Genomic DNA, 144,179 nt, shown 5'->3' with positions numbered 1-144,179 from the left:
GTACTTCATAAATCTACAAGTTCCGTATTGATAATTTTCTAAGATTCGGAATAGGTTGCGGGATAAAGACTGAAGAAGCAGCTGGTTAGTATGTAGTGAGTTTTAAAAGTAATTAATTAATTTGGTATACATGTCGTGGGCTATTTATTTAGCTGATGGGGCGACACCCATGGATACCAAATGGGCTGGAGGTTTCCTGAATAGCTTTTAAATTGCTAAGATGAATTTGTAAGCATGGACTCCAATTAAATATTAGTCTAACAATTATTGTCACTATAAAAGAAAAAGAGGAGATAGGTTTCGGGGGTATGTTACGGCTAGGGTATTGGAGCCGCAGTGTAACATCCCATTTTTCCCGTACATATTGAAAGGTACATACTTAATCATTGTACGTTTGTAACTCGCTAGATTATGCGTAATTGTATATATATATATATATATATATATATATATATATATATATATATATATATATATATATATATATATATATATATATATATATATATATATATATATATATATATATATATATATATATATATATATATATATATATATATATATATATATATATATATTCAATATATACAAACACGTTTTAAATAGCGCATTTTATTTTATCGTAAGTTATTTACATATTTCATTCTAACAATTAAGTCATTTAATATTTCAATTTATTATTATACGTATATGTAATTAGATATACATATCTATTTACAAATATATGTTCGTGAATATATATATATATATATATATATATATATATATATACTTAATAATGGGTGCATATACAAGTTATACATGGGTTTTGATAGCGTTAAGTCTTGTGAGACCATTGTTGAAGGTTAGGCGAATATAGGAAGCGGGATTTAAGTGTACGAATTAAATAAAATCAAAAGTTGTTTAAGGTTGTCGAGGAGTCCAGGTGGCGGCTAATTCCGCGCTGCGACAAACTGGGCCGCGCCGCGACACATAAAGCAATTCCAGATCAGAAGTCAAGTTAACAGGGGTCATTTTTCCTTCGATACGCCGCGCCGCGACAAATGGGCCGCGCCACGGCATCTCTGCTATTCTGACTCCGATTTCTACTCTATTTAAAAGGGTTTTTGCGGTAATTTGGTCTTCTTGCGTGTAGATTAGATTGGAGCATTAAATCACAACCACTTATCCATTTATTTCATTTCCTTTTCTCTTTTCTTTACAATTTCTCTCCCAAAACACAAAAACCCACTTAGTTTAATCTTGAGATTTGAAGGTGAAGATTTGTGAATCAAACCTAGGAGCAAGAATTAAAGTTGTTCTCTTTGTTGTTAGCTACAAGAAGATAGTCTTGGTAAGTTCTAACTCTATGTTTTGAGTTTTAATTAGTTATGCTAGGGTTTTGGTTCATTTGGAACTTATGTGACCCATTTGGGGTTAAAATGGGTGAACTTAGGTTGTGTTGATGAAAGGAAACCCTAAGTAACTATAATCTAGGGTTTGGACTTAAGATTTGAAGTTAAAAGTGTTAAATGGGTTCTTTGTCACTAATACACTTGTTAATGATGATGAAAATAGTTAATGAACTAAGTATGACTAGTTTGTGAGTCAAAGTGTTAAAATGAGTCAAAATGGGTAATGTTGACCTAGTTTGGGTGAGATGGGTATGAATTACCCTAGGTTGTGCTAGTTAATGTTAATAGACTTTAAATCACTAGCTTTAGTGATTTAACATGAGTCTTTGCCATTTATGGGCGGTGTTGGGTGTAAGTGAGCTAATAAATGCTAATGGGTCATTAAATGCTCAAAGTATAAGTAATGTGGTAAAAGCCATTAGTTGTGTATTGAATGTGTACCTATGTATTAGGTACTTTGCTGGAAGTATACGGAAGCATTTGAATCACCACCAAAGTGTTAAGGTGAGTGGAATAATTATATATGCATGTATATGATTTATTTGCTTGTGGGGTATGGGTTGAAGTTCATTGTTGACGATACCATACCCTAGAGTATATTATGTTGTTGATGAGGGTTTAAAGTTCGTTGTTGACGATACCTCACACGTATGGACTTAAAGTTCGATGTTGACGATGCCATACGATTATTATAGTGACGTTGATGAGGGTTTAAAGTTCGTTGTTGATGATACCTCATATGTGGGTTTAAAGTTCGGTGTTGATGATACCACATTATTATAGGCGAATGGGATTTAAGTTCGATGTTGACGATACCATTCGTTGGGCTAGCCTTGAGGTCTTGAGTACTATGGATGTTGTGAACATCATCGTTATACTTGTGTTTTAGCATATTGTATTGTTGTGTTATATGCTATTGTTACACTAGTCTTGTTATCGTGGTACTTAGCGTTATACATGTGAAGGGTATGCTAATTATGTAACTAGTATGTATGCAGATTTGGTAAGTGTTTGCAAGTAAGTAGGTTATATATATGTATGTATAATTGTTGCACTCACTAAGCCTTGCTTACCCTCTCGTTGTTTACCATTTTATAGGTTTCGGCTTGGACAAGGGTAAGGGCATACGTTTGGACTAGTGGTCTCCCGCTTATGTTGTCGGGGGGGGGGGGGTGCTTTTGGTGTTAGCTTTTTAAAGTTGGCCTAACGTTTTGGGTAGTTTAGCCCCAAACCATGCTCGAGTGTCGTTTGGATTATAAACTATCATTGCAGTGGGTCAAACTTGTATTAAACTTAATTAATGGCCTTCGTGCCTTTTGTAAATATTTAAATTGATGTACGTTTAAATGGAACTTTTGGAATGGTTTACATATTTAATTGGCGCGTAAATGTGTTTTATAAAAAAAAAATTTATCGTATGGAATACGGATTGGGATGTTTCAAGTGGTATCAGAGCATGGTCTAAGGGATATAGGCGACTTGAGATAGGTGCCTAGACTTGGGCTTTATTGTGTGAGCGCTTTATGCGAGACTTGTAGGACTTTGGGTCTAATCGGGAATTGTTAGTGCTTTGGTTTATGTGAGCTAACCTTGTGCTAATTATTTTGTGCTGGGTTTAGCAATCATCAAGCAAGACGGACGTTGTACTAGCGAGTTAATGCGACGTGCTCGCGTAACAACGATTAGCTACCGTTGTTACGGGTGCAAATCGTGTCAAACAAGTAATGTACGATGATTGTTGAGCAAGATGGGGTAGTGTGGTACGTATGTATATACTTACGTGTTATGCCTTTTCGTTCATGGTTTAACCTTTTCCGTTTTATAGAATGAAGACGAGAAACGGACACGATAATGATATCGGAAGTACGAGTGAGGACGTTGAACTCACGGCCAAGGTTGAGGCCATCTTTAAAAGGCTAAAGAAGTATTTTCTTGACGATGTCCGAAAGGTCTTCCAAGAGTCGGTCGATGGATAAGTGACCGAAATGATCAATGATCGAATGAAAGCCGCAATAGATGAGGCTCTTGAAGCTAGAAACATTTATCCTCGTGGTGAAGGAGGTGAAGGAAGACGAGACTTCCACTACAAAAACTTCAAGGATACTCAACCTCCGATGTTTAATGGGGTGAGGGATCCATTGAAAAGCACTTGTTAGATTTCCGATATCGAGAGAGAGTTCCGTACCGCGAAGTGTCCTCCCGAGAAGAAGATGAGATATAGGTCTAGCATGCTACGTGAAGAAGGCAAGTTGTGGTGGGACGATAAAATCAATTTATATGGTGAAGAGCAATGCATGAGCTTGACATGGGAGGAGTTTAAGAAGGAATTCTTCCAAGAATACCGAACTTCTTCCGACCTTGATAGAATCCGGGACGAGTTGCATCATTTGCAACAAGGTTCAATGGACTTGGTTACTCTCAAGTCTACCTTTTTGGCAAGGACTCGTTTTTGCCCGGAATATGTTGGTGACGATCACAAGCTAATGAAAGATTTCTACCGTACCTTGAATGACGAGTTCAAGGGTAAGATTAGTCGGGGAATGGATAAGACTTTTGAAGAGCTATTCGAGTTGGCTCGGGGTTTTGAGCTGGAGGTTCCAAGAAAAAGCGATTTCACTTTTTCAAAAAGAAAGTTTGAAGGTTCGAGTCATTCAAATTTTTCAAATAAAAAGAACAAGAACAAAAAGGGTTCTGAAAGTGTCAATAGCGTGAAGAAGGGTGCTACCGGTGGTTTTGGGAACTTTGTCCCTACTTGCTACAATTGTGGGGTACGTGGACATATGGCTCGAGATTGTCCGAAGCCAAATTCAACAAACAAGCTCACTTGTTTTAATTGCAACAAAGAAGGACACCGAAAGTCAGAGTGTCCCGATTTGAACAACGATAATGTTAAAAGGCTAGAGAAGGCGGCGGGTACGGCTCGAGGGAGAAACTATTTGATGACTAACGACGAAGCCAAGAAATCCAACGAAGTTGTCACAGGTACTTTCTTGGTTAATTCTAATCCGGCAAGGATTCTTTTTGATAGCGGTGCAAATTTGTCGTTTGTGTCTCCAAAATTTGTGCCTAAACTTTACAGACCGTTAGCTAAGTTAAGTCGTCCGGTAGAAGTCGAAATAGCGGACGGCAAGACGGTGCTAGTGGTTGATGTGTGTAAGAATTGTGACATTGTTTTTGGTGCCGAAAACTTTAAAATTGATCTCATCCCGATGACTTTGGGCGACTTTGATATCGTTGTTGGTATGGACTGGCTTGATCGAAATAGAGCCGATATTGCATGCCATGAGAAATTTATCCGTGTGAAGACCCCATGTGGGGGAGAGTTAATTATTCACGGTGATAAACGAAGAAGACTTGTGCCGATATGTTCTTTTGCACGGGCACGTCATTTTCTTGTTAGTGGTGGCATGGCTTTTCTTGCCCATGTTGTTGATACTCGTGATGAGCCACCACATATTCGTGAAATTCTGGTGGTTAGTGAATTCGAAGATGCTTTTCCGGACGAGTTACTGGGTGTTCCGGCAGAAAGACAAGTCGAATTTCGCATTGAGTTGGTTCCGGGAGCTTTTCCCATTGCTAAAACTCCTTATCGTTTAGCACCAACGGAAATGCAAGAGTTGTTAAATCAAACCCAAGAGTTGCTTGAGAAGGGTTTTATTCGACCGAGTGCTTCTCCATGGGGCGCTCCGGTTCTATTCGTGAAAAAGAAGGATGGTAGTATGCGGATGTGCATCGATTATCGGGAGTTAAATAAGGTGACAATCAAAAATCGTTATCCATTGCCTAGGATTGACGATTTGTTTGACCAACTCCAAGGTGCGACATATTTCTCAAAGATTGACCTACGGTCCGGCTATCACCAAATGCGGGTCCTTGAGGAAGATATTGAGAAAACGGCTTTTCGAACGCGTTATAGGCATTTTGAGTTTGTAGTTATGCCTTTTGGTCTTACGAATGCACCGGTGGCATTCATGGATCTTATGAACCGAGTGTGTCGACCTATGTTGGACAAGTCGGTGATTGTGTTCATCGACAACATACTAGTCTACTCGAAAAGTATGAACGAGCATGAACGTAATTTGCATGAAGTATTGAAGACGTTATGAAAGGAGAAGTTGTATGCTAAGTTCTCCAAACGTGAATTTTGGCTAAGGGAGGTTCAATTCCTTGGTAACATTGTGAACAAAGACGGCATTCAAGTAGATCCGGGGAAGATAGAGACGGTGAAGAGTTGGAGACAACTGACTACGCCTACGGAAATCCGGAGTTTTCTCGGATTGGCTGGTTATTATTGTCGATTTATCCAAGACTTTTCTAAGATCGCTTCTTCATTGACGAAATTAACGAGGAAGAACGCGAGGTTTAATTGGGAGAACGAGCAAGAAATTGCTTTTAAACTGTTAAAAGAGAAGTTGTGTCAAGCTCCAGTGTTAGTGTTGCCGGAAGGAGTGGAAGACATGACGGTCTATTGTGATGCTTCGCTAAATGGGCTCGGGTGTGTTCTAATGCAAAGAGGTAAAGTCATCGCTTATGCCTCTTGACAATTAAAGGAACACGAAACGAGATATCCGACTCATGATCTTGAGTTGGCGGCGGTGGTACATGCGTTGAAAATTTGGCGCCATTACTTGTATGGTGTCAAGTATTCGATTTATTCGGATCATAAGAGTTTGAAACATCTCTTTAATCAACGAGATTTGAATTATCGTCAACGTAGGTGGATGGATGTGGTAAAAGACTATGATTGTGAGATACTTTATCATCCGGGCAAGGCCAATGTGGTCGCGGATGCGTTAAGTCGAAAGAGTCATCACCCGGCGTTACGATTGGGATTGTTACGCATGATTATTACTAACGATTTTCTTGAAAAACTCGGCGTGATTCAAATAGAGGCTTACGTTCACAACACGCATGTGGAGCGAATTGTGAGACAATCGGAGTTCATTACTATGGGCTCGCGGGGTTTGTTGTCTTTTCAAGGAAGAGTGTGGGTGCCTAAGATGGGTGATTACCGACAAGTGCTACTCGATGAAGCACATAAGTCAAAGTATTCCATTCATCCGGGCGCGACGAAAATGTATCTTGATTTAAGGAAGGATTATTGGTGGCCGGGCATGAAACGTGATGTTGTGAAGTATGTTGAGCAACGCGTCGCATGTTTGTAAGTTAAGGCCTAACACCAAAATCCGTATGGTAAGTTACAACCGTTGGAAATCCCGAAATGGAAATGGGAGAACATTACCATGTATTTCATCACAAAGTTACCTAAAACGGCAAGAACCCAGTTTGATTCGATTTGGGTTATAGTAGATCGACTGACGAAGAGTGCTTTGTTTCTTCCCATTAAGGAAGCGATATTGTCGGAGACCTTGGCTAAGTTGTTTATTAAGGAAGTCATCTCTCGACACGGTGTTCCTATATCGATTGTTTCAGATCGAGATACTCATTTTACATCTCAATTTTGGGAAAAGTTTCATGAGGATATGGGTACACAATTGAAGTTGAGCACGATGTATCATCCTCAAATGGACGGTCAAACTGAACGTACGAATCAACCTTTAGAGGATATGTTACGGGCATGTATTATCGATTTTGGTGGTAGTTGGGACGAGCACTTGCCTTTGGTGGAATTCTCGTACAATAATAGTTATCATACTAGTATTGGGATGCCACCTTATGAGATGCTTTATGGGCGTAGGTGTCGAACCCCGATTTGTTGGGGTGAAGTGGGACAAAAGGAAATCAGGAGTACCGATTTGGTTTTAGAGACGAATACTAAGATTGATATGATTCAAGAGCATTTGAAGAAGGCTCAAGATAGGCAAAAGTCGAATGCCGACAAACATAGACGAACGATCGAATTGTAAGAAGGTGACATGGTGATGCTTAAGGTTTCGCCATGGAAAGGTATTATTCGATTCCGGAAACGAGGAAAGTTAGCTCCTCGGTTTATTGGACCATTTAAGGTTTTAGCTCGTGTTGGTGAAGTCGCGTATCGTTTGGAATTACCCGAAGAGCTTACGGGGATCCATAATACATTTCATGTTTCCCATCTCCGTAAGTGTCTTGCGGATGATTCATCTTGGGTGCCATTAGACGATATCGAGCTAAACAATAAGTTAGAAAATATCGAGGAACCGATTGCCATACTTGATGAGAAGGTCAAAAGGTTGAGACATAAAGAGGTTAGGACTTTTAAAGTTCAATGGCGTCGTAGTAAGGGTTCCGAGTTTACTTGAGATCCCGAAGAGTTTGTGTTGGTTTATCTTCCGGCTTGTCATGCGGCTTGGATCGCGAGGACGCGCTCCGATTCAAGTGGGGGAGAGTTGTAACATCCCGTTTTTCCCGTACATATTGAAAGGTACATACTTAATTATTGACCGTTTGTAACTCGCTAGATTATGCGTAATTGTATATATATATATATATATATATATATATATATATATATATATATATATATATACTTGATAATGGGTGCATATACATGTTATACATGGGTTTTGATAGCGTTAAGTCTTGTGAGACCATTGTTGAAGGTTAGGCGAATATAGGAAGCGGGATTTAAGTGTACGAATTAAATAAAATCAAAAGTTGTTTAAGGTTGTCGAGGTGTTGCTAATGCCGCGCCGCGACAAACTGGGTCACGCCGTGACACATAAAGCAATTCCAGATCAGAAGTCAAGTTAACAGGGGTCGTTTTTCCTTCGATACGCCGCGCCGCGACAAATGGGCCGTGCCGCGGCATCTCTGCTGTTCTGACTCCGATTTCTACTCTATTTAAAAGGGTTTTAGGGGTAATTTGGTCTTTTTGCGTGTAGATCAGATTGGAGCATTAAATCACAACCACTTATCCATTTATTTCATTTCCTTTTCTCTTTTCTTTCCAATTTCTCTCCCAAAACACAAAAACCCACTTAGTTTAATCTTGAGATTTGAAGGTGAAGATTTGTGAATCAAACCTAGGAGCAAGAATTAAAGTTGTTCTATTTGTTGTTAGCTACAAGAAGATAGTCTTGCTAAGTTCTAACTCGATGTTTCGAGTTTTAATTAGTTATGCCAGGGTTTTGGTTCATTTGGAACTTATGTGACCCATTTGGGTTTAAAATGGGTGAACTTGGGTTGTGTTGATGAAAGGAAACCCTAAGTAACTATAATCTAGGGTTTGGACTTAAGATTTAAAGTTGAAAGTTTTAAATGGGTTCTTTGTCACTAATACACTTGTTAATGATGATGAAAATAGTTAATGAACTAAGTATGACTAGTTTGTGAGTCAAAGTGTTAAAATGAGTCATAATGGGTAATGTTGACCTAGTTTGGGTGAGATGGGTATGAATTACCCTAGGTTGTGCTAGTTAATGTTAATAGACTTTAAATCACTATCTTTAGTGATTTAACATGAGTCTTGGCCATTTATGGGCGGTGTTGGGTGTAAGTGAGCTAATAAATGCTAATGGGTCATTAAATGCTGAAAGTATAAGTAATGTGGTAAAAGCCATTAGTTGTGTATTGAATGTGTACCTATGTATTAGGTACTTTGCTCGAAGTATACGGAAGCATTTGAATCACCACCAAAGTGTTAAGGTGAGTGGAATAATTATATATGCATGTATATGATTTATTTGCTTGTGGGGTATGGGTTGAAGTTCGTTGTTGAAGATACCATACCCTAGAGTATATTATGTTGTTGACGAGGGTTTAAAGTTCGTTGTTGATGATACCTCACACGTATGGACTTAAATTCGATGTTGACGATGCCATACAATTATTATAGTGACGTTGATGAGGGTTTAAAGTTCGTTGTTGACGATACCTCATATGTGGGTTTAAAGTTCGGTGTTGACGATACCACATTATTATAGGCGAATGGGATTTAAGTTCAATGTTGACGATACCATTCGTTGGGCTAGCCTTGAGATCTTAAGTACTATGGATGTTGTGAACATCATCGTTATACTTGTGTTTTAGCATATTATATTGTTGTGTTATATGCTATTGTTATACTAGTCTTGTTATCGTGGTACTTAGCGTTATACATGTGAAGGGTATGTTAACTATGTAACTAGTATGTATGCGGATTTGGTAAGTGTTTGCAAGTAAGTAGGTTATATATATGTATGTATAATTGTTGCACTCACTAAGCCTTGCTTACCCTCTCGTTGTTTACCATTTTATAGGTTCCGTCTTGGACAAGGGTAAGGGCATACGTTTAGACTAGTGGTCTCCCACTTATGTTGTCGGGGGGGGTGCTTTTGGTGTTAGCTTTTTGAAGTTGGCCTAACGTTTTGGGTAGTTTAGCCCCAAACCATGCTCGAGTGTCGTTTGGATTATAAACTATCATTGTAGTGGGTCAAACTTGTATTAAACTTAATTAATGGCCTTCGTGCCTTTTGTAAACATTTAAATTGATGTACGTTTAAATGGAACTTTTGGAATGGTTTACATATTTAATTGGCGTGTAAATGTGTATTATAAAAGAAAAAATTTATCGTATGGAATACGGATTGGGATGTTTCACGCAGGTGGGTCCCCATCTTAGGGTTTCTGTCGACATCACATAAGCAAAAAAAAAAAATGAAGGCCAATAGGTTAATTTCATTGTTTGTGTGTGGCAGCCGTGTGGGACCCCTTTGGGGGTTGTGTTTCTATCGCAAGCCACAAAGAGAAGAGAGGGAGAAATCAAGGTGGTCCCACCTTTGTTCTTGTTTCTGTCGACATCCAAAAAGAAAAAAAGAAGTAAGTGCAATTTAATTAGTTGTTTGGTTGGTGTGGGGGCCGCATGCTTGGAAAGGAAATTAACCCCATCTCTTGGGTTTTGTTGGTCGATGCACACAGCAAAAGAAAAAGAAGAGTTTGGTTTGAATTTTAACTTTTTTCTTTTACTCTTATTATTTAACTCATAATCCTAATTATTTTGTTGATTGTTTAAACAACATATATTTTTGCTAGTTGAATTTTATTATTCATGTCTATGTGGATGATAAATTTGGTATGCATTATTAATTTGTGTTTATATTCAATTCATATTATGGTCATGAGCTAAATACTTTATGTTCATCTAGATTAATAACCTTAGTGTTTGATGATTTCTTTTATAGTTATATGATTTTTTGCATGATAAATTAGAGTTTGGATAAAGAACCACACTTGTGGGTGTTGATGTATGTTATGAGATTGATTAATGTACTTGTTTGGACAAAGGGAACCCTGTTTCAATTTAGTGCATTAATTTTCAATTGATTTGTCTTAATTAATTGGGTGCTTACTGGACCAAGGTGGTAAATTAGGTAACATACGTTGAACAAAACAGGGGTGAATTGTGTGGAGCGAACGCGTAACCAATTTAATCTAAATCTCTGAATTAATTAATTTACTTAGCCACAAGCGAGAGAGGTCTTTGGTGAGAGGGAACCCTAAGCCGATAAATCCTAGTTTGAGTGTTCGTAAAAGAGAACTCTAAACGAACCGACTTAGTAATTACATACATTTTATTGCTGTAACTTGTGCTTAATACTATATCATCCGACACTGAGGGTAAAAGATCTAGGCGAGCATTTCTTTGTCTATTGAATTCAAAACTATCTTTAATTTATTTGTTGAGTCTGCATTTATTTTCTATAAACTTAAAAACACAAAAATATTGTCTTTATATTTAAATCTATCTTGATTGGTTAATCGTTAAATAACCAAAACCCAATATCTCGTTATTTCTTTTATTTCTTGTTTGTTAATTACACTTAGTTTATATTCTTGAATTGAGTTGAACTGTCCTTGGAATGATCTTGGATTTTACCAATATCTATACAGCTACACGATCGGGTACACTGCCCGTTAGTGTGTAATCTTTTAATAACTGGTATTTTCCATTGATAAATAATATACACGATTTTACACATCAGTTATGCACCTGAAAACACTCGGAACCTGAGTAAACGTTTAACACATATTTGTGCAAATTCCTTTAGTGTTATTATTACCCAAAATAACTTGGTAATTCCTTTCAAAGTAGCAAATTTTGTCACAGGTCCAGCAAGTCAACTTCGATTTTTCGTTCGAAACAACCTTATTAACACCTTGATATATACGTGTGCTCTTTTATTGTTACCGGGGAACCTTTTATATTCCACCATATTACCATCAGCGTTTAATCATCTAAAAACACAATTCTCTTGAAACCACCTCGGATTGATAACCGATGATTCAGGTATGGTAGCATTAAATGCAGAAGAAACAGAAAAATTGTAGATGGTCTAAACGGCCAACAGTTTGATGATAAAGAATGAAGTGTTGGAAACACTCAATGGAAAATTTGTACTGAAAAACAGATTGAGCAAACCATAAAGGAGGCTGTGGACAAATCACAAAGATTAAATCTTCATTCAAAGAATTCAAATGATTCAGTGTCTACTGAAGTTGTTAACGAATACCTTACTCCTAACTCTAAACCCTTACGGACAAATCTTATCCATTATCCATCGATATTAGAAATTCTAAGATATCATCGTATATTTCATTATAAATATCCTCGATATTTCTGAAAATATTTTCAAAACTATGCTTATCTGAAATCATATATTTCCTCACAATATCTGTGTTACATTATAAAAGAAACTGATTTAGTTTCTAAATCTTAAAAATTCAAATTTAAAATTTTAGTGTTTTTGAAGTAGTGTTGGGAATTGAAGCATGAGTTAGTATAATATAATGACACTTGATCAACGTGATTATATTACAGTAAGTCATGCTGAGTTTCTAATGGAACGTGATGATTCACAGACTATAACATCATCGTGTGCCATGTTACACGACTCTTACATTTTATCTAATCTATAAACATATCAAGAACATATATTCTTGATAGTCCTATCTTTTTCCATGAATTCTGATAATCTGACAACACAAATTGTGCTGATACCGTTTCTTTCTTAGAACATTAGTCATGTTCATTCGAAACTTCATATCTACAAATTCTGGACCATTATTCGCTTGACTTAAAATCGGGAAGAGGAAACAAAAGTAAGAATTGAGGGAGAAAGAAAAGAAAGTGTGAGTTGTGGAAATAAGGAAAAGAAGGGAATGGATTTATAGTGAAATATTCGACAGAGCATTCGGGACAGATCATCGCATTTAATCAAAGAAGATCCTAATTTCCTTAATTTTTGAAGAATCAAATCTTTTAGATTTCGAAGATTTTCTTTAAATTCCTTGATTTCCGGAAATCAATCGTGACTACGTCACCGATTAAGACAAACATGCATTTACTTATTTCACTCTTTTGTGATTTCTTCACTTGTACGCCTCGAGTAATCAAATCATTTTATCCTTATTACTCAATTCATATTCGTCATAAAAACATTTTTATTGTTAACCATGACGACCTCACTCAAATTTCAGGACGAAATTTCTTTAACGGGTAGGTACTGTGACGACCCGAAAATTTTCAACCAAATTTAAACTTAATCCTTATATGAATTCGACACGATAAGCAAAGTCTGTAATGTTGAGTCTCGAAAATTTTGAACTTTTTCATATATTCATTTGACCTTCGACTAATCCTGACGATTCACGAACCATTATATACATACATATATATATATATATATATATATATATATATATATATATATATATATATATATATATATATATATATATATATATATATATATATATATATATATATTAATTATTATAAATTAAAATATTATATGAGTTAATTAATTATATATGATATTAAAATAAATCTATATGTATATGTAATGTATAGTGAATGTATATTTATATGTTTTCGAATTTATTTAATATACGATAATAGCACTCGTTTGTCAGTTGATCGATATTAAGCAATTTTAATTCAAACTTATATGATTTTAAAATAAACGGTGATCCGAAAATGAGTTATATAAGTCATAGGCTTATTAAAAGTATATTTAGGATCTAATTATTTAATTTTAACATTTTTTATATTTTACCCATAAATGAGAGGGACAGTTGATGTAATTTTTATTTATTAAATTAATGACTGAATTTTATATCATAATTACCAAAATAAATAAATATAGTTAATTTAAAAATATGAGATTTTTCTGAACACTTTTATCCGCCACTGTTTTCGCACGATACACAATCCGTGTAAATTGTCGGTACTACCAACAATAAGTCACGAGACATCTGTTTCCATTTCAATTCACTGTTTTCTTTTGTTAAAGTGATATCATGTTGTCACTATATTTGTATTACTACCGTATTTTATGGTAACAGATATTTTAAAGGTTTATATGTACATATGCACACTTGTGCAAATGGACACTAATACAATTATCACCACTACTGCAATTATTTTCCCTGCTTCTAATTTTTGTCTGAGAACCACTCTTGTATCTTTACCACCTTCACGACACCCGAACCATCCGACCATGAACACTAACTTGATATGCTTTTGTTTCGGCTATAGCTCAAACCATCACAAGTAAGTCATCTCCAACACCATCGTGATTACTTCTTCCTCCTTCTTATTTATATTCTTCTTATGTAAAAGCTGCCACTACCTTCACCTCAAACAACCACCCTCACTTCTCTATATTATTTTACTGTATTATCACCAATAACTGCTACATGTTCCGGTATTTATTTCATACTCTATATTTTCCATTTTATTCAATCAACACCAAAACGCACACCCATATCAATCGAAGACCATCACGAAACCACATTATTTTACTGCTGCTCACGCTTACAATCATCAACCCACACCAAACCGCCACCATACACCTACACTATTTCTGTTCAGCTCGAACCAAAACCAACACCATCACATCATTCTACTGCTGCTATGTTGTTTTGCCGTCAGGATCAAACCTAACCACCCAACTATCGTTAAACCGTAGCACCAACACCACCTCTTTCGATTTCCTACTGCTACTATACTATCATGCTACTTGTTCATGTTCAACTTACAATCAAACGAAACCCAACTGAGCTGCTGCAACTAAATCTATTCATGTTTCTGTTTTAGATTAGAAAACCACCAACACCATTTCATTTTTTATTGAATCACAAACTCAAACACATACTTTCTACTACAGCTCACGTGTATATATCCTCTATGGCCGACAAGCTAATAAACAATGATAACCTTTTTATTGTATTTAGCCGCCCCTCTATTAAAGTATCCAAGGTTCTATTTAAACGTTTTATTACTTGGGCTATTAAACTAATTTACCAAATGGGATGCTGTTGGGCCGAGTTCTATGTTAGAATATTGGGCTGAGATTAAACTCCTGATGGACTGTAAATGACGATGAAAAATTATGATAACAAGTTATATAATGAAAATACCAAATGTTAGTGATTAGGATGAATATGATACTATAATATTAATGATGATGGTTATGGTTTGTATGATAATAATGTTAATGTATGATGATGATGGTATTACGAGATGACAGTGGAATGATGTTGATGGCGATTGAAAATAATGAACTTGATGATTATGTTTAAATTAGAGCATAGGATGTTTAGTTAAGATGATGATGAAGTAAGAAACTCACAATGATAATCGCTGGTTATGATTCGAGATAAATGACGATTTAATTGTGATTTTATGTGAATCTTGAAGATGATGATGTAATTAAGAATGATACAAAATAATGATGATAATAAGAACGGTCCTAAAGATGTACGCTGACTATATTGATATTGATGATGAAATGAAAAATGATATCATGATAATGATTATGATAAAGAAAAGATGATGATCAATTTTGACAAAAAATGTGCGTACAATGAATTAGATTATGATATTAGGATCATGATGATTGAGATGATATAAGAAAACAATAAAGAATGATGTCGAGGTTAGAATAATTTGGTGATAATGATAATTTGATACATGTTGGTGATGTTACAGTATCATGTGAATAATCATAATACTTGATATTAGATGATAGATAACGGGTGTTATGGATGGTAATGGAATTGATAAAAATGATCGTGAAAGTATCATGAAGAAGGAGAAACAGAAAAACAATAGACGGATCGATGGTTTAGGGTTGTGGTTGTTGAGCGAGAGGTCTTGGGTTCGAGCCCGGTCTAGAGCATTATTTTCTTAGGAACTCACTCTTCAAAGGTTGTAAACTTATTCTTATTCTTATTCTTATTCTTATTCTTATTCTTATTCTTATTATTATTATTATTATTATTATTATTATTATTATTATTATTATTATTATTATTATTATTATTATTATTATTATTATTATTATTATTATTATTATTATTATTGTTATTGTAATTATTATTAGGATTAACATTATTATTATTTTTATTATTATTACTATTAGTATTATTATTATCATTATTACTAAAAGTATCACTATTTTTAATTTTTTTAAAGTTAGTATTATTTTTATCATTATTGTTATTATAATTAATATTACTAACTATAACTATAGTTTTAAATGTATTTCGTATATAAACTTTAACTAGATTTTTATGATCTTAAATAAAAAGATAGATATTATAAATTAGATATAAACATTAGATATATGGAAGTACATATAATAAGTATACAATTTTTACTAATAAAATACTTTTTGTCAATTACGTTTTAATATAACTCGAATTTATTAAAAGTGTTATCATATTAAAAATTATGAGTATTTAAAAATATTAATACTAAGTACTTATTCAATAGATTTTTAATAAAGTATGTAATATATTATTTTGATAATTTAATAGAATATATATAAAATAAATATAGTTATGTAATTATTAATAATAAATTTAATATCACAAGTATATTACTAATATCAAAAATATATATATTTATTTGAATATTATTATATGTATTAATATACATACTTGATATAGGTTCATGAATCCGCGGCCAACCCTACATTGTTCAGTTTTGTCGTATGAATATTTTTACTACAAAATATTGTAGAATGAGTTTCATTTGCCTTTTTACCCTTTATATTTTTGGGCTGAGAATACATGCGCAATTTTTATAAATGTTTTACGAAATAGACACAAGTAATTGAAACTACATTATATGGGTGAATGATCGAAGCTGAATATGCCCCTTTTGCTTGGTAACCTAAGAACTAGTAAACCGATCTACTAATTGACGCGAATCCTAAAGATAGATCTATTGGGCCTAACGAACCCCATCCATGGTTGCGGATGCTTTAGTACTTCGATGTTATTTTTATCATGTTCGAAGGATTTCCCGGAATGATAGGGGATATTCTTTTATGCATCTTGTTAATGTCGGTTACCAGGTGTTCACCATATGAATAATTATTTTTGTCTCTATGCATGGGACGTATATTTATGAGAAATGAAAATCTTGTGGTCTATTAAAATGATGAAAATGATCGTTTATGATAAACTAATGAACTCACCAACCTTTTGGTTGACACTTTAAAGCATGTTTATTCTTAGGTATGAAAGAAATCTTCCGCTGTGCATTTGCTCATATTAGAGATATTACTTGGAGTCATTCATGACATATTTCAAAAGACGTTGCATTCGAGTCGTCGAGTTCATCAAGATTATTACTAAGTCAATTATAGTTAGATATATTATGAAATGGTATGCATGCCGTCGACTATCGATGTAAATGAAAGTTTGCCTTTTAAAACGAATGCAATGTTTGTAAAATGTATCATATAGAGGTCAAATACCTCGCGATGTAATCATTTGTTATTGTATTCATTCTTATAGATTAGGACGGGTCACTACATACAAACACATACATTTATCCTCCATTTTTAAATGAATTTCTGTTATGTCCTTCTCCACCACAAACCTGGCAGGTTGGATGTTTCCTTATTCTGTTTCCAGGTTCATCCATCTCATTTCTATACTGTCGCGATCGTCTCCTACCTTTATGTGTTATCAATTTGACTGGATCTGCCTTAATAACTGTGCTTGAGTGTCCCCAATAAATAACGTCTCGAAGTTGAGCAAATTTACCCTTATACTGATTTCCCACCTTTTTGTTCGGAACATACCCTCACAAGAGTCTTTAGATCAACATCTCGATGTACACGAGCATCAATGACATGAGAGCAATTTGATTCTGCCATCTTCCACATGAACATTTTCCTGCAACAATTTTCAAAATGAATTCATTGCCTCCATCTCGTATTCTATCTCCGACTGTATGAACATTATACACATGTTTAACGTCATAGACTATTACCATATGGCTCGTTGCCCTTGTTTCACAGTATTGATATAGTTTCCAATATTGTCTAGCCAACGGTGCATTCCATTCTCTCGCATAATCATATTGCTCGATGAATTATTTTCTAGTGTAATCAAAAGTGTATTCGATACATTCTTTGATCGGCATCAACCGAGCGTAACACAATATGTTATTAAGTGACTCGACTATGTTTTTCGTAAGGTTACCCCAACGATGATGGTACTTATCACTGAACAGGGACCATGTTCTTGGATCGATGTCCTTTAAATACGGCCAAGCTTTTATTTTAATACCTTTAATCTTTCCAATTGACCAACGATAAATGGTGCTTTGAGTAGTGGACCCGACTATCCGACATAATCTCTTCAATTGATGGTCCTGGAAACTGCTATTGAAGTTGCTATGAATATGTCGTAAACAGTAACGATGATGTCAACCAGGAATTTGGCTTACGACATTAAGAATTCCTTGATGGTGGTCTGAAATAACACACAACTCCCTTGGATTACGTGAAGCAACGTGAGTTCTAAATAGATGCAAAAACTTTAACCAACTTTCGTTGCTTTCATTATCAACCATTGCAAATGCAATGGGCAGTATATGCCCGTTAGCATTTTTTGTAACCACCGTAAGCAACTTAACCTTGTAGCTACCTATAAAATGTGTGCCATCCACACAAATCATAGGGATGGACATATTAAATGCTCTAATTGACGGGTCAAATGCCCAAAATACAAACTTGAATGTAAACGCCCATCTCGTGCTTTGTAAACCATGCTCAAACCTTACAGTGGTCTATGGATTAGTATGCTTTAATTCATCTATATACCTAGACAACTCATCAAAGTTACTCTCTCATGTTCCAAAAATCCGTTCGATAGCAATCCGCCTAGCATTCCATTGTAACATCCCGCATTTTTCCGTTAAATTATTTTAACGCCCGTTTTTTTTTTAAAAATAATACCTTTCGTTATTTAAATTCGTAGTTTCCGTTGACTAACGTTCATAATAATTCCGTCATTTAATTATAACACCTCTCGTTAACTTGCGTTTTAAAAATATTCGATCGGTTAAATCCGGCACCCGCTTCTAAACTCGAGGGACTAAAATTGACACGGGGCAAACTAGTTGACTAGGTCAACTAGTCCACCCCAAACACCACCATTCAATCACCTCCATCCCTCTCTCTTTCTCTCTAGCAAGAACACACACAAACACCCAATTCAATCATTCATCATCTAAATTCGAACTAGGAGGCTTACAACAAAACAAATTACATATTTGGAATCCTCTCTTCATCCTCTACAATTTGATACCAACTTCATCTCGTTTGGGTAACATTTCTAAAACTCTAGATTTCTCTAAATTCGTGTTTTTGATTTGAAATGGTGTTAGTTAGTGTCTATGGCTCGTGTCTAGCATGAATATATGATTTACTTGCTCGATTTGTTGTTTTGAGTAACTAGTTTGAACATTTGAAATGGGTTTGCTTAATCTTGCATTTTGGAAGATTAAATGTTGTTTGATTGTTAAAGTTCATGTTTTAATTGTGTTACTAGTATCATTAGCTTCGTTTTGATGTATAGGTTGATTAAGGAAACTCCAAAAACATGATTATTGATTTTGAGATGTTTGACTAGGGTTTGATAGTTCTTGACATGAATTTTTGGATGCTTGAATGCCATGGAATGTTAATTATTAGTGTTTAGTTGTAATGTATGTTTCATTACCTTCAAAACGGCATATTATATGTGTGAATTGGTTTCCCGAAACTCAAATTGCATTTGAAGAACTTGAAACCTTAAAAATGAACGTTTAATGATCACTTGATGAGTTTTCGGCTATTATAAATGATGTTTTTGTTTGGTGAAACATGTTTAGTTGTGTTCCTTGTCAAAAGAGCTTTCCAACGGTATAAGATACGTCTTCTAGTTGTTTACGGTTTGAGTTTTGCGTTTGTTTGAAAATTGACCAAGCCTTGAACAAGTGAAACAGGCCTGGGACCAGGCCACGGCCATTGTCGCGGCGCGACAGGCCTGGCCGCGGCGCGGCATAAGCCGTGCCCAGCTTCTGTCTCCAATGTCCGTTTCACGTGAAATGTTTGCCATGTTTTAGACTTCCAATTCGCATGCAACTTGTTCTAATATGCTTATATATGAATAACTAGCATAGAAAATTTGTCCGAGACCCGACCCGAACATGTTGACTTTTTCGTTGACTTTGACCAAGTTTGACTTTTTGTCAAACTTAACCAATTAATTATGCAATCTTTCTAACATGATTCTATACTTGTATCTTGCATGAAACTTGACAATTTGACTCACATGCTTCATAATCGAGTCGTAACGAGCCATAGGACTAATTGAACATCTTTGACCGTTTGTGTTTACCGTTATTGATATAACCTATATGTTTAGGTCAAGACTAGCTTTGTCTTTGCACGCGTTTACTTGTCGAAGTACTTTATTAACTCTTGCACTCAAGGTGAGATCATAGTCCCACTTTTTCAATCACTTTTATTCTTTACATCGTGGGCTGAGAAACACATACATTTCATACTTATTTACTTTTCATGCTTTTACATTGTGAACAAATACGAATACAAAGATGCATACGAGTTTGAACAAAAGTCCTCAATCCAATTATCATTAGTTCCACTTGCAGGGTGTAAGTGTAAGCGTGTAATTATGTTGTGTGGCCATACGGGTTTAACAAACCCTCATTCAGACGGTTCGATACCGTTAGTGAATGAAATATAATTTCAACAATGTATAGTGTAAGTTCTAACACTAAATTCAAAATTCAGAGGGAAGATTCGGTTAAACCTTGATAATTGGGTGCTCGTGATACAAATACTATTTTGGAATGTGAACGATTCTGGTTGAACAATTCTTAAAGAACCTTGTGGTTCAATACAATTTACTTACTAAACCTATGATTTCACCAACGTTTTCGTTGACAGATTTCTATGTTTTTCTCAGGTCTTGCACGATATGTGATACATGCTTCCGCTCATTAATTGATACTTGCATTGGATGTCGAGTATACATGCATTTCCTGGAGCGTCTTTTGACTTTACTTTAAACCGTGTCGCCTAGATTTCATTTGTACTTATAACCTTGTAACTTAACTTTTGGTTGAACAATTCTTGTAAACTTTGGAAACAATCTTTATTTTGAAATGAAGGCGACATATTTTGGTCAAACGTTGTCATAAAGACTTATGACCAGGTAAAGGGACCCACGTAGACGACGCCGTCACTTGACGATTTGTCGGGGTCGCTACATCCATACCTTAGCGTAACCGACGTCCACATTCCAAGTATCTTTTATGTATGCTTGGATGTGCTTAATGGGATAAGCCAAGTTTGCACTGACTTGACATGCAATATCAGTAGCAATCAAGCTTGATGTTAAACAATGATTATTGTTACCCCGAACATACCCGTAAAAATTGTGGCTATCGACCCACTTTGAAATAAGCCATATACGGTACTTGTTCTTACTTGAACTAGTAACACTCCACATACAAGAAACATCTTCGTGGGGACCCTTGTACTTTTTTTCTCTTGTGAAACATTTTATTTGGGCATAGTCTGGCCTCGTATCAGTAATAATTATCTCTCTACTATTCTTTATATTTCACTTCGAATAGCGAAAATAAATTCGGCTTTACTTTGAAAAGTCATTCCTTCAAAGAATAATTCAGGGGTCTCATTAGACCAAAAAGTAAAATTTGGTTTGTCATCTTCATCGAATGGAAGTCGACCTTCATCATCAACTTGCGATTTAAGGAACCCAAACCATGATATTATTCTTCTCATTTGTTGAGTTCCTACGACTGTCTCCTCCTCATTCACTTCATTTTCCTCATCCTCTTCATTTTTCAGATTCATATGAAACTTCTTTTTGGATGGTAAAACTCTCTACAATGTCATTACTTTCTTGTAACATTGCATCATCGGCATCTTCGCCTTCCTCTTCCTCTATGGTGTAATACCTCGTCAGAATCCACTAACGGTGTATTAACTCTAGTCCCACAGTTTAACGGTCACGCCCTCTATATGTGACGTTTCCAAAAAAGTGTTCGCATTAAATATCAAAACAAAGTCATTTATTAAAGAAATATATCTGAAAAGCAGTTGACAGAAATATCCAACTTAAGTAAACCTAAAACATTATTTGAAACGACAGTATTCAATGCGAATATATGTTCTTAAAATACGTCATGATAAAAACATGCTGGACAACATCCAGTACTAGCAGATAACAAGAAAATCATGAAAACTCTGCAAAGTGGAAACACTACCTCTATGGACCTGAGATAAACACATGCAAAATGTCAACTAAAAACGTTGAGTGGATTTACAGGTTTAGTAAAGCATTTCGTAAGTTAGGCCACAAGATTTCTGAAAACATTGTAAAAATTATACATAAGCATGAGCACTTGACTATAAAGTTTTAACCCTGCGAATAGCTAAAGCACCACACGTCTTCCCTTTACCCTTTCTAAACATACACCGATCAAGTGTACAAGTTACAACAGAATAAGCACCTCGTAGGTTGAGGCGAGTGAAAGGACCCATCCTAATCCATCTGGATGAATACATTACATTTGGTTACATCGCGAGGTACTTAACCTCTATATGATACATTTTACAAACATTGCATTCGTTTTTAAAAGACAAACTTTCATTACATCAAAAGTTGATGGCATGCATACCATTTCATAATATATACAACTATAATTGACTTAATAATAATAATCTTGATGAACTAGACGACTCGAATGCAACGTCTTTTGAAATATGCCATGAATGACTCCAAGTAATATCTCTAATATGAGCAAATGCACAGCGGAAGGTTTCTTTCATACCTGAGAATAAACATGCTTTCAAGTGTCAACCAAAAGGTTGGTGAGTTCAAAGGTTTATCTTAAAATAATAAAATTCATCATTTTGATAGACCATAATATTTAAATCCTGCATGGTACAAATGGGCCCTAATCCTATACCCACCTGTAATGTACATGCAATATCTTTTAAATACAGTACACCTTTTTCCTGTACAAAATCATCTTTCATAAATCATAGTAATCATACACATATCTCGTGCACAAAAATAACATACACATAACCTGTGTATAAAATCATTCTCTAAATACATAACATTCACTTTTCATTGCTTTCATAGCTTGGCTTGGTAACCGACCTTAACATATAATGCGCATAATAATATCCCCAAAACAGAATATCTCGTCTGTATAATAATCATATAAACTTCGAAGTACTAAACACCACGCCCACTAGCCCTTCCATCTAGTGAACATTCTGGATGGGGGTGTTAAACCCGGTAGCTACCTTTAGGATTCGCATCAATTAGGCGTGCACTAATTCTCAAAATTAGTGATGTTCCCTAATTCTTAGGTTACCAAGCAATAATAATCAGGGGAAAAATATTCATATCAATTGTGGCAATTATCACGTCCACATAATTCAATGGTGGCAATTATCACGTTCACATAATTCATTCGAGGAATGTTTTGCTTGTGTCTATCTCGTCAAACATTTATATGAGCATTTCATGTATTCGCAGTTCAAAATGTGTTTCAAAAGCATTTAATAAAGCAGTTGTAAAAGTAGCGCATGTATTCTCAGTCCCAAAAATGTAAAGAGTAAAAGGGAATCAAATGAACTCACCTAATGTATTTTGTAGTAAAAATACATATGACTATATTGAACAATGCAGGGTTAGCCTCGGATTCACGAACCTATATCATTTGTATATATATTAACACACATAGTCGTAATTGAATAAATATATTTATTATTTTTAATAATATACTTGTTAAATTATTTGTTATATAGATATAAATATATTTAATTTATATATTTTATTTAACTAGTGTTTATCTTTCATTATAACATAATAATAATAATTTATATTAGGATTTATATATGATAAAATATATATGTACCTATTAATTGATATATTTTACATATAGCTTAGTTACTATCTTGTTAATAATAAAATCATAGTGATATGTGATATTAATATTCTTATAATGTATTTTTATATAAAAATATCTATTGGTAGTAATACTAATAATTATAACTATGAATATAACAATTTTACTACTAATGATAATAATGATGATAATAATAATAATAAAGATAATAAAAATAATAACGATTAATTTTTATGATTTTTACTTAGCATCCATATTTATCATGTCCACTTAATAATAACGTTGTTTTAAATACTTAATATCTTAATTATAGCATTAAGCGAAATCACATTCATATTACTCTTATATATACATAAACGTTTTCATGAGCGCAACAAGTTTATATTTATCCTTATATTATTCATGATCTTTACTCATAATACATAATCATAACCATATTTACTTTCATCATAATAGTTCTAAATCTATATTTTCTTTTACATAATATTAGTTAATAATCATGATAATAATAATAATAATAATAATAATAATAATAATAATAATAATAATAATAATAATAATAATAATAATAATAATAATAATAATAATAATAATAATAATAATAATACTAGTAATTAGTAAAAATGATAGTAATGATATTAATAATATTAATGTTAAAAATAATAATAATAATAATAATAATAATAATAATAATAATAATAATAATAATAATAATAATAATATTCATAAAATTAATAATAATAATCATATTCATAAAAATAATAATAAAGATAATAATGATAATTCTAATTCTAATAATACTAATGATATTTAAAAAAATGATAATTTTAATAGTCATGATAATAAGAATACTCATAAAGATAATCATGTTAATGGTAATAATAATATTTATCTTTAGTGATAATAATGATGTGATAATAATAATGTCAATAATGATAATAATATTAATAAAAGTAATAATAATAATATATAGAAGTTCTACCTCCAAAAAGAATATGCTAAGAAAATAATGCCCTAGCCCGGGCTTGAACCCGGGACCTCTCACTTAAAGACCAAACACCTAACCACTCCTCTACGATTGTTTTTCTGATTTAAACACAATTTGCATATTTATAACACATTTTATGGTTCCAATCCGAATAGCCCAATCACAATTGGCCCTACATATCACACAAGTCCATAGTCACACCCTTATAATATCACGACCCAAGACGGCTTCTTTTAGTAAAATGAAATTTGTTTGCAGTTACCTGGATTTGAACCCAGGACCTCTTAATAATCACAAACACTCCTAACCATCGAGCTGCGAGTTACTTTTATGTTTATTTTACAACCAAAATTTTTTTAACCCATTATTATGTTTTCTTCTTCATGCGTCTTCAACATACAACCTAGTACTGTAGCAGTATAAAAAAAAACTTCGAGCAACAGAATTCGTAGCATAACAGTGGGTTTGTTGGTGGTTTCAAGCGACGGTAGCAGCAGTTTAAACAGTTGCAGTGGTTTGTGGTTGTTTAAAGGGTTCATGGTGGTGGTGACTTCGTGGTAGTGGTGATGATTTCAACATGATACAGCAACTCCTTATTGATGGTTTGATGAAGACTGTGGCGTTCGGAGTTGGGTTCGACAGAAAATAATTAAGAAGGATGGTGGTTCGATGTGGGTTCACGAAGAGAGAGGAAGGAGGGAGAAAGAGAAAGATGGTTCTTGGTTAACAACTGTAATGGAAATAGAACAAGCAAATAGCAGCAACAGGAGCTGCAATCGTAAAAAAAAAAATAAGTTGTTGGTTGTGATGGTGGAAAGATGGTTGGGTTGCAACAGTGGCATTAGCCTGTAACAAAAATAAGCTACGGTGTTGGTTCGATGGTGGTGATGGTGAGATGAAAGTGATGGTTTGAAAGGTGGTTTCAAATATAAAGGAGGTGGAATCGGGTTCATTTGTTCAAACTAGAATTAAAATTAGAGGGAGGTAGATAGATAGAAGAACATGGTGGTGTAGGGTGGTTTACGGCCAAAAGTAGTGGCCGGTGATCATGGGTTGCGATGGTAGCCTTTGGTTGTGGTGATGGATGATTGTGGTTCACGATTTTGGTGGTGATGGTTAAAGATATATGGATATACTTGTGTATATATGCATATGAATATATATGTATATATAAATTAAAGAGTGATATGAAGATAAAAACAGTAACATTAATAATAATATAATAATACTATTAGTTCATCAATGAATCATTTTAAGCACGTATAGTCACTTAGCAGCCTTCAAATTGTCCTCACTCTATCGACAGTTTTCACGAACTATTATATCGTGCCCCGTTGTTCACTCAATGGCGAATAAAAAGTCTTCAGAAAAATTCCATATTTTTATAACAATTATCTTTATTTATTTCAGTCATTATGGTATAAAATTCGATCATTAATTTATTAGATAAAAATTACATCAACTGTCCCTCTCAATTCTGAGTAAAATATAAAAACTTTTAAAACTTAACAAATAGTTCCTAAATACATTTTTAATAAGCCTAAAATTTATAGAACTCATTTTCGGATCACCGTTTATTTTAAAATCACATAAGTTCGAAATTAACGTGTTTAATATCAATCGGAACATCAAACGAGTATTACAATCATTTAATATTTATTTTTAATATACCTTATTTATATATATAGATATATTTTAAATAATAATTATTATAATATTTTATTTTTATTTATTTTACATAATTAAGTTTTAATAACAATAACATATAATATTTCAAATTATATTTTCAATTACCATTTATATATATACACACATATCTATTTACAATTAATTGTTCGTGAATCGTCGAAACTGGTCGAAGGTAATTGAATACATGAACATAGTTGCAAAATTTTCGAGACTCAACATTATAGACTTTGGTTATCGTGTCAGAATTATTTACAGATTAAGTTTAATTTGGTCGGAAATTTCCGGGTCGTCACAGTACCTACCCGTTAAAGAAATTTCGTCCCGAAATTTGATTGGGATGGTCATTTCTAACAATAAATATGTTTTTATGACTCATACGAGTTGAAAATTAGAGTTTTATCATCATTGGGTAATATGAATAAAACGATTTGATTTTTTGAAGAGTACAAATGAAGCTATCACAAAAGAGTGAAAAGTTTCATCTTAACTTTTGACGTAGTCATGGTTGAATTTAGAAAATAAGGTGCGTCTTAACTTTTGACGTTGTCTTGGTTGAATTCCGGAATTCAAGGGATTAAAGAAAATCTTCGAAATCTATAAGATCGGATTCTTCGGCGAATAAGGAAATTAAGATCCTCTTTGATTAAATGTGATGATCTGTCTTGATTGCTTTGTCTGATATTTCACTATAATTCCATCCTCTTCGTTTCCTTTATATTTTGGAGTTCCATTCTCGTGTTTTCTCTTCCCGGCTTTAAGTCAAGCGAAAAATGGTCCAGAATCGTAGGTATGAAGTTTCGAATGGAAATAATTAATGTTCCGAGAGAGAGAAATTGTAATAGCACAATCTTGATTGGTTAAATTACCAGGATTCATGAGAAAAGATAGGACTATCAAGAAAATATGTCCTTGATATGTTTATAGGTTAGATAGAATGTAAGAGTCGTGTAACATGGCACATGATGACGTTATGATCTGTGAATTATCATGTTTCATTAGAAGCTCAGCATGACTTACTGTAATATAATCACGTTGATCAAGTGTCATTATATTTTACTAACTCATGCTTCAGTTCCCAACACTACTTCAATATCATTCATATTTTAAATTCGAATCTTTCAGAATTTAGAAACTAAAACAGTTCCCTTTCTGATGTAACACTGATATCGCAAAGAGATAAATGATTTCAACTAAGAATAGTTATGAAAATATCTTCAGAAATATCGAGGATATTTATGACGATATTTTGGAATTTCTAAGATCGAATGTTGATGAAGAAAGTTCTTTCGCAAGATTTAGAATAAATAAGTAGCAAGATATTCGGTAAAGATTTCATCAGAATTAGAATCATCAGAATTCTTTATGTACAAGTTTAGTCCTTGTGATTTGTCCACAGTCTCCTTCATAATTTCGCATCATCCGCTTTTTGTACTAAGTTTTCTATTGAACATTTCCAACACTCCATTCTTTATCATCAAACTTTCGACTGTTATGGTCGTTTACGGTTTTTTTGCTGCTTCATCAGAAATTTTCAAAATTTGGAGTATTGATTCGTAAATTGAGTGCTTTTTAGAATTTTAGAATGAAAGATCATAATTCTAAGAGGTAAATGTAATACGTATTCACATAACTGTTGATGTAGTAATGCTGCGAGATTCAAAATACTGATTGCTGATTCTCGGTAATTAATATAACAATCCTCGTTACAAGATGTTGATGAGTATATGATAGGGTTTTAATGAATGAATATAATGATTCTTCATAATGACTTAAGCTAATGAGCAATGAAGTTGCAGGTAAGCTTACTGCTAATGTGGTGGAATATAAATGGTTCTTCGGTAATGATGACGAAAGGCAAACTCGTATATCAAGGTTATAATAAGACTAATTTGAATGAAAGTAGAAGTTGATTTGCTGAAGATGTGACAAAATTGACTACTTCGGAAAGGGGTTACAAAGTTATTTCGATAAGAACAACAACAAAGGAACTAGCACAGATACGTGTTAAATGTTTACTCAGGTTCCCAGTGTTTTCGGGTGCATAACTGTATGCATAAATCTTTCCTTTCGTAGATGCAGTGCGGTTGGTTCATCCTCTCGATTGAGGTGTTTTCAAAAATCATGAAAGGTTTGAACGCAGATTGGAATCGTCTAGATACAAATGAGGTTTAAGATGAAATCAATTGGCAAACTTGAAGAGATGTTTAATTTCATATGTTATAGTCATTATTTTAATTCATTTTAATTGTATAATGTCATTAGTCCACAGTCGATAGTCCACCGTTAACAGTCCAATAATTCATATAAAGTTTAATATATAATATTCGAATTAATTAATACGTATCGTGACCCGTGTACATGTCTCAGACTTGATCACAACTCAAAGTATATATATTATTGTAGAATCAACCTCAACCCTGTATAGCTAACTCTATCATTACTGCATATAGAGTGTCTATGGTGATTCCAAATAATATATATAGATGCGTCGATATGATATGTCAAAACCTTGTATACGTGTCCCGACATTTAAAGTGCGTAAAATAAATAACAGAAATTAAATGACGATAAATAAAATTGCAAGAATTTAAATTACGATAAATAAATTGAGATAATTAAATTGCGATAAAGAAATTGCGATAAAATGTAATACGGAATTAACAGTTAGCTAGGAACAGTTAGCTAGGAATAGTTAGCGTGGATTCTTAACAAAATTTCTCATAATTAATTTGTTTGTTTCTAACAAATTTTATTTTGTCCAATGTTTTCTTCATTATGCCACTTGTTGGATTCTGATATGTCAAAATCCAAATATGAAATTGAATGAAAATGGTTATTCTGCGGTGAACGGATACATATACATGTGAACGTAAGTAGGATAGTAAATGACTGTTGAATCATATTTGAAGAATGTACAGTGTAACTTATTAATGTGAAATCTAAATATTTCTAGGGTATTACCTACCCGTTAAAATATTTTCACTATTAACAGTTTGTACAAAAGAATTTTTAATTACAATCTTTATGAAAACATATATACATATATATTTTCTTCAGATGTAATTATATATTTAATGAGTTAATATAACATTAAACTCATTTGTTTTTCGGTTACAATTAGAGTACATAATCTCTAAAACATTATAGATTACATAATCATCATGTCGAACTAAGATAAATAATGTAGAACGATACGTAGATTGATGATTATAATCGATGTACATAATGAGATGTTGAGGCGTGTGCTATTGATGGTACGGATGCTGTTACTGATGGTACTGTTGGTGCCGGTGATGTTGCTGAAGCTGGTATGTTTTGCACCATATTTTCCAAGGCTACAACTCGGGCGCGAAGTTCGTTGACTTCTTATATTATTCCGGGACGATTGTCGGTCGGAACGAGTGGATGAATAAGGTTTTGAATTTGAGATAGTATATAATCATGGCGAGATATTCGGGTAATGAGGGCGAAAATAGTGTTTTGGATTGGTTCGTCAGTGAATGCTTCAGGTTCTTCGCCAAGAGTGCAGGTTGGTGGGTGGAAGGGATCGCCTTCTTCTCGTCTCCATCGATTAAGTCGACTACGAACCCATCAGATGAATTGGGGATGGATGATTGGTTGATTCATTCTGGTGACACTGCTTTCAGAGCTTAGGTGAAACTCCATATCAGAATAGCTGTCGGAATCCGAGGAATTTGAACTGGTTGAGGGATTCGTCTTGTACGATCAGATGAAGGATTTTTGATAAGAAATAGATTATAGGATATAGATTAGTACCCTGTAATACATAATTTACATATGCATATATAATACTAAAATCCCATAAGTTACGGAGGAATCTACGGAAGGTGTCAGGCAAAGGTAACAATAACAGATACGTTAAGATATGAATTTATCTATACACTGTCTATGCAATAGAGGTAGTAAGATGTGTCTAGACTTTAAGGATGATAAGCAAATAATTTTTGACGCTAAAGGATAAGCAAAACTTTTGACATGCAGACACGGTCGAAGTCCAGACCCACTAATGCATCTAAACAACTATCAGTTAGACACACTAATGCAAGACCTGGTTCGCTAAGACCACCGCTCTGATACTAACTGAAAGGACCCATCCTAATCCATCTAGACGAATACATTACATTTGGTTACATCGCGAGGTACTTGACCTCTAAATGATACATTTTACAAACATTGCATTCGTTTTTAAAAGACAAACTTTCATAACATCGAAAGTTGATGGCATGCATACCATTTCATAATATATCCAACTATAATTGACTTAATAGTGATCTTGATGAACTCGATGACTCGAATACAACGTCTTTTGAAATATGCCATGAATGACTCCAAGTAATATCTCTAATATGAGAAAATGCACAGCGGAAGGTTTCTTTCATACCTGAGAATAAACATGCTTTCAAGTGTCAACTAAAAGGTTGGTGAGTTCATAGGTTTATCTTAAAACAATAAAATTCATCATTTTCATAGACCACAAGATTTAAATCCTGCATGGTACAAATGGGAGCGAATCCTATACCCACCTGTAATGTACATGCGATATCTTTTAAATACAGTACACCTTTACCCTTTCTAAACATACACCAATCAAGTGTACAAGTTACAACAGAATAAGCACCTCATAGGTTGAGGCGAGTGAAAGGACCCATCCTAATCCATATGGACGAATACATTACATTTGGTTACATCGCGAGGTACTTGACCTCTATATGATACATTTTACAAACATTGCATTCGTTTTTAAAAGACAAACTTTCATTACATCGAAAGTTGATGGCATGCATACCATTTCATAATATATCCAACTATAATTGACTTAATAATAATAATCTTGATGAACTCGACGACTCGAATGCAACATCTTTTGAAATATGCCATGAATGACTCCAAGTAATATCTCTAATATGAGCAAATGCACAGCGGAAGGTTTCTTTCATACCTGAGAATAAACATGCTTTCAAGTGTCAACCAAAAGGTTGGTGAGTTCATAGGTTTATCTTAAAATAATAAAATTCATCATTTTGATAGACCACAATATTTAAATCCTGCATGGTACAAATGGGCCCGAATCCTATACCCACCTGTAATGTACATGCAATATCTTTTAAATACAGTACACCTTTTTCGTGTACAAAATCATATTTTATAAATCATAGTAATCGTACACATATCTCGTGCACAAAAATAACATACACATAACCTGTGTATAAAATCATTCTCTCAATACGTAACATTCACTTTTCATTGCTTTCATAGCTTGGCTTGGTAACCGACCTTAACATATAATGTACATAATAATATCCCCAAAATAGAACATCTCGTCTGTATAATAATCATATAAACTTCGAAGTACTAAACACCACGCCCACTAGCCCTTCCGTCTTGTGAACATTCTGGGTGGGGGTGTTAAACCCGGTAGCTACCTTTAGGATTCGCGTCAATTAGGCGTGCACTAATTCTCAAAATTAGTGATGTTCCCTAATTCTTAGGTTACCAAGCAATAATAATCAGGGAAAAAATATTCATATCAATTGTGGCAATTATCACGTCCACATAATTCAATGGTGGCAATTATCACGTCCACATAATTCATTTGAGGAAAGTTTTTCTTGTTTATATCTCGTCAAACATTTATAAGAGCATTTCATATATTCGCAGTTCAAAATGGATTTCAAAAGCATTTAATAAAGCAGTTGTAAAAGTAGCGCATGTATTCTCATTTCCAAAAATGTAAAGAGTAAAAGTGAATCAAATGAACTCACTTAATGTATTTTGTAGTAAAAATACATATGACTATATTGAACAATGCAGGGTTGGCCTCGGATTCACGAACCTATATCATTTGTATATATATTAACACACATAATCGTAATTGAATAAATATATTTATTATTTTTAATAATATACTTGTTAAATTATTTGTTATATAGATATAGATATATTTAATTTGTATATTTTATTTAACTAGTGTTTATCTTTCATTATAACATATTAATAATAATAATTTATATTAGGGTTTATATATGATAAAATATATATGTACCTATTAATTGATATATTTTACATATAGCTTAGTTACTATCTTGTTAATAATAAATCATAGTGATATGTGATATTAATATTCTTATAATGTATTTTTATATAAAAATATCTATTGGTAGTAATACTAGTAATTATAACTATGAATATAACAATTTTACTAATAATGATAATAATGATAATAATAATAATGATAATAATAATAATAATAATAATAATCATAATAATAATAATAATAATAATAATAATAATAATAATAATAATAATAATAATAATAATAATAATAATAATAATAATAATAATAATAATAATAATAATAATAATAATAAAGATAATAAAAATAATACTTAAAAATAATAACGATTAATTTTTATGATTTTTACTTAGCATCCATATTTATCATGACCACTTAATAATAACGTTGTTTTATATACTTAATATCTTAATTATAGCATTAAGCGTAATCACATTCATATTACTCTTATATATACATAAACGTTTTCATGAGCGCAACAAGTTTATATTCATCCTTATATTATTCATGATCTTTACTCATAATACATAATCATAACCATATTTACTTTCATCTTAATAGTTCTAAATCTATATTTTCTTTTACATCATATTAGTTAATAATAATAATAATAATAATAATAATAATAATAATAATAATAATAATAATAATAATAATAATAATAATAATAATAATAATAATAATAATAATAATAATAATAATAATAATAATTATAATAATAATAATAGTAATTAGTAAAAATGATAGTAATGATATTAATAATATTAATGTTAAAAATAATAATAATAATAATAATTATAATTATAATAATCATAAAATAATAAGAATAATAATAATAATAATAATAATAATAATAATAATAATAATTATAATAATAATAATAATAATAATAATAATAGTAATTAGTAAAAATGATAGTAATGATATTAATAATATTAATGTTAAAAATAATAATAATAATAATAATAATTATAATAATAATTATAATAATCATAAAATTAATAATAATAATAATAATCATATTCATATTAATAATAATAAAGATAATAATGATAAAAATAATGATAATTCTAATAATAATAATACTAATGATATTTAAAAAAAATGATAATTTTAATAGTCATGATAATAAGAATACTCATAAAGATAATCATGTTAATGGTAATAATAATATTTATCTTTAGTGATAATAATGATGTGATAATAATAATGTCAATAATGATAATAATATTAATAAAAGTAATAATAATAATAATAATAAATAGAAGTTCTACCTCCAAAAAGAATAGGCTAAGAAAATAATGCCCTAGCCCGGGCTCGAACCCGAGACCTCTCACTTAACGACCAAACACCTAACCACTCCTCTACGATTGTTTTTCTGATTTAAACACAATTTGCATATTTATAACCCGTTTTATGGTTCCGAACCGAATAGCCCAATCACAATTGGCCCAACATATCACACAAGTCCATAGTCACACCCTTATAATATCACGGCCCAAGACGGCTTCTTTTAGTAAAAAGAAATTTGTTTGCAGTCACCTGGATTTGAACCCAGGACCTCTCAATAATCACAAAAACTCCTAACCATCGAGCTGTGAGTTACTTTTATGTTTAGTTTACAACCGAAATTTCTTTAACCCATTATTATGTTTTCTTCTTCATGCGTCTTCAAAATACAACCCAGTACTGTAGCAGTATAAAATAAACTTCGAGCAACAGAATTCGTAGCATAACAGTGGGTTTGTTGGCAGTTTTAAGCGATGGCAGTAGCAGTTTAAACAGTTGCAGTGGTTTGTGGTTGTTTAAAGGGTTTACGGTGGTGGTGACTTCGTGGCAGTGGTGATGATTTCAACATGATACAGCAGCTCCTTGTTGATGGTTTGATTAAGACGATGGCGTTCGGAGTTGGGTTCGACAGAAAATAATTAGAGGGATGGTGGTTCGATGTGGGTTCACGAAGAGAGAGGAAGGAGGAAGAAAGAGAAGGATGGTTCTTGGTTAACAACTATAAAGGAAATAGAACAAGCAAATAGCAGCAACAGGAGCTGTAATCGTAAAAAAAAAAAATAAGTTGTTGGTTGTGATAGTGGAAAGATGGTTGGGTTGCAACCGTGGCATTAGCCTGTAACAAAAATAAGCTAGGGTGTTGGTTCGATGGTGGTGATGGTGAGATGAAAGTGATGGTTTGAAAGGTGGTTTCAAATATAAAGGAGGTGGAATCGGGTTCATTTGTTCAAACTAGAATTAAAATGAGAGGGAGGTAGATAGATAGAAGAACATGGTGGTGTAGGGTAGTTTACGGCCAAAAGTAGTGGCCGATGATCATGGGTTGTGATGGTAGCCGTCGGTTGTGGTGATGGATGATTGTGGTTCACGGTTTTGGTGGTGATGGTTAAAGATATATGGATATACTTGTGTATATATGCATATGAATATATATGTATATATAAGTTAAAGAGTGAGATGAAGATAAAAACAGTAACATTAATAATAATATAATAATACTATTAGTTCATCAATGAATCATTTTAAACACGTATAATCACTTAGCATCCTTTAATTTGTTCTCACTCTACCGACAGTTTTCACGGACTATTATATCGTGCCCCGTTGTTCACTCAGTGGCGAATAAAAGGTCTTCAGAAAAATTCCATATATTTATAACAATTATCTTTATTTATTTCAGTCATTATGATATAAAATTCGATCATTAATTTATTAAATAAAAATTACATCAACTGTCCCTCTCAATTCTGAGTAAAATATAAAAACTTTTAAAACTTAATAAATAGTTCCTAAATACATTTTTAATAAGCCTAAAATTTATAGAACTCATTTTTGGATCACCGTTTATTTTAAAATCGCATATGTTCGAAATTAACGTGTTTAATATCAATCGGAACATCAATCGAGTATTACAATCATTTAATATTTATTTTTAATATACCTTATTTATATATATAGATATATTTTAAATAATTATTATTATAATATTTTATTTTTATTTATTTTACATAATTAAGTTTTAATAACAATAACATATAATATTTCAAATTATATTTTCAATTACCATTTATATATATATAGACACATATCTATTTACAATTAATTGTTCGTGAATCGTCGAAACTGGTCGAAGATAATTGAATACATGAACATAGTTCCAAAATTTTCGAGACTCAACATTATAGACTTTGCTTATCATGTCAGAATTATTTACAGATTAAGTTTAATTTGGTCAGAAATTTTTGGGTCGTCACAGCGAGGTTCGTCAAACCTAACGGTACCGTCCCTATAAGTCGAGCTTACTAAAAGTAATTAATATAATCAAGCTAAGGGATTTTTGATCTGAACTCATATGTATATCGTTTAAGTTACTTGTGCCTATTATGTAAAATATTTGTAAAAAGCATGTTATCTCATCCCTGAAAAACGTAGTAGGGACTGTAGACTCACCTAAGCAAAAGCACTGAAAATCTCTTAGTAAAATCGTACAGTAGTCGAAAAATCTCGATCGAACAATGCAACCTAATCAAATAGGTCATCTTAAGTATACATATAGGTCACACTATGTCAACCCATAGTGTACGCATAGTCCTAATGCTCACACTTACTCAAAATGCATGTAAAAGTCAACCAGTCCAAGCAAGTCAACCAAAGTCAACTCAAAAGTCAACTCGGTCAAAGTGGTCAACTAAAGTCAAACATCTCAGTAGGTCATGCAATCATGGTCAACATATCAAACCTAAGTCAAGTAACAGGTCATAGCTCATAGTTCAACAATTTGCACATTCTTATTTTATCGCATGTCCTTAGAATACACGCATCATAGAAAGAAACGAGTATAACTCTTAGAAAATATTTCATAAAAACATGGAAAACTCCAGATCACAACTAGACTCAAAATCGATTCCAAAAAGTCTAAATCGGCCCACATACAATGTATACAAGTTGGGTTTCAGAAAAGGTCTAGTTACCATTTACCAAATCAGTTTCAGCATGTGCATCAGTTTTAGAACATTTCTCATTTAATATTGAAAATAGATTTTGATGAAAATCCAATTAGAGATGACTCAAAACACTCCAAAGTTTTGGTGATAAAATAATCAAAGACATTCATTTAGCCAATTTAAACAGATTAGCCTATCTTTACAGACCCTTCAGTTTTTGTCAAAAACAGACATATCATTTGGTCAAGCTTATATCTCATGGCAATTCACATTTTCAGAAGTTAGTATACAAATGAAATACACTAAGGAACATATAAAATAACATATTACAGAAGATAAAAGCCTCAATCAATTTCTAGTTCACTCTAGGTCATTTCGTGTAACTTTGAAAACAGATTCAGCACACTATAAAGCACGAATCTTCGTTTTGACATACCGAGAGCATTACAAAAGCTTTTGACGCAAATATTAAGTCCAAAATGCATGATTTTTCACAAAGAATACAATGGTACATATTTCAATAGCTAAATCACAAAGTACATAACTCATAAAATTTGTATATCATGTAAAACCCCTAACGAAACTTCGATTAATCATAACTTGAGCATACGATAACGAAATCAAGCAAAATCAAAGTCCAAACTTATTAATTTTTCAACACTTATCCATCTAGATAACATACAAGATCAGTACATAAACCAAATTGATCAGATCCACAGCATACAAATTCGTGGTTCATGCAAACAACATCAATCGAGCAATTTAACGATAAAAGACAACTCTATACATCATCAATTGAGCACTAGACTTGATTACACCATGTAATTGACAAAAAAAAAAAAAAACTGATTTAGAAAAGTTAGGGTTTGCAAATATACCTCAATTGATCAAATAGTTTATACTATCGCGTAGAGAACGATGCGTAGAACAACGTTCGTGTTGAAGGTTTGATCTAATTTTGAGTTGTGAGTGGTGTTATGGTGGTGGTGGTGGTCGTCGATGGTGAGAGCAAGAGAGGGTAATTAGATTTAGGTTAGGTTAGTAGTATTTATATTTAATTAGTTTAGGGCCTAGCTACACAAAACTAATGATCCACTACACAAAATAAGTCCAATAAGGGGTGTCCATGGGGGGTTCGGCCGATGGCCCTTCTAGAGGGGTCATTGGGCTCGTTTTGTCTACTAGCTCGTACGCGCGTGGTCCGTTTCGAGTGCCGTTAACCGTACCGGATCTCCGGAACATTAACTAGTCGTTGAAACAAAATCACCGGATTTACTAAATAAATAATAAACTAAATAGGTTTTTCGTAAAGTCAATAATTATTAAAAATAATTATTATCTCGTTTTTCTAAGTTCCGTAAACCGAAAAGCTTGCTAGGCGATTAACTTAATCATGTTGTTTTCTAGTTATTTCGTTATCCGAAACAAGTTCACAAATTAATATGACATATTAATTCAAGTAATCCACTAGGATCAAGTATGCATTTAATTTCATTAAACACATATAGTCTAAGTAATCACCGTTAAATATTTAACGGGCAAGTAACGAAAAAAGTCGGGTTGTTACATATGGCTTCATCTTCATGGTTGTGAGATGTGGATGAAACTCTGTGTTCATAATGAATGTTTTGTGAGGATTGCATAACACTATGCATCTGACTCACAATACGAGATACTTGTGTAGGAATGATGCTCGCCATCCTAACTTCGAATTGAGCTTGATATTCTGGATTTCGATCACCCAAAAAATATATTGTCTCCAAATCATTGTTACCAAATATTTGATTGTTATATACTGAACCATTAAACTCATACCAAAGTATGAGTTTCAATGCCCATAACTCTTTTGCAACTTGAACATGTCGGTAGACCATATCAACAAACCAAAAGAAATCAACCTTGTTACACAATAGAAAACCATTTTTTACCGAATTATCTTCACTAATAAGGCATCCATCTTGAAAAGTAATGTCATCACCCCAAAAAAGCTGAACAAAATTTGGACGAGATAGAGCCATTATTTTAGAATAAGATTAGGAAATTTTTTATCATGTATTTGAATTGAAGTGTTTGCTATAAAATGTTCTAAATATCACCAGTTTAAATAAGACACTAAATTATGGGTCCCGAATTTGGTAGAATCGGGATAGATAAATAATTATGAAGAGACTAAAAAAATGAATCTAGCAGCTTTTATCAGCTTTAATCATCCCAAAATAAAAAGAGACTGAAATTTAGGGTTTTGGTTAAGGGTTCCGTAACTGGGACATGCGGTACCCCTTATTATTGTGACACGTACAAATTAATTAGGGTTGGGTAGGACCATCCCTCAATTGGGATATTGATAATGCTAAAAACGAACACATATTTCATAGCATTATCCTTCTAGAAAGACAAGCTTTTAGTTGCAATTGTTCTATTTACAAGTGATATTCGTTTAAATAATAAAAGGTGAAGACAAAAGACAGATTCGATGATTTGAAGACGCAAACGACCAAAATGCTAAAAAGTACAAAGTACAATCAAAGTGGTTCAAATTATTGGTGAGAAACATCTAAAAATTACAAGAGTACAAGCAGCAAAACGCAATGTACAAGATATTAAATCGTACGAAAGGATGATTGAAAATCCAGAACTGGGACATGAACCAACTATCAACGCGTGACTCAACGGAACTGAAAGTACAAGTCAGCTATGCACATAAATATAATATAATATATATATATATAATTATATAAAATTATATATATTATATTATATTATTAAAAACCGTCGGCAAACTAGAAAACAAAGCAAAATGAGCTGTCCCAGGTGGCCATGTGATCGCATGGCCTGGAGGAGTAAAATCCATGCGATCACATGGGATGAAAATGTTGGTCAGGTCCTATAAATAGCCAGCTTATTCGACGAGTTTGATACACCTTCATCAACTACTTCTCTTACTCTCTCAATAATATATATTTATATTTTATAATTTTAATTTTAATATTAAGTTAATAATAATAAGGTTATAGTAGCGAATGTTTTAAGCTTGTAAGTCGAAATTCTGTCCGTGTAACACTACGCGATTAATACTAATTGTAAGTTATGTTCAACCTTTTTAAATTAATGTCTCGTAGCTAAGTTATTATTATGCTTATTTAATCCGAAGTAATCGTGATGTTGGACTAAATATTAAGACTGGGTTATTGGGATTTGGACCATAATTGGGGTTTGGACAAAAGACCGACACTTGTGGAAATTGGACTATGGGCTATTAATGGGCTTTATATTTGTTTAACTGAATGATAGTACGTTAATTTAATATAGAGATTTACAATTTGACGTATCTATAAATAACCACATACACTCGATCGGATACGATGGGTGGGATATTTAAAAATACTAATAATCGTTCATTTGACCGGACACGGGGATGGATTAATAGTCAATGGACTCATTAAAACAGGGGTGGATTACATACAAGGACACTTAGTGTAATTGTTAGCAACGTATTAAAACCTTGGGTTACACGCAGTCGATAACCTGGTGTAATCATTAACAAAGTATTAAGACCTTGTTACAGTTTAAGTCCCCAATTAGTTGGAATATTTGACTTCGGGTATAAGGGTAATTTGACGAGGACACTCGCATTTTATATTAATGACCGATGGACTATTATGGATAAAAACCAGATGGACGTATCGAATAATCCAGGACAAAGGACAATTAACCCATGGTAATAAATTAAAATCAACACGTCAAAGATCATGATTACGGAAGTTTAAATAAGCATAATTTCTTTATTTTATATCTCATTGCACTTTTATTTATCGTCATTTTATTTATCGTACTTTAAATTATTGCACTTTTAATTATCGTACTTTTATTTTATCGCACTTTTATTTATCGTCATTTACTTTACCCTTTAAATTAAGTTATTATTTTGCATTAGGACTTAAAATCGACAAACCGGTCATTAAACGGTAAAACCCCCCTTTTATAATAATAATACTACTTATATATATATATATATATATATATATATATATATATATATATATATATATATATATATATATATATATATATATATATATATATATATATATATATATATATATATATAGTTTTTAAAATACAGCGTTAAACTTAGCCAGCTCCCTGTGGAACGAACTGGACTTACTAAAAACTACACTACTCTGCGATTAGGTACACTGCCTATAAGTGTTGTAGCAAGGTTTATGTATATTCCATTCAATAAATAAATAAATAACTTGTGCATATTGTATCGTATTTAATAGTATTTCGTAGTAAAATATAATCTATTTCGTACCACACCTAGCACACATCAAGTATTTTTGGCGCCGCTGTTGGGGACACGAAAGCGAAACGCTATAAAAAATATTAGTTTTTAAGTTATTTTTGTAAAAATATTTTTATATAAGTTTTGAATATAAAAAATATAAAAACATAAAAAAAGAGAAATATATATCTATAAGTAAATTAAAAAGTTTTTATAAGTAATTTTTGTTAAAATATAAGTTATACATAAATTATATTTTCTAAAAATTAAAATCAGAAAAAGAAAATAAAAAATCAAAATATATAAAAAAAAAATTCTGAAACTGCCCGAACCAGTTTGAACCTGTAATCATCTGAGACTTCTTACCTCCGCAGTTGTGGAGCACTTTGGGCAAGAAAAATCCGCAGTCGCGGAGCCGTCTGACAAGCTGAACCTAGTACAGCATTAATTACGTAATTAGGGTTTAATTTTAATATTATTATTATTATTAACCTAATTAGGTATTTATTTATTTAATTAGTATTTAGTTTTATTTAGTAATATTAAGTTTATTAATTATTATTAAATATATAAAATTAATACTTTTATAAAATAATAATATAAAAATAATATTTCTATAAAAATAAGTAATTTTATCATTTTTTATATTTTTTATAAATTGTATATTTTAAACATATAATTCGTAATTTGTATTTTTATCGTTCGTAATTAGTTTTAAGATTAGTTTTTGCAGTAGTTCTTTTATATTTCTAGATTTTTAGGCTTTGCCATAAAATCCCTTAACTGCTTTTTCTTTTGATTAAGATTTAGTCGCTTTAGAATTTTACGACGTCGCTTATAGCTTTAGTTTTAAATAGATTTTAGTGCCTATTTAAGTTATTGCCATTTTAGATATAGAATTTCTTTTAAGCTTTAATACTTTTAGACGCAAGTTTTAATATTTAGTTTTTAGACTTTTAAGTTTCGACGCTTTTCTTTCTTATCTTTATTTTTTGACTCTTATTTCTCACCACGCTATTTCTTTCTCATTTCTACGCTCTAGTTTTTAGGACATAGAATTTTCTATTTTTTCTTTAAACGTCGACGAAAAAATTATTTTAAGCGGTTAAATTGATAGACGTGTAATCTTGATTTGTATGAAGCTGGTCATCTACGATTAAGTCAACTAAACGAATTAGAAGAATTAAGACATGATGCATATGAAAATTCGTTAATCTATAAGGAAAGAACGAAGAAATGGCATGATAAAAGAATCAGAAGTTCAAAAGAATTTAAGGAAGGAGACCGAGTTCTTCTTTTCAATTCACGATTCAAGCTATTTCCTAGAAAATTGAAATCAAGATGGTCTGGACCATTCATAGTCAAAAGATTTTTCCCATACAGAACAATAGAGTTAATAAATTCAAATGGGATTGAATTTAAAGTTAATGGTCACAGAGTTAAACATTACATAGATGATCTAATGGAAGTTGAAGATGAAGTTAATCACAATTTCGACACCACAGCTAACTAAGTGTGGGAAGATTCTAATATTTTAAGATTATGAATTTCTATTAGAGTTAGATGTTCTGTTTTCGTGTAATTTTTGAGAATGGAATCCGAATGGTCTTTCCCTAGCAGACCCTAAAGAACTAGTATTCTCCCTCCATTCTGAATTTTTATTTCTTTTAGGTTTTACGAGATGAAGAATTCCTTTGATTTGAACCATGGTCTACTACTACACACTATGATTACTAAACGTAATAACAACACTTTCCCGAGTGAATTGGTATCATTCATAAGAGGAAAAATGGACGAAGGAAGGAAAGAACTCAGGAAAAATCATAAAAAGATACATTTTGGTAAAGGAAAATCAAAATCCGCAACAAAAAGAAGAGCACGAAACCTTGAAAGATGTCATAAATACGGAAAATGGTCACACGAAGGGAAATGTTCAAACAATCAAACACATTCCAATTCTGAATTCGTTACTTTATGCAGAGAAGGGCCGTTCATATGTTTAGAAGAAAAGTTATTGAAAATTCGAGGTTACGCTTATGTAGCAATGGAAAACCAAATCGAACGACTCTCCTATGAGTCGACTAAAGCAGGTCTCTGAGATTTCTATCTCACAGGTAAGTATGTACAGTTTTAGTTTATTTATATTTATTACTTTTAACCTTTTGATAATAAACGCTGAATCGTTCGCTATAAAGTATTAAATTGATATTCAATAAAATTAGGTATAATAAACCGAAATTATTGATATCATACAAAAATTTAATTCATCACTGCGAAATTTACCGTTTATTCATAAGGTATAAATATCTTTAATCAATCAACTCCAAATATTTCAGAAATTCGTCAGGAGTAAAACTAGGTAATATAGCTGAAATTGCTTTACCCAAAAGAGGGAAGTATATTTTTGTTAATATCTGATTGATTAAAGTGGGATAAAAGACCAAACAGATTTTTATTTTTATTTTACCTTGTTTTTAAAAGATTAATATATAACTATTTTATTTTGAATGTAAGTTTTGCAAAACTAAAATATATAAATATTAATAATATGAAATTTTATTAATATGCATTTTAAATTTAAGTTTGGTGTGAATTTAAAAACAAAAATGTACTTTATTTCATTAAGTTAAAAAAATTGATTTCTAAAATTCGTCGTGAGTTGAAGACTAGGTCATTGAACCGAAATTACTTTACCCGAGGGCGGGACGAGGAATTTTATTATCATTATTTTTAATTTTATTGATTTAAAGTATGCCAAAAACATTAAAAAAAAACCCAAAAATCTTTTCTATTAAAACAACGCTTTAAAATGACAATTTTTAAAATTTTGTCGAGGGACGAACTAGGTAAACGTACCGAAACAACCTCAATCTAAATAGAAACAAAATTTTAAAAATAAATTAATTTTTGTTTCACTAGTAAAAGGTTTTTATAAAAAAAAAATCACCCCATGCGATCGCATGGGCACCCTGATCTGCTCAAACTGATTAAATCCAACGAGCTGCTCTCTGTCTCCATTATTCACACACACTCAAACAGGAACACACACACACAAATTCACCTAAAATCATCATTTTTAACCAAAATCAACCAAATTTCTTGCTATAATCCGCTCTAATCATGCGTTTGTTCAGAAGTTTTTCAAAGAAGGTAACAATTCCACCCCTAAAACTCTTTAAATTCGAATTATAGTGTTCTTGAGCAAACTTTTACCTACTTTGATTTTGATAATTTCTAGTGTAACTAGAGTTAAATTATTCATATATTATGCATATGTAACCTAGATTGATGCTATTTGTCATGATTTGAAGCTTTAAACTTTAAAAATTTTAGAAATCTAGGGTTTGTGTTCTTGAGCAATTTGGGGCTTTATGATATAAATAGGTTATGGCCGATTTTTGTTATGAATTAGCGCTAAATTAAGTAGTGTAACATGTTTAGGTTGCTAAATGATCTAAACTTTGATCCTGAACATGATTTTTGAGCATCAAAGTGGACTTTTTAAGTCTAAAATTCATGAACTTGATTATTTTGATATAAATGCCATTTAAAACTTGTTTAATTGCTAGTAATGGTTATTTTAACATGTTATTTGAGTTAAATGCTTATGAAATTTGTATACATTTTCATATATGCTTATTTGAAAAATTGTAGAATGATAAAAATATGAAAATGTGTATAAGTTTAATCTTGATTAAACATGTTATTGTAATTGTTTTAAACTGTCATTTTTCTAACACAAATGCATATTTGGATGCACAAAATTTTGTGTTTAATGTGTTTTGTAGAGAAATATCGATACTGACGGTGCATCATCGTCTAGACAACCTGAACAAGAACCATAGCCATAGATGCAGCCTGAGCCACAACCTGGACAACAACATAACTATGATCAACACCTACCATATTATGAACTGAATCTATAATTTGTTAATGCCTATGTACAATTTCCGCTTCATCAGTTAATAATAAACTCAAGAGTTCATGAACATGAATTACATCCCAATCTGAGGTTTGAGTGAAACTGGATAGATTATCCGACGTACCAAAGTAACAAATTTAAGCTTTACATCAAAAATGTAGAGGTACCAAGGGTGATAGATTGGAGACCTTTGGAAGAAGTCAACCTAGCTAACTCAGTTAGGCTGTTACTAATTCAAAGGTATGGGAACTCTTCTTTTCCTGACTGGGAATGTTTGTTTATCAGTCGTAGACCTGTATATAAGGAGTGGTGTGTTGAATTAATGAGTACTATAGCATTAAATAGGGATGTAGATAACGTAGAAGATAGGAGCTTTCTTAGATATTTACTTGGAGGTAGGATGTACAGGATGTCCATGCTTGACATGGCTAGGGCTTTACAGATTTACACCCCCGCTGAATTATTATTACCTGATTGTATAGCTTTGATTCATGAAGGTGAGAGGGTAGATAGAGATTTTGACGCTAATGCCATATGGAGGCATATGTCAAATTTTAATGTATTTAGGCGGGGTGGAAGACACTCCTATTTAGATATTAACAAAGCAGAGCTGCGCATAATTCATAGGTTTTTAGCAAATACGATTACACAACAAGGTAAAAAAAATGAGAAAATAACCCTAAACGATTTATTCTACCTCAAGTGCATTCGAAACCCTAGAAGCTTTGTTAATATCCCCTACTGTGTTGGTTATTATCTATCTAAAATGGTGGAAGGAATACAGGAGGGGAGAATAATAGAAGGAGGCATTTTTGTTACTCTCATTGGAGAGTATTTAGGTGTAGATTAATATCAAGGGGGTTCGATGGTCGAGGTTGAGGGACAAGACGAGACTATAGGTCTATCAGTTTATCAAGGTGCAAAAGTACTAACTCGAAAACACAATAGGCCACTACCATATCAGGGCAACCATCCACAGGTAAAGAGGGGTTCGGATGAGGAGATGGAGGAAGGAGATGACATTAGGGATGTCATTAGGGATAGTTATACTGATGTTTATCAGCATATAGATGAGGTGAAAATGAATAACCAGGATAGGCATTGTCAGTATGAGCAGTGGAGAGCCGCAGATGAGTATGAGCAATTCAAGCGACGCCAACACGATAGCTGGCAAGTTCATCAGCACCAAATCATGAGCCAGCTATCATATCAGGTACCACATAACTACATCCCGACTCGGCCTACTTTTTATCCACCACATCAGCCTGACATCTGACCGCCCTTTAACCTGTACGAACCCAATCAAGCCTATCAGGACACCTATCACCAACCATGGAACCCGAGCGATGATATGAACTGGAATCCATATCCAAATTGATAGTGTTCCATTGGTGATTTCTTATCTTTTATTATTTTTATCTATTTATGTTAAACATTTAACATTTTGATACTTTTATGTAATGTTTAACATTTTTATTATTTTGTACTAATATTTCATTTTTGTAATTTGAAAGTGGGATATTAAGTCCCATTTCAAAGTACCATGCATGTTTATATTTGTATTGTATGTATTTTATCTCATGTACACAACAGGGTAAAACAGCGCATTTTCAAAGACTGGCATTAAGTTCAGCAAAAGCAACTAATTTTGATGACAAGATGCAAAATATATATGAAATAACAACTGCAGGAATGAACAAATAATGTGCACCATTTATCATTCAAATAAACAACAATATGTTTGTAAACTTTGGTAAAATTTAATCATTTTTCTACACTAATCACCCTCAATAATTTAAATTGTTGCTGATTTCTTGTAAATGAGGGCATTGCAAGATCTTAAGTGTGGGAAGGGATTATATTCTTTCGATTTTAAACATTTGACTTATACACTTAGTTTAATAGCCACCATTAAAATACTAGTAAAGCAGTAGTTGTATTAGAATCTAGTGCTCTCTGATAATAAAGAACAGCCCTAGTCTTATATACTAACTACCCACTTCTAGTAAAAATTTTAAATTTTTTTTAACTAAATGAACTCAAAATCATGTTTATACATATTTATGAACGATAAAACTAGGTGTTAACACCGAAATTATTGTTACCACAGAAAGGACATAAATTGAGAAACAACCCAAAATGCTTGAATTCATTTAAAATAGAATAGAAGAGAATAAAAAGGCAAAGAAAGAAAAATAAAAGCCAAGTGTGGGAAAAATTTACCAAGTTATTTAAAACATATATCACATATTTTTGTACAAATAATTGAAGATACTTTTGTTTTGGACGATATTAAACAGTTTTACCCAGTTCATTGTAATAAAAATGGAATTTAAAAGGAAGTAAAGTCTTTCGAGAAAAAGACACGCGCTTCTTGATTTAGGTCAGGGAGTTATCGTCCAGACCATTTGTAGAGTCTACGAAAAACCTTGAAAAGTTTTCTCGAAAATCAGCTGGAAATCCACGGACCTCAGCATCAAACAGGGTCGCCAAGTGGTCAGACTTATCCTAACCATGAGAGGATCTGTCTCGTATAATGGGGGGCACCGTGCAAATTAGCTTATAAGACTAATGAATCAAATCCCCAGAAAGGATAATCTCCTTAAAAGATTAAAAATCGACATTTAAGCCTGATATTAATCAATCCTTGAGATTGACCTTAAAGATTGAGAATTACAAACTCATGGAATTTGATGATATCTAAACTCGAGCTTGAACGAGAAAATATTTTGATCAAAATTAAAACCGATTTGTTTTCTGAAACCCTATTTACAATGCGTTCATTACCATTGAACGTAAAATCCTAGGAATTCACCTGGAATTCATTAGGTCACCTGAACCAAATCGGGTGTCAATCGTAAGAACGGTGGTTGCATAGCATGGTCAAAGATAGGACCTTGTGCCAGACCAAAAATTATAGGGTGATCTTTACTATTGCTCCTACAAAGGATAGTAATTATATCCGACACGACGTGGACCATGAACATCTGCATGTCATTAGACATTGCCTTAACAGTTGCTTGTTCAACGCTTTCCTTTACAACTGGATGGTAGTTTACCGAAAGGTAATATACGGAGCAAGTATACTGGATGTGTTGCTTTCATAATACAAGGTTAGCAAGTGAGAGAAATAAAATCATAAGTTTTGAGCTAAAATTTTCAAATCTGAAACCCACAAAAACATTTTGCAAACACCGGTGAAGGGTTATTCCGAAAAACTTATCTAGGGTAAAAGCTAGATTGAATTTTCAAAAAGATCAAATATTTTCATAAAGATCCAATTTCCTTAAAGGATCTAAATTTTCATAGTCATGTGGGAGTGTAAACCACAATGTTACTATCATTGTTCATACCGCCGTATTAAAATCACTGATGTAAAAAGTGTGAAGAATAAAGAAGTGATTCTAGTAAAGTTATATTCAAATTGTATATTGCTTGAGGACAAGCAAAGCTCAAGTGTGGGAATATTTGATAATGCTAAAAACGAACACATATTTCATAGTATTATCCTTCCAGAAAGACAAGCTTTTAGTTGCAATTATTCTATTTACAAGTGATATTCGTTTAAATAATAAAAGGTGAAGACAAAAGACAGATTCGATGATTTGAAGATGCAAACGACCAAAACACTAAAAAGTACAAAGTACAATCCAAGTGGTTCAAATTATTGGTGAGAAACGTCTAAAAATTATAAGAGTACAAGCCGCAAAATGCAAAGTACAAGATATTAAATCGTACGAAAGGACGTTCAAAAATCCGGAACCGAGACATGAACCCACTATCAACGCGCGACTCAACGAAACTGAAAGTACAAGTCAACTATGCACATGAATATAATATAATATATATAATTATATAAAATTATATATATTATATTATATTATTAAAAACCATCGGCAAACTAGAAAACAAAGTGAAATGAGCTGTCCCAGGTGGCCATGCGATCGCATGGCCTGGAGGAGTAAAATCCATGCGATCGCATGGGATGAAAATGTTGGTCAGGTCCTATAAATAGCCAGCTTATTCGACGAGTTTGATACACCTTCATCAACTACTTCTCTTACTCTCTCAATAATATATATTTATATTTTATAATTATAATTTTAATATTAAGTTAATAATAATAAGGTTATAGCAGCGAATTTTTTAAGCTTGTAAGTCAAAATTCTGTCCGTGTAACACTACGCGATTAATACTCATTGTAAGTTATGTTCAACCTTTTTAAATTAATATCTCGTAGCTAAGTTATTATTATGCTTATTTAATCCAAAGTAATCGTGATGTTGGACTAAATATTAAGACTGGGTTATTGGGCTTTGGACCATAATTGGGGTTTGGACAAAAGACCGACACTTGTGGAAATTGGACTATGGTCTATTAATGGGCTTTATATTTGTTTAACTGAATGATTGTTTGTTAATTTAATATAAAGATTTACAATTTGACGTATCTATAAATAACCACATACACTCGATCGGATACGATGGGCGGGATATTTATAAATACTAATAATCGTTCATTTGACCGGATACAGGGATGGATTAATAGTCAATGGACTCATTAAAACATGGGTGGATTACATACAAGGACACTTGGTGTAATTGTTAACAACGTATTAAAACATTGGGTTACACGCAGTCGATAACCAAGTGTAATCATTAACAAAGTATTAAGACCTTGTTACAGTTTAAGTCCTCAATTAGTTAGAATATTTAACTTCCGGTATAATGGTGATTTGATGAGGACACTCGAATTTTATATTTATAACCGATGGACTATTATGGACAAACACCAGATGGACGTATCGAATAATCCAGGACAAAGGACAATTAACCCATGGTAATAAATTAAAACCAATACGTCGAACATCATGATTACGGAAGTTTAAATAAGCATAATTCCTTTATTTTATATCTCATCGCACTTTTATTTATCGTCATTGTATTTATCGTACTTTAAATTATTGCACTTTTAATTATTGTACTTTTATTTTATCGCACTTTTATTTATCGTCATTTACTTTACGCTTTAAATTAAGTTATTATTTTGCATTTGGACTTAAAATCGACAAACCGGTCATTAAACGGTAAAACCCCCCTTTTAAAATAATAATACTACTTTTATATATATATATATATATATATATATATATATATATATATATATATATATATATATATATATATATATATATATATATATATATACAAATATAGTTTTTAAAATATAGCGTTAAACTTAGCCAACTCCCTATGGAATGAACCGGACTTACTAAAAACTACACTATGGAATACAACTTACTCTTCGATGTTTCATTTGCACTCCAATTCTCGAACCAAGAAACAAAGTCATACCAATTAGAAAATGACGACATTGAAATATTAATCCAAATCCTACATCTGCGCCACAACTCCATAGCAATCTCACAACCAAAAAATATATCTTGGGATGATTCTAGTCCTGACACACATAACCCGCAACCAACATCCGCAATGTCTAAACCTCTTGCTGATAAATTTCTCCTAGTAGCTAAACGATCTAATGCCACCCGCCATAAGAAAATATTAATTTTTCTTGGAATACATTTCACCTATCTTGTACTACTAACATTTGTAGGAAGAGTTCGGTCATCTATATATATATTCTCGTACCGCATACTGAAAAATTCAACACATCGTCCAACACCCATTACCATACATCATCAGTATTCGAGGTAACCAAGTTACATGTATCCGCAAGTAACACATCAAGCTGAGCAGAATTCTTGGCGCCCAATTCGCGTCTCCAACACCACACCCACCCTTCGCTACTACATCGGTCCGCTAAGAGACAATTTTCATCCGAATCTAGAAGAAAAAATCTCCCATAATTCAAACGTAGAGGACCTATACCAAGCCAATTATCATTCCAGAATCGGATTAAGATAATGTCCCCAACTTGAAGATGAAGGACATTGTTGGGAAGCAAACCTTTGTTTTTTACTTTTGCAAATGAGTTAATAATGTTGTGCTATATACCTTTACCACAAATTGGATTCCCATCTAACCCCGCATTTGAACCATAAAGCGCCTTTAAAACCAAAACCATTTTAGCATTCGGAGACGTCTTAAACTTCCAAATCCATTTAAAAAGTAATCCGCAATTGAATGACCGAAGACTACCAATATTCAATACTCATTTATTATAAGAAGCTTACACTTGATCCCAATTAACCCAATGCATTTTTTTATTACCTTCGAAACTTCCCCAAAAGAAACTTTCTCGTAAACTTTCCAACTTATCTAAAATAGTTTCCGGGTATTTAAATAAAGATAAGTAGTATGCACCTAAACTTCCTAAAACAACCTTAACAAGTGTTAACCTACCACCTATCGATAAAAGGTTGGCTTTCCATCCCGATAACTTTTTAACAAAACAATCTTCAAGAACTTTCCAATTTTAAATAGTATTCATATTAACACCAATAGGTAGACCGAAATAAGTAAAAGGAAAAATACCTTTCGAGCAACCAAATTCCTGAACATACGCATCAAGTTGTAACTCATCCACTCCTAGCACGAATAAATGTGATTTTTCCACATTTATTTTTAAATCCGACATACTATGAAAATCATTAAGAGTGGAAGAGTATTAGTCAAACTATCTCTATTCTAATCCAATACAATAATGGCATCATCCGCGTAAAAGAGGTGTGAAATGTTGATAATAGGATTACCAACTTTCACTTTGCGTATCATACCAGCATCTACTCGTTCTTTCAAAAGTAAATGGAGTCCCTCTAAAATTATTAAAAACAAAAACGGACTTATTGGGTCACCTTGCCGAAGACCACGCTTGATCATATACATAGTGTGACGACCAGGAAACTTCCGACTAAATTTAAACTTGATCTTTAATTGATTTCTACACGATAAGCAAAGTCTGTAATGTTGAAGTCTCATAAACTTTGAACTGTGTTCATGTATACATTTGACCTTTGAACTATTTATATGGATTCTGTGAACCTTTGACTATTCCCGATGATTCACGAATAATTGATTGTAAATAAATGTATATATGTATATATGTATATAAATATATATAAACAGAAGTATATATAACAAATTGAAATAATAAGATATGATTTAATCATTAAAATTGAACATGAAAAATAATATACAAGATAATAAAGAGATTGTTAAAATAAAACTATATATATATAAATGTATATGATTTCTATAAATAAATATTTTGATATGTATATTGGAATATATATAAAAAGTTTCACTATTACATATTACATATATAATTAATAAATTATACATAATTAATAATATGTAATATTAATATATTAAATGCAAGTTAAAAATATAGTTGTTATAGTAATGTTATTAATACTTTTATTATTACTATCAATATCAATGTTAGTATAATTAATATTATTAATTCTAATGTAAGGTAAATATATATAAAATATGTGATGTATAAATTGTTATATTATAACTATTATTATTATTATCATTAATAATAATTAATATTAATATAACTAATATTATTAAAAGTATTATTAGTATTATTTTTAATTATTATTAAAATCTTTATTTTGTGATCATTATATCATTATTACTCATATTATTATTATTATTAATAGTATAATTATTATTATTAGAAATTTTGATTATTGATAATATAATTAAGTTTTATAAATAAAAATAATATATATATATATATATATATATATATATATATATATATATATATATATATATATATATATATATATATATATATATATATATATAATGCAGATACAGATATAGATATATACAGATTACATATACAGATATATATACATATAATTACAGCTGTAAAATTATATAATCATACGCATTTTTTTTAAAGTCAATATATGAGTTTTATATTTTTGATTTCTGTTTACTCTGTGATCATATGTCGACAAACAAACACTAGATAACAATTGAGTTTACTGCTTCAAATGTTGAAATAAGATCCTAATTATTGTTATATACTGATGGTAACTGCATTTAATAGAAAAGAAAACAAAAGTTAATTAAACCGAACCCGTTTCATTCCTCTGTTCTTGATCCATATTTCCAAAAGCCTCAATTACGAATCAAATTCAAAATCTAGAAATGCAGTTCTGTTAGGAATGATCTAAACAAACTATCTGTAAGTTTTCTAACCTTAATTCTTTCTATTACTTTTGAATTATCGAGTCAAACTTTAAAATCAAAAAGTCAACCGTATAGTTCATCAAGAAATTTGAATTGGTTTTGATGTATTCAGTTCAATTGATAATTTAGAAAGCTTATAAGAATGATTTACTATCACTTTCATTTATAATGTCAACTTAAAACAGTCTTAAATTCAAAAATCGATTTAAAGTTTATGATGTTCTTGACGGTGATGAACAATAGATTGAATTCGAAACAAATTTAAAAATCCATAAATGCAGTTTAGTTAGGAATCAGGTGTATAAACTATCTGCAAAATTTTAACATTCAATTCTTATTAACGAAGTCAAATTTTGAAGCCAAACTTTTGGTTTTAAAAGTTAATCGATTGCTCTAAGTGAAAATTCGAATCAGTGTTGATGTTTCTTGATCAATTGCTGATTCAGGGAGTTTATAAAGGTGATTCTCAACACAATTGGTGTTGTAATATTTGTCTAAAACTTTTTTAATCTCAAAATCAATATATGTGTTCTTCGTGGTTATAAACAGCTGTTGCAACTATCTTTTTATTTTACTTTTCTGTTGCAATTAATTTAATCATCATAGGTAACCATTTCTGTTTTAGTCATTAAATCTTAAAACCAAATTTTTAATCACTACTAAGATCAAATAGTTTAGGATCGGTTGGGTTTATTATTACTGAAGAAGAAGAAATAGGAACAGGAAACAAACGGGTTAGAATTAATTTGGTTGGGTTTAAATCAGAAAGACACTAACGGAGCAATGGTGTAGAGGGTTAGCGGGTTATCGAGAGGTCTCGAGTTCAAACCTTGTTTAGGGCATATATCTTTTTGAGCAGCTATTATAAGGGAATACTTCTTTATTTTATTTCTATTGTATTTATTATTATTATTATTATTATTATTATTATTATTATTATTATTATTATTATTATTATTATTATTATTATTATTATTATTGTCATTACTAGTAATAATTATTATTGTTATAATTGTTATTATTACAAATATTATTATCATTACTTAGAATTATTGTTATTATTTTTACTAATATTAATATATGAATTATTATTATTATAATTATAATCATTGTTATTATTATTATTCTTATTATGAACATAATACAAATTATTATTATAAATATTATTATTAGTATCATTTTACAAATTGTTAGTATGATTATTGTTATTAACAACAAAAGTATTAGTAGTAATATTATTATCATTGTTAATATGATTATTGGTATGTTATAATTAAACTTATTATCATAATTAACAAAATAGATATTTTATAATTATTATTATTATTAAGAAATTAAGTATCATTATCAAAAATTAATATTTTCATGACCATTATTATTAAATTATTCTTTTTATTAAAAAAACTACTGATATTATCATTATTCTGAGATTGATTATTGAAAACTATCATTAATATAATTATTAATAGAATTATATATAATATTATCATTTTTATTAATATTTAATATTAACAAAATTATTATTACAAATGTTACCTTAGTATTACTAAAATAATGTTTTAACTAAAAAATAATATATATAAACATATAAATATATTTATTACATATAATATAACGAAACTTAATATTTTTATATAAAATGAATATAGGTTACTAATATAAAAATTATATCACAAATAATAATATATATATTTGTTCAATTACAAGTGTAGGTATTAATATATATATGAATGATATAGGTTCGTGAATTCGAGGCCAACCCTACACTTGTTCAATGTTATCATATGTATTTTTGCTACTATATACAGTATGGTGAGTTCATTTGATTATCTTTTACTCTTTACAATTTTGGGACTGAGAATACATGCGCTGTTTTTATAACTGTTTCCTAAATGCTTTTGAGATATATTTTTGAACTGAGAATACATGAACTATTTTTATAAATAATTGACGGAATAGACACACATATTCAAAACTATATTCTATGATAGAATTATTTGGATTGAGAGGTTCGATTTAGTAGTTAACGGATAGATGATTTTGCATTGCGTACGCATTAGCTCCCGTTTTAACTACCATCAGCGGGATGATTTTGCATTGCACGCATGCACTAGCCCTGATGTATTGTATTGTACTATAGTCGACTTTGTAGTTGGTAACGGAGGGATGATTTTGCATTGCGTACGCATTAGCCCCCGTTTCAGCTACCCTCGGAGGGATGATTTTGCATTGCGTAAGCATTAGCCCCCGTTGTAAGAATGATATTGTATTAACTACCACGGTGAGATGATTTTGTCATTGCACTACGCATTAGCTACCATTGGTGAGTTGTTTGAAAGGTTCCGGTGTTCTTCATATGAATGATTTTACAGCAGGAATAGACCTGCACAAATTGTTTTCTAATTATGAGTATCTTGTGGTCTATTATATTATTGAAAATGATTGATTATGAAAAACTAATGAACTCACCAACCTTTTGGTTGACAATTTAAAGCATGTTTATTCTCAGGTATTAAAGAAATCTTTCGTTGTGCATTTGCTCATTTTAAAGATATTACTTGGAGTCTTTCATGGCATATATTTTAAAAGACGTTGCATTCGAGTCATTAAGTTCATCAAGATTATTTTTAAGTCAATTATAGTTGGATAGTGGATATTATGAAATGGTATGCATGCCTGTCAATTTTTGATGTAAAGAAAGTTTATCTTTTAAAAACGAATGCAATGTTTGTAAAATGTATCATATAGAGGTCAAATACCTCGCGATGTAATCAACTATTGTGAATTATTTATAATGTATATGAACGGGTCCTTTCAGTTGGTATCAGAGCTGGTTTAAGTTGTGTTGTCGGCTTAATCGTAGAGGGGGTTCTCACAGTGTTACATGTGACGAAGCATTAACTCTTACCCCTCGCGGTCCGAATAAGGTTGGTTTTGCCGAGAGGCAGGGCCGTAAAATCAATGTCTGAGGTACGCTCAGTGGTCATCAGGCGGTTAGCTGGGAAGGCACTGAGTGGGATGCATCCCCATTATTTACATGTGGTATCAGAGCAGTGGTCTTAGCGAACCAGGTCTACGTTAGTGTGTCTAACTGTTAGTCATTAGGATGCATTAGTGAGTCTGGACTTCGACCGTGTCTGCATGTCAAAAGTTTTGCTTATCATTTCGTGTCGAAAATTACCTACTGATCATCCTTAAGAAATTACTTGCTTATCATCCTTAAAGTCTAGACATGTCTTACTGCCTCTATTGCATAGACAGTGTATAGATAAATTCATATCATAGCGTATCTGTTATTGTTACCTTTTCCTGACAGCTTCCATAGATTCCTCCGTAACTTATGAGATTTTAGTATTATATATGCAAATGTAAATTATGTATTGTAGGGTACTAATCTATATCCTATAATCTATTTTTATCGAAAATACTTCATCTGATCGTACGAGATGAATCCCTCAACCAGTTCGAGTCCCTCAGATTTCGATAGCTATTCCGATAGTTATTCCAACAGCTATTCCAATATGGATTTCCACTCGAGCTCCGAAAGCAGTGTAACCAGAATGAATCAATTAGTTAGCCATCATCTATTCTGGATGAATTGGAAATGGGTTCATAGTCGACTTAATCAATGGAGATGTGAAGAAGGCGATCCTTTCCACCAACCAAATTGCCCTCTTGATGAAGAACCTGAAGCACTTACAGGTGAACTAGTCCGAAACACCATTTTCACCCTTATTTCCAGAATATCTCGCCACGATTATATTCTATCTAAAATTCTAAACCTTATTCATCCACTCATTCTGACCGAAAATCATCCCGGAATAATAGAAGAAGTCAACGAACTTCGAGCTCGAGTAATCAATTTGGAGAATATGGTGCAAAATTTACCAGCTTCTGTAGTGACCCAAACTTTTCCACGTTTATATATATTAATTGAGATTGATATTTACATGACTAAATGTTTCCAATGTGTTAAGCAATCAAACTTGTTAAGACTTGATTAAATGAAATAAGTTTCATATAGACAATTGATCACCCAAGTTGACCGGCGATTCACGAACGTTACAAAATTGTGAAAACTACATGTTGTGGTATATATAGACATATATATATATATGGTTGACATGAGATTATGATGAGTAAGTATCTCACTAAGTATATTAATAATGTGTGATATACATAAGAAATGAGTTTACTAAGTTAAGAAACTCGAAATGATATATATAACGATTATCGTTATGATAACATCTACTAAATACATATGTATCATATTAAGATATTGATACACTATATTTAACATGATAAAATGATATTTAAATATATCATTAAGTGTGTTAACAATGAACTACATATGTAAAAACAAGACTACTAACTCAAGAATTACGAAACGAGACTTATATGTAACGATTATCGTTGTAACGATATTTTAATGTATGTATCATATTAAGAGATATTCATACATAATAATATCATGATAATATAATAATTTAACATCTCATTTGATATAATAAACATTGGGTTAACAACATTAATTGAGATCGTTAACTTAAAGGTTTCAAAACAACACTTACATGTAACGACTAACGAAGACTTAACGACTCCATTAGAATGTATATACATGTTGTGTTTTGTTAAGTATTCTTACACTTTTGAAAGACTTCAAGACACATATCAAAGTACTTCTACTTAACAAAAATGCTTACAATTACATCCTCGTTCAGTTTCATCAACAATTCTACTCGTATTCACCCGTATTCATACTCGTACAATACACAGCTTTTAGATGTATGTACTATTGGTATATACACTCCATGATCAGCTCTTAGCAGCCCATGTGAGTCACCTAACACATGTGGGAACCATCATTTGGCAACTAGCATGAAATATCTCATAAAATTACAAAAATATTAGTAATCATTCATTACTTATTTACATGAAAACAAAATTACATATCCTTTATATCTAATCCATATACCAACGACCAAAAACACCTACAAACACTTTCATTCTTCAATTTTCTTCATCTAATTGATCTCTCTCAAGTTCCATCTTCAAGTTCTAAGTGTTCTTCATAAATTCCATAAGTATAGTTTCATAAAAATCAAGAATACTTCCAAGTTTGCAAGTCTACTTCCAAGCTTTCTAATCCATTCCAAGTAATCATCTAAGATCAAGGAACCTTTGTTATTTACAGTAGGTTATCTTTCTAATTCAAGGTAATATTCATATTCAAACTTTGATTCAATTTCTACAACTATAACAATCTTATTTCGAGTGAAAATCTTACTTGAATTGTTTTCGTGTCATGATTCTGCTTCAAGAACTTTCAAGCCATCCAAGGATCCTTTGAAGCTAGATCCATTTTTCTCATTTCCAGTAGTTTTATCCAGAAAACTTGGGGTAGTAATGAGGTTCATAACATCATTCAATTCATACATATAAAGCTATCTTATTCAAAGGTTTAAACTTGTAATCACTAGAACATAGTTTAGTTAATTCTAAACTTGTTCGCAAACAAAAGTTAATCCTTCTAACTTGACTTTTAAAATCAACTAAACACATGTTCTATATCTATATGATATGCTAACTTAATAATTTAAAACCTGGAAACACGATGAACACCATAAAATCGGATATACGCCGTCGTAGTGAAACCGGGGGCTATTTTGGTTTGGATAATTAAAAACTATGATAAACTTTGATTTAAAATTTGTTCTTTTGGGAAAATGATTTTTCATATGAACATGAAACTATATCCAAAAATCTTGGTTAAACTCAAAGTGAAAGTATGTTTTTCAAAATGGTCATCAAGATGTCGTTCTTTCGACGGAAATGACTACCTCTTAGTAATTGACATGTTACTTAAATTTCTAACTATAAACCTATACTTTTTCTGTTTGGATTCTTAAATTAGAGTTCAATATGAAACCATAGCAATTTGATTCACTCAAAACTGATTTAAAATGAAAAGTTATGGGTAAAACAAGATTGGATATTTTTGATCTTTTTAGCTACGGGAAACGTTTAACAAATCTATACAAATCATATCCTAGCTAACTTATATTGTATTATACATGTATTCTAATATATTATGTAATCTTAGGATACCATAGACACGTATACAAATGTTTTGACATATCATATCGACCCATGTATATATATTATTTGGAACAACCATAGACACTCTATATGCAGTAATGTTGGAGTTAGCTATACAGGGTTGAGGTTGATTAGAAAAATATATATACTTTGAGTTGTGATCTAGCCTGAGACATGTATACACTGGGTCGTGGATTGATTCAAGATAATATATATCGATTTATTTCTGTACATCTAACTGTGGACAACTAGTTGTAGGTTACTAACGAGGACAGCTGACTTAATACACTCAAATCTTTAAAACATAATAAAAATGGTTGTAATTATATTTTGATCATACTTTGATATATATGTACATATTTGTATTGGTTCGTGAATCTATCCGTGGCCAAGTCTTATTTCCGAGGAAGATAATATCTGTGAAAGTGAGTTATAGTCTCACTTTTAAAATCTAATATTTTTGGGATGAGAATAAATTCAGGTTTTATAAATGATTTACAAAATAGATACAAGTACGTGAAACTACATTCTATGGTTGAATTATTTAAATCGAATATGCCCCTTTTTATTAAGTCTAGTAATCTAAGAATTAGGGAACAGACACACTAATTGACGCAAATCCAAAAGATAGATCTATTGGGCCTAACAAACCCCATTCAAAGTACCGGATGCTTTAGTACTTTGAAATTTATATCATATCCGAAGGGTGTCCCGGAATGATGGGGATATTCTTATATATGCATCTTGTTAATGTTGGTTACCAGGTGTTCACCATATGAATGATTTTTATCTCTATGTATGGGATGCGTATTGAAATATGAAATCTTGTGGTCTATTGTTACGATTTGATATATCTAGGTTATACCTATAACTCACCAACATTTTTGTTGACGTTTAAAGCATGTTTATTCTCAGGTGAATACTAAGAGCTTCCGCTGTTGCATACTAAAATAAGGACAAGATTTGGAGTCCATGTTTGTATGATATTGTGTAAAAAATATATTCAAGAAACATATTTTGATGTAATATATTTCTATTGTAAACCATTATGTAATGGTCGTGTGTAAACAGTATATTTTAGATTATCATTATTTGATAAGCTACGTAATGTTTTTAAAACCTTTATTGATAAAATAAAGGTTATGGTTGTTTTAAAAATGAATGCAGTCTTTGAAAAACGTCTCATAAAGAGGTCAAAACCTCGCAACGAAATCAATTAATATGGAACGTTTATAATCAATATGAACGTGACATTTCAGTTGGTATCCGAGCGTTGGTCTTAGAGAACCATAAAATTTGCATTAGTGTGTCTTATCGAGTTTGTTAGGATGCATTAGTGAGTCTGGACTTCGATCGTTTTTTCTTTAAAAAGGATTGCTTAACATTTTTGTTGGAAACTATATATTATTAACATATAAATATTATGTGATATACTAATCTCTTAACATATTTGATATTGTGTGATAGATGTCTACCTCTAGCACAAATCCCATTGACTCACCTAATAATAACGAAGAGTCGAATATATATTGGCAAGATTCACAAGTTCCCGAAGAACCGGAAGAAGAGGAAACGGAACCGGAAGAAGAGGAACCGGAAGAAGAGGAACCAGAAGAAGAAGAAGAGGTTCCAGAGGGGGGAATAGTAGGAACCACAGAAAACCGGTCAAATAAAAGAGAATCCTCAACCAATGGACCAAAGTTAATAATGGTCAATGGTGTTTCCGCTAAGGAAGCAAAATATTGGGAAAATTACCAATTTTTCAATGAATCGAATCCAGATGAGGATTCCGATGATGTTATAGAAATTACCCCGACCCAATTTAATGAGACAAAAGAAAATAATAAGGGAAAAGGCATCAAAATAGAGAAATCTGATTCCGACCCCGATGAACTTTATATGTACCGTCAACACCCGTATTTTCAATATCGTGACAATAACCCGGGAACCTCTAAACCACCAAGTTTTTCTAAACCAATGTGGAAAATGACGACTCGTATTAGAGGAACATCATATATCCCTAGAAGATTAGGAAAAAGAACCAAGTCCGAAGAAGAAGAAACCAGTAATTCAGATTAGAGGGGTGTAAGCATGTTGTGTAATAAATGTATTGTAGTGTGCTTGTACTTTTATGTTCTATGTAAAAATTACTTGTATTGTTTGTTATTACAAATCTAATCCTTGTCTATTTTATAGTATAAAAACAAAATGGACGTTAAGGGTAGACAACCGATTATTTTAGAAGACCTACCAGAGGATATGATTGAGGAAATCTTGTCTAGAGTAGGTCAGAATTCATCAGCACATTTAGTTATGGCGAAATTAATTTGTCAAACATTTGAAAGACTTTCCAGAAATGCCTTAGTTTATAAAAGACTTTCCTTTGATAGGTGGGGTATATCACATTGGGGACACCGTAAGTTACGCCGTGTTTTCTTTAAAGCATTAAATGCAGGGAACCCAAATGCAATTTTACGCTACGGGTTAAGAACCTATTTTGACTCAACATATCCCAACATAGGATTTCGTGAATTAGAAAGAGCTTATAACATGCAACATAAAGTAGCATGTTATGTTTACGGGTTAGTGATGTTCGCTTCTTACCAAAGTGAGAAAAAGAACATCGGATTGCAGCTTTTAAATAAAACTTTCCCACAAGTGACGGATTCAGTAATTGGGGTGAGAAACAAGGTTTTTAGATTATTACTGGGCTGTTGAACATTACGAAACCCTCGTCCTTTTAACGACATTACAACATGCTGCCTAGCCAATGGTCATAATGGTTATTTTCCACAAGACCAAGGATGGGAAGTCGTCTTAGTAAAACCAGAATGCATGACTTGTTTCTGGACTTATGAATTACGTGTCTTTATTTCCTTTGCTGGACAACTTGCGTATTAACTAGATTTATCTTCAAAACTGTCCTGTATCATAGTGTACTATATTTCATGTTATATGTAATATAGCGAAGTTGTAAGTTGAAGAATATTTGTATGTGATATATTATTATAATCAGTTTTTCATATGGAATTGTAGTAGTTGAATTGTATATTAGCTACTAAGTATGAACTTAACAGGTAGGTAGTACCCGAATTTAAACTTATAAAACGCTAATATGAAGAAAAAACTTTTATAAATGAGTTCATATTATGCTACGAGATACTATTGACTACTCTTAATATTCTGTATGATTAACTTTTTTCATTTGACTATTTTGAAGGAAATGGCACCGACTACTCGACACAACTTGAATATGAGCGAAGAGAAATTTTGTGCCTTTCTTGCTTCAAACATAGCCGTAGTACAGGTCGCGCTACATACCAACAATTCTGAATCTAGCAATACAGCTAACGGTGCAAGAAATTGTGTAGGATGCTCCTACAAGGAATTCACTGCCTACAAACCTTCAGAATTTGATGGGACCGAAGGACCGATCGGATTGAAATGGTGGACCGAGAAAGTTGAATCGGTGTTTGCCATAAGTAAGTGTACTGAAGGAGACAAAGTGAAGTACGCTACGCATACCTTCACAGTTATTGCGTTAACATGGTAGAATACCTATCTAGAGCAAGTGGGACAAGATGCTGCTTACACGCTACCGTGGTCAGCATTCAAGCACTTGATGAACGAGAAGTACCGTCCCAGAACCGAGGTTAATAAGCTCAAGTCAGAACTTAGAGGGTTACGAACACAGGGATTCGATATTACTTCGTACGAAAGACGATTCACAGAATTGTGCCTATTGTGTCCGAGAGCGTTCGAAGATGAGGAAGAGAAGATCGACGCGTTTGTGAAAGGGTTACCGGAGAGAATCCAAGAAGATATAAGTTCACACGAGCCTGCCTCCATACAAAAGGCATGTAGAATGGCTCACAAACTAGTGAACCAGATTGAGAGAAGAATTAAAGAACAGGCGGCCGAAGAGGCCAACGTGAGGCTAGTCAAAAGAAAGTGGGAGGAAACGGTGATAAGAGTCACCAAAACAACAACAACTATCCCAACAATCGCAACATCAATCGCAACTACAACAAACGGCACAACAACAACAACAACAATCATCCCAACAACAATAACAACCGCAACAACAACAACAATCAGAAGCAGCTATGCCAAAGGTGTGAAAAGTATCACTCGGGGTTCTGCACCAAATTTTGCAACAAGTGTAAAAGAAATTATCATAGCGCGGTGAAGTGTGAGGTCTACGGACCAGGGGTTAACAGAACGAAAGGAACAAATGGTGTCGGAATGAGTAATGGCAGAGCAAGTAGTGTCGGAGCAAGTTATGCCAATGTAGTTTGTTATAAATGTGGAAAATCGGGCCACATTATTAGAAATTGCCCGAACCAAGAGAACACGAATGGACAAGGCCGCGGAAGAGTTTTCAATATTAATGCGGCAGAGGCACAGGAAGACCCGGAGCTTGTTACGGGTACGTTTCTTATTGACAATAAATCTGCTTACGTTTTATTTGATCCGGGTGCGGATAGAAGCTATATGAGTAGAGATTTTTGTGCTAAATTAAGTTGTCCGTTGACGCCGTTGGATAGTAAATTTTTACTCGAATTAGCAAACGGTAAATTAATTTCAGCAGCTTATATATGCCGGAATCAAGAAATTAAAATGGGTAGTGAAATATTTAAGATTGATTTGATACCAGTAGAGTTAGGGAGTTTTGATGTAATAGTTGGCATGGACTGGCTGAAGGAGATGAAAGCAGAGATCGTATGTTACAAAAATGCAATTCGCATTGTACGAGAAGAAGGAGAACCCTTAATGGTGTACGGAAAAAGGGCAACACGAAGTTACATCTTATTAGTAATTTGAAGGAAAAAAACTAATAAGAAAAGGTTGCTATGCTGTTCTAGCACACGTCGAGAAAGTACAAACTGAAGAAAAGAGCATCAATGATGTTTCCGTCGTAAAAGAATTTCCCGATGTATTTTCGAAAGAATTACCGGGACTACCTCCACATCGATCTGTTGAATTTCAAATAGATCTTGTACCAGGAGCTGCACCAATAGCTTGTGCTCCTTACAGACTCGCACCCAGCGAGATGAAAGAACTGCAAAGCCAACTGCAAGAACTATTAGAACGTGGTTTCATTCGACCAAGCACATCACCATGGGGAGGTCCTGTTTTGTTTGTCAAGAAGAAGGATGGTACATTTAGGTTGCGTATTGACTACAGAGAATTGAATAAACTTACCATCAAAAACCGTTATCCACTACCGAGAATTGATGACTTATTTGATTAACTACAAGGCTTGTCGGTTTATTCGAAAATCGATTTACGTTCTGGATATCATCAAATGCGAGTAAAGGAGGATGATATTCCAAAAACTGCTTTTAGGACGCGTTATGGTCATTACGAGTTTATGGTTATGCTGTCTGGATTGACTAACGCACCAGCTGTGTTCATGGACCTTATGAACTAAGTGTGTGGGTCATATCTTGACAAGTTTGTCATTGTTTTCATTGATGACATACTTATTTACTCAAAGAATAATCAAGAGCACGAAGAACATTTGAGAAAAGTGCTAGAAGTATTGAGGAAAGAAAAACTGTACTCTAAGTTTTCAAAGTGTGCATTTTGGTTGGAAGAAGTTCAATTCCTCGGTCACATAGTGAACAAAGAAGGTATCCAGGTGGACCCGGCAAAGATCGAAACCGTTGAAAAGTGGGAAACCCCAAAAACTTTGAAGCATATACGTCAATTTTTAGGATTGGCTGGTTACTACAGAAGATTCATCCAAGATTTCTCCAAAATAGCAAAACCCTTGACTGCATTAAACGCATAAAGGGAAGAAATTTGAATGGAAGGATGAACAAGAGAAGGCGTTTCAGTTATTGAAGAAAAGGCTAACTACGGCACCTATATTGTCATTGCCTGAAGGGAATGATGATTTTATGAATTATTGTGACGCATCAAAGCAAGGTCTCGGTTGTGTATTAATGCAACGAACGAAGGTGATTGCTTATGCGTCTAGAGAATTGAAGATTCACGAGCAAAATTATACAACTCACGATTTGGAATTGGGTGCTGTTGTTTTTGCATTAAAGACTTGGAGGCATTATTTATATGGGGTCAAAAATATTATATATACCGACCACAAAAGTCTCCAACATATATTTAATCAGAAGCAACTGAATATGAGACAACGCAGGTGGATTGAACTGTTGAATGATTATGATTTTGAGATTCGATACCACCCGGGGAAGGAGAATGTGGTAGCCGACGCTTTGAGTAGAAAGGATAGAGAACCTATACGGGTAAAAGCTATGAATATAATTATTTGTACTAACCTTACTACTCAAATAAAGGAGGCACAACAGGGGGTTGTAAAAGAAGGAAAGTTGAAGAATGAGATACCCAAAGGATCAGAGAAACATCTTAATATTCGGGAAGACGGAACCCGATATAGGGCTGATAGAATTTGGGTACCAAGGTTTGGAGATGTGAGAGAAATGGTACTTAAAGAAGCACATAAAACCAGATATTCAATACATCCCGGAGAGGGGAAGATGTATAAAGATCTCAAGAAACACTTTTGGTGGCCGGGTATGAAAGCCGATATTACTAAATATGTAGGAGAATGTTTGACATGCTCTAAGGTTAAAGCTGAACATCAGAAACCATCAGGTCTACTACAATAACCTGAAATCCCGGAATCGAAATGGGAAAACATTACCATGGATTTCATTACTAAATTGCCAAGGACTGCAAGTGGTTATGATACTATTTGGGTAATAGTTGATCGTCTCACCAAGTCAGCACACTTCCTGCCAATGAGAGAAGATGACAAAATGGAGAAGTTAGCGTGATTGTATTTGAAGGAGGTTGTCTCCAGACATGGAATACCCTTTTCTATTATCTCTGATAGGGATGGTAGATTTGTTTCAAGGTTCTGGCAGACGTTGCAACAAGCATTGGGGGCTCGTATAGACATGAGTACTGCCTATCATTCACAAACTGATGGGCAGAGCGAAAGGACGATACAAACGCTTGAAGACATGCTACGAGCATGTGTTATTGATTTCGGAAACAGTTAGGATCGACACCTACCGTTAGCAGAATTTTCCTACAACAACAGTTATCATTCTGGTATTGAGATGGCACCGTTTGAGGCACTTTATGGTAGAAAGTGCAGGTCTCCGATTTATTGGAATGAAGTGGGGGATAGACATATTACGGGTCCGGAGATAATACAAGAAACTACCGTGAAAATCATCCAAATTCAACAACGATTGAAAACCGCCCAGAGTCGACAAAAGAGCCACGCGGACAGTAAAAGAAAAGATATAGAGTTTGAAATTAGAAAAATGGTCATGCTTAAAGTTTCACCCTGGAAAGGCGTTGTTCGATTTGGTAAACGGGGGAAACTAAATCCAAGGTACATTGGACCATTCAAGATTATAGATCGTGTCGGACCAGTAGCTTACCAACTTGAGCTACCTCAACAACTCGCAACTGTACATAATACTTTCCACGTCTCAAATTTGAAGAAATGTTTTGCTAAAGAAGATCTCACTATTCCATTGGACGAAATCCAAATTAATGAAATACTTCAATTTATTGAAGAACCCGTCGAAATAATGTATCGTGAGGTTAAGAGACTTAAGCAAAACAAGATACCAATTGTTAAGGTTCGATGGAATGCTTATAGAGGACCCAAGTTCACTTAGGAGCATGAAGATCAGATGAAGAAGAAATACCCGCATCTATTTCTAGAAGATTCGTCAACACCTTCAACAGCTTAAAATTTCAGGACAAAATTTATTTAACGGGTAGGTACTGTAGTGACCCGAACTTTTCCATGTTTATATATATTAATTGAGATTGATATTTACATGACTAAATGTTTCCAATGTGTTAAGCAATCAAACTTGTTAAGACTTGATTAAATGAAATAAGTTTCATATAGACAATTGATCACCCAAGTTGACCGGCGATTCACGAACGTTACAAAATTGTGAAAACTACATGTTGTGGTATATATAGACATATATATATGGTTGACATGAGATTATGATGAGTAAGTATCTCACTAATTATATTAACAATGTGTGATATACATAAGAAATGAGTTTACTAAGTTAAGAAACTCGAAATGATATATATAACGATTATCGTTATGATAACGTCTACTAAATACATATGTATCATATTAAGATATTGATACACTATATTTAACATGATAAAATGATATTTAAATATATCATTAAGTGTGTTAACAATGAACTACATATGTAAAAACAAGACTACTAACTCAAGAATTACGAAACCAGACTTATATGTAACGATTATCGTTGTAACGATATTTTAATGTATGTATCATATTAAGAGATATTCATACATATATCATGATAATATAATAATTTAACATCTCATTTGATATAATAAACATTGGGTTAAAAACATTAATTGAGATCGTTAACTTAAAGGTTTCAAAACAACACTTACATGTAACGACTAACGAAGACTTAACGACTCCATTAGAATGTATATACATGTTGTGTTTTGATATGTATTCTTACACTTTGGAAGACTTCAAGACACATTTCAAAGTACTTCTACTTAATAAAAATGCTTACAATTACATCCTCGTTCAGTTTCATAAACAAATCTACTCGTATGCACCCGTATTCATACTCGTACAATACACAGCTTTTAGATGTATGTACTATTGGTATATACACTCCAATGATTAGCTTTTAGTAGCCCATTTGAGTCACCTAACACATGTGGGAACCATCATTTGGCAACTAGCATGAAATATATCATATAATTACAAAAATATTAGTAATCATTCATGACTTATTTACATGAAAACAAAATTACATATCCTTTATATCTAATCCATATACCAACGACCAAAAACACCTACAAACACTTTCATTATTCAATTTTCTTCATCTAATTGATCTCTCTCAAGTTCCATCTTCAAGTTCTAAGTGTTCTTCGTAAATTCCATTAGTATAGTTTCATAAAAATCAAGAATACTTCCAAGTTTGCAAGTCTACTTCCAAGCTTTCTAATCCATTCCAAGTAATCATCTAAGATCAAGGAACCTTTGTCATTTATAGTAGGTTATCTTTCTAATTCAAGGTAATATTCATATTCAAACTTTGATTCAATTTCTACAACTATAACAATCTTATTTCGAGTGAAAATCTTACTTGAACTGTTTTCGTGTCATGATTCTGCTTCAAGAACTTTCAAGCCATCCAAGGATCCTTTGAAGCTAGATCCATTTTTCTCATTTCCAGTAGTTTTATCCAGAAAACTTGAGGTAGTAATGATGTTCATAACATCATTCGATTCATACATATAAAGCTATCTTATTCGAAGGTTTAAACTTGTAATCACTAGAACATAGTTTAGTTAATTCTAAACTTGTTCGCAAACAAAAGTTAATCCTTCTAACTTGACTTTTAAAATCAACTAAAAACATGTTATATATCTATATGATATGCTAACTTAATGATTTAAAACCTGGAAACACGATGAACACCATAAAATCGGATATACGCCGTCGTAGTGAAACCGGGGGCTATTTTGGTTTGGATAATTAAAAACTATGATAAACTTTGATTTAAAAGTTGTTCTTCTGGGAAAATGATTTTTCATATGAACATGAAACTATATCCAAAAATCTTGGTTAAACTCAAAGTGAAAGTATGTTTTTCAAAATGGTCATCAAGATGTCGTTCTTTCGACGGAAATGACTACCTCTTTAGTAATTGACATGTAAGTTAAATTTCCGACTATAAACCTATACTTTTTCTATTTGGATTCTTAAATTAGAGTTCAATATAAAACCATAGCAATTTGATTCACTCAAAATAGATTTAAAATGAAGAAGTTATGGGTAAAACAAGATTGGATATTTTTGATCTTTTTAGCTACGGGAAATGTTTAACAAATCTATACAAATCATATTCTAGCTAACTTATATTGTATTATACATGTATTCTAATATATTATGTAATCTTAGGATACCATAGACACGTATGCAAATGTTTTGACATATCATATCGACCCATGTATATATATTATTTGGAACAACCATAGACACTCTATATGCAGTAATGTTGGAGTTAGCTATACAGAGTTGAGGTTGATTCCAAAAATATATATACTTTGAGTTATGATCTAGCCTGAGACGTGTATACACTGGGTCGTGGATTGATTCAAGATAATATATATCGATTTATTTCTGTACATCTAACTGTGGACAACTAGTTGTAGGTTACTAACGAGGACAGCTGACTTAATACACTCAAATCTTTAAAACATAATAAAAATGGTTGTAATTATATTTTGATCATACTTTGATATATATGTACATATTTGTATAGGTTCGTGAATCGATCCGTGGCCAAGTCTTATTTCCGAGGAAGGAAATATCTGTGAAAGTGAGTTATAGTCTCACTTTTAAAATCTAATATTTTTGGGATGAGAATACATGCAGGTATTATAAATGATTTACAAAATAGACACAAGTACACGAAACTACATTCTATGGTTGAATTATCGAAATCGAATATGCCCCTTTTTATTAAGTCTGGTAATCTAAGAATTAGGGAACATACACCGTAATTGATGTGAATCCTAAAGATAGATCTATTGGGTCTAACAAACCCCATCCAAAGTACCGGATGCTTTAGTACTTCGAAAATTATATCATATCCGAAGGGTGTCCCGGAATGATGGGGATATTCTTATATATGCATCTTGTTAATGTCGGTTACCAGGTGTTCACCATATGAATGATTTTCATCTCTATGTATGGGATGTATATTGAAATATGAAATCTTGTGGTCTATTGTTACGATTTGATATATATAGGTTAAACCTATAACTCACCAATATTTTTGTTGACGTTTAAAGCATGTTTATTCTCAGGTAAATACTAAGAGCTTCCGCTGTTGCATACTAAAATAAGGACAAGATTTGGAGTCCATGTTTGTATGATATTGTGTAAAAACTGCATTCAAGAAACATATGTCGATGTAATATATTTCTATTGTAAACCATTATGTAATGGTCGTGTGTAAACAGTATCTTTTAGATTATCATTATTTGATAATCTACGTAATGTTTTTAAAACCTTTATTGATAAAATAAAGGTTATGGTTGTTTTAAAAATGAATGCAGTCTTTGAAAAACGTCTCATATAGAGGTAAAAACCTCGCAACGAAATCAATTAATATGAAACGTTTATAATCAATATGAACGGGACATTTCAGCTTCAACAACATCATCGGCACTAACAATACCATCCGCAATAGCACCAGTACCATCAACATTCCATGCCTCAACATCTCATTCTGTACCTCGAGTATAATCATCGTTCTATGTATCGTTCTACGTCAATTACCTTCGTTCTTCATGATGATTATGTAATCTCTAATGTTTTAGAGATTATGTATTCTAGATCTAACAGTGAATCAAATGAGTTTAATATCATATTAACTCATTAACTCCATGATTACCTCAGAAGAAAATATATATGTATATATGTTTTCATAAAGATTGTAATTAAAAATTCTTTTGTACAAACTGTTTATGGTGAAAATATTTTAACGGGTAGGTAATACCCGAGGAATATTTAGATTTCACATTAATAAGTTACAATGTATATTCTTCGAATTTGATTCAACAATCATTTACTATCCTACTTACATCCACAGATATATGAATCCGTTCACCGCAGAATAACCATTTTCATTCAATTTCATATTTGGATTTTGACCTATCAGAATCCAACAAGTGGCATAATGAAGAAAAAATTGGACAAAATAAAATTTGTTAGAAACAAACAAATTAACTATGAAAAATTTTGTTAAGAATCCACGCTAACAAAATCCTAGCTAACTGTTCCTAGCTAACTGATTACATTTTATTTATCGCAAGTTATTTATCGCAATTTATATTCTCACAAACTTTATTTATCGTCATTTAATTTATGTTATTTATTTTACGCACTTTAAATATCGGGACACGTATACAAGGTTTTGACATATCATATCGACGCATCTATATATATTATTTGGAATAACCATAGACACTCTATATGCAGTAATGATCAAGTTAGCTATACAGGGTTGAGGTTGATTCTATAATAATATATATATTTTGAGTTGTGATCGAGTCTGAGACATGTACACGGGTCACGACACGTATTAATTAATTCGAGTATTATAAACTATATATGAATTATTGAATTAGTAAATGTGGACTACTAACTGTGGACTACCAACATTGGACAATTAAAATGAATTAAAATATTGATTATAACATATGAAACTAAACAATTCTTCAAGTTTGTCACTTGATTTCATCTTAAACCTCATTTGTATCTTAACGATTACAATCTGCGTTCAAACCTTTCTTGATTCTTGAAAACACCTCAATCGAGAGGATGAACCTACCGCACTTTATCTACGGAAGAAAAGATTGATACACATAGTTATGCACCTGAAAACTCTCAGAACCTGAATAAATGTTTAACAAGTCTCTGTACTAGTTCCTTTGGCGTTATTATTACCGAAAATAACTTTGCAATTCCTTTCTAAATTAGCCAATTTTGTTACAGCTTCAGCAAATCAACTTCGACTTACATTCGGATTAGCCTTATTATAACCTTGGTATATAAGTTGCCTTTCATCATCGTTAACGGAGAACCTTTTATGTTCCACCATATTAGCAGTAAAATGTACCAGCAAAATCAGTGGTGTAAGTCTCTCCGACAAATCACTATACATATTCATTGAAACCCTATCAAGTACTCATCCATATCTGGTAACAAGAATTACCTTACCAATTACCGAGAATCGGCAAATCTGTATTATGAATCTCACAACATTTCTACATCAACAGTTATATTTATATATATAACATTTATCTCTTAGAATTATGATCTTTCATTATGAAATTCTGAACATCATCTAAACTCCGATTTATCCGATTTAGTTCTCTGAATTTTTGTAAAATACTGATGACGCAGCAGAAACTGTAAACGACCTTAATAGTCAAAAGTATGATGATAAAGAATGGAGTGTTGGAAATGCTCAATAGAAAATTTAGTACCAAAAAACGGATTATGAGAAATTATGAAGGAGTCTTTGAACAAATCACAAGGACTAAACTCGTACATAAAGAATCCTGATGATTCTGTTTCTGATGAAATCTTTAGCGAATACCTTGCTCCTTAATCGCTCTAAATCATCGTGAATGAATTTCTTCATCATAATATGATTCTAAAATTCTAAGATATCATCGTACCTTTCTTTATTAATATCCTCAATATTTCTGAAGATACTTTCATAAATATTCTCGTCCGATATTAATTATCTCTCTGCTCTATTTGTGTTATATCATAAAAGGAAACTGTTTAGTTTCTATATTCTATAAAACTTCAAGTTTGAATTATGAATGCTTTGAAGTAGTGTAGGGAACTGATGCATGAGTTAGTATAATATAATGACACTTGATCAACGTGATTATATTACAGTAAGTCATGCTGAGTTTCTAATGGAACGTGATGATTCACAGACCATAACAACATCATGTGCCATGTTACATGACTCTTACATTCTATCTATTCTATAAACATATCAAGAACATATTTTCTTGATAGTTCTATCTTTTCTCTTGAACTCTGGTAAATTAACCAATCAATATCGTGCTGTTACAATTTCTCTCTTAGAACATTAGTCATGTTCATTCGAAATTCCTACGAATTCTGGACCGTTATTCGCTTGACTTAAAGTCGGGAAGAGAAAACAAAAGTATGAAACTCTGAAATATAAGGGAGAATAATAAAGCCCAATAACAACACATAAATTACAAATCGTGTATATCAATGTTTATCGCAACATAAAGACACGGGAGAATTAAAAACACTATAATCCCCAGGGCGAAGTAGAAGTAAGCAGATTCCCCTGATGGAAGTTGAAAAAGGAGAATGATTGTTGCAATAGTAAGGATAAGGATAAGGATCAGAACTGAATTAAGCATTTTCACAAACAAACAAAAAATATGAATTTGGGAATTGAATATAGAGATGGTAAAAGTAATAGAACGGAAGAAGTTAATTTATAGCGAAATATCTGATAAAGAAATCAAGGCAGATCTCCGCATTTAATTAAAGAAGATCCTGATTCCTTAATTACCGAAGAACCAAATCTTATTACGAAGATTTCCTCTAAATTCCTTGAATTCCGGAAATCAACTATGACTACGTCAAAAAGTTAAATCTCTATCTCAATCTTTTGTGATAGCTTCACTCGTACTCTTCATAAAAATCGAATTATTTTACCCAGAATACTCAATGGTAATAAAACTCTAATTTCTAGCGCATATTCGTTAGGAAAGCATTCTTATTGATAGCCATGACGACCTCGATCAAATTTCGGGGATGAAATTTCTTTAACGGGTGGGTACTGTGATGACCCGAAAACTTTCGACTAAATTTAAACTTGATCTTTAATTGATTTCTACACGATAAACAAAGTTTGTAATGTTGAAGTCTCATAAAATTTGAACTGTGTTCATGTATACATTTGACCTTTGAACTATTTATATGGATTCTGTGAACCTTTGACTATTCCTGACGATTCACGAACAACTGATTGTAAATAAATGTATATATGTATATATGTATATAAATATATATAAACAAAAGTATATATAATAAATTGAAATAATAAGATATGATTTAATCATTAGAATTGAACATGTAATATACAAGATAATAAATAGATTGTTAAAATAAAACTATATATATATATATATATATATATATATATATATATATATATATATATATATATATATATATATATATATATATATATATATATATATATATATATATATGTATATGTATATGTATATATATATATATATATATATATATATATATATATATATATATATATATATATATATATATATATGTATATGATTTCTATAAATAAATATTATGATATGTATATTGGAATATATATAAAAAGTTTCACTATTACATATTATATATATAATTAATAAATTATACATAATTAATAATATGTAATATTAATATATTAAATGCAAGTTGAAAATATAGTTGTTATAGTAATGTTATTAATACTTTTATTATTATTATTATTATTAATATCAATGTTAGTATAATTAATATTATTAATTTTAATGTGAGGTAAATATATATAAAATATGTGATGTATAAATTGTTATATTATAACTATTATTATTATTATCATTAATAATAATTAATATTAATATAACTAATATTATTAAAAGTATTATTAGTATTATTTTTAATTATTATTATAATCTTTATTTTGTGATCATTATATCATTATTACTAATATTATTATTATTATTATTATTATTATTATTATTATTATTATTATTATTATTATTATTATTATTAATAGTATAATTATTATTATTAGAAATTCTGATTATTGATAATATAATTAAGTTTTATAAATAAAAAGCAAATATATATATATATATATATATATATATATATATATATATATATATATATATATATATATATATACAAAAATGCCTATACAGATATAGATATATATAGATTACATATACAGATTTATATACATATAATTACAGCTGTAAAATTATATAATCATACGCTTTTTTTTTAAAGTCAATATATGAGTTTTATATTTTCGCTTTCTGTTTACTCTGTGATCATATGTCGACTAACAAACACTAGATAACAATTGAGTTTACTGCTTCAAATGTTGAAATAAGATCCTAATTATTGTTATATACTGATGGTAACTGCATTTGATAGAAAAGAAAACAGAAGTTAATTAAACTGAACCCGTTTCATTCCTCTGTTCTTGATCCATATTTCCAAAAGCCTCAATTACGAATCAAATTCAAAATCTAGAAATGCAGCTCTGTTAGGAATGATCTAAATAAACTATCTGTAAGTTTTCTAACCTCAATTCTTTCTATTACTTTTAAATTATCGAGTCAAACTTTAAAATCAAAAAGTCAACCGTATAGTTCATCAAGAAATTTGAATTGGTTTTGATGTATTCAGTTCAATTGATAATTTGGAAAGCTTATAAGAACGATTTACTATCACTTTCATTTAGTAATGTCAACTTAAAACAGTCTTAAATTCAAAAATCGATTTAAAGTTTATGATGTTCTTGACAGTGATGAACAATAGATTGAATTCGAAACAAATTTAAAAATCCATAAATGCAGTTTAGTTAGGAATCAGGTGTATAAACTATCTGCAAAATTTTAACATTCAATTCTTAGTAACGAAGTCAAATTTTGAAGTCAAACTTTTGGTTTTAAAAGTCAATCGATTATTCTAAGTGAAAATTCGAATCAGATTTGATGTTTCTTGATCAATTGCTGATTCAGGGAGTTTATAAAGGTGATTCTCAACATAATTGGTGTTGTAATATTTGTCTAAAACGTTTTCAATCTCAAAATCAATATATGTGTTCTTCGTGGTTATAAAAAGCTATTGCAACTATTTTTTTTATTTTTTCTGTTCCAATTAATTTAATCATCACAGGTAACCATTTCTGTTTTAGTCATTAAATCTTAAAACCAAATTTTTAATCACTACTAAGATCAAATAGTTTAGGATCGGTTGGGTTTATTATTACTGAAGAAGAAGAAATAGGAACAGGAAACAAACGGGTTAGAATTAATTTGGTTGGGTTTAAATCAGAAAGACACTAACGGAGCAATAGTGTAGAGGGTTAGCGGGTTATCGAGAGGTCTCGAGTTCAAACCTTGTTTGGGGTATATATCTTTTTGAGCAGCTATTATAAGGGTATACTTCTTTATTTTATTTCTAGTGTATTTATTATTATTATTATTATTATTATTATTATTATTATTATTATTATTATTATTATTATTATTATTATTATTATTATTATTATTATTATTATTATTATTATTATTATTATTATTATTATTATTATTATTATTATTATTATTATTATTATTATTATTATTATTATTATTATTGTCATTACTAGTAATAATTATTATTGTTATAACTGTTATTATTACAAATATTATTATCATTACTTAGAATTATTGTTATTATTATTACTAATATTAATATATGTGTTATTATTATTATAATTATAATCATTGTTATTATTATTATTATCCTTATTATGAACATAATACAAATTATTATTATAAATATTATTATTAGTATCATTTTACAAATTGTTAGTATTATTATTGTTATTAACAACAAAAGTATTAGTAGTAATATTATTATCATTGTTAATATGATTATTGGTATGTTATAATTAAACTTATTATCATAATTAACAAAATAGATATTTTATAATTATTATTATTAAGAAATTAAGTATCATTATCAAAAATTAATATTTTCATGACCATTATTATTAAATTATTCTTTTTATTAAAAAAACTACTGATATTATCATTATTCTGAGATTGATTATTGAAAACTATCATTAATATAATTATTAATAGAATTATATATAATATTATCATTTTTATTAATATTTAGTATTAACACAATTATTATTACAAATGTTACCTTAGTATTACTAAAGTAATGTTTTAACTAACAAATAATATATATAAACATATAAATATATTTATTACATATAATATAATGAAACTTAATATTTTTATATAAAATGAATATAGGTTACTAATATAAAAATTATATCACAAATAATAATATATATATTTGTTCGATTACAAGTGTAGGTATTAATATATATATGAATGATATAGGTTCATGAATCCGAGGCCAACCCTACACTTGTTCAATGTTATCATATGTATTTTTACTACAAAATACAGTATGGTGTGTTCATTTGATTCCCTTTTACTCTTTACAATTTTGGGACTGAGAATACATGCGCTGTTTTTATAACTGTTTCCTAAATGCTTTTGAGATATATTTTTGAACTGAGAATACATGAACTGTTTTTATAAATGATTGACGGAATAGACACAAATATTCAAAACTACATTCTATGATAGAATTATTTGGATTCATAGGTTCGATTTAGTAGTTAACGAAGAGATGATTTTGCATTGCGTACGCATTAGCTCCCGTTTTAACTACCATCGGTGGGATGATTTTGCATTGCACGCACGCACTAGCCCCGATGTATTGTATTGTATTATAGTCGACTTTGTAGTTGGTAACGGAGGGTTGATTTTGCATTGCATACGCATTATCCCCCGTTTCAGCTACCCTCGGAGGGATGATTTTGCATTGCGTGCGCATTAGCCCCCGTTGTAAGAATTATATTGTATTAACTACCACGGTGAGATGATTTTGTCATTGCACTACGCATTAGCTACCGTTGGCGAGTTATTTGAAAGGTTCCGTTGTTCTTCATATGAATGATTTTACAGCAGGAATAGACCTGCACAAATTGTTTTCTAATTATGAGTATCTTGTGGTCTATTATATTATTGAAAATGATTGATTATGAAAAACTAATGAACTCACCAACCTTTTGGTTGACACTTTAAAGCATGTTTATTCTCAGGTATTAAAGAAATCTTCCGCTGTGCATTTGCTCATTTTAAAGATATTACTTGGAGTCATTCATGGCATATATTTTGAAAGACGTTGCATTCGAGTCATTGAGTTATCAAGATTATTATTAAGTCAATTATAGTTGGATAGTGGATATTATGAAATGGTATGCATGCCTATCAATTTTCGATGTAAAGAAAGTTTATCTTTTAAAAACGAATGCAATGTTTGTAAAATGTATAATATAGAGGTCAAATACCTCGCGATGTAATCAACTATTGTGAATCGTTTATATATATTGTATATGAACGAATCCTTTCACATAAGCATGCATATGTATATTTTAAGTGCAAAGGTAAGACAAAGGCAAGTGCAATCAAAGCTGTGTGAATATACAACAACCACACACATCGCATTGTTGCATTGCGAAATCCCGCATAAACCAAAGACTGCGAAGATGTCCCACTTAATTACTGCGGTTCAGTAAAGAATGCCCATAAATTGCTTCCGTAAAGACTTCAAACCTATAAATAGGGAGCTTGGCCTCTCATTTTAGGTTGTTGATTTTGGATGTTTTGCTCTAGCCTTTGTGAATTACTTGTGACTTTGCCCAAGAATCTTCACAATTTTGGTTAAGGTAAAACCATCAATATCGGGATATGGTGATTGATCACTCGATGTTAGTGAAAGACGATCATAAGGTCCCACAAACATTATCAACACCCCATTACACCCCTCATTGCACTCGATGCTTGATTAACTCTATCTAGGATTGATCAATTGGCGCCATCCGTGGGACACGAATTGGAATTGAATTCGAAAAATTTACTTTTGTAAAATCAAATAATTAGATTTGGAATTTAATTCTAATCATGTTCTTGATTGTAAATTACCGGTTGATACATCCTACAATGTTTGATTTCTAAGTAAGCTTTGAATTGAGGAAAAAAATGAAAGGATAGTGCAAAAACGCAGCTGAAAATAATACTGCAAAAATGTCAAAACTTCGGTGTCGGCGAAATAACAAATTAAAAAATAACTCAAAGATTAAAGATATCACAAATTTAAAGCGTAGATGGTCGGCAGTATCAATTTCTAGCTATGAAAAAGGTGGAACTTCACAAGTCGCAGAAAAAGATAATGCTCAATGGTTAACGGTTCACGCAAAGATGTTGTGCTAAATTTGACAAATGTGCAAATAATGTCAAATGTTGACATAAAGGCGCAACAAAGGCAAAAAAAACTCTTGCGACTAAACATCTTTCTGATAAGCATAAAAATACGCAAGAAACGCAAGTAATAAGTATGGTCCATAATGAAAGAAGGCTCACAAAAGAAAATTCTCAAAAACGCTAGAAAAATGGCAGTTTGCGCCAATAACGTTTCCACCAGTGAAAAATTATGACATGTCTGATGAGGCAGTCATTATATCATGCAATATTGCGAACACATGGATAACAATCATGAAAGTGCATGTGGACACTGGAAGCAGTGTAGATATAATATACGAACAATGTTTTCGTAAATTGCCAGAAAGCATCAAAGCAGAGTTAATGTCCACTACGGTTTCGTTATCTGGCTTCGCAGGAGAATCTGCATGGCTTGTGGGTTAATTATCGCTGAACATTGAGCTTATTGATGAGTTATATGCAAAGTTAGTGTGGCAAGCGTGACTAAATTATATGATATGTGATCTGTCTCTCGGTATAATATGCTATTAGGGCGCTCTGCGCTATGCAAACTTGGTATCATTTCCTTGGCAATGCATGGAATGATAAAGTTTACAACATGCAAAGGAGTGGCAACAATGAATTCCGCAGAAATAAAACCAATTTGTGCAACAGTTAACACGTAAGGGGCGGTAATGGAAAAGGAAAGTGCAGAAGATTATATGGTTGTGATAAATCGCGCATATCCAGAACAAACAATTAAAATTGGCAGTGATTTAAACGATGATGTAAAGAAAAAGTTAGTGCAATTACTTATGTCACACATGGATGTCTTTACATGGTGTGAGCAAGACATGACTGGCGTTCCGTGAGAAATTGCGGAACACATACTTAATGCAAATGCTGCATTAAAACCAATCATTCAAAAGCGCAGAGGCATGGCTCGAGATCGTAAAATGGTTGTGCGGTGAAGTAACAAAGCTTGTTAAGGCAGGAATTCTGCGAGAAGGAAAGTATAAAACGTGGGTTGCAAACCTAGTACTTGTTAAAAAGCATGACGGATCATGGCGGATGTGCATTGATTTTAAAGATATCAACAAAGCCTGCCCTAAAGACAATTATCCGCTACCATAAATCGATCAAAAGGTTAAATCACTGCATGAATATCTCTTGGACACTTATAAAGGGTACCATCAAATCCCAATGACGGAAGAGGATGTGGACAAAACTGTGTTTAACACTGGCAAAGGCATCTACCACTATATCAAGATGCCCTTTGGACTTAAGAAAGTTGGTGCAACATATCAACGCTTGATAGATAACGCATTCAAAAGTCAAAATGAGCGTAATCTTGAGGCGTATGTGGATGACTTAGTCATTAAAAGCAAAACGCATGATCAGATTCTACTTGATATCACAGAAACATTTGAGAATTTATGAAGAATTAACATGAAGCTTAATCCATCCAAGTGCAGTTTTGGCGAAAAAGAAGGAAAATTTTTGGGATATTATGTTACTGAGCAGGGCATTAAGGCAAATCCCAAAAAGATAGCTGCAATTGAAAATATGACTGCGCCAAAAATAATAAAAGAAGTGCAAAGTCTAACAGGCAAGTTAGCGGCTTTAACCAGGTTCTTATCAAAAGCTACAGAAAGGCAGCTGCCTTTCTTTCGAACGTTAAAAGTGTGACAACCCGAAAATTTCCGAACAAATTTAAACTTTAATCTTTATATATTCCTGACACAATAAGCAAAGTTTGTAAGTTGAATCTCAAGAATTTTAAACTGTGTTCATACATTCATTTAACCTCGATCAAATTCCAAAGATTCGCGAACCATTATAGGAACGGATATGATTATATGTGTATATATTATAACTTGAAAACATTAACAAAGTATTAACCGTATAATACTTTACATGAACGTATTTGTTTCAATATGTTTATCGATGAAATTAGAAGATTATATCAAATGATTAATTTATCTGGTACGGTGTATGATTAAGAGTCTCTGTTGAGAGGTCCACTTTGATTTAGGAAACATTCCCTTTTAACCTTATTCGAAAAATGGTAAAGTGATTTTACAAATAAGAAAAAAGTGTCAACTAACGAGAACTAGACATGAGTTAGTAAAGATTTCTATCTGATTTTCAATTCATACCTTACAACATTTTCCTCGTGATGTTAATAACATAACTATTATGACTATCATTTTAAAGTTGGAATGTAGAATATAAATAACTTAGACATTGGGTATCGACATTTTACATTAAGGTGATTTCGCACATTTATCTAACCTTTAGACTTTATATCACGTTGCACCAGCAAACGTTAAAAACTTGAAACCTATGAAAATTATATTCAATCTTACTTCTCTAAAATGTTTTACAATATAAAAATTTCTATTAATATAACCTTGTTAGTAAAATGATTCTGAAATATACATAGTTTTGGAAAACAAAGTTTTCATATTTAATTAATATTATTTCAAATGTACAAAAACAATTTTTAAAAGAACTTTATTAGTGAAACATTTTATAAGATAAATTGTTCATAAGTTTTAAGAAACTTAATTAAAGCTTTGTATCATAAATTACTTATGTATATATATATATATATATATTGTTTCAAAAACGTAAAACGTGATACGACATAATATTTTCTATTATTAAAAGTTTTAAACTTTGAAATATAATTAGATAAATATTTCAATTATATATAAGATAAAAAAATTATAAGAAAGAATATATATATTTTACAAACGCGTTAATGTATAAATTAAATATAAAACGTTTCGATATTATTAAACGTATCTTAGTAAACAACGAGAGTCTGATTTATAGAAGCAAATGACCAAAACACTCAAAAGATTAAGTTACACTTTGAGTGGGTTAGTTTTCCATTAATATAAGTCTAATTATGGATAAAGGTACACGTCGCGTAACGTAAAGTACTAGTTTTCTCAGCGTACAAAAGTGAGTTCGAGAAACCGGAACCAGGACATGAGTGGAGTGACAACGTCCATGTCATTAGAGCAAAAGTTACATTTTTACCATACTCGTAAATATAATATATTATATAAATAATTACCTAGATTAAATATATATTAATATATATATATATAATATATAATTTAAAATGTGTGTCGACAAGGAAGTAAATGGATTCCAGCTGCAAAAGATTGTCATGCGATCGCATGACATGGAACCACAAACCCCATGCGATCGTATGAGGTGTGGTTGGACAAAATGTGTTTAAAGCTCTTCGAGTTCTGATTCATTTTACCCATCTACTTTCTCTCGCACTCTCTCGCACTCTCTCACAGTTATATATTTATATTTATTATATAATTATTATTATTATTAAGATTTATATTATTATTAATCTCATAATTAGGAGTATTATTATTATTATTTATACATAAAATACTACGACGAGGTCTTGAGCAAGCTATTTCGAAATGGGTTTTATGAGTGGGATAGGACTAGGGAATTATGGGTTATAGCTGTGGAGGTGATGGGTAATGTTCTAGGGTATGCTCGGGAGGTTAATCTAGTGTTTATCGTCTCCGTTGCATTTACCTACCTTTCCTGCAATATTGAATCTCAATATTGATACGTGAGTACTCATAATTTAACTTTTACATACTAATAGTGTATCCCTGACTAGTGCTCGAGTATATTGGATTATGCATGTTTGTACTTGTGATATTGCCTTTAGTTAGGTTATGTTGAATCCTGAATTAGTTATATATGCGGTTGAGATAAGATATAAGATAGGCATGTCGTTGGAAAGCTAGCGAAAAATTAAGAACTTTTCCTTTAGATATCAAATGGTTTCGATGAACGGATTTGGAGTTATAGTCAATCGAATTTTTGTATTATTATTAAAAATGATTATTATTATCGTCGTTATTATCGTTGTTCTAGTTTTATCTTATCATTATCATTATTATTATTATCTTTATCAATAAAAGGATTTATCATTAAAAATTGTTATTTTATTATTATTACTATCGTTATTATCGTTAAAGTTATAATTAGTATTATTATTATTATCTAATTATTATTATTATTATTATTATTATTATTATTATTATTATTATTATCATTATTAATATATATATATATATATATATATATATATATATATATATATATATATATATATCATTATGGTTATTGTTATTGTTATTATTATTATTATATTATCATTAGAATAATTATTAGTATTATCTTTAATAATGTCATAGCAAATATCATTATTAGTATTATTGAAATTAAAACTAATATTAGTAACATCTAATTATTTTGATAACTATTATTATCATTATTATGAACACGATATAAAAGACGATTAAAAACTATTAAACGAAACGATTAGAAAATAATGAGTAAGAGTATCATGATGAAATTAAAATATTATAAGATATTGATTTAGATAAAATTATCGTTCTTATTATTTTTATTATTACTATTATTATTAAAAGTATCGTTAGTATTAAAACTATCATTTTAACAAAAATTATCATTTTAATAGAAATGTCATTGTTACTATAAAATATCATTATTATTATTATCATTTTAAATAGAATTATTATTTTAAAAATAATATTAAAAAGTATCGTAAATATTAAAGTTATCATAATTAGAATTATCATTATCATAATGTCATCTTAGTAAATATAAATATTGATATTTTTATAATAATAATTATTATTATAAAATAATACAACTTTTACTTATTATTATTATATATATTATTTTATCAAATAAATATGTGATACAAACATATTTTACTATGTGTAATAAATTACTTTAATAATACCTATCATATTATCTTTATGATATTAAATGAACTCTATAAATGTTATTACTTAATATATATAAAAGTATATTTTATTATATAAATTTTAATATAAAACTTTATTTATTAATAAATGAATTATATTATTTACTCTAACAAATCTTTTAAAAATATTTAAAAATATAAAACGACGATATTTAAAATATATTATAATTATGTATAAATTTTGGAAATCATTTTGAGTCAAATTGACTTTTGTTGACTTTTGCATATTAGTCTCGAGCATTAGGATTGTGGTACACTATGACCTGACCTAATTGTTAGACAAATATTGACCAACATTTTAATATATATAATTAATTTAGGTTCGTGAATCCGAGGCCAACCTTGCACTTGTTCAATGACGTTATATGTATTTTTACTACGAAATACAGTATGGCGAGTTTCATTTGCTCCCTTTTTAAATACTTTTGCAATATATATTTTTGGGATAGAGAATACATGCACTGCTTTTATAAATATTTTACGAAATTGACACAAGTAATCGAAACTACATTCTATGGTTGGATTATCGAATCGAATATGCCCCTTTTTAGCTTGGTAGCCTAAGAATTGGGGAAATGGCCCCTAGTTGATGCGAATCCTAAAGATAGATCTATCGGGCCCAACAAGCCCCATCCGGGTTATGGATGCTTTAGTACTTCGATTTATCATATCAGATGAGAGTCCCGGAATGATGGGAATATTTTATATGCATCTTGTTAAGGTCGGTTACCAGGTGTTCACCATATGAATGATTTTTATCTCTATGCAGTTTGCGAAATGCCTGATACGAGATGTGTATTTATGGAAAAATTGAAATCTCGTGGTCTATTAAAATTTATGAAAATGATTGATTATGATAAACTAATGAACTCACCAACCTTTTGGTTGACACAGTTTTTGAAATGCCTGATACGAGATGTGTAGTTATGGAAAAATTGAAATCTTGTGGTCTATTAAAATTTATGGAAATGATTGATTATGATAAACAAATGAACTCACCAACCTTTTGGTTGACACTTTAAAGCATGTTTATTCTCAGGTATAAAAAAAATCTTCCGCTGTGCATTTGCTTGTTTTAAAGATATTACTTGGAGTCTTTCATGGCATATATTTTGAAAGACGTTGCATTCGAGTCATTGAGTTCATCAAAGATTATTATTAAGTCAATTTATAGTTGGATAGTGGATATTATGAAATGGTATGCATACCAGTCAATTTTCGATGTAAAGAAAGTTTGTCTTTTAAAAATGAATGCAATGTTAGTAAAATGTATCATATAGAGGTCAAATACCTCGCGATGTAATCAACTATTGTGAATCGTTTATAATGTATATGAATGGGTCCTTTCAGTTGGTATCAGAGCAGTGGTCTTAGTGAACCAGGTCTGCTTTAGTGTGTCTAACTGATAAGTCATTAGGATGCATTAATGAGTCTGGACTTCGACCGTGTCTGCATGTCAAAAGTTTTGCTTATCATTTCTAGTCGGAAATCATCCGCTTATCATCCATAGGAAATTACCTGCTTATCATTATTAGTCTAGACACGTCTTGCTACATTCATTGCATGAATAGTGTATAGAAAAAAATTCATATCTTAGCGTATCTGCTAAATCATATCTTATCGTATCTGTTATTTTAAACTTTGCCTGACATATCCCGTAAATTCCTCCGTAATCTACGAAATCTTTTGATCTATATATATATGGATATCCTATGTAAACAGAATACCACCCGATAGCCAGAAAAATCATTTTATATCAAAAAAAATCCTTATTCAATCATACGAAATGAAATTCGTCGTTAGTTCAAGTCATTCTAATTCCGAAATGGAATCTCACTCAAGCTCCGAAAGCAGTGTGACCGGAATGGATCAACCAATCAGCCATCATCTATTCTGAATGAATTGGGAATGGGTTCATAGCCTCCTCAATCATTGGAGATAAGAAGAAGGTGATCCCTTCCATCCACCACATTACCCTCTTGACGAAGAACCTGAAGCACTTACCGGTGAACCTGTCCGAAACACCATTTTCTCTCTCATTTTCAGAGTATCTCGTCACGATTATATATTAGATCAAATTTTAGATTTTATTTATCCGCTCGTCCGAACCGACAATCACCCCGATGTAATAGAAGAAGTTAACGAACTTCGTGCTCGCGTGAAGCTTTGGAGAGTATGGTGCAAGGATTACAAACACCATCAGCTTCACCAGCAGCATAACCAGTACCGCTAGTAACATCAACATCGCAAGCCTCAATACCCTAAGCACCAGCAGCATCACTGGCATCAACGGTACCACCATCATCAACATCAACAGTATCATTACCACCACCAACAATCACATCCGCATCACACGCCTCAACATCACAATGTGTACCATGGATATCAATGTCGTACGCACCATAGATACCAAGGAGTACCAACAACAATAACTGACGATGTAATAATTCATAACTTCATTGGAGAAACATTCCGCGGCAATTATGTAATCTCTAAAGTTTTAGAGATTATCTAATCTAGACCTAACCATAAATCAGTTAAACCAAAATGATAGAAGGAAGAGTAGAAACCCTGACAAAAATGGTGTGTGATTAACAAGCTAAACTTGTTTTACCAATAGCATCAACAGTACCGTCAGCGTCACCAGCATCGTTAGTACAGTCAGCATCAGAATCAACAACACCTATAACATCACAAACTCCGTCAGTTCAAGAATCACTGTGGACATCATTACAAATCAATAACGCGTATATTGTATCAACGAGTAATGAAGAATTAACTCATTCCCTCTGAAGAAATTATATGTATATATATATATATATATATATATATATATATATATATATATATATATATATATATATATATTGAAATAAAAATAAAATCTTTCCGTGCTAAGCTATTATGTGTGAATCTTAACTACTCAGTTAATTTATATTACAAATATGCAATAATGTACGTCCTTCGGCCGCAACTTAACTAGCGTTAACTACAATCTCTGTCTCAATTCAACAAACTCCAATTCATAATAAATCAAGTATATATTTGATTTTACACTTTCATCATCGATGTACCCGAAACTTTTCAAATAACATCATTCGTACTTTGCGAAGTTCACAAGACTTTAACGAAAACCAACATCACATCTCAACAAATAACGAAGTATTGATTCATAATTTCAATATTATTGAAGAAATACTTATGAAATCTCTAAAGCCTTCAAGGGATTATTCAATTCTGGTTTCAACCATAAATTGAATGAGTTAATTTAGTATTGACTCACTGAAATCTATGTTAAATCTGAAGAGAATATATACATATATATTTTCATAAAGACTGTAATAGAATTCTTTTGTACAAAATATTAATTGTGAAATTTTTTTAACGGGTAGGTAATAAATACCCGAGAGATATGTATATATATATCCACAATTAATATGTTACATTCTTCGAATTTGATTAAACAAATTATCAACTATACTTCCTACTTTCACAATAATATACATTCTTTCATAGAAATCAAAACAACCATACTCATTCAAACCCAATTACATATTCTGATTTTGAAACCTCAGAATTCAATTCGAGATATAACCGGTATCATCACTTTTAGATTCCTACATCTTTCAAAGCTATACTTTGACTTCAAAATAATGTTAGAACATCAAATGTATATTAATGATTACAATCTGTGTTCAAACCCTTCAAAAATTTCTGAAGACACTTCAAATAATGAGCAATCGAGATGATGATCCAACCACATATTACCCACAGTTATGTACTTAAAAGCTCTCGAAACCAAAGTTATAATTCAACACAGATCTGCGTCAGATCCTTTGACATTTATTAGCAAAAATAACTATGCAATTCCTTTTCAAAGTAGCAAATTTTATCACATCTCCAGCAAGACAACTTCGATTTTTTCATTCGGGGTAGCCTTATCATAATCTTGATATATATGATTACCCTGTTGTTACCGGAGAACCTTTCATGTTTCACCACATTAACAATAAACTTGATCACAACTTCACCGATCTTTGACCTTCCGAGGAATCATTATAATTACCGAAACCCCATCATTTACTCATTCGCATATTGTAACGAGAATTGCCATACGAATCATCGGGAATTAACAATCAGTATTTTGAAATCTCGCAGCATGTCTACGACAACAGTTATATGTGTATATATAACGACTATCTTCTAGACTTAATTTGAATGTGAAGTTTCTGAAAAACACTCCGAACTACGAATTGGTTCTTCGAAAATGGAAAAATGCTGATGAAGCAGCAAAAACTATAAACGACTTTAACAGTAAAAGTTGATGATAATGAAGAAGTGTGCTGGCAAAGCGCAGAAAAAGAGAAGTCTTGGAATTGGAAACCGGATTGAGCAAAGTATGAAGGAGGCTGTGGACAAATCACAAAGACTGAACCTGAATTTAAAGGATCAAAATGATTCAGTACCTGTTGAAGCCATTAACGAATACCTTGCTCCTGACTCTAAACCCCTGCAGACAATATTCTTCATCATCCTCTGATATTAGAAATTCTAAGATATCATCGTATCTTTCATTATAAATATCCTCCATATTTCTGAAGATATTTTCTTAATTATTCGCGCTATCTGTATTACATCATAAAAGGAACTATTTTAGTTTCTAAATTCTGTAACATTCGAGTTTAGAATTGGAATATTTTTTGAAGTAGTGTTGGGAGTATGAAGACCCGTCCTAATCCATTCGGACGAAGTCCATATCGATTATAAATGATTCACAATAGTTGATTACATCGCGAGGTACTTGACCTCTATATGATACATTTTACAAACATTGCATTCGTTTTTGAAAAGACAATCTTTCATTACATCGAAAGTTGACGGTGTGCATACCATTTTATAATATATCTAACTATAATTGACTTAATAATAATCTTGATGAACTCAACGACTCGAATGCAACGTCTTTTGAAATATGCCATGAATGACTCCAAGTAATATCTCTAAAATGAGCAAATGCACAGCGAAAGATTTCTTTCGTACCTGAGAATAAACATGCTTTCAAGTGTCAACCAAAAGGTTGGTGAGTTCATTAGTTTAACATAAATAATCATTTCCATCATTTTAATAGACCACAAGATTTTCATATTTCCATTTCTCATAAACATACATCCCATGCATAGAGATAAAAATATCATTCATATGGATTGAACACCTGGTAATCGACATTCACAATATGCATATAAGAATATCCCCATCATTCCGGGATCCTCCTTCGGACATGATATAAATTTCGGAGTACTAAAGCATCCGGTACTTTGGATGGGGCTTATTGGGCCCGATAGATCTATCTTTAGAGTTCGCGTCAATTAGGGTGTCTGTTCCCTAATTCCTAGATTACCAGACTTAATAAAAAGGGGCATATTCAACTTTGATAATTCAACCATATAATGTAGTTTCGATTACTTGTGTCTATTTCGTAAAACATTTATAAAAATTGTGCATGTATTCTCAGCCCAAAAATGTAAAAAGTAAAAAGGGCAAATGAAACTCATGCATATAAATATTGTTAAATAGTTAATAAAGCATTTGCGCAGTTCAAAATATATTTCAAAAGCATTTAATAAAGCAGTTGTAAAAACAGCGCATGTATTCTCAGTCTCAAAAATGTAAAGAGTAAAAGGGAATCAAATGAAACTCACCTAATGTATTTTGTAGTAAAAATACATATGACTATATTGAAAAATGCAGGGTTGACCTCGTATTCACGAACCTATATCATTTATATATATTAACACGTATAATGGTAATCGAACAAACACACACACATATATATATATATATATATATATATATATATATATATATATATATATATATATTATTAATGATATAGTTTTTATATTAATAACTTATTTATATATTTCATTAGTTAATTAAATGTATTCATTTTGTATATACAATAATTAAATATACTTTTGTGTAATTATTCTTTTGTTTACAAAATACTAGTTATAATAACTTTAGAATAATTATACTGATAATAATAATAATTTTCATAGTACTAATAATATAAATGATAGTATTAATAATAGTTTTTATTAAAATATAGATTTAAAGTAATGATACCTTTAGTAATAATTATATTAATTTTCAATAATAATAGTACTTGTTAATGATATTCATGATACTTATTTTTGTAATTACATAATAATAATACTTGTGATAATATAAATAATATTACTTATGTTAATTTCATTCATAAAAGATATTAATACTAATATTTATGAATAATAATAATTTATATGTTTTTCATAATAATAATAAACATATTCATCATACTAATACTTATATTAAAGTTTTAAAATTAATAATAACATCATAATTAATACTTATAATAATAATTATGATAATAATGATTATGTTACTTATAGTTATGATACTAACACCAACAATAATAATCATAACAACAATAATAATAATAACAATAATGATAATTTTTAAAACATGAAAACTACCTTAAAAAGCTTTCCTAAAAATAACTGTCTTGAACGAGGCTCGAACCCGAGACCTCTCGGTTAACCCCAACACCACATAACCACCCTTCCAATTGTGTTTTTCTGATAATGTTTGTAACCAAAATTCATTTAACCCATTTTTTGATTATCTCTTCTTCATCATTCTTGTATGTCTCGTAGCAGCCCATCAGGAATTTGAGTTGGGTCAGCCCAATAAAATAGCCCAACATTATTAATTGGTAAGCCCGTTTAGATAACTGATTTTATGACTAGGATAATCTCGGTTGCAAAGATATAACGAACAGTAGAAAACAAAATAAAAAAAATACGCCTGTCCTTATCATCTTTTCATCATTATCGCCTCATCATCTATATTCAACATCTTTGAATCGTCATTATCTTTAACACGTCACATTTATCATATTCTCTCGCATAATATCTTTCGTAAAAACAATAGCAGTAGCCGTAAATATTTAACAAGTGGCTATTGGTTTCGAATGTAAAACAGAAACAAATGGGTTTGACCAGAAATCGATTTATGTCACAGGAACCGAAAAGGGAGGCGAGTAACAAAAATTCTGGGTTTGTAGTTTTGATCAAAGAAAAAAAATCATAACACAATAGAAAGCAGATGCAGCAGGTTACGTGGGGCTGTTCTTCAGGTGAAACAGAAACTCCATAGCAGCGGTGGAAGATAATAATGGTGGCGTGATGGTTGGTGTTAGGGTGATTTTACGAAGAATAATAGAGAAAGAGTAGAGAGAGAGGAAAGGATTTATTGTGGTTGTTTTGGTTATGGTAGTCATGGAGTGGTTGCAACAATAAGGTTCGATAGTTACGGTAGTTGTGTCGAATGGTTGCAAAATACATGGGTTTTTTTTTGTTTCCTTCGAAAGGCTGCAACAAAATAACAGTAATATAGTAGCTAACATATAATATGTGTTGTGGGTGTTTTTAGTCAATCAAACATGAGTAGTCGAAAGTGATCTTGACAACTATTTGAGATTTTAATCACGATATGCAATAAATAAATAGCAGCAGCGGTCAAGTGAAGAACAACAACATATAAGTGATAATCGATATGGTTTTGGGTTCGGTTTAAAAATAGACTAGTAGTATTGTTGCAGCAAAATAAAAGGAACAAGGTTTAGTCGATCAATATGGGTGACGGGTTTAAGTGGTGATCAACGATGGTGGAAGGTGGTAGTGATCATGGTGGCCGATGGAGGGTGACTCACGATGGTCACATGGTGGTGAGAGTGTGGTTGTGGCCGATGGTGATGGTTGGTGATCGGTCAAATGAATGTGGAATGGGTTTTTAAGTTGTGTTTTGATATTGCCTCTCCTTATGATAATATATAGATATAGATATAGATATATTTATGTTGTAGTTAAAATGGAAAAGGCAACAAGTACCAATTAGGCACAGTACTTCACAATCACTCCAATCAATTTGAAAGCAGAATAAAATAAGAGAGAAAAAAATTTGATTCCTACAGCTAATAGATTTGTACTACAAGGATTTTGATGTCAAGCTATCTTAGACAAGAACAAAATTAAAAAACACGATAGAGATATGTAACAAACTGGTTCCTTTATTCAATTTATATTTATATATAATTAATATTAAAAATTAATAAATATTAATATATTAAATATTAATATTACAATTAACCTATAATGAATGTTTACATTTAATATGTATCATTATTTAATATGTGTTTGAACACTAATTATATTATATATAAAAATATAATTGTTTTATGTTTATAAGTATATATATAAATGTATATATATATATATATATATATATATATATATATATATATATATATATATATATTTATATATATATATATATATATATATTTATATATATATATATATATATCAGTATTTAAAATATTATGTTACTTCATCATGTAATATCTATATCATTTATATATATATAACAATATACATATGATACTAATTAGGTACTAAAAAATCATATATCTATATATATATATATATATAGATTCTTTTTACTAGCAACTTAATTAATTTGTGTTTTTAATTTCAATTGATTAATCCATTTTTTTTTCTTTTATGATTTTTAATTATAATTTACACTTATATAAATATATATTTTTAATTACCTATTTAAATAAAAAAAACAATTTGTTCGTGAATCGTCGAGAATAGTCAAAGGGTAATTAAATACATGAACACACTTCAAAGTTTTTGAGATTTTAATATTACAGACTTTGCTTATCGTGTCGAAATCATATAAAGATTAAGTTTAAATTTGGTCGAAAATTCCCGGGTCATGACAGTACCTACCCGTTAAATAAATTTCGTCCTGAAATTTGAGTGAGGTGATCATGGCTAACAATAAAAATGTTTTCATGACGAATATGAGTCGATAAATAGAGTTTTATTACTGTTGAGTAATATGGATAAGATAATTCGATTACTCGAAGAGTACGAGTGAAGCTATCACAAAAGATTGAAATAGGAGAAGTAAAGATTCTTCTTAACTTTTGACATAGCCAGGGTTGAATTCCGAAATTCAAGGGATTTAAAGGAAATCTTCGAAATCTTAAAAGATTTGATTCTTCGGAAAATAAGGGAATTAGATTCCTCTTTATCAAATGCGATGGTCTGTTTCAATTGCTCTGTCGGATATTTTACTATAATTAACTTCTTTCGTTCCGTTACTTTTACCATTCAATTCCCCACTCCAAAAGATTTGAAAATGCTTGATCTAGTCCTGATCCTTGTCCTTATCCTTACTATCACAACAATCATTCTCCTTCTCCAACTTCCACCGTAAGAATCTGCTTTCTTCTACTTCGTACTTGGGGTTATAGTGTTTTTAATTCTCCCATGTCTTTATGTTGCGATAAAAACTGATATACACGGTTTGTAATTTCTACGTTGTTTTTGGGTTTTATATCTCCCCTTATATTTCAATGTCCCTATTTCTGTTCCATATAAACACTGTCATCCACAGTTAATACTCCCTCCTATTTGCTGCGATTTATACTCCAATTTCTATTTCGGAGCCTTGTCCCTCCGTTTCTTCTTCTTACGATTAGACATCTCTTGTAATGGTCCAGAATTCGAAGATATAAGTTTCAGAATGAACATTGTTAATGTCCTAAGAAAGAAATGGTAATAGCACAATTTGACTTGTCAAATTACCAGAATTCAAGGAAAGATAGGACTATCAAGAAAACTATGTTCTTGATATGTTTATAGATTAGACAGAATGTAAGAGTCGTGTAACATGGCACATGATGACGTTATGATCTGTGAATCATCACGTTCCCTTAAAAACTCAGTATGAATTAATGTAATATAATCACGTTGATCAAGTGTCATTATATTATACTAACTCATGCATCAGTTCCCAACATTACTTCAATAACATTCATATTTTTAAGCTTGAAAGTTTACAGAATATAGAAACTAACAGTTTCTATATGATGTAATACTGATAGAACGAAGAGATTAATGATTTCAGATAAGAATAGTTATAAAAATATCTCCAGAAATATGGAGGATATTTATAATGAATGATACGATAATATCTCGGAATATCTACGATCAGAGGATGATATAAACTATTATCTGCAAGGGTTTAGAGTAAGGAGCAAGATATTCACTAAAGACTTTAGAAGACATTGAATCATTTGGATTCTTTGAAGTCAAACTTATTCTTTGTGATTTGTCCATGGCTTTCTTCCTAGTTTCACATAATCTGCTTTTCAGTACTAAATTTTCTATTGAATGTTTCCAATATAATGATACACAGGAAGCACGAGGAGGTATATAATTTCGGATGAGAATATATATGAAAATATCCTCCGAAATATCGAAAATATTGATGATGATATTTTGGAATTTCTAAGTTCGATGGTTGATGGAGAAATATTTTCCGCAAGATTTTAACATGACTTCGGAGCAAGATATTCTCTAAAGATTTCAACGGATCCAGAATTATCGGGATTCTTTGAATATAGGGTATGGTCCTTGTATTTTTCCTTGGTCTCCTTCATGGTTAGCTCAATCCGTTTTTTAGTTCCAACTTTTCTGAGTTTTCCAACATACTATTCTTTATCATCAAACTTCCGATGGTTAATGTCGTTTACGGTTGTCTATCGTTTCTGCTGCTTCATTCAGCTTTTTCAAAGATCAATGTATTGATTCGTAGGCTGGATGCTTTACAGAATTTCAGAATGGAAGATCATAATTCTAAGAGATAAATGTTATATGTTTACATATAACTGTTGATGTAGACATGCTGTGAGTTTTCAAAGTACTGATTGCTGATTCCCGGTAATTGGTATGTCAGTTCTCGTTACAAGATGCGGATGAGTATATGATAGGGTTTCAATGAATAAATATAATGATTTATCAGAGAGATTTAAGTCAAGAAGTAACGAGGTTGCTGGTACGTCTGATGGCAATATGGTGGAATATAAATGGTTTCCCGGTAACATTAAAAGAGCACGCATATATATTAAGGTTATAATAGGGTTGTTTTGAACGAAAAGTCGAAGTTGACTTGCTGGAGCTGTGACAAAACTGGCTATCTCGAACAGGAGTTGCGAAGTTATTTTTGGTAACAATAACGCTAAAGGAATTAGCACAGCTACGCGTTAAACGTTTACTCAGGCTCTGAGTGTTTTCATGTGCATAACTATATGCATCAATATTTTCTTCCGTAAATGAAGTGCGGTTGGTTCATCCTCTCGATTGAGGTATTTTTAAGAATCATGAAAGGTTTGAACGCATAATGTAATCGTCAAGATACAATGAGGTTTAGGATGAAATCAAGTGGCAACTTGAAGAATTGTTTAGTTTCATAGGTTATAATCAATATTTTAATTCATTTTAATTTGTCCAATGTTGACAGTCCACAGTTGATAGTCCACACATGTAAGACCCGAATATTCGTAGTGTACATATGTGTATATGAGTTACTCAAGTTTGGGGTTTTTGTTGCACATAATTAAAAAGGACAAAAGATGCTGAACTGGGAGGTCGCGCGCCGCGCGGCTATGTGGCGCGCCGCGCCATCTGTCTGCGACAGATTCCCCTTTTCTTTTTAATTAGATATTTTGAGGGCATTTTGGTAAAATCACCTTGGGGTCCGAATTTAATGCCTTAGATCAGTTTTGGGAGCTCATTAACTCCATTCACAACCACCTTATCCTCTCCAATTCAATTCTAGTGAGAGGGTACATTTCTTGAGAGAGAAAGCTTCATTAAAGGGTAAAGGAGGTTGAATCGGGTCTTAGTGCGAGTTCTAAAGTCGTTCATCTAGTCGCTAGCTACGTAGTGATTGTGTTGGTAAGTTCTAAAACCTAGATTCTTACTTTAATTGCATTAAGGGTTAGGGTTTGGGTTAGTGATGCACACAAAACCCACTTGCTAGTAATTTGGGGGTTTTGGGTGATTTTGGGTCATGTAGACTTAAAGGTAACTAATTAGGGTTTTCAAAGTGTTAATTTATGTTTATGAACCTAATTAGTTAGTTAAAGTACTAGAACACTTCAATGATAGGTAAATGGGTGTTAATTGGGCATGGATGACCCAAATGGGTGTGTTGACCTTGAAATGGGTCAAATGGGTCTTTAATGACCTAAGTGGTCTTGCATGTGTGAAAATGAGTTAAATTGGTGATTTAAAAATGTAATAAGACCATATTTGACTAGAGTTAGGGTTTTTGGTGAAGTTGACCCATTATTAGGGTTAATGGTGCAAAATGGGTCGGGATTGCACTTTGGGTCAAAATGACTTAGGAATGGTGAAAGAATTGGTTGACCGATTTGAGTTTGCGTTTGATAATATGTATAATGTGATAGGTACGTTACTTTGAGGTTTCGCAAGCTCGGGTATCTTTTCACGAAGACTCTAAGGTGAGTGGAGTAATTATACGTATGTGTATATGACGTATTTATTTGTGGGTGTTATGGTATGAGCCATCGAGCCGGTAGTGCCATAACATGTGTGTGATCGAGTGTGAACCATGAGCCGGTAGCACTATAAACTAAGATGTGACCCACGAGCCGGTAGCACTATAAACTAAGATGTGAACCACGAGCCGGTAGCATCGAGTGTGAACCACGAGCCGGTAGCACTATAAAAGAGTATGACTCAATTGCGTATGGTGTGAACCACGAGCCGGTAGCACCATAGCGTTATGGTTAACCATATTGAGATTGTTGATTGTTTGGCATATTATTTAAATATATTGTGTTGAGTATATGCTAATGCGGTCTTGTGATAATGTGCGACTTGTTAAGTATTTCGGGGATGATGTTATGCTAATTTGAGTTTCAAGTTCGTACAAGGTGTTCGGTAATTGTGATTGCAAATAGATGGGTTATATATATGTATGTATAATTATTGCATTCACTAAACTTTGCTTACCCTCTCGTTGTTTACCATTTTATAGGTTCGGTTTTGGACAAGGGTAAGGGCATCGTTTTGGACTAGAGATCCCGCTTGATGCTAGGGGACGCTTTTGGCTTTAGTAGCTCTTGGAGTTTGACCGATAGTTGGGTAGTTTAATCCCAAACGCCATGCTCATTGTGTAGTTTGGAACTTAAACTTTTTAGCGGTCGAAACTCGTAAATTGTATTAAACTCGTAAAACGGCCGATGTGGGCCCCGCCTGTAAAACATTGATTTTATATTTGAAACAAGTTACTTTTACATATTTGGATGTATGGTAAGAAGCGTTTCGTCTAAAAGTGCCGGGAACTAGTCAATCTTTTTCGCATTTTGAGACTTTCCGGACAGACCCGAATGGCGCGCCGCGCGGCCTTACTGGCGCGCCGCGCCAGATCACTGTGTAGCAAAAAAAAAATTTTATTTTGTATTTTCACGTGGTTTGTTCGCGGGTTGGTTTGGGTTGTTACAAGTGGTATCAGAGCATAGTCTAAGGGATTTAGGTGACTTGAGATAGGCGCCTAGACTTAGACTTTTTGTGTGTGCGTTATGCGGGACTTGTAGGACTTTGGGTCGGATCGGGATTGGTTTGTGCATAGGTTTATATAAACTAATCATGCGCTATTTGTTATGTATGTTTAGCGAGCATCGAGCGAGATGGACGTTGTACTAGCAAGTTAATGCGACGTGCTCGCGTAACAATGATTAGCTACCATTGTTACGGGTGCAAATCGTGTCGAACAAGCAATGTACGACGATTGTTGAGCAAGATGGGGTAGTGTGGTGTATATGTATATACATACGAGTTATGTCTTTTGTTTCGCCGCTTAACCTACTTCGTTTTATAGAATGAAGACGAGAAACGGACCCGATCATGATAACGGAAGTACAAGTGAGGACGCCGAGTTTTCGGCCAAGGTTGAGGCCGTCTTTAAAAAGTTAAAAGCGGATTTTCTTACGGACGTCCGAAAAGTCTTCCAAGATTCGGTTGATGGGAAATTGACCGATTTGATAAATGAACAAATGAAGGCCACTATTGAAGAGGCCCTTGATGCTAGAAACATTTATCCTCGTGGTGAAGGAGGTGAAGGAAGGCGGGACTTCCACTACAAGAATTTCAAGGACGCTCAACCCCCGATGTTTAATGGGGTACGAGATCCTTTAAAAAGTACATGTTGGATCTCCGACATCGAGGGAGCTTTCCGTACCTCGGAATGTCCTCCCGAGAAGAAGGCGAGGTATGGCTCTAGCATGCTACGAGAAGAGGCTAAGTTATGGTGGGATGATAAAATCAACTTGTATGGTGAGGAACAATGTATGGGCTTGACGTGGGAAGAATTTAAGAAGGAGTTTTTCAAGGAATACCGAACTTCTTCCGATCTCGATAGAATCCGGGACGAGTTGCACCATTTGCAACAAGGTTCAATGGACTTAGTTACTCTTAAGTCTACCTTCTTGGCAAAGACTCGTTTTTGCCCGGAGTATGTTGGTGATGATCACAAGCTAATGAAGGATTTCTACCGCACTTTAAATGATGAGTACAAGGGTAAGATTAGTCGGGGTATGGCTAAGTCTTTTGACGAATTATTTGAATTTGCTCGGGGTTTTGAGCCGGAGGTGCCAAGAAGGAGCGATTTTACTTTTTCAAAGAGGAAGTTTGAGGGTTCAAGTCATTCTAACTTCTCAAATAAGAAGTCCAAGAAAGGCTCCGAAAGCTTTAATAGTGTGAAGAAGGGTGCTTCCGGGGGTTTCGGGCCCACGTGTTATAATTGTAATCAAAGAGGACACATGGCCCGTGATTGCACCAAGGCGTTGACCAAAATCACTTGCTTTAATTGTGGTAAAGAGGGGCATAAGAAGCCGGAGTGTCCCGATTTGCGAAATGATAATGTGAAGCGGTTAGAGAAGGCAGCGGGTACGGCTAGGGGTCGCAACTACTTGATGACCAATGATGAAGCCAAACAATCGCACGAAGTTGTCTCAGGTACTTACATGGTTAATTCTCATCAAGCAAGGATTCTTTTCGATAGCGGTGCAAATTTGTCGTTTGTGTCTCCTAAATTTGTGCCTAAACTTAATAGACCGTTAGCTAAGTTAAGTCGTCCGATAGAATTCGAAATAGCGGACGGCAAGACGGTGCTAGTGGTTGATGTGTGTGAAAATTGTGAGGTTGTTTTTGGTGCCGAAACCTTTAAAATTGATCTTATTCCAATGACCTTGGGCGACTTTGATATTGTCATTGGTATGGATTGGCTCGATCGTTATAGAGCCGATATTGCATGCCATGATAAGTTTATTCGTGTGAAGACCCTAAGTGGGGGAGAGTTAATTATTCATGGTGATAAGCGAAGGAGACCGGTGCTGATATGCACTTTTGCACGGGCACGTCGTTTTGTTGTTACCGGTGACATGGCTTTCCTTGCTCATGTTGTTGATACTCGCAATGAGCCACCACCTATTCGTGAAATTCCGGTTGTTAGTGAATTCGAAGACGTTTTTCCGGACGAATTACCGGGTGTTCCGGCGGAAAGACAAGTTGAGTTTCGTATTGAGTTGGTTCCGGGAGCTACTCCCATTGCTAAAACTCCTGATCGTTTAGCACCAACGGAAATGAAAGAGTTGTTAAATCAAACCCAAGAGTTGCTCGAGAAGGGTTTTATTCGACCGAGTGCTTCGCCATGGGGCGCTCCGGTGTTATTTGTGAAGAAGAAAGATGGTAGTATGCGTATGTGCATTGATTACCGTGAGTTGAATAAAGTGACGATCAAGAATCGTTATCCATTACCTAGGATTGACGATTTATTTGATCAACTTCAAGGTGCAACGTATTTCTCTAAGATCGACCTACGGTCCGGCTATCACCAAATGCGGGTCCGTGAGGAAGACATAGAGAAAACGGCTTTTCGAACGCGTTACGGGCATTATGAGTTTGTAGTTATGCCATTTGGTCTTACGAATGCACCGGCGGCATTCATGGATCTTATGAACCGAGTGTGCCAACCTATGTTGGACAAGTCGGTAATAGTGTTCATTGACGACATACTAGTCTACTCGAAAAGTATGAACGAACATGAACATCATTTGCGTGAAGTATTGAAGACGCTACGAAAGGAGAAGTTGTATGCAAAGTTCTCCAAATGTGAATTTTGGCTAAGGGAAGTTCAATTCCTTGGTCATATCGTGAACGAAAATGGTATTCAAGTAGATCCGGGGAAGATCGAAACGGTGAAGAGTTGGGGACGACCGACTACGCCTACGGAAATCCGAAGTTTTCTCGGATTGGCCGGTTATTATCGTCGGTTTATCCAAGACTTTTCTAAGATTGCTTCTCCATTGACGAAATTGACAAGGAAGAATGCGAGGTTTGGTTGGGAGAACGAGCAAGAAATTACTTTTCAATTGTTAAAAGGGAAGTTGTGTCAAGCTCCGGTGTTAGTATTACCGGAAGGTGTTGAAGACATGGTGGTTTATTGTGATGCTTCCTTAAATGGTCTCGGGTGTGTTCTAATGCAAAGAGGTAAGGTCATCGCTTATGCCTCTCGACAATTAAAGGAACATGAAACGAGGTATCCGACTCATGATCTTGAGTTGGCGGCGGTAGTGCATGCGTTGAAAATTTGGCGCCATTACTTGTATGGTGTCAAGTGTACGATTTATTCGGATCATAAGAGTTTGAAACATCTCTTTAATTAACGAGATTTGAATTATCGCCAACGTAGGTGGATGGATGTGGTGAAAGACTACGATTGTGAAATACTTTATCATCCGGGTAAGGCGAATGTGGTCGCGGATGCGTTGAGTCGAAAGAGTCAACATCCGGCGATAAAAGTGGGGTCGTTACATTTGATTATTACCAACGATTTTCTTGAAAAGCTTGGTGAGATTCAAATAGAGGCTTATGTTCACAACAAGCATACGGAGCGAATCGTGGGCCAATCGGAGTTTATTACTATGGGTCCGCGTGGTTTGTTGTCCTTCCAAGGAAGGGTGTGGGTGCCTAAGATGGGTGATTACCGACGAGTGCTACTTGATGAAGCACATAAGTCAAAATACTCCATTCATCCGGGCGCGACGAAAATGTATCTTGACTTGAAGAAAGATTATTGGTGGCCGGGCATGAAGCGTGATGTTGTGAAGTATGTTGAGCAATGTGTCACGTGTTTACAAGTAAAAGCCGAACACCAAAAGCCGTATGGTAAGTTGCAACCGTTAGAAATTCCGAAGTGGAAATGGGAACACGTTACCATGGATTTCATTACGAAGTTACCTAAAACGGCGAGAACCCAATTCGATTCGATTTGGGTTATAGTTGACCGATTGACAAAAAGCGCTTTGTTTCTTCCCATTAAAGAAGCGATATCGTCGGAGACCTTGGCTAAGTTGTTTATCAAGGAAGTGGTCTCGCGACATGGGGTTCCTATATCTATTATTTCGGATCGAGATACCCGTTTTACATCGCGGTTTTGGGAAAAGTTTCATGAAGATATGGGCACGCAATTGAAGTTGAGCACGGCGTATCATCCTCAAACGGACGGGCAAACCGAACGTACGAATCAAACTTTGGAAGATATGCTACGAGCGTGCATCATTGACTTTGGTGGTAGTTGGGATGAGCATTTGCCTTTGGTGGAATTCTCGTACAATAATAGTTATCATACTAGTATCGGGATGCCACCTTACGAAATGCTTTATGGGCGTAGGTGTCGAACTCCTATTTGTTGGGGAGAAGTGGGTCAAAGAGAGATCGGGAGTACCGATTTGGTTTTAGAGACAAATAGCAAGATCGATTTGATTCGGGAACATTTGAAGAAGGCTCAAGATAGGCAAAAGTCGTATGCCGATAGACGTAGGCGATTGATTGAGTTCCAAGAAGGCGATATGGTGATGCTTAAGGTTTCACCATGGAAAGGTATTATTCAATTTCGAAAACGGGGAAAGTTAGCTCCTCGGTTTATTGGACCGTTCAAGGTTTTAGCTCATGTTGGTGAAGTTGCATATCGATTAGAATTACCCGAAGAGCTTGCGGGGATCCATAATACATTTCATGTTTCCCACCTCCGTAAGTGTCTTGCGGATGATTCCTCATGGATGCATTTAGACGAGATCGAGCTAAACAACAAGTTAGAATATGTCGAAGAACCGATTGCTATCCTTGACGAGAAGGTGAAAATGTTGAGGAATAAAGAGGTGAGGACCTTTAAGGTTCAATGGCGACGAAGCAAAGGTTCCGAGTTCACTTGGGAGCCCGAAGAGTTCGTGTTAGTTTATCTTCCCTCGTGTCATGCGGCTTGGATTGCGAGGACGCAATCCGAATAAGTGGGGGAGAGTTGTAAGACCCGAATATTCGTAGTGTACATATGTGTATATGAGTTACTCAAGTTTGGGGTTTTTGTTGCACATAATTAAAAAGGACAAAAGATGCTGAACTGGGAGGTCGCGCGCCGCGCGGCTATGTGGCGCGCCGCGCCATCTGTCTGCGACAGATTCCCCTTTTCTTTTTAATTAGATATTTTAAGGGTATTTTGGTAAAATCACCTTGGGGTCCGAATTTAATGCCTTAGATCAGTTTTGGGAGCTCATTAACTCCATTCACAACTACCTTATCCTCTCCAATTCAATTCTAGTGAGAGAGTACATTTCTTGAGAGAGAAAGCTTCATTAAAGGGTAAAGGAGGTTGAATCGGGTCTTAGTGCGAGTTCTAAAGTCGTTCATCTAGTCGCTAGCTACGTAGTGATTGTGTCGGTAAGTTCTAAAACCTAGATTCTTACTTTAATTGCATTAAGGGTTAGGGTTTGGGTTAGTGATGCACACAAAACCCACTTGCTAGTAATTTGGGGGTTTTGGGTGATTTTGGGTCATGTAGACTCAAAGGTAACTAATTAGGGTTTTCAAAGTGTTAATTTATGTTTATGAACCTAATTAGTTAGTTAAAGTACTAGAACATTTCAATGATATGTAAATGGGTGTTAATTGGGCATGGATGACCCAAATGGGTGTGTTGACCTTGAAATGGGTCAAATGGGTCTTTAATGACCTAAGTGGTCTTGCATGTGTGACAATGAGTTAAATTGGTGATTTAAAAATGTAATAAGACCATATTTGACTAGAGTTAGGGTTTTTGGTGAAGTTGACCCATTATTAGGGTTAATGGTGCAAAATGGGTCGGGATTGCACTTTGGGTCAAAATGACTTAGGAATGGTGAAAGAATTGGTTGACCGATTTGAGTTTGCGTTTGATAATATGTATAATGTGATAGGTACGTTACTTTGAGGTTTCGCAAGCTCGGGTATCTTTTCACGAAGACTCTAAGGTGAGTGGAGTAATTATACGCATGTGTATATGACGTATTTATTTGTGGGTGTTATGGTATGAACCATCGAGCCGGTAGTGCCATAACATGTGTGTGATCGAGTGTGAACCACGAGCCGGTAGCACTATAAACTAAGATGTGAACCACGAGCCGGTAGCACTATAAACTAAGATGTGAACCACGAGCCGGTAGCATCGAGTGTGAACCACGAGCCGGTAGCACTATAAAAGAGTATGACTCAATTGCGTATGGAGTGAACCACGAGCCGGTAGCACCATAGCGTTATGGTTAACCATATTGAGATTGTTGATTGTTTGGCATATTGTTTAAATATATTGTGTTGAGTATATGCTAATGCGGTCTTGTGATAATGTGCAACTTGTTAAGTATTTCGGGGATGATGTTATGCTAATTTGAGTTTCAAGTTCGTACAAGGTGTTCGGTAATTGTGATTGCAAATAGATGGGTTATATATATGTATGTATAATTATTGCATTCACTAAGCTTTGCTTACCCTCTCGTTGTTTACCATTTTATAGGTTCGGTTTTGGACAAGGGTAAGGGCATCGTTTTGGACTAGAGATCCTGCTTGATGCTAGGGGACGCTTTTGGCTTTAGTAGCTCTTGGAGTTTGACCGATAGTTGGGTAGTTTAATCCCAAACGCCATGCTCATTGTGTAGTTTGGAACTTAAACTTTTTGGCGGTCGAAACTCGTAAATTGTATTAAACTCGTAAAACGGCCGATGTGGGCCCCGCCTGTAAAACATTGATTTTATATTTGAAACAAGTTACTTTTACATATTTGGATGTATGGTAAGAAGCGTTTCGTCTAAAAGTGCCGGGAACTAGTCAATCTTTTTCGCATTTTGAGACTTTCCGGACAGACCCGAATGGCGCGCCGCGCGGCCTTACTGGCGCGCCGCGCCAGATCACTGTGCAGCAAAAAAAAAATTATTTTGTATTTTCACGTGGTTTGTTCGCGGGTTGGTTTGGGTTGTTACAACACAGTTAACAGTCCAATAATTCATATATAGTTTATTTTATAATATTCAAATTAATTAATACATATCGTGACCCATGTACATGTCTCAGACTCGATCACAACTCAAAGTATATATATTATTATAGAATCAACCTCAATCCTGTATAGAGAACTCGATCATTACTAAATATAGAGTGTCTATGGTGATTCCAAATAATATATATAGATGCGTCGATATGATATGTCAAAACCTTGTATACGTGTCCCGATATTTAAAGTGCGTAAAATAAATAACAGAAATTTAAATGACAATAAATAAAGTGCGTAAAGTAAATAATCAGAAATTAAATGACGATAAATAAAATTGCGAGAATTAAAATTGCGATAAAATAAATTGCGATAGTTACAATGTAATACGGAATTAACAGTTAGCTAGGAATAGTTAGCTAGGATTTTGTTAGCGTGGATTCTTAACAAAATTTATCACAGTTAATTTGTTTGTTTCTAACAAATTTTATTTTGTCCAATGTTTTCTTCATTATGCCACTTGTCGGATTCTGATAGGTCAAAATCCAAATATGAAATTGAATGAAAATAGTTATTCTGTGGTGAACGGATACGTATATCGATGGATGTAAGTAGGATCGTAAATGACTGTTGAATTAGATTCGAAGAATATACAGTGTAATTTATTAATGTGAAATCTAAATATTCCTCGGGTATTACCTACCCGTTAAAATATTTTCACCATTAATAGTTTGTACAAAAGAATTTTTAATTACAATCTTTATGAAAATATACTTACATATATATTTTCTTCAGATATAATCATTGATTTAATGAGTTAATATGATATTAAACTCATTTGATTTACCGTTAGAACTAGAATGGATAATCTCCAAAACTTTAGAGATTACTTAATCGCCATGTCGAACAGGGATAAATGATGTAAGACATCATGTAGAACGATGATTATGCTTGAGGTACAAAATGAGATGTTGAGGGATGGATTGTTGGTGATACTGGCGCTGTTGCCGATGGTACTGTTGGTACCGGTGATGTTGCTGAAGCTGGTAAATTTTTCACCATATTCTCCAAATTTATTAATCGAGTGCGAAGCTCGTTGACTTCTTCCATTACTCCAAGATGATTGTCGGTCGGAATGAACGGATGAATAAGGTTTAGAATTTTAGATAGAATATAATCGTGGCAAGATATTCGGGAAATGAGTGAGAAAATAGTATCTCGAACAAGTTCGCCGGTAAGTGCTTTAGGTTCACCGCCAAGAGGTGAATTTGGTTGATAGAAAGGATCACCTTCTTTTTGTCTCCAATGATTAAGTAGGCTACGAACCCATCACATGAATTGGTTTGCATTCTGGTGACACTGCTTTTGGAGCTTAGGTGAAACTCCATATCGGAATAACTGTCGGAATAACTATCGAAATAGCTATCGGAATTCGAGGGACTCAAACTGGTTGAAGGATTCATCCCGTACGATCAGATGAATGATTTTCGATAAGAAATAGATTATAGGATGTAGATTAGTACCCTGCAATACATAATTTACATATGCATATATAGTACTAAAATCCCATAAGTTAAAGAGGAATCTACGGAAGCTGTCAAGCAAAGGCAACAATAACGGATACGCTAAGATATGAATTCATCTATACACTGTCTACGCAATAGAGGCAGTAAGACATGTCTAGACTAAGAATGATAAGCAGGTAATTTCCTAAGGATGATAAGCAGGTGATTTCCGACTAGAATTGATAAGCAAAACTTTTGACATGCAGACACGGTCGAAGTCCAGACTCACTAATGCATCCTAACGACTTATCAGTTATACACACTAATGCAGACCTGGTTCGCTAAGACCACCGCTCTGATACCAACTGTGAAGACCCGTCCTAATCCATCCGAACGAAGTCCATACCGATTATAAACGATTAACAACAGTTGATTACATCGCAAGGTACTTGACCTCTATATGATACATTTTACAAACATTGCATTCATTTTTGAAAAGACAATCTTTCATTACATCGAAAGTTGATGGTGTGCATACCATTTTATAATATATCTAACTATAATTGACTTAATAATAATCTTGAAGAACTCAACGACTCGAATGCAACTTCTTTTGAAATATGCCATGAATGACTCCAAGTAATATCTCTAAAATGAGCAAATGCACAGCGGAAGATTTCTTTCGTACCTGAGAATAAACATGCTTTCAAGTGTCAACCAAAAGGTTGGTGAGTTCATTAGTTTAACATAAATAATCATTTCCATCATTTTAATACACCACAAGATTTTCATATTTCCATTTCTCATAAACATACGTCCCATGCATAGAGACAAAAATATCATTCATATGGATTGAACACCTGGTAATCGACATTCACAATATGCATATAAGAATATCCCCATCATTCCGGGATCCTCCTTCGGACATGATATAAATTTCGAAGTACTAAAGCATCCGGTACTTTGGATGGGGCTTGTTGGGCCCGATAGATCTATCTTTAGAGTTCGAGTCAATTAGGGTGTCTGTTCCCTAATTCTTAGATTACTAGACTTAATAAAAAGGGGAATATTCGACTTTGATAATTCAACCATATAATGTAGTTTCGATTACTTGTGTCTATTTCGTAAAATATTTATAAAAATTGCGCATGTATTCTCAGCCCAAAAATGTAAAGAGTAAAAAGGGCAAATGAAACTCATGCATATAAATATTGTAAAATAGTTAATAAAGCATTTGCATGTATTCGCAGTTCAAAATATATTTCAAAAGCATTTAATAAAGTATTTGTAAAAACAGCGCATGTATTCTCAGTCCCAAAAATGTAAAGAGTAAAAGGGAATCAAATGAAACTCACCTAAAGTATTTTTTAGTAAAAATACATATGACTATATTGAACAATGCAGGGTTGACCTCGTATTCACGAACCTATATCATTTATATATATTAACACGTATAATGGTAATCGAACAAACATATATATATATATATTATTAATGATATAGTTTTTATATTAATAACTTATTTATATATTTCATTAGTTAATTAAATGTATTCATTTTGTATATACAATAATTAAATATACTTTTGTGTAATTATTCTTTTGTTTAAAAATACTAGTTATAATAACTTTAGAATAATTATACTGATAAAAATAATAATTTTCATAGTACTAATAATATAAATGATAGTATTAATAATAGTTTTTATTAAAATATATATTTAAAGTAATGATACCTTTAGTAATAATTATATTAATTTTCAATAATAATAGTACTTGTTAATGATATTCATGATACTTATTTTTGTAATTACATAATAATAATACTTGTGATAATATAAATAATATTACTTATGTTAATTTCATTCATAAAAGATATTAATACTAATATTTATGAATAATAATAATTTATATGTTTTTCATAATAATAATAAACATATTCATCATACTAATACTTATATTAAAGTTTTAAAATTAATAATAACATCATAATTAATACTTATAATAATAATTATGATAATAATGATTATGTTACTTATAGTTATGATACTAACACCAACAATAATAATCATAACAACAATAATAATAATAACAATAATGATAATTTTTAAAACATGAAAACTACCTTAAAAAGCTTTCCTAAAAATAACTATCTTGAACGAGGCTCGAACCCGAGACCTCTCGGTTAACCCCAACACCACATAACCACCCCTCCAATTGTGTTTTTCTGATAATGTTTGTAACCAAAATTCATTTAACCTGTTTTTTGATTATCTCTTCTTCATCATTCTTGTATGTCTCGTAGCAGCCCATCAGGAATTTGAGTTGGGTCAGCCCAATAAAATAGCCCAACATTATTAATTGGTAAGCCCGTTTAGAAAACTGATTTTATTACTAGGATAATCTCGGTTGCAAAGATATAACGAACAGTAGAAAACAAAATAAAAAAATACGCCTGTCCTTATCATCTTTTCATCTTTATCGCCTCATCATCTATATTCAACATCTTTGAATCATCATTATTTTTAACACGTCACATTTATCATATTCTCTCGCATAATCTCTTTCGTAAAAACAATAGCAGTAGCCGTAAATATTTAACAAGTGGCTATTGGTTTCGAATGTAAAACAGAAACAAATGGGTTTGACCAGAAATCGATTTATGTCACAGGAACCGAAAAGGGAGGCGAGTAACAAAAATTCTGGGTTTATAGTTTTGATCGAAGAAAAAAAAATCATAACACAATAGAAAGCAGATGCAGCAGGTTACGTGGGGCTGTTCTTCAGGTGAAACAGAAACTCCATAGCAGCGGTGGAAGATAATAATGGTGGCATGATGGTTGGTGTTAGGGTGATTTTACGAAGAAGAATAGAGAGAGAGAGTAGAGAGAGAGGAAAGGATTTATTGTGGTTGTTTTGGTTATGGTAGTCATGGAGTGGTTGCAACAATAAGGTTCGATAGTTATGGTAGTTGTGTCGAATGGTTGCAAAATACATGGGTTTTGTTTTGTTTCCTTCGAAAGGCTGCAACAAAATAACAGTAATATAGTAGCTAACATATAATTTGTGTTGTGGGTGTTTTTAGTCGATCAAACATGAGTAGTCGAAAGTGATCTTGATAACGGTTTGAGATTTTAATCACGATATGCAATAAATAAATAGCAGTAGCGGTCAAGTGAATATCAACAACATATAAGTGATAATCGATATGGTTTTAGGTTCGGTTTAAAAATAGACTAGTAGTATTGTTGCAGCAAAATAAAAGGAACAAGGTTTAGTCGATCAATATGGGTGACGGGTTAAGTGGTGATCAACGATGGTGGAAGGTGGTAGTGATCATGGTGGCCGATGGAGGGTGACTCACGATGGTCACATGGTGGTGAGAGTGTGGTTGTGGCCGATTGTGATGGTTGGTGATCGGTCGAATGAATGTGGAATGGGTTTTTAAGTTGTGTTTTGATATTGCCTTTCCTTATGATAATATATAGATATAGATATAGATATATTTATGTTGTAGTTAAAATGGAAAAGGCAACAAGTACCAATTAGGCACAGTACTTCACAATCACTCCAATCAATTTGAAAGCAGAATAAAATAAGAGAGAAAAAAATTTGATTCCTACAGCTAATAGATTTGTACTACAAGGATTTTGATGTCAAGCTATCTTAGACAAGAACAAAATTAAAAAACACGATAGAGATGTGTAACAAACTGGTTCCTTTAGTCAATTTATATTTATATATAATTAATATTAAAAATTAATAAATATTAATATATTAAATATTAATATTACAATTAACCTATAATGAATGTTTACATTTAATATGTATCATTATTTAATATGTGTTTGAACACTAATTATATTATATATAAAAATATAATTGTTTTATGTATATAAGTATATATATATATATATATATATATATATATAATATATATATCAGTATTTAAAATATTATGTTACTTCATCATGTAATATCTATATCATTTATATATATAACAATATACATATGATACTAATTAGGTACTAAAAAATCATATATCTATATATATAGATTCTTTTTACTAGCAACTTAATTAATTTGTGTTTTTAATTTCAATTGATTAATCCATTTTTTATGATTTTTAATTATAATTTACGCTTATATAAATATATATTTTTAATTACCTATTTAAATAAAAAAAACAATTTGTTCGTGAATCGTCGAGAATAGTCAAATTGTAATTAAATACATGAACACACTTCAAAGTTTTTGAGATTTCAATATTACAGACTTTGCTTATCGTGTCGAAATCATATAAAGATTAAGTTTAAATTTGGTCGGAAATTCCCGGGTCATCACAGGGAGCTGAAGCATGAGTTAGTATAATATAATGACACTTGATCAACGTGATTATGTTACAGTAAATCATGCTGAGTTTCTAATGAAACATGATGATTCACAGACCATACCATCATCATGTGCCATGTTACAGGACTCTTGTATTCTTCTTAATCTCTAAAAATATCAAGAAAATATTTCTTGATGATTCGATCTTTTCTGAGGTATTCTGACAATTTAACAAATCAAGACTGTGCCATTAAGATTTCCTTCTTTGAACATTAACAATGTTCATTTCGAAATTCATATCTGCAAATTATGGATCATTATAAGTGGTACTTACTCGCAAGAAGAAGAAACGGAAGGACAAAGCTCTGAAACAGAAATTGGGGTATAAATCGCAGAAAATAAAAGAAAGCATTAACTGGGGATGACAATGATTATAAAAGACAGAAGCAGAGACATCGAAATATAAGAGAAGATATAAAACCCAACAACCACCCAGAAATTATAAACCGTATATATCAATATATATAGCAATATAAAGACACGGGAGAACTAGAAACACTATAAACCCAAGAGTATAGTAGAAGTAAATAAATTCTTTTGGCAGTAGATGAAAAAGAAGAATGATCGATATGAAAGTTAGAAGTATATCGAGAATCAGAACTGGATGGAGCATATTGATTAATATTTTAAAATATGAGTTGAGGGGGAAAGAATAAAAGGTGTGAGTTGTAAGGAAACGAAGGAGGGGGATTTATAGGAAAATATTCGACAGAGAAATCAAAATGGACGATCGTATTTAAAGCGGATCCTAATTCCCTTGGTTACCGGAAAATCAAATCCTATTACAAAGATTTTCTCCAAATCTCTTGAACTTGAAAATCAATCCTATCTACGTCAAAAGATATGACGAATCTATACCTACTCATTTCACTCTTTTGGTAATAGCTTCACTCGTACTCTTCACAAAAATCAAATGATTTTATCCATATTACTCAATGATGATAAAACCCTAATCTTCAGCTTATATGAGTCATGAAAACATACTTATTGTCAGCCATGACCATCCCAATCAAATTTCGGGACGAAATTTCTTTAACGGGAAGGTACTGTGACAACCCGAAAATTTTCGACCAAATTTAAACTTTAATCTTTATATATTCCCGACACAATAAGCAAAGTTTGTAAGTTGAATCTCAAGAATTTTAAACGGTGTTCATACATTCATTTAACCTCGACCAAATTCCAAAGATTCACGAACCATTATAGGAACGGATATGATTATATGTGTATATATTATAACTTGAAAACATTAACAAAGTATTAAACATATAATACTTTACATGAACGTATTTGTTTCAATATGTTTATCAATGAAATTAGAAGATTATATCAAATGATTAATTTATCTGGTACGGTGTATGATTAAGAGTCTCTGTTGAGAGGTCCACTTTGATTTAGGAAACCTTTCCCTTTTAACCTTATTCGGAAAATGGTAAAGTGATTTTACAAATAGGAACAAAGTGTCAACTAACGAGAACTAGACATGAGTTAGTAAAGATTTCTATTTGATTTTCAATTCATACCTTACAATATTTTTCTCGTGATGTTAATAAGATAACTATTATGACTATCATTTTAAAGTTGGAATGTAGAATGTAAATAACTTAGACATTGGGTATCGACATTTTACATTAAGGTGATTTCGCACGTTTATCTAACCTTTTGACTTTATATCACGTTGCACCAGCAAACGTTAAAAACTTGAAACCTACGAAAAGTATATTCAATCTTACTTCTCTAAAATGTTTTACGATATAACAATTTCTATTAATAAAACCTTGTTAGTAAAATGATTCTGAAATATACATAGTTTTGGAAAACAAAGTTTTCATATTTAATTAATATTGTTTCAAACATACAAAAACAATTTTTAAAAGAACTTTATTAGTGAAACGGTTTATAAGATAAATTGTTCATAATTTTTAAGAAACTTAATTAAAGCTTTGTATAATAAATTACTTATGTATATATATATTGTTTCACAAACGTAAAACGTGATACGACATAATATTTTCTATTACTTAAATGTTTTGAACTTTGAAATATAATTAGATAGATATTTCAATTATATATAAGAGATACAAAATTATAAGAAAGAATATATATATATATATATATATATATATATATATATATATATATATATATATATATATATATATATATATTTTATAAACGCGTTAATGTATAAATTAAATATAAAACGTTTCGATATTATTAAACGTATTTTAGTAAACAACGAGACTCTGATTTATAGAAGCAAATGACCAAAACACTCAAAAGATTAAGTTACACTTTGAGTGGGTTAGTTTTCCATTAATATAAGTCTAATTATGGATAAAGGTACACGTCGCGTAACATAAAGTACTAGTTTTCTATGCGTATGAAAGTGAGTTCGAGAAACTGGAACCAGGACATGAGTCGACTGACAACATCCATGTCATTAGAGCAAAAATTACATTTTTACCATACTCGTAAATATAATATATTATATAAATAATTACCTAGATTAAATATATATATTAATATATAATTTAAAACGTGTGTCGGCAAGGAAGTAAATGGATTCCAGCTGCAAAAGCTTGTCATGCGATCGCATGACTTGGAACCACAAACCCCATACAATCGCATGGGGTGTGGTTGGACAAAATGTGTTTAAAGCTCGTCGAGTTCTGATTCATTTTACCCATCTACTTTCTCTCGCACTCTCTCACAGTTATATATTTATATTTATTATATAATTATTATTATTATTATTATTATTATTATTAAGATTTATATTATTATTAATCTCATAATTAGGAGTATTATTATTATTATTTATACATAAAATACTACGACGAGGTCTTGAGCAAGCTATTTCAAAACGGGTTTTATGAGTGGGATAGGACTAGGGAATTATGGGTTATAGCGGTGGAGGTGATGGGTAATGTTCGAGGGTATGCTCAGGAGGTCAATCTAGTGTTTATCGTCTCCGTTGCGTTTACGTACCTTTCTTGCAATATTGAATCTCAATATTGATACGTGAGTACTCATAATTTAACTTTTACATACTAATAGTGTATCCCTGACTAGTGCTCGAGTATATAGGATTATGTATGTTTGTACTTGTGATATTGCCTTTAGTTAGATTATGTTGAATCCTGAATTAGTTATATATGCGGTTGAGATAAGATATAAGATAGGCATGTCGTTGGAAAGCTAACGAAAAATTAAGAACTTTTCCTTTAGATATCGAATGGTTTCGATGAACGGATTTGGAGTTATAGTCAATCGAATTTTTTTATTATTATTATAAATGATTATTATTATCGTCGTTATTATCATTGTTCTAGTTTTATCTTATCATTATCATTAATATTATTATCTTTATCAATAAAAGGATTTATCATTTAAAATTGTTATTTTTATTATTATTACTATCGTTATTATCGTTAAAATTATAATTAGTATTATTATTATCTAATTATTATTATTATTATTATTATTATTATTATTATTATTATCATTATCATTATTAATATATATATCATTATGGTTATTGTTATTGTTATTATTATTATTATATTATCATTAGAATAATTATTAGTATTATCGTTAATAATGTCATATCAAATATCATTATTAGTATTATTGTAATTAAAACTAATATTAGTAACACCTAATTATTTTGATTACTATTATTATCATTATTATGAACACGATATAAAAGACGATTAAAAACTATTAAACGAAACGATTAGGAAATAATGAGTAAGAGTATCATGATGAAATTAAAATATTATAAGATATTGATTTAGATAAAATTATTGTTCTTATTATTTTTATTATTACTATCATTATTAAAAGTATCGTTAGTATTAAAACTATAATTTTAACAAAAATTATCATTTTAATAGAAATGTCATTGTTACTATAAAATATCATTATTATTATCATTTTAAATAGAATTATTTTTTTAAAAATAATATTAAAAAGTATCGTAAATATTAAAGTTATCATAATTAGAATTATCAATTTATCATAATGTCATCTTAGTAATTATAAATATTGATATTTTTTATAATAATAATAATTATTATAAAATAATACAACTTTTACTTACTATTATTATAGATATTATTTTATCAAATAAATATGTGATACAAACATATTTTACTACGTGTAATAAATTACTTTAATAATACCTATCATATTATCTTTATGATATTAAATGAACTCTATAAATGTTATTACTTAATATATATAAAAGTATATTTTATTATATAAATTTTAATATAAAACTTTATTTATTAATAAATGAATTATATTATTTACTCTAATAAATCTTTTAAAAATATTTAAAAATATAAGACGACGATATTTAAAATATATTATAATCATGTATAAATTTTGGAAATTATTTTAAGTCAAATTGACTTTTGTTGACTTTTGCATATTAGTCTCGATCATTAGGATTGTGGTACACTATGACCAGACCTAATTGTTAGACAAATATTGACCAACATATTAATATATATAATTAATTTAGGTTCGTGAATCCGAGGCCAACCTTGCACTTGTTCAATGACGTTATATGTATTTTTCTACGAAATACAGTATGGTGAGTTTCATTTGCTCCCTTTTTAAATAATTTTGCAATATATATTTTTGGGACTGAGAATACATGCGCTGCTTTTATAAATGTTTTACAAAATAGACACAGGTAATCGAAACTACATTATATGGTTGGATTATCGAATCGAATATGCCCCTTTTTAGCTTGGTAGCCTAAGAATTGGAGAAATGGCCCCTAATGGACGCGAATCCTAAAGATAGATCTATCGGGCCCAACAAGCCCCATCCGGGTTAAGGATGCTTTAGTACTTCGATTTATCATATCCAATGAGACTCCTGGAATGATGGGGATATTCTATATACATCTTGTTAAGGTCGGTTACCAGGTGTTCACCATATGAATGATTTTTATCTCTATGCATTTTGCGAAATGCCTGATACGAGATGTGTATTTATGGAAAAATTTAAATCTTGTGGTCTATTAAAATTTATGAAAATGATTGATTATGATAAACTAATGAACTCACCAACCTTTTGGTTGACACAGTTTGCGAAATGCCTGATACGAGATGTGTATTTATGAAAAAATTGAAATATTGTGGTCTATTAAAATTTATGGAAATGATTGATTATGATAAACTAATGAACTCAACAACCTTTTGGTTGACACTTTAAAGCATGTTTATTCTCAGGTATAAAAGAAATCTTCCGAGGTGCATTTGCTCGTTTTAAAGATATTACTTAGAGTCTTTCATGGCATATTTCGAAGAACGTTGCATTCGAGTCATTGAGTTCATCAAAAATTATTATTAAGTCAATTTATAGTTGGATAGTGGATATTATGAAATGGTATGCATGCCAGTCAATTTTCGATGTAAAGAAAGTTTGTCTTTTAAAAATGAATGCAATGTTAGTAAAATGTATCATATAGAGGTCAAATACTCTCTCTCAAGTGTTCTTCCATTGTTCTAAGTGTTCTTCATCATCTTCATCAAAATCTAGATCAATCTAGTTCATAAATCCATACATAAACCAAGTTATAAAATAACTACTCAAGAACACACCAACAACACTTCCAAGTTTGCTAGCTTACTTCCAATCTTGCAAATCCACTTTGAGTGATCATCCAACCTCAAGAAATCTTTCTTATTTACAGTAAGATATCTTTCTAATACAAGGTAATACTCATATTCAAACTTTGATTCAATTTCTATAACTTTAACAATCTTATTTCGAGTGGAAATCTTACTTGAACTTGTTTTCGTGTCATGATTCTACTTCAAGAACTTTCAAGCCATCCAAGGATCCTTTGAAGCTAGATCTATTTTTCTCATTTCTAGTAGGTTTATCCACAAAACCTGAGGTAGTAATGATGTTCATAACATCATTCGATTCATATATATAAAACTACCTTATTCGAAGGTTTAAATTTGTAATCACTAGAACATAGTTTAGTTAATTCTAAACTTGTTCGCAAACAAAAGTTAATCCTTATAACTTGACTTTTAAAATTAACTAAACACATGTTCTATATCTATATGATATGCTAACTTAATGATTTAAAACCTGGAAACACGATGAACATCGTAAAACCGGACATACGCCGTCGTAGTAAAACCGCAGGCTGTTTTGGGTTTGATAATTAAAAAATATGATAAACTTTGATTTAAAAGTTGTTCTTCTGGGAAAATGATTTTTCTTATTAACATGAAAGTATATCCAAAAATCATGGTTAAACACAAAGTAGAAGTATGTTTTTCAAAATAGTCATCAAGACGTCGTTCTTTCGACTGAAATGACTACCTCTTAGAATATTGACTTGTAACCTGTATTTCCAACTATAAACTTATACTTTTTCTATTTAGTTTCATAAATTTTAGTTCATTATGAAACCATAGCAACTTGAATCACTCAAAACGGATTTGAAACGAAGAAATGACGGGTAAAACAAAATTGGATAAATTTGCTAGTTTTAGCTACGAAAATTTTGTAAAAAATCTAGACTAACTATAACTTAACTAACTTATATTGTACATGTATTATAACATATATTATGTAATCTTGGGATACCATAGACACGTATACAATGTTTTGACATATCATATCGACGCCATCTATATATATTATTTGGAACAACCATAGACACTCTATATGCGGTAATGATCGAGTTAGCTATACAGGGTTGAGGTTGATTCCAAAATAATATATGTACTTTGAGTTGTGATCGAGTCTGAGACTTGTATGCACTGGGTAGTGGATTGATTCGAGATAATATATATTGATTTATTTCTGTACTACTACCTGTGGACAATTATTTATGGACTACAAACGTTGGACTATCAACTTAACAAACTTAAATCGTTAAAACTTAATAAAATATGGTATAATTATATTTCGATCATACTTTGATATATATATATATATATATATATATATATATATATATATATATATATATATATATATATATATATATATATATACATATTTGTTATAGGTTCGTGAATCGACCAGTGGCCAAATGTTATTTTCCTACGAAGTGATAATCTGTGAAAGTGAGTTATAGTCCCATTTTTACTATCTAATATTTTTGGGATGAGAATACATGCAGTTTTGTAAATGTTTTACAAAATAGACACAAGTACTTGAAATTACATTCTATGTTGGATTATTAATACCGAATATCACCCTTTTTGCTTGGTAACCTAAGAATTAGGGAACAGACACGCTAATTGACACGAATCCTAAAGGTAGATCTACGAGCACTAACTCCCCCCATACTGGAAAATGGTATGCTTTAGTACTTCGAGTTATTAATACAGATGAATTTCTGTTTTGGGGATATTCTATATGCATTTTGTTAATTTCGGTTACCAGGTGTTCAACATATGAATGGTTTTTATGCAGTTTGCATGTTATTGAAAAATGGAAATGGAAATCTTGTGGTCTATTATTACGATTTGATAAATATGTAGGTTAAACCTATAACTCACCAACATTTTTGTAGACTTTTAAGCATGTTTATTCTCAGGTGATTATTAAGAGATTCTGATGTTGAATGCTAATTTAACGACAAGAATTGGAGTCATCATGCTTGTAATATATTGTTTAAAAACTGCATTCGGAGATTTAAATCGATGTTTAATATTGTTGTAAACCAATATGTAATATTCGTGTGTAAAACGTTATCTTTTAGATTATCATTACTTGATAATCTACATTATGGTTTTTGAACCTTTATTGATAAAATAAAGGTTATGGTTTGTTTTTAGATAAAATGAATGCAGTCTTTGAAAAATGTCTCATATAGAGGTCAAACCTCGCAACGAAATCAATTAATATGAAACGTTTATAATCGATATGAACGGGACATTTCAGCAGACGCATAAAGCAAATTGGTGGCTTTAACTTTTTCGTATTTTCAAAAGCAAGTGTGGGTCGAAGAATTGCCTAATAAATCAATTGATGGCGGATTAGTTGTTGCGGTTGTTGAAGAAATCCAACCAAATTGGATGGATCCTATAATTGAAAACCTGCACAACAATACACTACCCGAAGACAAAAAAGTGGCTGGTTTGGTGCGCATAAGATCGCCTATGTATGTCATTGAAAATAATGTCTTATATCGAAAATCTTATTACGGGCCGTTAATGCGGTGTGTGGGACCAGCAGAGGCAGAGATGATTATTAATGAATTGCATAACGATTCTTGCGCGCTTCATTTTGGTTATAAAACTACTGCATCTAAGATAATGCAAATGGGCTACTTTTGGCCAACCTTGTCTTGGGATGTAGCAAAAATATTTAAGAGATGCAAAAGTTGACAAAGATATGCACCGCAAAATCGAAAGTCAAGGCATGATATGATCCCGGTTAATTCGCTATGGCCATTTTACAAATGGGTCATTGATATTGTGGGGCCATTTCCTGCGGGGGTAGTAAATGTAAAATTCTTAACTGTGGCGATTGACTATTTCACTAAGTGGGTGGAAGCAAAGGCATTGCGCATAATTACGGGTGTACAAGTGCGAAAATGTCACGATCCAGAAAATTTCAACAAATTTTGAACCAAACTGACGATACGATTTCATGATTCTGACATGATAAACAAAGTCTGTTATGTTGCGTCTCAATATTTTTGAACTATTTTCGTACATTCATTTGACTTCGACCATCTCCGACGATTTACGAACCACTATTTGTAAATAGATACATACATATATATATATATATATATATATATATATATATATATATATATATATATATAATAATTTGAAATAATAAATGATTAAATTGTTGGAAATAAATATGTAAAATAATATGCGATGTAATGAAAAATATTATTATAAATATATAGATATATATATAAAAAATATGTACACAAATATTATTTGTAAATATATAAAATTATATTAAATCTATTTGTTTAAAATTTTATAACATATATTTATGTGGTAAAACTTGTTATTTAAAAATTGATTATATATATATAGAGAGAGAAAATGGAATATGAATGATTTCGAGCTTAAATAGTAAACGTCTGCAACACTTGGTTGGCATCTCGTTAGTGTTCATATAGATCTAATACATATATATGAAGGATTAAGATAAAAGTTGGACTGTAAATTGATTACGAAGATTTTAGATTTTTTAAAAATATTTTTACCTTTTTAGTTTAAATATTAGTACTCCGTACATATTAATTGGAACAGAAAATAAATAATTATCGAATATTTTTTATTAAGTTTTAAACAGTAAATGACTGAAATAATTAAAGGAACTTAATTTAAAAATTTGGAATTTTTAGGAATACTTTTATATTTTAACTGTTTAGCAAAGGAGCACGATATAGCATTCCGAGAAAAACTGTCGGTAGGAAGATAACAATATTCACGGCTGCTGAACTATTAATCACTATTGATAATTGAGATTATGATTGATTTACTATTTGAATCACTGTGTTTACACGTTTAAAATTCAAGAATTATTATAATTCTTTTTCTCTTCTCTGCTTTATATATATATACATATACAAGTGCATAGATAGATATCACGATATCCATCAACTACCTTGTTTCCACCTCCTTCCTCGTGACCATCTCCCCGCCACAACCGTCGGAGAACCACCACAAACACCACCCTCATCCTCCACCGGCCACCATCATAACCAATGCATCTATCTCTCTCTCTAAAATTCTTATTCGTGACAATCATCACTTACCACCTCAACCAAAACTAAACCCGCCACCAAAAGTCTCTCACTTAACCTACTACCTTACACCATACACAACCACATCGACCACCACCTTTCCATTTCTTTCTCTTACTTCGAGAACCCACCATCACATCTACCCTAAGCCGCCACAGACCACCACAACGAACCGTCAACATAACCACCATGACCACCATCGAACTAAACCGCCATCATTTCAATTTAATTGCTACTATATATTTTTGTTTCCAAATGCTTTTGAACAAAACCATCGATTACAACTACAACCAAGCCCAGACACCAACCTTCAACTGCTATTCTTTGTCTCCCGTCTCTGTTTGCAGTCCAAGAACAAATCGTTCACAACAACTACTACTACAGTAAACCTCTACCTTTATTTCTTTGTTTCTTGTTTGATACGGCTACTACTATAAACAATTAAGTCTGGTTCTTTCTGTCGTGCCTCAAACATAAACCAAACCTCATCATTATGTTACTATCTTCTATTACGACGTTCCTATTTTCACTTTCTGATTGAAACCACCACCTGTTACAATCTTAGCTTCCATTGTTGTAGCGTGCTATTTTAACTAAACCCAAAACAAAACTCAGTTGTTACCAGCTGCCTAAACCACCCAAAACATTCTTAACACCATGCTTAAACTACTACTATCGAACACCACAATAACACGATCATCTGTTGCTCCCGTCACTTCTGTATTTTTCTATTTTTCTTTTCAATCTCCAGCTCACTAAGTATTGCTGTGTTAGTCTGTTAAAATGGCGATGTATTCATAAACATATGATAAGTGATGATGAGGTGATAAAAGAAAAGATACAATTAGTGGCCGACACTTACCTACACACAAACCCCACAATGACATAACATCCAATTGTTTTAAAAACCTCACGAAGTAAGATAATTAAGATTATTATTGTCGGTACACTTGAGTGGGTCTAGAGTTGGATGGGTACCAGCTAAGCGTCGATCATTTAATCAGATATATTTTTTTTTTGCTGGCCAAACTGATTATACAATCAATAACAACTTATTGACCTACTACTCGTTACCATCTATTGTTTCTGTTAACGAAAATAATGAAGATGATGAAACAAATTAATGATAATGATTAAGATGGACTGAGATGATGATGATGATAGGTTACATATGAGAATGATGATGATGATTAGATGATGTTAAATGATTAGGTTATGATCATGATAACGATTAGGGTTACGATTATGATGTAATATGATGATGAATGATTGATCCGCTACTGCTAAAACCGTACCATCTATTTCCACTAAACCATAAGAAGTTGGTTTTGACAATTGGGCTGTCATATTTCTGCTAGTTGGGCTTGTGTATGTTGGGCCGAAATCATTTATATCCTGTTGGGCCGAAGTCTTTTATTGGGTCAAGCTTTGGTTGGAATGTTATTGGACTAGAAATAGAAAACGGGTTATATATATTCAGGGTAGGATATAAATCAGAAAAACTAAACAGAGCAGATGGTTAAGGGTGATGTTGGGTGAGCGAGAGGTCTCGGGTTCGAGCCCTGTCTGAGACATTTTTTTAGGAAAAGCTTTAAAGGTAGTTTATTTGTTATTATTATTATCTTTATTATTATTATTATTATTATTATTATTATTATTATTATTATTATTATTATTATTATTATTATTATTATTATTATTATTATTATTATTATTATTATTATTATAACAAATAAAGATTTTTTTTTACATAAAAATATACTTTTTACATATACTTTAATTATATTAATATTACCTATAATTATATATTAAACATATTAACATCTTTATTATATATACAAAATAAAAATATATAATATATAAATTAAGATATAATATATAAATAAAATATATATATATATATATGAATTTAGTACAAACTCTATATAAACTACAACACTAAATATATAAATATAATTAATAGAATTATTTGATTACCATTATATGTGTTAATATATATATATATATATATATATATATATATATATATATATATATATATATACACACACACACACATATATATATACAAATATATATATATATACATATATATATATATATATATATATATATATATATATATATATATATATATATATATATATATATATATATATATATATATATATATATATATATAAATGATATAGGTTCGTGATTTCGAGTCCAACCCTGCATTTGTTCAGTTCCGTCGTATGCATATTTTTACTACAAAATATCGTATTGTGAGTTTCATTAGCTCCCTTTTTAAATGCTTTTGCAATATATATTTTTGGGACTGAGAATACATGAGCTGCTTTTATAAATGTTTTACGAAATAGACACAAGTAATCGAAACTACATTCTATGTTTGGGTTATCGAATCGAATATCACCCTTTTTAGTCTGGTAATCTAAGAATTAGGGAACAGAAACCCTAATTGACGTGAATCCTAAAGATAGATCTATTGGGCCTAACAAACTCCATTCGGGTTACGGATGCTTTAGTACTTCGATTTTATCATGTCCGATGAGAGTCCTGGAATGATGGGGATATTCTAGAAGCATTTTGTTAATGTCGATTACCAAGTGTTCACCATATGAATGATTTTTATCTCTATGCAGTTTGTGCGAAATGCCTGATATGAGATGATGTTTATGAAAAATGAAAATAGAAATCTTGTGGTCTATTAAAATTATGGAAATGATTGATTACGATAAATTAATGAACTCACCAACCTTTTGATTGACACTTTAAAGCATGTTTATTCTCAGATATGAAAGAAGTCTTCCGCTGTGCATTTGCTCATTTTAAAGATATTACCTGGAGTCATTCATGGCATATTTCAAAAGACGTTCCATTCATGTCGTTGAGTTCAATAAAGATTATTATTAAGTAAATGACAGATTAGGTCATTTATAGTTGAATATTATAAAATGGTATGCATACCTGTCAATTTTCAATGTAATGAAAGTTTGTCTTTCAAAAATGAATGCAATGTTTGTAAAAATGTATCATATAGAGGTGAAATACCTTGCAATGTAACCATATGTTATTGTATTCGTCCTTATGGATTAGGACTGGTCATCTCAGAAACTTTGTGTGGAAATATATTATTTGTCGATTTGGTATTCCTCGCGAAATTGTCAGTGATAATGGTGTTCAGATAGCAAAAGATCCTTTTAAAAGTTCGTGCGCAGATATGAATATCATTCAAAAGTTTACCTCAGTTGCACACCCGCAAGCTAATGGGTTATGCGAAGTTACTAATCGCGACATAGTTAGTGGAATTAAAAAGCGCTTAAATGAGAAATGCATTAGATGGGTAGATGAACTCTTTAATGTGCTATGGGCGCATCACACAACTTTTAAAAAGAGTACTGGCGAAACACTTCAGTCTTGTATATGGTTTAGAGGCAATGAATCCTGCAGAAATCCTCGTGCCAACGCACAGGGTTGCCAATTTTGACTAAGATGCGAATAATGAAGCTTTGTGCTGTCACAACCCGAACTTTTCCGACCAGGTTGTTTAAACTAATTTTTATGACTTAGAATTTTCAACTTGACTAGTAGTTTTGATGAATTAGATCTTGATTTGTTTTTAGGATTTGTAAGACTCTAAGGTTACAATTAAGTCTTGTTCAATCAAGAGTTGTCTTGCACATTTGCACCTTGTCCTAAAAACCTTAGCTTATCACCATAAACCATAGATTTTGTAATCTATACCCTTTTATATAATAACTTAATAAGTAAACTTATTAATCAAGTATTTAGAGTAAAGACTTGTAACTAATTCACTTGTATATTAAATCGTAAGTTAAGACTTTCTCTACACTTAATCATCTTCACACCTAGTCTTGATCATTTTGTATTTAGTCATTTCTTTCACTTAACCAACCTTACCTATCTTGGTTAGAACCTAATATAAGCTTACTTCCTAAACATTAAACATACAAATTAACACCTTAGATTATAGTTTAGGTAAACTACATAAGTACATGTACATTTATGAACCAAAAAAAAAAATTGACAACAACTCTTCCACCATCATCATCAAAAACGCCATCATCATTATCATCAATATCATCTTCATAAAACACATACAAATGCTTCCTCCTTAAGCTAAACCTTCATGCAAAGCACAATGATTAGAATTGCATGATCACTTAATGGCAAGATCATGAGTCATCCTCCCTTTTGCTCTCCTTATGCCACGCCACCCCCCACCCTCCATATATAAACCCCTCTCTTGCTCACTTCATTCATTTGATCACTCTCACACATAGATACACTTCCATTTACAGATCAAGAACACCATCTTTATCATCTTCTTGAAGCCATAAGATTAAATATCTTCAAGGTATAATAAACTACTTAATTCTATTCATCATTTCTAGTCATCTTCAAGAACATTCATGGTGTAAAAGCTTGATCTAGAGTGTTTAATCACTCAATAATGACTATATAGCTAACCATGATCTTGATGTTAGATTAGTAACCTTAAGTTCTCTACATGTCCTATGACTTAAAATGAAGCTAAACTAAGAACTAAAGTGGTTAACTACATTATCTTTAAGTTGTCCAAAATTTCTACTTGAAGTTCATGAATTCAAAACCAACTTAGACTTTAGATCTGGGCTTTATAAATTTAATCCATGTTCATATATATGTTCTTGACCGTCTGTAAAGTTTTTGTGATTTTTCTCAAAGACAAAGGTATTTTTCATTTTTATTTGGTGACCCAAGGTCCTAATTTGAAGCAATCTAACCAAGTGTCCAAAAATCATGCAAAAATCAAATTTTAAGATAGATCTTGAAATATAGGCTTTTGATTTGAAAATTAGACATAATAAGGAAAACATGGAAATTAGAAACACCAAAAACCATTGAGGAATCATTGAGAAATAGTCCCAACAAGTTAACACAAGATTTTTTTTTAATCAAATTTTGGTCTAAAACCTTATCTCTAAAAACTAGGTTAATGAAGACCTGGAGGTGATTCCTTTTTAAAATGAGTACTTTTATATGTCTTAAACCCTCTGTATAAGTCTTGAGTCAAACAAATGTATTTTACTATTTTTAAACTTGCATGGGAACTTATAGTATAAACCTAAGTAGTTTTGCACACTTGTAAAAGGGTGAACTTTTGACAAACTTTATTTTGAGTCTAGAAGCTAACCTTACATGTATGGAAAATATACTCAAAGAGCTTTCCAGAGGTGGTAATTTCGTCATAAATGGATGTCTTGATTGATAGGAACACCTAGCCTAAAGTTATGGTAAAACTAGTCAAAACTGCCAACACTTAAACTATGAACTATATAACATTTTGAAATAGAGAATCGAAATGGACATGTAAGATCACTTGAGAACTGATCTTAGACCTAACCTAACTACTACATTAAATAGTATGACCTCTGACTTCATAATATTCATTAGGTATCAAGCCTAGATCACCGTAAACTATCTAAACCGCACTTTTCGAGCTTCGCACCGTGTTGCATCGATTATGAGTTCGCAGCCCTTTTTGTCGTTTTATAATTGTTTTGGGGTGAGAATACATGCCTACTATTTTACAACGCTTTATTTATAAAGTTTATTTTATAACATATTATTATTATTAAATAACACTTTATGCATTTCGAAGTTTGTTATATGTGAGTTTTATGCAAAAAAGCCCTTAACTCGGTGGTATTAATTACAGTGACTTGTAAGCGAGAATCACTAGAGCAGATCTGTTAGGTTTGACAACCTCACCCTAACTTAACTGTGGTGCTAGTTACTTCGACACAATACATCTAGCATAATGCATAGTCCAATATAAGGTAAAGGAAATCATGTAGGATACTACATGTGGTGTTAAGCTTTTATTACCGAGTGCTCAGGAAACATATACACTTTGAAACTGTATGGAAACCATTTATTAATTTGATAACTGTGAAAATCTTATAAACCGTGGGACTGTTTAAAAACTTGATATGTTACGAACTACGAACTGATTTTCGTACTTGAAAGCTTGAGATCATATTACTTCTAAACTGTTTATGAACTTGAAATCTTGTGATCTGTTTTACTACCAAACTATTTAAGGACTCGAAAATTTAATATTTGTGTTACTGTTTTAAACTATCTCAAATTGTTTGAAACTGTGAAACTTTTGTAAATTTTATACGTTGTACAAAAACCGATGAACTCATCAACCATTGTGTTGACGCTTTAGAAAGTTTATTCTCAGGTACTTATTGCTTCCACTTTAACACTTTTCTGTTGCTTAGAGGTCAAGCCAAGCACTGGGACCAGAGTTAACATCCGCGCCAATGGCGATTTTGGCAGCTGTTATATGTGCGAAAATTTAAACTTTGTTGAAGAATGCAGGTTGATTGCTGCGATAAGAGAAGCAAACAACAAGCAACAAATTGCGAAATATTACAACAAAAAGGTGTGTGCTTTAGCCTTTGATGTTGGCGAGTGGGTTTGCGAAATAATGAAGCAAGTCGCGCAGAAAATATTGGGAAGTTGGGACAATATTGGGAAGGTCCTTATCAATTAACAACAATAAACACGGTTGGTTCTTATAAGCTCACAAACATCAAAGGAATCCATAATGCATGGCACGCTACATTGTTAAAGCGATATTACATGTAGCCCCGGATTGCGTAATTGCGTCTATACGAAAATTCAAAAAGAAATATCGTTAATACGCATTGAGAAGTGTATTCATAATTTTCAGAAATAAATAACATATGTTACATTTCATCAAGTATAGATGTCTACGTTACCTTTCTATAGATGACTGAAAATTAGTAATAACGCAGTAATTGTCTAAAGCGATGGAAAAGCCCGCTTCAATGAATCACAAAAAATATTTTACGTGTTAGCGAAATGATGAAACTCACGCATATTATTTTCCTAAGTTTTTGAGTTAGCTCAGCTTAGATGCTTCACGAATTAACACTTGGCGTATTATAAACGCATTTTTTCCTAAGGATCGCTTCGGCGAACTTAGAAGATTCATAATTTATATAATTATACAGAAAAAGATTGTTTCCCAACAGTAAATATTTTTTATGTGCACAATAATGAATATCGAAATTGCAAAGGACAAGTCTAGAAAAAATTATGAATATGAAAAGAACAAAGCGCTATATAAATGTAAACAATTGCATTGAAATATAAAGGAACTTTATTCATACAATCACAAGATTGCTGCGAAGCTAAATACATCAAACACGCGCTCAAAATCACGCTTATAACATAATCCCTATTCCTCGCTATCTAAGTCGAGTTTAATAATTTCCTCGATAGTTACATCCTTATTTTTGCTTATCGCAATAAGCCTAGGGATGGAGATTTCGCTTATCTCCACCTTCGCATGATCAAAAACCCCTTGCACCTCTTCAGGAGGGCAAATGAGATCCACTAATTCTTGCGGTAGTGGATCTGGTATATCACAAATATGAGAAAGTTTAGACAAAAAGTTCACCCGTTCGCGTTGCTGAAGTGCAGCAACGTATGTCTTAAAATGTTGAGTGACGGGGTGAGAATCCATTACTTTTTGCCCAAAGAAGGGTAAGTGTTGGCGCAGTTTCAAAAAATTCAACTCCGCAGTTGACTTAGCGACAGGGCTTCATCACGTTTGGTGGTGAGTTTGAAAAGTTCTTCTTTCATGGACTCGTTGGCCGAGTTCAAGTTACTTTCATAAATTGCGTTGGTACACAATTTCCGCTTCAGGTTTTCCGCAGCTTCATTGGCAGCTTGAAGTTCTGCAGAAAGGGAGGAACACTTCTTCATCGTCCCATTTCTTTAATCGGGGTGATATATAAGATTGTTACTAAAATTTTGGCAAACAGGTTGGCCAAGGTGTTGAATAAGATTGTTTGTTGTGAATAATCAGCGTTTGTCGCAGGAAGGCAAATTTTAGATGGCCCTTTGGTGTTGAACGAGACAATATAATGGTACAAAAAAAGAAAGATAAATTAATGATCTTTAAAATTGATTTTGAGAAGGCATACGACTCCGTTAATTGGGATTTTCTTGATTATATGCTCTCTTTGTTGGGTTTCGATGATACTTGGCGATTATGGGTGCGTATGGTTCTTTAAAATTGATTTTGGTTCTTTTTGCGTCCACTTCATCAATTAATTCAATGTTCAATTCCAACTGCCCCATAGGCTATGTTGGTTTGCCAGAAAATCCAGATAGTGACACTGCGGTTGGTAGCAATTTTTTTTTTATGTCTTTTGGCAATTTATCGAAACATTGCTCATACATGACAGCGACGCTACTTCCAGTATCAATATGAACTTTTCTGATAAGAATTGCTGAATCCGCAATTTTACACGAAATGAATATTGGCTCATCAGACAACGCACAATGTTGCACCGTTGGAAATGTTATTGGTGAAAATTGCCATTTCTCGAGAACTTCTTCAGCCTTTCTTTTCTGTGCTACATTATTTATCTAAACCATATTACTGACTTTAATTTCTTGCAAATTTTCTTTCTTTCCAACAATCTTTGCGCCCAAATTTTTAATAGCGGTAGCATTTCGCTCTTGTTTAACAGTTGCGTTGACATTTGGCATCTTGGGTGTGCTATTCGAACATGGCGTAATCATTGCATCTGCAGAGCTTGCTGTTTTATCAATTAACAAGTGATTCATCTTGCCTTAAGTTGTGGCTTCTGCAATTAATTCAACTAGATCGCGACATCTGTTTGTGTCATGACCGTAATCATCATGAAAAAGACAAAACTTAAATTTATCGCGTCTATTGTTTTCTGACAACGGTGGTGGGTCTGGGAAGGTTTTCGCAATCCTTTCTTGCATCAAGATCTCTTTTGACGTTTTCGACAACGCTTGAATTATACTGAATGAATCATTACTCCACTTCTCTTGATGAATTGTGATCGCGATTATTATACCCATGGTTACCATTATCACCATTATTGCGCTGTCGATCATTGTGTTGGTAACCACCATTGTTATTTCTTCGTTGATAGCCTGATCCACGATTGTTATCACGGTAATTATCTTGATTACCATCACGATAATAATCATGGTCATCTCGCCAGTTTCTTTCCTTTCCCCAACTGCAGTTTTGTGTAATGTTGCTATCTTCACCACAGCGAATATAATCGTAAGTTTCCTGCATAACCTTTGCAAAGGTTTGTGACACATCTCTACGCAATCTCTATGTGCGATGTTTCTGCGGATTAATGCGTGAACAAAACCAGAGATTTTTTTATCTTCATATAGATTTGGTATCTTCTGACATTCATAAACATAGTGCGTAAGCAAGCCACCTAGCGTTTCTTTGAACCCTTTCTTGATATTATGGCACTTAATGTGCGTCTTCTTTTGCGGCAATAAGTTTTGAAACTGCTGTGACAACCCGGAAATTTCCAACCAAATTTAAACTTTAATCTTTATATATTCCCGACACGATAAGCAAAGTTTCTAAGTTGAATCTCAAGAATTTTAAACAGTGTTCATACAACCTCGACCAAATTCCAAAGATTCACGAACCATTATAGGAACGTATATGATTATATATGTATATATGTATATATTATAACTTGAAAATATTAACAAAGTATTAGACGTATAATACTTTAAATGAAAGTATTTGTTTCAATATGATTAGCGATGTAATTAGAAGATAATATCAAATGATTGATTTATCAGATACATTGAATTATGATTACGAGTCCCTATTGAGAGGTCCACTTTGATTTAGAAAACCTTTCCTTTTTAACGGTATCCGGAATTGTTGGTAAAAGTGATTTACAAAAGTGTCATTTACAAGAGTTAGTCAAGAGTTAGAAATCATTTCCGTTTAAATTTCAAAAATATACTTTACTTGATTAACTCGTGTCCCTCGATAAAGCAGCTCTTTAGTTTTCATATTAAAAACATTATTTGGTAAAATAACTACTATTATTTAAAAACGAGTTAAAACGAACTTTGAAATCTATTTAGTTTTGGAAAGCTAAATATTATATCATTAGTTAAAATATTTCAAAAATATTTATTAGGTACAAATTTACAAATTTTAAATAAAAATATATATATTTTAACTTAGTCATAAAACGTCCAAAATTAAAATAATATATTTTGATAAACAATGAGTCACTGATTTATAGAAGCAAATGACCACGACGCACAAATTTTATAAGATACATTTTCATGAAGTAAATTTTTGATAAATAAGTCAAATTATTATTAAAGGTACACGTCGCGTAACGTAAAAGGCTAGTTTTCTAAACGTATGAAAGTGCGCTCGAAAAACCGAAAGTGGTACATGAGTCGTGAGACCACGTCCGTGTCATTTTTGTAAAAATTATATTTTTACCATGAGTGTAAATATAATATAATATTTAATTAATTCTAAAGATTAAATATATTATATATAAAATAATATATAAAGTTCATATGAGTGATACGTAAATTGTGTGAGACGTAATAGGAAAAAAAAAACGAGGTGTCGGCAAGGGAACGAGATGGATACCAGCTGAATTAACTTGTCATGCGATCGCATGTAATAACCATACACATCCCATGCGATCTCATGGGATGGATAGTTTGGCCAAATCATTATAAAATGCACTATCTCATTCTGGATGAAAACACACACATACGTAAGTACCTATATTACTCCCTCTGTATGGATTAATTATATTTATATTATTAATATTATTATTATTATTAGTAATATTATTAATTTTATTATTATTAGTATTAGTATTATTAGGAGTGATAATACTAGTATTTATACAGAAAATACTACGACGGAGTGCTGCTCGGGAGATCTAAAACGGAGTTCAAAAATGGATTTTATGAGTAGGATAGGGTTAAGGAAATTATGGTTATAGCTATGGAAGTGATGGGTATGGTTAATGGGTATGCTCGTGAGGTCAATTTAGTGTTTATCATCTCCGTTGCGTCTACGTACCTTTCCTGCAATATTGAATCTCAATATTGATACGTGAGCACTCATAACTTAACTTTTATATATTAATTGTATATCCTTGACTAGTGCTCGAGTAGTTAGGATTATGCATGCTTGTACATTTGATATTGCCATGAGATAGGATATGTTAAGTCTTGAATTAGTTACATATGCGGTTGAGATAAGATATAAGATATGCATGTCGTTGGAAAGCTAGCGAAAAATTAAGAACTTTTCCTTTAGATGTCGAATGATTTCGATGAACGGATTAGAAGTTATAGTCAATTGAATTTTTGATATTATTATTAAAAATGATTATTATTATCATCGTTATTATGGTCGTTCTAGTTTTTTTTATAAAACTATTATTATTATTATTATTATTATTATTATTATTATTATTATTATTATTATTATTATTATTATTATTATTATTATTATTATTATTATTATTATTATTACTATTATTATGATTATTATCATTATCAATTAAAAGTATTATCATTAAAAAAATTTATTTTTATTATTATTACTATCGTTATTATCGTTAAAGTTATAATGAGTATTATCATTAATATATTCATAATATTTATTATCATTAGTATTATTATGATTAAAACTTATATTAGTAACACTTAAATTATTATGATTACTATTATTATCATTAACATGAAAACAATATAAAAGACGATTAAAAGCTATTAAACGAATCAATTAAGAAATAATGAGTATGGGTATCATGATGAAAATTAAATATTGTAAGATAATGATTTAGATAAAATTATCGTTCTTATTATTTTTTTATCATTACTATTATTATTAAAAGTATCGTTATATTAAAACTATCATTTTAACAAAAATTACCATTTTAATAGAAATGTCATTGTTACTATAAAATATCATTATTATTATCATTTTAAATGGAATTATTATTTTAAAAGATAATACTAAAAAGTATCATAAATATTAATGTTATCATAATTAGAAATATCATTTTATTTTAGTAATTATAAATATTGATATTTTAATAGAATAATAATAATTATTATTACAAAATAATGCAACTTTTACTTACTATTATTATAGATATTATTTTATCAAATACATATAAGATACAAAAATATTTTTACTACATGTAATAAAATTTCTTTAATAATACCTATCATATTATCTTTTTATATTAAATGAACTTTATAAATTTTATTACTTAAGATATATAAAAGTATTTTTTTATAAAGTTTTATTTATTAATAAATGAATTATATTATTTACTCTAATAAATCTTTTAAAGATATTTAAAAATATAAAACGACGATATTTAAACTATATATTAATCATGTATAGATTTTGGAATTCATTTTGAGTCAAATTAACTTTTGTTGACTATTGCATATTAGACTCGAGCATTAGGTTTGTGGTACACTATGACTTCACCTTAATTGTTAGACAAATATTGACCAACATATAAATATATAATTAATATAGGTTCGTGAATCCGAGGCCAACCTTTCACTTGTTCAATGACATCATATGTATTTTTACTACAAAATACAGTATGGTGAGTTTCATTTGCCTTTTTACCCTTTATATTTTTGGGCTGAGAATACATGCGCAATTTTTATAAATGTTTTACGAAATAGACACAAGTGATCGAAACTACATTATATGGTTGAATGATCGAAGCCGAATATGCCCCTTTTTGCTTGGTAGCCTAAGAATTAGGGAACATCACTAATTTTGAGAATTAGTGCACGCCTAATTGACGCGAATCCTAAAGATAGATCTATGGGCCCGACGAACCCCATCCAACGTACCGGATGCTTTAGTACTTCGATGTTGTTTTATATCATGTTCGAACGATTTCTCGGAATGATAGGGGATATTCTTATATGCATCTAGTTAATGTCGGTTACCAGGGTTCAATCCATATGAATGATTTTTGTCTCTATGCATGGGACGTATGTTTATGAGAAATGGAAAATATGAAATCTTGTGGTCTATTAAAATAATGGAAATGATTGTTATGATAAACTAATGAACTCACCAACCTTTTGGTTGACATTTTAAAGGATGTTTATTCTCAGGTGTTAAAGAAATCTTCCGCTGTGCAATTGCTCATTTTAAAGATATTACTTGGAGTCATTCATGGCATATTTCAAAAGAAGTTGCATTCAAGTCGTTGAGTTCAATAGAGATTATTATTAAGTAAATGACAGATTAGGTCATTTATAGTTGGATATTATCAAATGGTATGCATATCTATCAATTTTCAATGTAAAGAAAGTTTATCTTTTAAAAACGAATGCAACGTCCGAAAAATGTATCATATAGAGGTCAAATACCTCGCGATGTAATCAACTATTGAGAATCATTTATAATGTATATGAACGGGTCCTTTCAGTTGGTATCAGAGCGGTGGTCTTAGTGAACCAAGTCTGCATTAGTGTGTCTAACTGATAAGTCGTTAGGATGCATTAGTGAGTCTGGACTTCGACCGTGTCTGCATGTCAAAAGTTTTGCTTATCATTTCTAGTCAGAAATTATCTGCTTATCATCCTTAGGAAATTACCTGCTGATCACTATTAGTCTAGACACGTCTTACTACATTAATTGCATGAGTAGTGTAAAGACAAAAATTCATATCTTAGCGTATCTGCTAAATCAAATGTTATCGTATCTGTTACTTTAAACTTTGCCTGATATATTCCGTAAATTCCTCCGTAATTTACGAAATCTTTTGCTCTATATATATAGATATTCTATGTAATTAGAATACCATCTGATAGCCGAAAGATCATTTCATATCGAAAAATTCTTTATTCAATCGTACGAAATGGAATTCACCATTAGTTCAAGTCACTCGGATTCCGAAATGGAATCCCACTCAAGCTCCGAAAGCAGTGTGACCTGAATGGATCAACCAATCAGTCATCACCTATTCTAGATGAATTGGGGATGGGTTCGTAGCCTCCTGATGTTTATGCGAGGTGTATATAAAATAGCTATTATATTTTAGCAGGAAATACTATTAAATACGATACAATTTTACACAAGATATTTATTTATTTAGAGAATGGATATACTTAAACCTTGCTACAACACTTATAGGCAGTGTACCTAATCGTACAGTAGTGTAGTTTTTAGTAAGTCCGGTTCGTTCCACAGGGAAAATCTTTAAACAAAGCTTAACGCTATATTAGTTTACTTTTATAAAAATACAAATATATATATATAAGTAATATTATTATTATAAAGGGGGGTTTTTAACGTTTAATGACCGGTTTGTTGATTTTAAAACTTTAGTCGCAGTTAAAACCAAATGTAAAATATTAAAAATAAATACAAGACTTAAATTAAAGCGTAACGTAAATAACAATAATGAAATTGTGAATAATAAAAGTGCGATAAAATAAACTTGCAATAATTAAAAAGTACGATAATTAAAAGTGCAATTAAATACAATAACAATAAAAATGCGATAATTAGAAGTGCAATTAAATATACAATAAAGGAAATTAAATATGAAATAAAAGAATTATGCTTATTTAAACTTCCGTAATCATGATGTTTGACGTGTTGATTTTAGTTTTATGCCCATGGGTTAATTGTCCTTTGTCCTGGATTATTTAATATGTCCGTCTGGTTTTTGTCCATAACAGTCCATCAGTCATAAATATAAAGTGCGAGTGTCCTCGTCAAATTATCCTTATACCCGAAGTTAAATATTCCAACTAATTGGGGACTTAAACTGTAACAAGATTTTAATACTTTGTTTAATAATTACACCAGGATGTCGACTGAGTGTAACCCAAGGTTTTAATATTTTGTTATCAATTATACCAAGTGTCCTTGTACATAATTTCACCCCTGTTTTAATTATTCTAGTGGCTATTAATCCATTCTCGTGTCCGGTTAAATGAACGATTATTCGTACATATAAATACCCCGCCCATCGTGTCCGATCGAGTGTATATGGTAATTTATAGGGACGCCCAATTGTAAATCTTTATATTAACATTAACAAACTATCATTTAGTTAAACAAATATAAAGCCCATTAATAGCCCATAGTCTAATTTCCACAAGTGTCGTTCTTTTGTCCAAACCCCAATTATGGTACAAAGCCCAATTACCCAATTTTAGTAATTAGCCCAACATCATGATTACTTCGGATTAAATAAGCATAATAATAACTTAGCTACGAGACATTAAATTAAAAAGGTTGAACATAACTTACAATGATTAAAAATAGCGTAGCGTTACACGGACAGAATTTCGACTTACACCCTTACAACATTCGCTAACATACCCTTATTATTAGAATTATAATTAAAATTAAAATTAAAATATAAATTATAAATATAAATATTACGATATAGATAGAGAGATGGATGGATATATGTTATGAAAAATGATCAGAATTCGGTTGGCTTTATAGGGAATTGAGTTCAGGGGTACTCCGCGACTCGCGGCATTTTTTGCCTTCGAACTCCGCGAGTCGCGGAGTTTGAAATTCCAGCTCACAATCTTTGGAGTCTTTCTTGCCGACGGATTTTTAATATTTATATAATATATAAATAATTATAAGAATTATTTAAATATTATATTATATTTATGTGCATAGTTGACTTGTAATTTTTAGTCCGTTGCGTCGAGCGTTGAGAGTTGACTCTGGTCCCGGTTCTGGATTTTCGAACGTCCTTGCGTACAATTTAATATCTTGTACTTTGCGTTTTGAATCTTGTACTCTTGTAATTTCGAGACGTTTCTTATCAATAATTGGAACCTCTTTGATTGTATTTTGTACTTTTGAGCTTTTTGGTCGTTTGCGTCTTCAATTCGTCGAATCTGTCTTTTGTCTTCACCTTTTATTATTTAAACGAATATCACTTTTAAATAGAACAATTGCAACTAAAAGCTTGTCTTTCTTGAGGAATAATGCTATGAAATATATGTTCATTTTTAGCATTATCAAATATTCCCACACTTGAGCGTTGCTTGTCCTCAAGCAATATCGTCTTGAAATACTAGAATCACTTCTTTATTCTTCACACTTTGTACATCAGTGATTTCTATACGGCGGTATAAACAATGGTAATAACGATATGGTTTACAGTCCCACATGACTATAAAAATTTAGATCCATTAAGGAAATTGGATCTTTATGAAAACATTTGATCTTTTGAAAATTAAATCTAGTTTTTACCCTAGATAAGTTTTCCGGAATAACCCTTTACCGGTGTTTGCAAAATATTTTTGTGGGTTTGGTGGGTTTCAGATTTGAAAATTTTAGCTCAAAACTTATGGTTTTGTGTCACCCACTTGCTAACCTTGTATTTGGAAAGCAACACGTCCAGTTTACTTGTCCCGTATATTACCTTTCGGTAAACTACCGTCTGGTTGTAAAGGAAAGCATTGAACAAGCAACTGTTAAGGCAATGTCCCCTGACATGCCTTTAATTATGGTCTATAACGTGTCGGACGCAATTACTATCCTTGGTAGGAGCAATAGTAAAGCTCACCCTTATGATTTTTCGGTCCGGCACAAGGTCCTGTCTTTGACCACTATGCAACCACCGTTCTTACGGTTGACACCCGATTTAGTTCAGGTGACCTAATGAATTCCAGGTGAATTCCTAGGATTTTACGTTCAATGGTAATGAACGCATTGAAAATAGGGTTTTCAGAAAACAAATCGGTTTGTAATTTTGATCAAAATATTTTCTCGTTCAAGCTCGAGTTTAGATATCATTGAATTCCATGAGTTTGTAATTCTCAAACTTTAAGGTCAATCTCAAGGATTGAGTAATATCAGGCTTAAAAGCTGATTTTTGATCTTTTAAGGAGATTATCCTTTCTGGGGATCTGATTCATTAGTCTTATCAAGCTAATTTGCACGGTGCCTCCCCATTTTACGAGATAAATCCTTCTCATGGTTAGGATAAATCTGACCACTTGGCGACCCTATTTGATGCTGAGGTCCGTGGATTTCCTGCTGATTTTAGTGATGACTTTTCTAGGTTTTTCGTCAACCTACAGCTGGTTTGGACGACAACTTCATGACCTAAATCAAGAAGCGCGTTTCTTTTTCGGAAGACTTTACTTCCTTTTAATGATGGAATTGATTCATCGTGTAGATCCATCTCTTCTTTTCTTTCATCGGGTAAAACAGTTTAGTTTAGTCCAAAGCAAAAGTATTTTCAGTTATTTGTTACAGATATATGTGACATATGTTTAAGATAACTTGGTAAATTTTCCCACACTTGGCTTTTATTTTCCTTTTTATCGTCCTCTATTCCATTTTAAATGAATTTTAACATTTTGGTTTGTTTCTCAATTTATGTCCTTTCTGAGGTAACAATAATTTCGGTGTTAAAACCTAGTTTTATCGTTCATAAATATGTATAAACATGATTTTGAGTTCATTTAATTGAAAATTTTGAAAAATTTTACTAGAATTGGGTAGTCAGTATATAAGACTAGGGCTGTTCTTTATTATCAGAGAGCACTAGATTCTAATACAACTACTACTTTACTAGTATTTCTAATGGTAACCAAGTGTATAAAGTAAAAATTTAAAAATCAGAAAGAATTTAACCCCTTCCCACACTTAAGATCTTGCAATGCCCTCATTTGCAAGAAATCAGTAACAATTTAAATTATTGAGGGTGATTTGTGTGAAAATGATTAAATTTTACCAAAGTTTCCAAACATATTGGCGTTTGTTTGCTGAATGATAAATGGTGCACATCATTTGTTCATTCCGTCTTGTTGTTATTTCACATATATTTTGCATCTTGTCGTCAAAATTAGTTGCTTTTGCTGAACTTAATGCCAGTCTTTGAAAATGCGTTGTTTTACCCTGTTGTGTACATAAGATAAACTGCAAACATATATACATATTTTTGAAGTTTGGTATATTACCCCACTTTCAAAAATTATTAAAATCTAAGAATAAAAGTTAGAAAATTATAAAAACTATTACAATATTAAATAAGTATTAAACGTATCAACATTACAAATTACAAAATAAATAAAACGAAGTAGACTAGGGATGATACTGATACCAATAGGGGTTCCATGCATAACCATAGGTGCTATAGAATGCTTCGGCTGGGTTATACGTAGGATACGGTGGTTGCATCTCTATAGACCAGGGAGGGAATATGGGTTTTGGAGTAGGAATATAGTTTCTACCTATATGTTGGCAATGAGCTATGATTTGGTTTTGATGAACTTGCCAATCTTCAAATGCTCTCTGTCTAGCATTTTCGTACTCCTGTGAAGCTATAAACCTTTGCATTTCTTGCATTTCATTTCCCCCTCCTACATTACCTTGCTGTTGGTTTCTCTCAACCTGTGGATGTCTACCATGGTATTGTACTGCGGCGTTATTTCGCCTCTTCAAAACTTTCGCACCATGGTATACATTTAAACCTATTGTATCGCGGGGTTCTGGTTCTTCGACTAATAATCCCCCCGAGTTATATCCACACCGAGATATTCAGCAATCAAAGTAATAAAAATACCACCTCCTATTATGCTATGCGGTCTCATCCCCCTAACCATAGCTGATAAATAATAACCCACACAATAAGGTATACTTACAGCGCTTTGTGGGTCTCGAATACACATATGGTAAAACAAATCCTGTTCATTTACCTTTTCCTTGTTCTTACCTCTTTGTGTAATCGAATTAGCTAAAAACCTATGAATTACTCTTAATTCAGCTCTATCTATATCCAAATAAGAGTAATTTCCCCCTTTGAATCGGTGATGGCTTGTCATTTGACTCCATACACCATGTGTATCAAAATTTTCATCTATCTTTCTACCATTTAGTATCAACCCTTTACAATCGGCAGATGCTAACTCCTCAGGCGTATATATACGTAAAGCCTGAGCCATGTCTAGTAAAGACATGTGGCGCATCGAACCTCCTAACAAAAATCTAATAAAAGATCGATCGGTTAAACTAGCTACCCTATCATTTAATTCTATACTACACAACAATTCTTCACACCATACTTTATATACAGGTCTACGCATGGTGAATAAACGTACCCAGTCGTTAAAAGTAGAATTACCATACCTCTGTGCAAGTAATTCCCTAATTGGCCCGGCCAATTCTACAGCTTCTAATGGTCCCCATTCTATGACCCTCGGTACCTCAACAACTTTAGAATGAAGAGTATGCAAACCCCTTTGGTATTTTGGATAATCTATCCAAAGTCTGTCAAATCTCAGGTTCGGGTGCAAATCTTCCAAGTGCATATCAGAAAATGTCATGACTGGATGAGGTATATCTTGCTTGTAGTAGTTATCCACCTCCTGTTGTTCCGCATTCTTAGCAGGAGCATTGCGAGCTTGGGATGAAGATTCACCCTTTTCAGTCTGCAAAACACATCAAACACAATTTTTGTGCATCCAAATATGCATTAGTGTCAGCAAAATTATCAATCAAAATAATTACAATGACATGATCAATTTATATCAAACTTAAGCTCATTTTCATATTTTTATCAAATCTACACTTTTTCAAATAAGCATATACGAAAATGTTCGCCAAGTTCATAAGCATTCAACTCAAATAACATGTCAAAATAATCATTACTAGCAATTAAACAAGTTTCAAATGGCATTATCTCTCAAAAATCAAGTTCATGAATTTTTAGACTTGAAAAAGTCCACTTTAATTCTCAAAATCATGTTTAGGCTCAAAGTTTGGATCATTTAACTACCTAAACATGTTACACTACTTAATTTAGCAACAATTCTTGACAAAAATCAGCCATAACCTGTTTATATCAAAAAGTCCCAAATTTGCTCAAGAACACAAACTCTAGATTACTCAAAATTTGAAGTTTAAGGCTTCTAATCATGTTAAATAGCATCAATCTAGGTTATACAAGCATAATACATAAGCAATTTAAGCATAATTACACTAAAAAGCATCAAAATCAAATTGGTAAAAAAATTGCTCAAGAACACTAATTTTCGGATTAAATGGTGTTTAGTTGTAGAAATTTACCGTTTTTCTTGAGTAATTCCTTGATAGCATCCTTCTCAACATGATTTTAGTAAAAGATTTGATGATTAATGGTTAAAAATTGTGATTTTGGGGGTGTTTTTTCGGGTTTTTGCGGCTTTATTTTCGCAGTGTTTTCTTTGTGTTGGGTTGGGGACTGATCAGTTAGTCCCTTATATTTTTTTTCTGATTTTTGGTCCCTCCGCGAGTCGCGGGGTTTTTACTCTTCAAACTCCGCGAGTCGCGGAGTTTGTATATATATATATATATTTTTAAATATCTTATACTAATTAAAACAATTAAGTAATTAATTTTAAAATTTTGTTTCCCTTGTTATTTAGGACGAGGTCGTTTCGGATCGATGTCCTAGTCCGTCCTTCGACAAAATTTTAAAATTTGTCTTTTTGTAGCGATTGTTTTAAAAGCTAAGATTTTTGGGGTTTTTTAATGTTTTTGGCATACTTTAATTCAATAAGATTAAAAATAATGATAATAAAAGTTCTCGTCCCTACCTTGGGTAAAGCAATTTCGGTTTAAAGACCTAGTCTTCAACTTACGACGAATTTTAAAAATCATATTTTTAACTTAATGAGATAAAGTAAATTTTTGTTTTTAAATTCCCACAATTTAAATATAAAATTCAAAATTAATATTAAAAATTCACACCAAACTTAAAATTTGAAATGCATAAAATTAAAAATTCATATTTTAAAAATTAAAAATTCACAACAAACTTAATTTAAAAATTCATATTATAAATTCACACCAAACTTATATTAATTTTTTCAAATATTTACAATTTTAAATATATTGATTTTACAAAGTTTACAATTTTAATTTAAGATTTATATATTAATTTTAAAAACATGGTAAAAATAAAATTAAAAATCTTTTTGGTTTTTTATCCCACTTTAATCAATCAAATATTATCAAAAATATGCGCCCCTCTTTTTGGTAAAGTAATTTCGGTTCCATGACCTAATTTAACTCATGACGAATTTTTGAAATATTTTGGGTTGATTGTTTAAAGATATTTATACCTTAAGAATAAACGTTAAATTTCGCAGTGATGTAATAAATTTTTGAATGATATCAATAATTTCGGTCGCCAAACCTAATTTTATTCAATACCAATTTAATACTTTATAGCGAACAAATTAGCGTTTATTATTAAAAGGTTAAAAATAAAAATAAAAAAAATAAAAACTGTACAGACTTACCTGTGAGATAGTATTCTTAGTTATATGATCTATCCCATTCATAAGATAGTCGGTTTAATTGGTTTTCCATGGCTACATAGGCGTAACCTCGAGCATTCAGTGTTTTTTCTTCTAAACATACGAACGTTCCGTCTCTGCATAAAGTAACAAATTCGGTGTTTGAATAGGTTTGATTATTTGAACATTTACCTCCATGTGACCATTTTCCGCATTTGTGACATCTTTCTAGGTGTCGTGCTCTTCTTTTCGCTGCGGATTTTGATTTTCCTTTACCAAATTGTAACTTATTATCTTCGCATCTGGATTCTTTTCTAACTCCGTCCAATCTTTCTCTGATTACTGATACTATTTCACTCGGTAGTGTGTCATTATTACGTTTAGTGATCAAAGCATGTAGCATTAGACCATGGTTTAGTTCACAGGCAGTCTTCATTTCCTAAAAAAAATAAAAATTCAGAATGGGGGGAGAAGGCTAGTTCTTTAGGGTCTGCTAGGGAAAGACCATTCGGGTTCCATTTTCGAGAACTACACGAAAACAGACAATCTAACTCTAATAGAAATACATATTATCCTTTAAAGACTTGATTCTCCCCACACTTAGTTAGCTGTGGTGTCGAAATTGTGATTAACTTCGTTGTCGACTTCCATCTGACTATCTATGTAGTGTTTAACTCTGTGACCATTAACTTTAAATTCAATCCCATTTGAATTTATTAATTCTATCGTTCTGTATGGAAAAACTCTTTTAACTATGAATGGTCCGGACCATCTTGATTTCAATTTTCCAGGAAATAGCTTGAATCGTGAATTGAAAAGAAGAACTCGGTCTCCTTCCTTAAATTCTTTTGAACTTCTGATTTTTTTATCATGCCATTTCTTCGTTCTTTCTTTATAGATTAACGAATTTTTGTATGCTTCATGTCTTAATTCTTCTAATTCGTTTAGTTGACTTAATCGTAGACGTCCGGCTTCATGTAAATCAAGATTACATGTCTTCAAAGCCCAAAATGCTTTGTGTTCAATTTCTACTGGAAGATGACATGCTTTTCTATAAACAAGTCTAAAAGGTGTGGTTCCAATTGGAGTTTTGTAGGCTGTTCTAAAAGCCCAGAGTGCATCCTCCAATTTAATGGACCATTCCTTCGGATTTGATCCTACGGTTTTCTCTAGAATACGTTTTAAAGCTCGGTTGGTATTTTCAACTTGTCCACTTGTTTGTGGATGATATGCGGTGGAGATTTTATGAGTTACTCCATATCTTTTAAGAACTTTCTCAAGTTGATTATTACAGAAATGAGTACCTCGATCACTTATTAAAGCTTTCGGTGTTCCAAACCTTGCAAAAAGACGTTTTAAAAAGTTGACTACAACTCGTGCATCGTTAGTTGGAAGAGCTTATGCTTCCGCCCATTTAGATACATAATCAATGGCTACGAGTATATATAGATTATTATGAGATTTTGGAAATGGACCCATAAAGTCAATACCCAAAATGTCAAATACTTCACATACTTGGATGACATTTTGTGGCATTTCATCACGTTGACTTATTTTTCCGGCCCTTTGACAAGCATCACGGGATTTGCAAAGAAGGTGTGCGTCTTTGTAAATTGTAGGCCAATAGAATCCAGCATCATAAACTTTTCTTGCTGTTAGTTGAGGCCCATAATGCCCTCCTGTTGGTCCTGTGTGACAATGGTTTAAAATTTTACTAGCTTCATTTCCAAATACACATCGGCGTATTATTCCATCGGGATAACTTTTAAACAGATGTGGATCTTCCCAAAAATAGTGTTTTATATCACTGAAGAATTTCTTTCGTCTTTGGTACGATAATCCTTTTTCAAGGAATCCACATACTAAATAGTTTGCATAGTCTGCAAACCATGGAATTTCTTTATAATCTATCTTCAATAGATATTCATCAGGAAAGTTGTCTTGTATGGCCGATTCATTTAGAACTTCTAATTCGGGATTTTCAAGACGAGAAAGATGATCAGCGGCGAGATTTTCTGCTCCTCTTTTATCTCGGATTTCAATATCAAACTCTTGTAAGAGTAAGATCCAACGAATTAATCTTGGTTTAGCATCTTGTTTCGAAAATAGGTATCTAAGTGCAGAATGGTCGTATAAACCACCGTTTTTGCTAGAACGAGATATGATCGAAATTTGTCAAAAGCAAAGACAATAGCAAGGAGTTCTTTTTCAGTAGTTGTATAGTTCGTTTTTGCTCCTTGTAACGTCTTACTAGCATAATATATATGTGACAACCCAGAAATTTCCAACCAAATTTAAACTTTAATCTTTATATGTTTCCGACACGATAAGCAATATTTGTTAAGTTAAATTTCAAGAATTTTAAACTATGTTCATACATTCATTCGACCTCGACCAAGTTCCAACGATTCACGAACCATTAAATGAATATGATTATATATGTATATGTGTATATATATATTATAACTTGAAACGTAAACAAAATATTAGATTAAATACTTTATATGATTGTATCTGTTTCAAAATGTTTATCAATGGAATTAGAAGATAAGATCAAATGATTGAATTATCAGATATATTCAATTATGATTACAAGTCTCTGTTGAAAAGCCCACGTTGATTTGAGAAATCTTTCTATTTTAACAATATTCAGAAAATGGTAAAGTGATTTATAAATAAGAACAAATTGTTAATCATTGAGAACTAGACAAAGGATAGTGGAAGATTGAATCTCATAAAGACTCGATTGATCTATTTAGTTTCAAACGTACAAAAATGTTTTCAGTTTAAAAAGAACTTTATTATTAAAACGTATATAACTTTTATAAATATCTAGAACCACTTTTGACAACTCATTACTTAACTAGTATGATAAAGATAACGATATTTATATTTTATTTTATTAAATATATATAATGATTTAAATTAATATTATATATATTTATACGCGTATTATACGTATTATGTAGTTTTATACTTTTACTATACTTAAACTTTACCTTTACTTTATTTTTACTTTACTTTAACTTTAACTTTAATAATTCACTTTAATAATTCATACTTTAATAATTCATACTTTAATAATTCACTTTAATAATTCAAAAATCTATTATAAATAGAATTCAATAGGCTTCATTATTTCATAGAAACTTGAAAATATTTTTCTCTAAACTCTCTCAATCGATTTACATATATATATTTACTCCATATTATTTCAAGATATTATTAGTATACATAAATATTACGTCAGAGTACTGTCCGAGTGATTTCGAAATTGTTTTTCGAGTGGGATTGGATTAAAGAAATTATGGGTTATAGCTATGGAGGTGATTGGGTATGGTTCATGGGTATGCTCGCGAGGTCAATATAGTATTTATCATCTCCGTTGCGTCTACGTACCTTTCCTGCAATATTGAATCTCAATATTGATACGTGAGTACTCATAATTTAACTTTTACATACTAATAGTGTATCCCTGACTAGTGCTCGAGTATATAGGATTATGCATGTTTGTACTTTTGATATTGCCTTTAGTTAGGTTATGTTGAATCCTGAATTAGTTATATATGCGACTGAGATAAGGTATAAGATATGCATGTTGTTGGAAAGCTAGCGAAAAATTAAGAACTTTTCATTTAGATATCGAATGATTTCGATGAACGG

Source organism: Rutidosis leptorrhynchoides, chromosome 2, assembly GCF_046630445.1.
Source record: "Rutidosis leptorrhynchoides isolate AG116_Rl617_1_P2 chromosome 2, CSIRO_AGI_Rlap_v1, whole genome shotgun sequence".
NCBI classification, from domain to species: domain Eukaryota; kingdom Viridiplantae; phylum Streptophyta; class Magnoliopsida; order Asterales; family Asteraceae; genus Rutidosis; species Rutidosis leptorrhynchoides.
This window is presented reverse-complemented; position numbering follows the sequence as displayed.